This window comes from Nesoenas mayeri (genome assembly GCF_963082525.1).
Source record: "Nesoenas mayeri genome assembly, chromosome: 16".
NCBI classification, from domain to species: domain Eukaryota; kingdom Metazoa; phylum Chordata; class Aves; order Columbiformes; family Columbidae; genus Nesoenas; species Nesoenas mayeri.
In genome coordinates, this window is record NC_137562.1 from 4010253 (window position 1) to 4136766 (window position 126514).

The following is a 126514-nucleotide window of genomic DNA, read 5'->3' on the forward strand; positions in this document are numbered from 1 at the left end:
AATGGTACAAAGAGGTTCAGTCATTCCCAGCAAATATGTTTCTCTTGGTGAGGTGAACTCCACCTGAGTGAAAAGTGTGCGATTTTTCTCTTTTTTAAACTTAATTACTTTGTGATACTTGTTTAAAGAAGCCTCAAAAATTTCAACTTGTTCAATTCCTTCTCGGTGTGGTTTCTTTGTATCATGTCCTTTCTACCTAGATGATTGGAGAACTGGCAGGATGAAGAAGTAAGAAATACTGTGCAAATAAGGGCTGATCCATGGTGAGGATGAGGACTTTTTTCAAACTATTTGAAGCTCTGAAGTTTTTCTTCACGCTACTTTAACTCAGACTTTTGAGAAACTCGGAGGCATAAAGATGTCTTTGTTAAAATTCATTACTTCTCTCCCTTTATTTAAAGAAGGAGAAATAAGAGTCTGAATCAGAGACTGCTGATGAGTTATATGGCAAGGTCACAATTGATAGCAGCTGTAAAGAAGAACAAAACTACTTAGAAACCACATCCCTTTCTGGTGATAAATAAAGAACATGATCTCAATTATTTTTCTCTTCTATGGACCTGTTTCGAGACGAGGTTTTTTATTGTATGCAGTTTCTTCTCTGAAAGCAAAGTATATTGGTAATAAAAAGAAGTTCTTCCTTTGGGAAAGCTTTAATCCATGAATTCTGACAATCCAGCAATCAAAGCTTGTTTCTTCATCCGCAGCTTTACGGTTTATACCGCACAAAGGGTTGAACATGTGCAGCGCACAGCCAGAACAGTGTCCCACACCCATTTGCTACATAAAAATGATGTTGCGGTAGGAAGACAACGGGGTTCCCAACGAGAGGCTGGAAAGCAGTCAAAACGGCTGCTGAGGCGGCTTTTGCCAGGAGCTGCCTTTCTAAATGCTGCTTGAACTACTTCAGATAATTTATGCTCTTGAAATTTCAGTCAGTGAAAACTGGAGGTCTCGGATATTTCACCACTAACAGCCAGTTGTGCCTTACCTTGGTCTTTCTAGCAGCCAACAGTGTTTATTAGAAGGTAACAGGCTTTGGATCAGATAGTTATGGTGGAGGCAGCATCACCTGAGACCTGTCACAGCTTGACTCAGACTATTGTGGAGACATCTGTTAGTGCTAGATCAGTGCTTGGTGCTCAGTGGATAAGAGTCTCTTACAAAGGCAGAGCGATAGATGAAAATCACATTGTATCTCTTCTGGTACTACATGTTCTCTAGGGTTTTTAAAATTATTTTTCTTTTTTTCTAGCTGAGCTTGTCAAATGTTATGGTAACGTAGATGCTCTCTGACTCCGCAGCTTTGGAAGTGGGGTCGAAGTGGGAGGAGAGAAAAAAACTGTCCTTAAAAGCAAGAGGTTGAATTGTAAGTAGAATAAAGGGATATAATATCCAGATACACTAGAGCTCTTGAACAGCCAGCAGATAATCCTATTACAGGGACACAGCTCGTGTGAAAACACTCCAGTCCAAATTCAGCCCCGATACCACTAGAGGCAGTAAATTCGTGCCTACAGTCTGGACGACGGTCCCTCATGCTGCCACGTTCACCTCTGCCCGGCTCAGGGATGGGTGCGCGAATGACGGGAGGCAGATTGTCCCACCCTTGACCCGGCTCTTGGGGATGCTGTAGAGCTTCAGGTGCTGCCCAGGGACCGGTGGCAGCTCTGAGCCCGGCGGGAGGGCAGGACCTGCCAACCCGCTGCTGCCTCTGCCCTGGAGCCTGCCCAAGTAGTGCCTGATCTGATTTGAGGGTTTCAGTTTTCAAGGACAATAGGCTGCTCTTTTGGAGCCAGAAAGAAATGCTTTTGCAGCATGAGTAGTACCCAGCACGGGATCCCACTCTTGCTGCTCTTCATCCTGAGAGCTTAGGCTTGTTCAGAGATACAGGCATGATTCTGGGGATAAGAATGTCAAGCTGGGCTTTCTTGTATCTGCAAAATAAAGATATATTTGCATTCCAGTCTATTTATTGAATTAGAAAAAAAGTATAACTCGTTTTCCTACCTTCTTTAATGTTTAGTGTTTTCTATTCACACCTTGTAGTATCTTTCATCTCAGGCCTTAGCTTTACATTGTCCTGGGCAGCCTGTAGTCACCATTGAATGCTCCTTCACCTCCCTCTAGGTGAGGGTGCTGGCCCTGCAGCTGGGAGGCTCCCACAGACTCTCCATGGAGTTAGGCAGGAATTACCGCAGGCTTCCTACAACGAGGGGTTCTTTTTTAAAAAGAGAGGTGAGTTTGCAGATGATAGCAGAGTAACGCTCAGGTTTCTTGTTCCCAGCTTTGCGAGGATCCCTCTGACCTGAATGATGTGTTTTGGATTTCAGTCTTCCTTTGCCATCCACCTCTCTCCAACGGGCCATGCCAGCACCTTCATGGGACCAGGAGGAGAACAGAACATGCTGGCAAAGGCCACGGTGCCTCCTTCAGCGATGCTGGAGCATTAAGGACCTCCTGGAGCTGCTCTGCAGTGATGGTCAGCTGAGGGATGCTCCAAGCTCTTTGCAGTCAATGGAAAGGTTTAGGTGACCCTGGTGGGTACAGATCCAGCCCCGACTCACTAATGCTCAAAAAGAACAAATCACCTGCTTGTTCCTGTAGGTAAGTGCAAGTCTCACTCACCAAATAATTAACCTGGCCACGTAAGAGAAGAACATGCACAATAAACTGCTGAAGCTTAATAGCAGGCCTGACATTTGAGCCAACAATTAATGAGCTCCCAGTCTAGAGCGAGCCCCTCCTTTGTCACTGAAGATTTGTCTTCAGATTATTTGGCCTTTCAGCAGAAGCCCATGGATTCCCCCAGTGACCGTAACGTGCTGAATAACAGTGCGGGTTTTACACGCGCTCCCACACAAGGGAGGAAAAGCACTGCAGGCTTCTATATAAATTAATTTTTCATGTTGAAGCCCTGGAACAATGAGTCTTCAGCACGCATATATAAATAATTAGTGCGGTTATAAGTTGGCTGGTTTCTTTTTAATTGACTGTATGTATGTATTTACCGACTTTGAAAACGACGCCAAACTTTTTTGCTCAATCAAAGGAGCTGACTTTCCCTCTTGCAATTGTTTCCATGTGGCAAGGAGTTTATTGACAGGCTTCCCCCTAGTTCCAGAAGGAAAAGGCTCCCCTCTTGTGGCTGCGAAGGAAAATCACATTTTCTGTGCTGTCTTCTCCAGTTAGTTGTAGAGAAATAAAAGTTATACAATTGGAGGCATCTTGCCTTGGTACCACAGCATGGAGCTTTGCCATCCTCTCTTTGACAGCTGCCGACTCTGCTTTGGGGTAAAGGGAAATATCTGAGTGGAACTGATTTAATTTATCTGAATCAAAACTAAAAGTAATGATCTATATCATCAGTCAGAAACACGAGATTTAAAGAACTGATTTAGAGCATTTGTGCTTGTAATATACTTTCTTAACAAATGTTGATTTTTATGTGTTGGGTTTATTTTGCTCAGTAAAGTCTGCTCTTGGAGAGAAGAGCTTATAGATAAATGTTTAAAATGTTCTGTAACTCAGTGGGTGGTCACTCAGATTACCAGGTTTTCTATTTTTATTATGTTAGCAATGCTGAAAAGCATATATTATTTACAGGATGGCTGATCCCATTTCCAGTTGGTGCGAAACTGCTTTTGAATAAAACCTGAGATTTAATTTAAAAATCACAATAGCAGCAGCTTAAAATAATTAGTTAAAAGCTGTCTTTAAATACTTCAGATGCATCAGAAAGAAAAGCAGTAAGTTTACCCAGGCGTGTTGGGCAATTAAAATGAACGTGTTTATGAACAAAGGGAAGTTTGTCTCAAAGTCAGTAAACTGGAGCTCTTGTTTCTTGTCGATGTTTCTGCTCAGGTCTTGGGGCTAACGGGTCTCAGCCTGTTATATACTCTATTTTTTTTAAATCTGTATTTTATCTATTGTAGAGACACTTAAATTCCAGGAAATAATTTAATCCTGGGATTTGAACTGGACCTACAAGAAAACAGTAAAAGTTTTGGATTCAAGGCTACACTCTTGGATGACCTCAAAAACAAATATAGAAGAATGTAGCTCAGGAAGAAGGCAGCCTGAAACTAGAACAGTTGTTAATACAAATATAATAGAACAGATTTAGATTTTAGTTTTTACCCTGGTGCTATTTTTATGCTATAAAGAAGCTAAAATGGGAAGTCTTTTATATAATGAAAATCCAAATATAAACAGTTCCTTTTTGATTTCTAAAGCAGAGTTTTCTCTTGAGGAGGACCTATGATTTTCAAGTTTACTGTATCTCTATTATTATTATTATTATTATTATTGGAATGCGTTATCTTGAAAATGACATGCATTTGGCCCAATACTTTGGCACATATAGAAGAACTGTTCACTTTTAATTATTAGTCTGTGGCAGTAAACCCTGTCATTTTCCCTGCCTTGAGTACATCTATTCAAAAAGTGCTGAAAAGGGGATGGAAAGGGAATTGATCTAAGAACAGAGGAAGCTGCAGCACTTGTGTGAATGTTATTTCTTGTATCTGATGAGAATACGGGTCGCTCTGGTTTTGTGTCCTGTCTCTGGCAACGTTCTGCCCGGTACCGTTTTCTTTCTCTGGTGTCCTTCTGGAGCCGAGGCACCTCCACAGGGCAACTGAGCGGTCCTGTTCATTTACAAAACAGAAAAAACCTGAGGCTTTGGGAGCTGGAGGTATCCCCAAATGTATACAATGTAATTAGTGGGAATGCATTATGGATGTCCTTAGCTACGCAGAGGGCTTCTCAGGAGATGCAGCTATAATCACACTGTAGCCAGCTATTTATTCTTCCCTCTGATAAACAACACCATTCCAGAGAAGGCAGTTTCATATGCTGCCTTTGGAGTCCCAGCCTGATCTGAGCAAAGTCTCCTGGAGGGTTGAAGGACACCCGGGGGATCTGCCTGTGCCGTTTGCACTCACCACGGAGAGCTGGAAGGTTCCTATGTTAATCCCCTGCCATCCAGATTAAGACCTTTTCACATCCTTTGCAGATTTTAATGTTTTTTTAAACAAAACAACTTGCAGAGTTCTGCGGTCCCCACTGAAAGCAGCAAACCTCATCCTTTGGTGATGTGAGAGGTCAGAGCCAGAGCCAGGCGCTCTCCTTGCTCTGTGCAGGGCACAGAGCACCCTTGCAGAGCAGATCCCTTCCCACCCCCCTTCCCATTCCCGCTGCTCCGCATTTGCTTCAAAAGCATTTTTTGGATGCATAAACTGATGTATTTAAACCTTCCAGCTTAGAAGTTTGGTCTATACTGTTTCTGTAAGTTACTGGATTCTGAAGAAACTTCCAGACAGTTAATATGCAAAGATGCGGGAGGTGATAGCAGCTGAGGCCTCAGCATGAGCCGTGTGTTCACAAAAACCTGAGCAGGAGCTGGGTCAACAGACACCAAAGTGCTGTGGCTTCAGTTGAACTGCTGTCTTGGAGGACAAGGATGCGCAGGCTTGGCATGGTTTGTGGAGTTCAGCTTTGGATTTGCTTCTTAATGCTTTGCAAAGAGTAAAAACTGTGCACGCTTGCTATCTCATTATTGCGCATAAGGTAACTAGGGTTCCTCTGGGTGAAATGAGCTTCAGAAATGCATTCTGCTTTTCTGCTTTACATTTAAGCAATCATAATTTATGAATCTAATTAGGCTCTGGTTTGCAAGAATGATGAATATTCACATTCTAAATAGCTGAGAAATATTAAAAATGTATGACAGCTTTATTTGTTCCAGCTCCGAGGATTATGGGTGAACATTTTCCTGAACTTGCTGAGTTTTCCCAGTGTCATCGCAGTGCTGAGGCAGAGGAAGGGGGTTCAGCCTGATGCAGGCTGCACCTGCCAGGCACACCTGGGTGCAAACGCCGCCAACGTGCCCCTTCCAAACCTGCAGTGACAGAGTTGTGGGGTTTAGCATCTTTTTTAGAGTCCGTGACAACTGGTTTCATTGCCGTAGCTAATATCCAAGTCATTTTCTAGTATGTGTAGTTTTAGAAACTGGATTTCTCGTTAAGTGAAGGTAAGGATAATGTTTTCCTAGTAACTTCCCCTATTTCTTATCTTAGTGGTAACTTTGGAATTTGCACTTTTGAGCTGGAAGGATTTGGTGAGTCCTTTTGCATTTCAACGTTAATGGTACACCTTTTGCTCTGCACTCCTCTGCAATAAAGAAAGCAGATGATCAGCAGTCTTGCTGCCCTTAGTAAGGTGTTTAATTTACAAATTCTAAGTTGTCTACAGAGCTCTGTATTTTAGGGAAAGAAGCCACTACCTTCTAAAAAATGGGGGAAAAAATGAATCTGTAATTCTGAAAACTGCAGGTTTTGGAGCATAAATGACAATGCAAGTTTATGGAACCTTTTGGATTAAACCAAAGGCCAGCTCCATTAAACCAAATGGAGCATTCCTAATCTGACATGTTGACAAGGACACCCCTGCCTATTCCAAGAGGGAGTTTCAAATGAATCCAGATTTATCTTCTGTTCCCAACAGGGGCTGGGTTGGCTCCAGAGGAAGTTATCCAGGCCAAAAATAAACAAGAGACACATGAAGCAGTTTGTGCCACCAGGAAACCTTCCAGGGAATATGCGGAGAGGAGAAGGAAAGCCAGCAGCATCACGGCCTAAGATGTCTTTCCTCTCTCCTCATTATGTCCTATCCCTATTTCTTCAGAGAATGTAAATCAAAGTTTTTCCCCGTGAGACCCCTCACATACACTTTCCTCATCCTTGCTTCCCTAAGAAGCTCCATGTGCTGCTTCCTCCCAACAGGCAACTCCTCCCTTTGCTGCAGTTGCGCGGCAGCAGCCACGGGGATGCTCAGTGCTGAGGCGCTGATCCTGCAGCTGTTAACGTTCACACTCGGTTATTGACTTCTGCAAGAGCCGGCTGGAGCCGAACAGCCACGCTTTTCCCAGGAGTTTGTGTATGTAATTCGATTTATGTAATTCTAAAAAGCAAATTTAGCCTTTTCCAACTGCTTTTACTGCGGCAGACACATAGTCACAGTAATTGCAAATATCAGGACAAACACCTTTTGCGTTTAGATTTTGTCAAACTGGGAGCAACCTTTTAATTTGCTGAGCCCCCAGGAGAGCTGTCCTGGTGGCACACATTGCTCACCGCGCCGTGCCACACCAGAGGCCCACGTGGGCTTTATAATTTGCTAGAGCAGAGTCACTAAATTACATTCTGCTATGAGAGCTATAACCCCATGAGGCACAGAACAGCTCCTTAACACAACAGCCTTCAAAGAGGCGTGAGCTCGAATACCACTGCAGAGGACGACGCTTCCCAGTGTTAGATACAATATTAGAAGTTCTACCTCATGAAACATTTAGACTGCATTTTCAAAGGAAATCCAAGTTCGTGCCTGTAATAATAGTGTGTTCAGAACTTCCTACCAAAGAAGAAGTCTGTATAGCTACATGTACACAGGTATCAGTGCCCGGGGAAGGAAGGCTGTGGAGCGTCTGCTTCACAAACGCAGCTCCAGGGTTCAGGAGCGCATGCTGTACACATGCGGGATGGAGACAGCTATAAACTCTTTGGCAGTGAGGGCCAGAGTATGAAATACGAGTCTCAGAAGGTTGTTTTATAGCCTGAACTGTAGATTTTGCAGCAGTGTTCTGTTAGCTATATTTTGGAAATCAGAAATCTCTTCCAGAGATGTGTGTTGCCCTCCATCTAGTATTAACATTTAAATTTTTTGTGTGACTCTCTCATCATCAAAATAACAGCAGTCCTGCTTGTCTGTTGTGCCATTTACTATCCCCGGTGTTTACTGGATGATAACGGCTGTATTCTTGTAGATTTTGATAGCTGAAGGAAATATGCTAACAGAATTAAATGTGAAAAATAGATTACCGCTGTCGCTTGCAGCAGTGAAAACTTTTGCATAGTGCTACAGTATAGAAAATGGTTCCAGCGCTGCACAGAAAACATATGTGATGATCAATAATTGCATGTGTATATTCACCACAGAGTCACATTGATTTTAATAGCAGTTGCACACAGCCAAGGGAGAATTTTTATCAGACATATACATATATTAAAATGGATATATTTATACTTCTATAGACACAAATAGATAAATGTGTGTGCATATATGTGTAAAACCACACAAGCTCACTGCTTCTTGGGCTTTTCCTTTCGCTATAGTGTTTAGAAAGACTTATAGGGATTTTATCTGATATTACAATATATTTGCCACACATAACAGGTTTGTTTGTTGTTGGGTTTTTTTTGGGGGGAGGTGGTATTTTAGGCACCAGGAAGGTGCTAGGTAGCTACATTTTGAGATTCAAGCAGATGCAAAATCTGAGGCCAGAGAGACCAAGATTTTAGTTTGAGAAAGGTGAAATACATAGCTGGATCACTCCAGCAGTTCTAGTACGATCATTTTGCTCTTATCTGTCTGTAAGGTGTCTTTCGACTTGCTCTCAGTCTTGGCAAGAAGCTCACATTTGAGGCTTCGGCTCTCCTTCCAAAGAGGAATATTTAGGCCAATATGGACACTTGAATCTCTCAGTCCTCATAGCAACTGATAAAATGATGGGCAAGTTCCATTAAATGATACTGCAGGGTTTTGCTTTTAAAATTACTTAGAACTAGGTCATGCATGTGGGACTCAGGCTGGGTGTCTGGGAGGGGGAGTGAGGAGCCTGGGTGAGCTACCTGCTGGCTCGGGGACGGGGTGACACCACCCCGACATGCACTGTCCACAGCTGGGGTTTACAAACTGTTTCTGGCTTTGGCCAGCAACACATCAGCCTGTCCCGGGGGGTGCGGTGACTCAGAGGGGTGTCTGAATCATCGGGGCTTCCCCCGGGTGAGGCAGAACTCGGCACAGCGCCCGGCCGCGTGTCCGGACAGGGGATCCACGGGGAAGGAGCTTCTGGCTCCACAGACCTGCAGCACCGGAGCCATCTCCTCCTGAAGGACCTGACACCTGCAGAGCACTCACAGGTGAGAAATAGGATTGAGGTGCCACGTGGCATTCCTATGACTTTTGTTTTGTTGTGTATTTGCTTTCAGGGTCTGTTTTCAGTTCACCAGGGCTACAAACCATGGCAGCTTCCCTGCGAAGTCGGCAGTAATGTGAAAACAGAAATAAGCGGTAAGTGGCTGTTGCAAACTACACTGGCCCCCTGGTATTTTCGGCTGTTTTCCACCCACCCTTGAAAATAGTTTCTGGCCCAAAATGGAACTGTGAACTGTACCACATGCTCTAAATGAAGTGCTAATTAAATACTTCTACTTAATGTAGACAACATTTCTTTGAAAAGACTGATAATGTATCACAGATGTCATGAATTCCCTTAGAAAAAGATGAAGGGAGCAACATAGATGTTGTGTCTGTCTCTAGAAGGTAGGGATGTAACCAGGGTGGTTATGACTGATAAGACCTGGTGCTGAAATAGCACTCTGATCAAAATTTACACACACGTTCTTACAGTGCCTGTGGCATCAGGAATACTGCAGGTGCTTCCAGCTGGATCCACGCTTTGACACCTGGGAGATAAATGGTGGAGCCACAGGGCTTGACAGATATCCGAAGTCTAAAAGAAAACAAGTAAGAACTAACGGATGACAGAATGGTTTGGGTTGGAAGGGACCTTAAAGATCACCCAGTTCCAACACGCCTGCCGTGGTCAGGGACACCTTCCACTCACTAGGCCAGGTTGCTCAAAGCCCTGTCCAACCTGGCCTTGAAGACTTCAAGAAATTGGGCATCCACAGCTTCTCTGGGCAACCTGTTCCAGTGCCTCAGCACCCTACAGTGAAGAATTCCTTCCTTATAGCTAATCTAAATCTACTCTCTTTGAGTTTAAAGCCATTACCCCTTGTCCTATCACCACATATCCTTGTAAAAGGTCCCTCTCCAGATGTTGTAGAACAGGACCTAAATCTCTCTGGGTGGAGGCCTCAGCCATGCTAGAGGAGCCTTCTGGCAAGTGGTTTCTGGCCCAGGCTGCTCCAATGCAGGACAGAGCTTCACAGCAAAGGAACTGAAAGGCTTTGGGTTCAGCATGTGTGCTAAGGTCCCTTCTGGCAATAGGAGAAAGGCTCAAAATCCAGCTCCAGAGTAGCTGGAAGGTTCTGCTAAAGTTATTGCCATTGAAGTGATATCTTTAGGTTTCAGGATCAGCAGCCATCAAGCTCAGAAGAGCCAGATCACCCAGTTTTTGAGATATGCTTATGCTGTTAATGGACCATATGTTAAAGTCCATTTCCAGGCCCAGACTTGCCCATGAGCAGCTTGCTTTCATGCAAGCTCTGGCACAGGCTCAAGTCCAGCTCTAGCTCTGTCTTGAGGGAAGAATATGAGCAAAATGGGTGTCTTTGTACAGAGCCAGGCTCTCATCAGCGCAGCCTGGGTAGATCAGATGAAAACAGGGCTGTGTGTACAGGGCTTCAGTTTTCCAGCATGAATCCCAAACTTGGATTGAAGCACTTTGTGTTCATACCAGACTCAAATGACCACCAGGCCAGTCGCTAGCCAAAGGGACAGAAACTTGCCTGCTATGGAGCTTGTCCCCATGTGCCTGCGCTCATCACGCAGAGGCAGGCTCTGAGATCAGGCTCTCCCAGGTCATCTTTTGAGGAAGATCTTTTGCATAATCCAGGCGACTAGAACTCCAGACAGTCCTTTCTATGTCAGTTTAAAGCCTTGGCTATCTGAGGGGCCACCTACGAGGCACTGGCACTCTGTCTGAGCTCAGGATTCAGGGATGGGTCAGAGAGAGGTACCCCCGTGTGCAGTGGGGCAGGAAAGGGAGATTTGGAGTATTTCAGCTGCAAGGGTCTGAATACACCCCCACACAAACCAAGTGAACATGATGGAAAGAATAAACTAGGAAATCCAGGGTTTGTGCAGCAATGGTTACTTACAGGGCTGGGAGAGACCTCTGGTATTGCAATGTGATGAGGAGAAAGAGCCTGATCAGGCAGAGATTCCAGCTGGGAGAGGAAGGAGTGTGAGCCAGGACTCCTGGCTTTTAATTAGTTTGTGCTAATGGGCCTTGTTAGTGGCTTGCCTACTGATAAACCAGCTGGCTCTTCAAAATGGATGGCACCACCCTATTTTATTGAGATCAAATAACCAAAGTGTGTTAGCACAGGTGAAACAGTATTTATGCAGGACTTCCAGGCCCACAGAAGGATATGGCAATAGTGCCTGCATTTTGGGGTGTCTGTGATTATAATCTTATATTAACACTAGATATGTGTAGATTTGTAAGTGCAAATTGGAGAAGGAGCTCAGCACTGAAGAGTTAGCAGGTCAAGATAATAATACTAATAATGATTTTTTTAAAGGTCCATTTCTTTCTGTTTTCTTTATGACACTTCTGCTTTGACCTGCAGCCAGCCCTGACCCAGCAGTTCCTCCTCACTGCACTCACAGAGCTTTCCTCCTCAGGACTGTGTCTGCAGGTCTCCCCCACAGAAACAAACCTGGGTATTCATAGGTCCCTAACTGCAAATTGAACTCCCTCTCTTTTTCTTTTGAAGACTGCAGGCTTGTAAAGATCTGAAGCTGGTTTAGCAACTGTTATTGTTATTAAAAGAGTGAAGCCAGCATGTTTCCTTGCTGATGGAAGGATGGTTGTGGACCATAACATACTGTGTATCTGCCTGCAGTGCCCAAAGTCTGCGAGCAAAATGGAGTCGAAGGATGGAGAGAAGGATGCCTGGTCACCTTCAGTCCCAGCACCCTCCGCACGCTGTCCCTGGCCTGTCCCCACCTCACCAGCTCCTCAACACCTGGAAGAGACGTTTCAGCCTTCTCCATGTCCGCTTCCATCTCCTCATTCCCAGGTACCATGTGGGGAAAGCTGAGTCCTTGTGCCATTGGCAGCAGCCTGTAGAACGTATGCACACCTTGGCACCCCGATGCCAGGACAAACCAACCGCAGGTAGCCCCACACCTGGGGCACAGGGAGCAAATTTACAGGAAATCTGGGGATCCAGTTGGTTTCCGAACAAGAGCTTTGCACTGTGCCTGGTGGCTCTAAGTGAACAATTAAGGGTTCAGTCACTGTAATCAATTCTTTTGGAGTAGAAAAATGCATTTATTATTCACCTCTTGTGGTCAGGAAGGAAGTTTCAAGGTGGGATTTGAGGGTGCAGAGGGGTCAGAGTCACTTTGGTAGCTGCCCCAGCACGAGCCTGCAGGAGCTGGTACCCTGTGCAGATATTCCAGGAGATACCAGAGTCAAAAGCAGAGAAAAATCTTCATTTTTAGAGTCCCACAGCGATTAATTAGTGCTATCTTTGTTCTTTTGCTGGGGCTGATAACTGTGATGGCTGAACAATATGGAGATAGCTTCAAAGAGTTTCTTTATAATAAGAAATGCGCAGCATCTTGCTGTGTAAAGAGTGTGAAGGCTGTTCCTGTGAAAATTCAAAGAATATTTCCACATTTCTTCCAATATGGTTCTGCAAAGTTGCAAGTGCTTTTTGGGGTTGGATGCTCTCTTGGGAGAAAAAGGAGGTAGGAATCCAATATGATGAAGAAATGAGAAAAAGGGGGAAGAGAAAGCAGATGGCTGAGTGGAGAGCTTTCCTTAATACAGTATTGCACATTGAGGATGTGAATTCAATTGCCTGTTGCTATTTTTTGTGACCACATAAAATTCGAAGTACTTTGGTATTTAAATAGTTATAGATTCAGAGATGAGTCATGAAGCAGAGCTGATATTTTATCCGTGGCCATGCTGGTGAATGGTTTTCTAATGCAAGAATCTTATTTCCAGTCTCTCTGCTTTAGCGGTATTTCTGTTCTCAGATTATTTTGTTGCAGATAAATTGGACAAAATGAGGAAAACTAATGCTTCTGGGGCTATATGTTATTACAGGCTTAATTATTTTCTTTTAAAAACTACACAGCTATGCAGTATTGCAGAGACATTCCAAGTTCTCACTCTCCAGAGAGAATTAATCAAGAAAGGCAGAGTTACCTTCTGGCTCTGCTTCTGTAGGAAACTTTGAGGGGAATTTTTGCTGCTGTTGGTGAGCAGGTCTCTGAGTCAAATCTCACTTAGTGCATCTCTTTGCCAAGAGGCGATGTGTCATCGGTGTGATAGGCACCGCAAGCATGCTGCACAAGGGAGGGCGAGTTGAGTTTGGGTGTGCAGGAGAGAATCCTGCAAAGTTCAATTCTGCATGTGGAAATGGATTAGATTTTCAATTTTTCAAGTTTAATTCTCTTAGGATTTCTGGGTATGGCAAGCTGGAACTGGCTGAATTTTGTGCAACAAATAGGATCCTTCACATGAAATTTATTTTGATACAAAATGTTCCCTCTTGCCTTGAAGGGTAACCAGCTACTCAAGCAGCCCCTCCTCCCCTCAAATGATTTTTAATGGTGCAGGAGTAGTTTTTTCTTCCCCTGAAAGAAGAGTTAAGTTTGAGCGAAGACATGCTGGTCCCAAGGAAAGTATTGCTGCTGTCAGAGTCAGGGACCCCAAACAGAGGCTGCTTTTGCAAGATGCATGTTGAGGATTGTTAATGCTGGAGAGGGAACTGACTCATCACATCATCAATTCTGCTCCTCTGCCAGTACAGCACAAAACATCTTTTATCATCAATCTTCCTTCTTCGTTTCTTTTTTAAAGGAGTTTAAAACCGCTCAGTGTTCTTGTCTTCCCCTCTTCCAGCCTGGTGCTGTTCTCTGGTGGGTGGGTGCAGGCTGGGCTGGTGGAGCATCAGCAGGGAAAAGGCAGAGGATGAATCTCTTGGCTTATTCTTTCACTCTTCACACCGAGTTGCACACATACCCCTTAGCTGTAAGAAAACAAAGCTTTCCCATCTGAGTCCTTTTTTTTAACTATTTTTGCTTGCCTTAATCCCTCATTTCTCTTGTGGAGAGCACTGTTTATCTTAATGGGGACAGCAAGAACACTCTGGCCGCATAATTGCCACGAAGGCTGCGGCGCGGTCCAGACGGTACCAGTTTACACTGATACTTTTGCGGAGCGTGCCAACAACGAGCCGCTGCTCCGAGAGCTGAAGTTGCCGCTTTTTTTCGGTTCACATCTGCATTTGATTTTCAATCAAGCCTCGGTTGGTGAAAAGCCAACTTATCTACAGTGCTTAGGGATTTTTTGTTTGTTTTTAAGGGGCTGATTTGAGCCAAGTTTAGTACCACAGAACTAGTTTTTAATAGACTTTTTTTCCCCCTTGAATTGTAAGTACTTTTGGATACAGACTATTTCAAATGGATCTTATGGGGAAATTGTTATTCACCATTATTTCTTTGTATTAGTACTTAGTGTCTGACTGTTCTGAAGGGCCAAGACCTTTCCAGGTCCTCAAAGTGTCCGGGTGCTGCAGGGAGACGGGTCCCTTGGGCCCTGTGCTCCGGAGCCAGGGAATCAGAGAAGTTCCACTTTGGTGAGAACTAGGGGAGGAATTTCCACAGGTTTTGAACTCATTTATTTGGGCTCATGTCACATCTTCTCCCATTTGCTGCTATTGTGGCAGATAAAGAATTGGTTTAGTGTTGAAGATACATGAAAAGTCATTGTTTAATCAGAAACTTCAAAGAAACTGGAAAAGGATTTGTCTGTGATTCAACCATCTTAAGCTTTGGGTACCAAAAATAGGAAAAGGTCTTGGATCACAGAGTTTTCACTTCTTTATGGCATTTTTTCCATGAATTACAGTGAAAGCAAGCACTGACCTGTGACTAACAAGTCTACAGAAGGACTTCTTGTATTACTTGCTGTGTTTTATTTATCCAAGGCTCAACTTGATACGTAACACGAACATACAGTTACTGTTGAAAGGTGCTGAATGAATAACACTCTGAAACTACAATTTCCTTTTAATATGAGGAAAATGGGTTAGGGGCATTGGCTGCATGCGAGAGAGGGCAAATCAATTATACTGAGAAAGAAAAACTGTGAAAGCAACTAATACAACGCAGCAGTAGCACTGTGAGCAATTAGCACTCGCATCTCGGTGCTTTGTACCCGTATTTAAATCTGTGTCTGTGCAAAACCAGTGTAAAAATCTCCCTCTGTCAGCTTGTTTGTATATTATACCCTTTGTGACCACACCAGCGTGTCACTGACAGCCGAAGACACTTTGTGGGCTCCCAGAATCTGTATTGCTGAGATCTCTGAGCCTGTGCAAACTTTTCCATAGGATTAATCTGACCTTTCAGCCTGTAGGAGTTTTACTCGTTTTGGAGAGATTGTTCTATGCATATTTTCTATAGCTGGTGGTTTTTCAACTCAATAGTATAGGCTTCAGGGGTGAAAATCCACGAGTCCCATCCCTCTTCTGCCTTCCTCTGCTAGCAGGCACCTTGTGTTTGCTGCAATAGTTTCAACTTGTTGGAGAACTGGTTTAAGTAGTTGAAAATACTAAATGACTGTGTGGTCATAGGGCAAAGTACAATCTTCATCTGTTCATCAGTCCATGCTTTCTTCTGCTAAATGGCAAAAGCTTGAAAGGTCCCTTAATAGTGGATAGCCCAGAGCTAAAATCTGTTATTCTTTTCTGGTTAGTTTTCTTTTTGCCAGCAAAGATATTAATTACACTCTCTTTATGGAAAACCTGCTAATTTCTTAGCTACCCTAATTTTTTGGATCAGTCCCAGTAGGTGTGTGTTTAAAAATATGTACCAGCTGGAGGCTGAGTGTGTGGCTGTGGTGGTTTTGCTTATCCAGCAGCTGATGGCAATGGCAGCCTGGTTTGCGAGGGGTATCAAATACCGAGGGGAGCTGGATGTCCCGGTTGATGCTGCTGTTGTCCCCTTTTGGGGACATTTTTAGGGAGGTTGGTCAGCTTGATCTGCTCTCTGCAGTGCATGTGGTGCCATCTATGGCTGGCTTCCCTGTGTCACCTACAAACCTTATTCTTGATGTGGTTTGTGCTCATGTCCATGACATTGCCTGCATATCTGACCTAGGCACTGATATAGGATGAGCAATTTTAGGTTTTCAATTGAAATGTCTTTCCTTCCTCCATGCTTGGCCTTCAGAATTTTTTTTATTTTATTTTTTATTTTTTTTTAATTTGAGGAAGGAAGGAAAAGCGTTGAACTTCTGTTTACCTCATTTTGTTTGAACAGAGCCCTGTGTGTTAACCCTCCTCTGCACAATGAGACTCTGTACAGTGAAAATTGGCTAAGTGGGTCCTTATTCAGCATCATTCATCACCATGGCACAGCCTCGTGCATACATGGCAGATTTACATCAGTGAAACTGAGGAAGGAAAATAAAAGACCCACGATCTGAAGGAAGGGCTGGCGTTATTTATGAAGCGCCAGTAAAATGCTGAGGACTAGATGAAGATCTAATCAGCCCCAGTCTGCAAGGGTGCTGGTGACAGGGTGAGACACCACCAGACGCTGCGGTGAGAAGGACAATATGTTTGGTAACTTGGGGTCCCTTAAAGGCATGTTGTGGTGAGCATTTTGTACACTTAACTCTCTCCTTTAGAAGATGGGGAATGTGTATCAGAAGTGAGTAGAGACAATAAAATGAGTTAAAGGAAATAGTGTTCCCTCTGCACTGAGGACTTTCATCAGGTCAGGAAGCCACAGTGATGGTTTCAGATCCCAATTTGCTCGTTTTGTCCAAGCAAAATAAACGCCAACAAATATCAGAGGGGACGCAGAGGTGGATGGAGAATGTGCTGCTTGGAATCAGCAAATCATCTTCCTTGTGAGGCTCCAATATCTACCTTCCCTCTTGTTTCTCTGCTGTATTTCGGCAGCTCTGGAGCTGTTACCCAGGAGCCCAAATTCACAAGGCAGGCTCAGGCCAGCTTCATCAAGAGCATCGTTGGGATGCCGCTGGGCAGGGTGCGCGCAGTCAGCTGGCACACGCCGCTCATTCACAAATTCTCAGCTTTTTCATGGCAATGGCAATACGTGCTCAACAGCCAATTGCCAGGCCGTGAGGAAGCGTTCTCCACTCCCTGGATCCTGGTGGTTTTAGTTAAAGGACAAATTGCATCTCTTGGCACCGGTTGAGATGAGAGTTGTTCTGGTTTCCGAGGCATTGCTCTTTGGTGAGTGTCTGCAGCTGCTGCGCTCCCCTGCACTCAGGGCGCTGACTCATGCTTTTTGCCATCACAATAACTCTGTTTTCATAAACAAAATGAAGTGCGCTGTGTTTATTCATTAGGGAGATTTGAAGTCTCTCAGCAACCAAGAAATATGCTTTGTGGGATGAACTCTCCCCTCCCTCTTTCCCCCTTTTCTCTTTTAACAGCGAAGTAAAAGAAAAGGTTTGGGAAAACCCTGGCCTGACGCTATCAGTGGACAGATTCTGTGCTGATGTGCAACACCGCAAACATAGAGACAGTATTGACTATTCAGAGAGGTTTTGTACATCTCAGAGACTCAGTGCTCTGGAGAGGAATATTTTAAATTGCACAAAGATGAACAGGAAAAATGCGACCGCTTAATGATGTAGGATTTAAGCAACGCTGCAGGTAAGCACAGCGCAAGTGGGGGGTTCCAGCTGGACAGCCGAGAGAGCGGCTCATCTGGCATGTGGAGGGCTCCATACCAGTGGCTCTTTTCTGGATGGTTTTGGGCAGGACTGGTCCTGGCCATGGGCAAAGCCAAGCAAGGCAGGTTGCCCGATGCCCCAGAGCTCTGATGGCAGAGCTGGCTCTGCTGCTGTTCTCTCTGTCGTGTCATCTCACCCCTAGTCTTCTCCTTCCCATAGTGGGAACACAGCTGGAACCAGCCCTCAGCCTAAGTGGGACAAAATTCGATATGCCTGGAGTGCCAATAGGTTTTGAGCTGGGTCTACAACAGGGTGGACCTCCCTGCTGCCATCTGGGATTACTAATGTACTGGTGTCATCTATGTTTCTTCATTAAGGACCAGACTAATGCCCACAATATAATTTGAGAGAAAAGAAAAATCTTCAAGTGGTTAAGCCTGAAATCAAATCAGTCAATATACAGGGAGTGTAATCCCAGCCTCTAAAACAGCAAGATATGGGATTGAACATTGATCATTGAAACCATGTTATTACAGGGTGGAAAATATTCCTTGAATTTCCACTCAAAACAACTATCCAGTGACTTCTTTATTAGTATGCAAATTTTGTACCTGTTGGAAAGGAAAGAAATGTGGAATTTGCTGTCTTTGCAGCAAAAGTAGAAGGTATTTGGTCCATTCTTGAAATCCCACTTCTACCACATACCATAAATGAAGTGAATACCTTGCACTTGTAGCTTAGAGGGATCCATAAATCCGAAAGGAGGGACAGCAGAATAACAGGGTGGTGTTTCTCCTTCTGGAGAACCAGATGCCCCATGCCAACAGCAACAATGTCCATGTGAACTGCAGTTTCCATGCCAGCCAGCCCTATGGGACTCGAGTGCGATGGTTGCTGGTCAGTGCAGGGAGCCAGCACCCAACCTTCCCCAGGGCTCGCTCCTCTGAGCGAGATGCTGGCAGCCACCTTCAGGAATTTGGGGGAAGAGGAGCAGGGATATTGACCTGGGCTCAGACTTCTGATAGCTGGATTGTGTCCACAGTTGTCATCGGGGTTGCTGGAGCTGGGGCGCTGGATGAGTCCCTTCCCTGTGCCTCAGTTTGCCATCTGTACAAACAAGGTTATAGTATTTCCTTGAGAAATTTGTGCTGCGTGGGTGAAAAAACACTGGATAAAACCAAGGAATTTTGTAATTTTAAAATGTTTAAAATTTTGGAATGTTTTGATTTCTGTGCGCTTGACAGCATATGCAGAGGGTCTTCTGGTTTATGTTCCCACATGGAAAACGGGATGCACTGATAGGTGTAGGAGTTTACGGGCTAGAAAACCACCATGTCTTCCAAAGAATAACCATGTGGACTGTCCTGCTAAATAGTCACAAGCACAATACTGTGCATAATTCTTCAAAGGAGACATCTTGACCTGCAGCCATTCACTCACTGGTGAGTCTACAAATATTATTTCAGTACTCTTCTCCTTTTGTTGCTCTTGGATTCCTTCGCCATTGAAAAATGCTCTGGATAAAGTGATGGCTGGGCTGAATGGGTGAGTCTAACATTCAGCTCCTGCCAGGTCAGCCTCTGACTCTGATTGCTTATAAAACACCTGACAGGTTAATCTCATTCAGCAGTGAATTTGCCTTTTCAACACCTCCAGCTGGTTCTGTTCCTCAGTCCCTCCGGAGAGCTGGAGCCTGTGAGCCACCCTTGGGTGCTGCTCCTTGCAGCTCTGCCCTGCGGGGACGGGGGTCTCGGTGCGGTGGTGTCCTGGTTTTGTTAAAAACAAGTCTCTCTTTTAGTGAATTTGCCTGTCAGCTAAAGCCTTCTTATTAAATGCACACTCCTGAAAGTTAGATACATGTTTTGGTAGATATAGCGATGGTATGTGAGGTCATTGATAAGCATGGATGGACATCTTGCGAGAGGGGCAACAAGAAACAGGTGACCAAAAACCGACCAACTAAGTATTACATCCCATTCACACGATACTTTGTATAAAAGTGGGAGATCACGAGCGTCTTGTCCCTTTTCCTTATGGCCGACATTAGGAGAGGACCTTGTGAGTTGTCCCTGCGAACTGAGGCCAGTGAGAGACTGAATCCAGCTCCGGTTGGCTGCAGAGTCCAGTCCAGGACTTCGGGTGCCGGCCCTGCAGTTTGGTTTTGGATATTTTTCATTATTTTCTCTATTTTTATTGGTAGCATTAGTAAAACATTTTTAATTTTTCCAACTCTCTTCTCTCTGTCCTTCTTTCCGTCCCTGTCCTGAGTAGGAAGGGCGGAGATGGAGAGGCTAAAGGCAAAGAAGGGGGCGAGAGGGGGTTAACAATACATCTGCCACGGTTTTATTGTCACCTCCAAACCTCGACAGGTTGTGTCCCATGGGGGCCGTGGGGAGGGTCTCCATGGGGTGGTGTCCCATGGGGGCCGTGGGGAGGGTTGCAGGATCCGTGCTCAGCGCTGAGCGTGCCTTCCCTGCAGATGGCAGTGACATTCTGTGCTGCAGCAAACCCTTCACCGGATTTCCCCAGACTTTGTTTTTTCTTGCTAAGGGAAAAAAGAACCAAACACCAACCCTCTGTGCAGCCTAAAGAGCACATTTTATATAGACTTTGCTTTGGCCCCAGCCTGCAGCCTAGAGAGAGCAGTGCTGTTTTAAGGCAAAGTATTACATAGCCCATTCTCGTATAAAAGCCTAGAAAATGTAAGATATGTGGGCATGGTTCGATTACATTTATTCCTTCTATTTATTTCTTATGTTATATGGTCTTTTTTAAAGGTAAATGACGCCAGTATGGTTTCTTGCAAGAGAATCCTGATTTATAGACCTGTTTGAGTTTAGAATTGGGAGAAAAAAAAGCAAGGAAAGAAAGGCACTCCTGTGCTAAGGGTAGACTGAACTAGCCACGGGAGATTCAAACTCAAAAAGAAATGTCTCTGCTCCCTTTTCCTTTAGTGAAGCTTAACATGAAAAAGCTTAGAAATTAAACATCTGTTGGGCTTACGTTTCAGTGGCTTGCTCCTGCTGATATAAACAGGCATCTGAGAAGGTTTTCCTGACCCTGCTCATCTTTCATAAGGTTAAGTGAAGACTCTGAAAAATTTGCTCAGGCCAACTTAAGCCTCAGGACTATTCATCTCACCAGTGATCTTGCCTTATTAAGTATTTGGGATATTAAGAGTGTGCAGAGGGAGCAGGTCAAAGCTGAGTCCTTACTCTCCCTCTGAGGAAAAATAACCTCCTAGTCAATGGAGCTTGACTTTGACTGAATTGTAGCCAGTGACATGGAAAGTCCGTAGGGTCCCATCACTGTCATGTTCTTGTGCTCTTCCCAGCACGGTGCAGACTGTGTGGCCAATCTGTCACCCTTGGGGTGGCCCAGTGGCTGTGCTGCTCTTGAGGTCCTTGTACAGCACCTGAGCAGATTGCTGTGCTGGAGACAGGAGAAATGCCTGTGCTGGGAAGCTGCTTTATTATAAATCAGCCTGGAAAGTTTGGGGAATTAGCATTAACAGCTCTCCTGGTAAGTAAATGACTCTAACAAGGCCTCATTTCCCATGGATGTTTTTCTTATGCTGGAAACCCTTTGATTTTACTTTAGGTGGGGAAAGTTTGCTGGTAGCTGCAGTGAACCTGTAACACATGCTCATCCTTCCTGCACACGCTCCCAGAGAATGGATGAAAACTCCATCCAGCTCCTTCACCTGCCATGCAGCGCGTGCGGCCATCACCTCTGACTGCGCATCCTTCCCCAGCCAGGCTGTAACTTCTCAGCTAGAAGCAGGTATGTATTCTGGTATATAAAGGGCAGAGTTAAAGCAAGTGGCTTCAGATGTAGCACAGATTAGGCCAACTGTTGCATTATGCCGTGGTTTCTTACTGCTGGGCACTCTCCAGGGCCCAAGGAACAGCCTTGCCCTTGGGGCAGTTAATACTGCCTAGAAATGACTTCTTCAGTTGCCGACACTCCCACAGTTGTGCTGCAGTTGGTTAAGGAAGGTTTGTGATGCTTTTAGCTTGTTTTCTGAAGAAAACAAGGCTGGAATGATGACCATTGGCTGCTTCCTCCCCATAGCCCAGTCCATTTCATCCCAAATCCCTGAGTGGCATGAGCTCTCGTAGTTCATAGACTGCAATGCTCACAAAATTACATCATTTTACTATTGATATTTCTTGCTGAGAGGCAGATAGAGATCATGTATATTTTACTTGCCTGCCTTCCTTGCTCTGGCCTGCCTCTGTGTGCCCCTGCTTGATTACAGCTGCAATTTTGGTTCTACCTTCTGCCGTTGTGCTGCGGTCACCTCTAGTGCCTGCATTTGGCCAATTCATGTGCAGTGCAGCTCCCGCGGCTTCTCCCCCTGCCCCGAGCTTTGAGGTTCCTCACAACCTCAGCAATTTTGCTGTGCCCACAGCCTTGCCCTTCGGTTTAGCAGGAGCTCAAATCCTGTGCTGTGGCCTTCCCTGCCCTAAATACAAATAATTCAAGGCCCTGGTAGGTGAGATAAATGTTCTGTGCTAAGGCACAGGAGCTGAGCAGGGGCAGGGAAGATGATGGGGGGACCGTGGTGGGTGGGAGCTCATCTCTCCTGCAAAGGTCCCTTAGCAGCAGCCAGTTGAGTGTGGCCACCTGAGCAAGCCAGTGATGATGTATTTAGAAAATAAGCTGGTCTGAAGCTGAAAGGCAGCTTCTTAAATTGAATAAATTATGGTGTGGGTTATTTTTTTTTTAAGCTTGTAAATCACATATTTACACAATGGAGCAAGCAAGTTCTCATACAAAACCCAGATGTTCATTAGACACATTAATTTTTCTTCCTTGCTGCTACCATGAAAAGTAAACCTGGGAAAAAAGTCAGCTGTGTTGAAGGGGTATGAAGGAGTGAGCTAAGTCTACAAAATCCAGGAAATTTCCTGTTAAGACTAAAAGTCTGGGGTACTATTGTAATCTTTTAATTTGGACCCAAAATCTAAATTAAAGCCAGAGTATCAGGTCAGGTGCTCAAGTTCTCAGCCCTCAGCAGTGGAATTTCCAGGTTAAGTTACTTAAATTTTCCTGTTGCTGAATAAAGCTGAAATCCTGTGTGCCATATATTTGCTCATCATAAAATGTTCTCTCCCAGCCAGTAACGGCTTCTTTGTTGGCGAAGCCTGTCTGGTTTATGAGCTTCCCAGCCTTTGTACGGTGTACTGGGAGTTAAGAGCTTCCACATGGCGCTTGCTCTGAGGCTTTTGTGAATTAGCAAAGCAAAGCACTTGCTCTGCGTCCAACAAATGCATCAAATATGGTTTGAATTCCCTCTTTTTAAATGCAAAGGATAATATTGATCCTTGTTAAGGTAAATGTCTTTAATTGTACACTGTATAAACGCGACTCTTATGGAGACATAATGGGCTCTGGGCATTCTTCCAGCACAGCAGTATGAAAATGTATCTTTTAGTGTCTTCAGCAGAGAAATGCAGAATTAAGCTTTAAATGAACAAAAATTAAATGCAGTACATCCTCAGTCTCTAAAAAGCATATGCTGCTGCAGCCCGGCATTTACACGGGTGCTAATTAATGTGAAAACTGTGAAGTACCTGTTGGTGAGGCCTGTTTAGTGCTTTTTATTGGGAGGGTGCTGCCAGGAATAGACAGGAATAGAAAGGGGGAATAGACAATAAGAGAAAATGAAGAAGTTCATGTAATTGCAACTGTATGAATCAATCTGTCCCATCTACAGAACCTGAATGGGATCTTGACGCAAAGGGGGACTGGGCATCCCATTCACAAAGACGTGCTCCATGCTCAGAAATCCTTGTGCACACCCCAGCTGTGAGTATTTAGGAGGGTGATGAGGACAAGACTCACCCACTTGATATTAGTTTAGCAAAGATGACAAAGGTATATAAGAATAGACCAAACACTCATGAAGCAGCTGTTATCCTTTCATTTATTGCTAAACTACCATAGTACAGGCAATATATAAAAATATTTTACAGATAGCAAAAAAAAAAAAATCATTACATTGGAGGTTAACAATGTTGTTGTAGGAATGTGAATGATATAAACCCCTTTCCAATTTTTAAAGTTAGGCTTTTGAACAAACAATTTGATTAAAAAGACATCTGTTGGGATGATTTATGTGACAATGCTCACTCGTGTAGCTATAAACATAGAGGGTATAGCTTCAGCAAGGAGGCTTGGACTTCAGGGAGGGGGGATCACTTCATAATTACACACACAACTAGGTAAGTCCCAATTAGGCCACCAATATTAAGGCTGAGGCTGTACCTCAATTCTCTGCTCCCAAGTCTCACCACTCGTGTTGCAGTGAGGTACCAATCAGCATCAGGAAAACTATGGCAGTTTAATCCTGGAATAACCAATTATTCCAGCAACACATCTGTGGATTTCTGGGCTATTGCAAACACATTGCTCTATATTCATCTTTATCACTCTGGCATTCTAGAAGTTCCTACCCCGTTTTGCTATTTTGTGAGAGTTAGCGGAAAGAAACTCAAAATACTAACTTTTCCCCAGATGACCATTCATTTACAGCCTATATGATATTTTACAGCACCAGCACCTTCATTTGAAGTTTATTACAATAAAGGTACCAATTTATTTATTTTTTAGACGCCAGGAACAATGAAAATGGCTAAAAACAAACCTCAAACGGACCATAGGTACTGATAGTTAAACAAATTGCCCTCAGCTCTCACCCGCTGCAGTTATAAAGTAGCAGACACTAAAAAAGACAGATGTCAATCTTGTGTCAAACATCCAAAAAAAGGTGGCTTATCCATTCTGAACTGAGATGAATAAAGAATTAAAACTTTGATGGCAGATAAGTACCTTACATTTACAGGTAAGAAATCACTGCGATGTAAATGACAAGGAAAACAGTTGATTTCTGGAGAATTTGCAATTCGCTCAGTCTAAACCCAACGCTGGCGTCTCTTTCTATTGCACAGGAACACGTAATATAAATAGCAAACCACTCAGAATTGCAGACAAACTGGAACATCAGATGATTTTTAAAGCATTGCAAAATTTATGACAATCTGAATCAATTTAAGATTGGAAATTAAAAGAGTAATTTTCTTGAATCCCATCTGGCAGATAATTGTTCCCTATTAAGTAGCAATTTGGAAAGAAATGCAGGGGAAAAAGTCAGATTGAAATATTTAGAAAGACATTTGTGAAGTGTTTAAAGCTGTCTTTGAAGTCTTTGGAAAAATTATCAACTACATCTTTTTTTCTTGGACAATAACAGTTCAACAACAATTGCATAGAAAATTAATCCTTTATAAATACTACCCTTATTCCAAAAGGTGTTGCATATTTGGTCAGACAAAAAGCATAGACACTTTTTTGTAAAGATATGGATTACAAAATATACTTTAAAAACATGCTAGCTAATTTGAGAACTGTTTTAGATATGTTATTAAGCAGCAGCATTTTATACAATAGAGAATAACATAGTGCTGGGTTTGGAAATATTCTACATTCAGAAAATGCCGTATTCCTACAAGAAGAATGGAAGTGATACATATTTACATGGATACAAATAAAGCAAGTGCAAAACCCATGGCTCTTCTACATTCTTTCTACCAATAAGAACACATACATTAGACACTTTCATTCCGTCGCTGTTGTTCAGATCCTACATTTTGCTCATTCTCATGGAGAAAAACAAAACCAAGACTCCATACTTCCTTGCAAGTATCTTCACGAGCAACGACTCTCCTGGCAAACTGTATTTCCAACACTCACAACTGCCAAAACAAAATCATCCTGATATCTGTCTGCTCCCATCCCACTCTCAGACTGTTTACGTATCATGAATGATGATTTTATTCTACATATTTGTATATTTGATGCAGAAGTTTATTGAAGCTCATCCTGTATTTGCAGCCAAAGCGTGGATGGAAAAATGGAAGTTTAAAAAAAAAAATGCACACGGACACACACACACAAAAAAGAAACGAGATGAACTTTGAGTTCCAACCAGCCCCATGTACTTCGCATGGTATAACTTTGATGGAAAATGCATTAGAGTTGTTCACCCTGTAGACAATATATTTGGAGGCCTTTGGTACAATGGCAGGAAGGCACTGTGGTGAAACATTCAGACAACTGAGGAAAGACAGAGTTTCCTCATGTGCAAATATGGCTATCTTCCAGATAAAGTGAGAACAAATTACTCACCAAATGGTATTAACTCTTCCAAGGTTAAGCTAAATGCTTCTACAGCAAGCAAGATGTGTTAAGTAAAAAAAAAATATTAATACTGGAAAAACACTGCTCAGCAAGAACAGGAAATAATTTAGTACTGTATATTTTTAAGTTCTTCAGCCTAGCTATATAATTTTAACATATCGTTTTTTTCCTTTTAAAAAGAAACAACAACGCGCAACGCTATGTCTGAGGATACTCCCTTTCTCTGTTAATAAATATAAAGTTGGTTAAAGCTGTATTATTTAACTAACAAGTTGCATGTAGAAGCAGACAGAGAAGCACAGCCTGAGCTTGTGTAGCTGTAAATAAAACCACTAAAATGTAGTCTATATTATATACATCTTATGAACCCTCGATCCAGTAGCTGGTTTCAGGAGCCCATGTACGTCCGGCTGACTGGAGCCACTAACAGGATCGTGACCCAAGTTTGTGACTGGGGGATGGGATGGTTACATATAATAATACATATATAATATAGCCACATATAGCTAAACACGTGTGGTTATATTATATAAATATATGTATATGCACCTACACAAACACACATACAGATTAATAACTATGCATTAAAATGAGGAAGCAATATAGCTATTGCAAACACAGGTAAAGCACTTGTAAAACAGTTAAAAAATATATATATATATTCCTCTCCCCCTCGCTATAGCAAAGTGTCCAAAGGACCAGGGAAGAGCAGTGGAAATCTCAATGCTCAGTGAAAAAGCACGTGTTTCATGGGTGCATCCTGCAAAGCCGCTTTGACAGAAGATGCAGGAGCTCAGGGCTTTGCCTACCTGGGTCCCTTTGGTCACTGAAAAGCCTTTCCAATGAGTCCACACTTTTCTTGTCTGCTATACACATGTATGCCTTATAGTAAAAAGGGGAGAAAGATGCTTAAAGGATCAACGGGGGACAGTGGCAAGAAAAGAACAATAAACCTCGGTGGGCACGGTGAACATGCACGCTGCGGCGGCTCCTTGCAGAAGGTCACTGGTGGAGCTGGAGAGCAGGATCTGACTTGGAGATCAGCTGCTCATCTGCACACAGAGGACTATTGACAAGCAGTTGCTATGGACAATCACCAAATAAGAGCAAGAGTTTTTAGATTACATCAGTGCGCCTACAGATTTGCATAGAAGTTCATGGTCATCTTTGATATTCTATTTAAAATCCAGCAAGAAAAAAGTTTTTGTCAGTTATTTGGGCATTTTTTTGTTTGTTTTCTGTGAATGGGTTTATGCAGCTGCTCTGCTTTATTCGTATATCCTAATTCCTGCTGTGAGCGTGTGGATGCATTGACATGCAGCAAAGTTGACTGTGAACTGCCCGAGAACAGGACAGATTCACCGTGTGTTCTAGACTAGAGCTCAGGCTCTGCGCTCTCCAAAAACGTCAGTGTTTCTCACTTTTACAAAACCAGGAAAAATTACTACGTAGTTCCTACAATACTACGGCTATCTTTTACTGTACATTGATTATCCACTCATAATGCCTTTTTAATCACACCATGGTAGCAGTAACCAAAACGTTATAAACTTGCTAGCTGTACAACTGCAGATGGCAGCGGTTATCTCTCATCACGATAAGCCTGTGCCGGTACAGTATATTCTAACACATGAAGCAAAACATAAACACACCTGAAAATTTAACCTTTCCAGAAATCGCTGGTAGCTTTGCAAAGCTAAAGAGACAAGGTGACTATAAGTAAGTATATACTTTTGCTGGAACATATGGTTTCTGTCAGATGCAATTATTTTCCTCTGTCGCTTGCATGGTTAAATGTTAGAGCTGCTAAATGAGATAAGTTATGAGCTAATAGCAGGTTCTATATGAAAAGAAACAGCAACAATTTCAAAGAGAGAAAATATCTAAGATGTGTTCATACACTGACTAAACATTAATATGGATCGACCATAAAAAAATCTTTGGATTTACTCTGACTCCTATATATTAATATCTGTTTTACCTGGGTTTATTTTACCTTGGGACAGGTGCTACAACTGCTGAATTGCTCTTTTCACTGGTTCTCTGTGAGCATCCTTCTCCTTCAAATTCCTTTCCAGTCTGACAAGAAAAATGAAGAAAACTCCTGGATTCAGCTGACATCTACTGTTAGAAATACTGATCACAGTGCTCAGAGGCAGAACAGATGGCTTTTGGTCCCAGGTCGGATAAAGGCCAAGCAAGCTTGGGTTGCCTCAGTTTCCTACAACAACAAGACTTCTCAAAAAGGCTTTGAGACCTGGAGGGCAAGTCATTGTTAGTGAACCGCAAAACGTCGTTATTCTTTTATGGAATATATTACTCTTTCTTCCCCCGTTTCCCACCCCACCCAAATAAGCACTAATATATAACCTCCCTTGCTTTGTGCGGTGTTCAGGAGTGACATCTCACTTCTCCCTTATTACTAAGATGGATCGATACATAGACAGATACTTTGCAGCAGGCTTGAAGAGTTTCCTCAGACAGATGCTCTGTTATATGAGAACAATACGATGTTCGGACGAAAGGAAGGGTGTCCTTCTCCATGTTTACAGAGAGAGGTGGCGAGTTGCTTAGTCAAGGCTGTCAGCTTGATGCCAATACATTGTTCCTTGCATTGAACTGGTGCCTTGAGATGAACAGTTAAGGAAGCAGGAGGTTGCAGGGGCACTGGAAGGATCTAAGAGGTCAGTTATGGAAGGATTTGGTAAAAGTTGTCTCACAAATCTCTTCTTCTATGTCTGGTTTCTGGCAGGGAGTCCAGAAAATTCCTTCCTGATAATTTCGTTAACTGTGAAATAAAAGAGGAAGAAATGTTAGAGCACTTTCAAAATCACGAGAAGTAAAAGCAATCCTTGGGCGGTTTGCTGTTAAGCTGAAGTGTACCCTGTATATTCATAACATAATTCTATTAAAACTTAAAACTTTCAGTCTCGTTACCCAGCCCATGTACTTTTGAAAGGCAAAGGGGAAGGAGTGGAGAGAGGGGGTTTCCACTGTGCTCAGCATGCTTCAGGTACCATAAAAACACAGCTGGCAAGTGGTACTGTGGGTCCAGCACATGCTACATCCCTCACGTACACAACACTTCGCCACTTTCACAGATATTTCCTTTACCCAGGTTAAAACCAAACAAGAATCTGTAAGTATCTGAGCATTTTAACATTTTCATTAGGCTGAAATAAGAATATTTTGGAAAGAGAAAGGCCAGATTTGGAGGAAACATAGTGGACGGTGCTGAAAACAGAGAGATTGCAAATCAAATCTCACTGTAGGCTCTATTTGCTCTACATTTTTGTTATAGTTCGTTTGTAGATTGTGGCATAAGCAAACTTCCATGCGCCACTGGGAAGGCTGGGACAGGCTTCTTCACAAAGCTCAAGAGAGGACACTGAAGAACTTTGTTCTGTTTAACAAATCAGAACAATACTACATGTTATACACAACGGCCACTCGCTCCTGTCTACCTTTCACACTTATTTGCCTGAAGCACCCTTTGGTATCTCCTGGAACAACAATTCCCTCTCTGGGCTGCTCTTCCATTAAGAGAGACCTGAAATAGGAGCATTTTGGTGCAAAACTCCAGAACTGCCTGTTTTGGGGCTCCATTTCACATGGCGTTGGATTCAACAAGGAGGGGGGTCCACGGTTCGGAAACTGTTTATCTACTTTGACAAATTTGCCTTGAAACCAAAAGACCACATTTTCTAACAATTTAATATATTATTTCACCACTTCCCAACAACTAGAAAAAAAAAAAGGTGCCCGATCTCTTATTGTCTCAAGATGGGGAACATGTATTAATTTTTAGTAGTTATGGCTAGTAGCTTGAAAGCTCCCCCCACTCTACATGCAATGGAATTTATCTCTGAGAAGCTAAAATCTATGTTTTTTGCAATGTTCCATCCTATTCCTGTAGGGATGTCTGCTGCGGTGGGCACAGGTGCTTGGGGGGAGCAGGGAGCTGAAGCCACACAAGATCCATCCGTCCGTGCTCAAAAATCCCACCGTTAACAGCCCGGACTTTTGCTCTTTCTAATTCCAGCCAGAAATTGCCCAATTTCAACCAGATTGGTGCCGCTCGGAGAGAACATGGGCAAAAAAAGCATGGCCGACAGCAGAACTCCCATCCTCTGCCCCTCACCCAACCCAACCAACCTTCTACCAGCCTTTTGGGTGAATCCTTGCAAATCAAGCACATCTGTGGGGTGTTTGCTGCGTTGCTGCTCTGCAGTGCAAGCCAGCAACCAGCGGGAGGTGAGGTTGGTCCATTTTGAGGCAAAAAACCTCCCTGGGCTCAGTCAGAAGAGTTTCCTGTTTGCTCTGCCCAGGAAATGAGGGGAGCAGGTCTCCGATGGAAATTTTTCGCAGCCTCAGCTAAAAATAGCGGTGAGGTAAAAGAAGTGGGCACCCACTCTTACGGGGCCATTTCCTTTCTAAAAACAAGCGGGCTGAGACTGCGGGCCGCTTTATTTATCGGCGCGTTTGTTTGAGCAGCCGGAGTACCAAAAATGCCGCGTGTGAGTTTCCTTTCGTTTAATAAAGCCACCGCCTGTGGAAATACCAGCGCCAACAGTCGTCTTCATCTAGGAAGGGTTAATTAGTGAAAAATGAGCAGATAATTGAGTTTACTAAACCTACGGGCTTTCAAGGGGTCCATTTTTGGCTCTGTTTCCCAATCCATGGCGCAGCGCCCACAGGCCGGGAGCCCGGCCAGCACAGGGGCCTCCGCTCGCCGGCTCCGGGCAGGTCGGACAGTGCGGTAAAGGGCTTACTCAGCCTGCAAACTTCACTTTCCCTCCTGTGTGCTGCATGGGAGGTCAGCAGTGGGTTTTGTGGGCTGAGGTTATGGGGGGGACTGCGATCTGAAAAGAGCTGCAAAGCTGCAGGGGAACGGTATGAAGCGTTAAGCCCAGAGACGGGCTGCAGGGCCGTGCTCAGGCGCAGCTCGGTCCTCTCTTACAGGTGGCAAATTGGAGTTTTGTTGTAAGCATCTGAACAACAAGGGAGATCCTGGTGGCCTGAACATCCTGTAGTCACCCTGAAGTTCACCTAAATCCACACGGCAAGGGGAGTTAGGTGTAGTTTAGGCTGGGCAAAACTAGTCTGGGAGCTCTAAGGGAAGGATGTGCAAGTCAACGATTGTCCCAGCACTAAGAGTACTAATTTGCAACCAAAGCCCCTCAATCTACCGAAAATATATGGATCTCAGGGCAATTATCTCCCAGCTTGGAGTGACTTCCAGACTGAGTTTAGTGAAATCACACGTCTTTGGTGATCTGCTCCAGATTTGGGAGCACATGGATCCAGATCCAGGTGTAATCTCAGTGACTGGGGTTTCAACAGCAGGTTAAATAAAATCCGCAAACTGAGACATATCTGAACTTCAGAGGAAGCTGAGATCATGTGCTGAGCTTGCTATTCTGAACTCCCACCTATCTTTTTTTTTGGTAGCATGGTTAAAATGCATCTCAAGTATCAGTTCTCATTATTTGCTCATTTCTAACAGAAAGGAAATAGAGATTATGTGATTAATAAATAAAACATTGTTACTTAAGGTGCGTAATGTGGCAGCTCTGGAGCACACTGCTATTGATTCATTTAATGAGAGAGAACTGATTAAATGGGGCCATGAGGATAATGAAAGATTAAATAATAAAATAAGATACTGAAATTACAGCTGACATCAGCCATCCAGACCAAGGAAATGCCTAGTTAGGCCTGAATCCCTTCAGCACATCCTCCGTTAGTTACTGCTGGTGTACGGGTATTACAGCATCCCCAGTGCTTGGAGATCTCCAGGCCAGCTGAAATCATGGGAGAATGTCTGCGTTCTTCTCATCATTCGGCTTTGATGGGTTAGAGTCAGTCTCTCAGGCTCCAGTCCTCAAAGACATTAAGACTCTAATTCACATCCGCTCAGATAGAAATCTGGAGCGTATTCACTTGCGGGATGATAGTGGGTTGTATTAAATACCAAGCTTCAACTAGCAGTCCAGAGACAGAAAACTGCCTCCAATTGTAGCTGGCAGTGAGTCAGGCTCCTCGTAATTGGTTCTATACACGCACACGCACTCACATACATGCACGCGTGCACGGACATTCACACGTCAGAATAACAGCTTTACTCGTGGTATTCCATATTATACGTCCAGAATGTGCACCAGGCAGGGATCCTGCACCTTCCACGTCTGCTCCGCCAACGCGGCCAAGAGGCGTTTGACATGCAAAGCGAACACTAGACACACAGGGAGGAACCGATGGCATCGGGGGGACTGGGGAGGAAAGCTGAACCCTGAATTTTAAGTGTGGCCTCCAAAGGGGACCAGGCAAAGCACGGTCCCGGCTGCTGCCCAGCATGCACAGCCCCATCGCTCCTTCCCTGCCCACCGGGGCCCGGGTCCTGCAGGACAGCTTTGTGGTACGCAAGTGGGGAAGAAAAGGAATGGGAAACAAAAAATAATAATAAATTAAATAAGCTTTTAGACCCTCTAAGCCAAGTAAAAAGGGGCATGACTTTTTCATTGAAAAAATAAGTAAATAAAGGTTAAGAGAAACACACAGCTGGAGAAAAGGCAGAAAAATACCAATTACCTTTCTTTTTGATTGCTTGGATCAAAGATCACAGTCATTCTTTTTCATATAATGTTTTGTATCCAGCTAAGGTGTGTATCTATCAGCTCTGAAAAAGATTTGCAAAACCATTTTTGAGAAAAAAAGGGAACCTTTGACCTATGTTGCAAGGCCAAATGTTACAGTTTTCAGCTACTCTTTCATTTTGTGGTTTAATTTATTAAAAGAACATTTCAGCAGTACAATACATAAGGCAGAACTCAACCACTGACCTTTCTCTTTGCTCAGATCCAGCACTACGTTTTATTTTTTTTCCACTTTTCTCAACTCATTTTATCTAAAAATAATATGCAAAAAATTACACTCCTAAATTGATCACAAAACATATGCAAAATGCTGATAATTTGATCTGAGACTTTAGAGGCACAGGAGGTCCCTGCGTCTTGTAAGTCAGGTCAAGGACTAGTCGCTGCCTTTTGCAAAATTCAGTTCTATTATCATCTTAGTGGCCCAAATAAAACATGACACATTTATGCCAGATCAAAAGTCAGTCCCTTTAAAATAAGAGATCTAACCACGGTGGCCGTGTAAATTAGGCTTGGCCTTAATAGTAAAGAACAGGAAAGATATGCGCAAAGAAATGATGAAAGTTACAGTCTTTGCTTCAAACACAAATAAGGTGAGTTTGTTTTCTTATAAAATGGCAATACTTTAAATGGTTTCTTTTTTTGTCTTTTCAGATTTGTTTTGAATTCATCAAGAAAGCATTTGGCACTTGTGCAAAAGCATGGAAATATTTTTTCAAATTACAATATTAAGGAGGAAAAAGTGTTTCTTAAAAACTAAGTCAGTTTTGAGCGCAAGATTCAGGAGTGTCTTTGCTGCTGGATTTCGGGTGACTATATATAGAAAAGAAATATTTTACTTGGCTCCCTAAGATTGTGCAGCCACGTATCATACCCTGGAACCTACCACGCAGTACACAGCCTATTTTATATTCTGCATCCTGGAAAATCAGCTTTTGCACACACAAGCAGAGCAATTAATTGACTGGTAAATACAAACTTCGGTGTATCAGGCACAAGGAGCCCAAACCCAACAAAATGTGTTGGGGAAAAATACCAGGGGAGAGGGGGAAGGTTTATAAATCAACAGCAATGAAAGGCGCTTTTTTTTTGTAATTTAAATGGGGATATAGAACTACTAAGGGTTTCTTGGCTGTAAAGCTTTAATTACAAGTCAAAAAAAGTTTTACTCCTTATCGCAATAATGCCAATAGATGCACCCTGCAACTTTTCTTCCATGTCCTGTTTGTAATCTACGGAGTCTGTGTAAATTATAAACCGCTCCAAAGCCATCCAGACCAACAGCAATCGGGTCATCTCCATTAAACAAGCAAACTCTTGGAAGAAGTTACTGATCTCAAATTAAGTGGCAAATCAAGTCCCATGATGCAGTTTTGCTGTAATAGTTTCAATAGACTCAAATCCCATCGGCATCTTTGCATGAATTTAACATCATAATATAGATATCTGATGGAAAGCAGAATCTAAATAAAATGCATATTTTTGGCTAGAGCCGCTCCCAACTGAAATCAATATCTAAACTCCTCGTGATTCAGAGGATCTGAATTTCACTCGCGACATTTAAATATCCTTCCCTTATATTTCAATATAGTTCCAGAGTGAGGTGCAAAAATGAAACAATCAGTATTTACGACACTATCCTACCCAAAATCTTTAACAGGAAGCTGGGTGTGCCTGTTACAAAAGAGCAGAAAATAAATAGAGCATTTCTGCTAAAAGACGAATTCAGTGTCCTAAATGCACTATACATCAAAACTATTAAGAAGGAAATATTCAAAATACAAATCTGTCCGTGACGCTGCTGCAGAAACTCTAAGGATTTTCGAAGTATTTTGTTATTGTCAGTAGGGTTGCAGAAAAGACCAACAGCCTGTGACCACAAAACAACCGCATTAAAACGCAGGGAAAAGAGTGATTTAGTGGTTGAAGTAGAAGACTGGACACTGAGACTCCAGAGACTGGAGCTCTGCTATATCGTCATCTTGCCATACGGCCCTGGCCAAGTCCAAAACATCCCTGAAGGACCAGATTTCCTACAGGTTTGCTTTGGTCTGAAAAACGCAGGAAGACTGGGCAGGTCACACTCCAGGAACTTAAGTAATGCATTCCTACCTAACAGAAAAAAGCCTGAGACGATGATGACCTGCACAGAATGAGTCTATACCAAGTGTGAATATGTAGCAGAGAGCAATCGTTTTCAAAAGTCCCTGTCAATCTAACTACTCCTACATTTATACAGTGCTAAAATTACATTCGGCCCTTTGAAGGCAACCGCAAGGCTGATTTGTCCCCAGTGAAGATGAGTTTGACACACCCACCCTTCAGGGATCTTTTCGAGTCCTTAGGCAGTTTAGATAGCAAACTACCAAAGCCATGAGGCGCTGAGCTCTCTTAGACACTCTAAAAATCCTAATAGGCAACATCTTCCATTACCAACCTAAAACCTTTGAACCTATCAATGTCAGTAAACGTTGGAGTGGTCAATACCTTTAAAATGAGGTCCTAAGTGTTTCTACTAGGAAACTGAGCCAACACAGGAGAATTCTTCCAAGACAGTGACTTTGCTGTATAGCATCTAAAGCCAGGAGACTGAGGAGCATCCCTCAGCCCTGGGGATGCCCTGTTTGGGAGACACGGGGGCACCGCTTGGGAGAAGCTGCACAGATGTTCTCCCCACTGACCGTGCAGCAAGTCTGGGACTGGCATCCCCAGACAGCTGGTAGCCGGAATCATTTCTTTGAGACAAGCAACCCTTTGCTTTTGTCTATTCACGAATTATCCTCAGACAGAGGTTGTTAATCTGCAGTTCCCTCCAGCCAAGTTCTCCGCAGTGATGCAAAGCAAAATGACCAGTTACAAAGGCAGGAAAACAGCATTTGCAGCAGCAGAGATGATGTGAAACCTGTGCTGCTCTCCCTGTGCCACCTGCCATGAATGGAGCTGTTGGATGCCTGTCCTATTTTGCCATGCTTCACTTCAGCTTGTTACACAAATGGTTACAATCTTGTAAATCAGTAATACGTTGCACCCGAAACTGTAAGTGATTAGTAAAAAATCTTTACACTTCCATGGCCAGAGGACTTTCACACAGTTAATCAGTTAAGAAAAGAACTGGGTGTTAACTGGTTGTTTAATTCCCTGGAAGACCAGTTTACTGAGACCCCATAGCAAGAGGACTGAAACCTGAAATGCACACAATATATGGGAGAATTATGTTGCTTACAAATGACACATCCTCCTTGAGAAACAGGTGCCAAATGTCACCCTCAAGTGAGATGAATGGAGGAATTCTAAGCTAAGCAGGTTCCATTTGAATCTATTCAAAACCAATGTGTTTTCTAGGTAACTTTTCCATGAACCAGGAAAGTGGGATTATGTGATATTTGCGGGACAAACATGCACGAGCTTTTTCATCTCTGCTTGTTGACTGGAACAGCAAGACAAAGAGCAATTTTTGCTACAGAGTGTGATTTCCTGTTTGCTGGATGGATTTCAATACTTAGTCATCAATTTTTATCCGCAAATTCTAAGATAGGTGCAAACCCTGCCTGCACGGTGACTGGAGGAAGGACCTGCATCAGCTGCCAACCTGGAAACTGCCCCTTCAGGCACAATGTCGTGCCCTGTCCCTCCTGGGCTCCAGCATCTCACTGTGGGAGCCCCTTGGGGCTCATCTGCAGGGTCAGTCCCCTCGGTGTAAAACAACCTTAATTTAGAGGAATTGCATCTTATTCACTTCATTAGTAAAATGGGAAGAGGCACCCCATCAAACCGGGGCGTATTATTAAGTTTATTAAATTATTAAATTTAAATTTACTAAGAGGACGATAAGTATCCTATTTATTTACTACATAAACGCTGTAAGTCTGTTTAGTCACTACATGTAAGGCACAAAGGGACGGCAACAAGATGTGACAGCTCTGTGCAGTTCCACGAGTGTCAGCAGGCACTTTGGGAAGAGTACCTTGAAAGTGGAAAACTAGATCAGCCTGGGTGTGATGAGGAACTCCAGGCCACCGTGGATTTGGTTTGTAGTAGCTTTCCATAACAAAGTCTTTTTTTAACTGACTTTCTTTCTGCTCACATATATTTAGATATGACTTTCATTCTGCAGTACTCTGATGCCAGATAATTTTGGCTGAAACTGTGAGGGAAGGGACACGTGTTTGAGTCATGCAGTTGGCTCTCTCGAGTTGATAGTTACCGAGTTACTGAGAAAAGACAAAGTTTGTATTTAGTTTTAGTTAACATGCAATGAGACCAAACAGAATATTCCAAGTAGAATACACATATAATAAATAAATATACAAAAACTTGTACCAGCAGCGGATGGAGTTCATTTTCTTACACCGCGTTAGTTGGCTAAACCAGTACAGAAGCATTAGGCTGATGGATCGAAGCTTAAGAAACACAAGGCAAGAATCTTCATTTTGTCCTTCCTAACTCTTGATCTAACTCTGCAGCAGCTACTGCTGCAAAGCACAAGGGTGAACTGTGCTCGGATCTATTTTTGTGTATGTGGTTTCGACCTTATGAATTTGCTACATCACTGCTGAGATAAGCAGTGCCATTTCTTTTAGATCAAAACCAGCCAAATCAAAGGAGGTTGGTGATGATTTTTTCCTACGGTAGCTTGCACCTCACGGTTTAAAAGCTAATGAAATTGGTAATAAATACCACAATGCCTCTAAAATAGTAACTGCTGGCAGGAAAAGCACACAAACGATAGCACTATTTATTCACAGGTCAGTTTGCAGTTTCATCACTCTCCGAGACTTAACCTATTTACTAAGAGGCGATATGAGTCATTGAGCGAAGTGCTTCAAAAACAAAGAGAGCAAAGAGAATGGATAGGAGAAAGTAATTTTTTACAGGAAATAATTGGGGGGGTAGGAACCGAAGAACAGTTACAGCATGTTCAGGATTAGCTGAAAGTAACAAGAATAGGCGATGCTGCTGCTTTTTTATTTCTGTCACAAAGGAACTACAAGAACAAATATTTAATTCAGGGGAAACAAACCATTTAACAAATATTTAATGAAGGGAAACAAACCATATTACCCTTCCCTTTAGGCAGCTTTGCAGGGGATGAACAGTCAATAATGTAATCTATTTTCTTCCCTTGAGCACGAGCGCTTATGTCTATTAATCCACAAAACTATTTACTGGCTCTAATTCTCTGGCATCTTATCTTCTGCTGTGTCTCGACTCTGTGAGCAGCCCTGCTGAAGGGCTTGTGGATGCTTGCAGAACTTGGGCCTCTCCAGCAAACCAGGTTTCCCTCCCAACATGTCTGAACTGCATTTCGAGCCCGGTTCTCAGGGGAAAACAGCCAGCAGAAAATCACTGTTCCGAGGTAACAGGGAAGATGCACAAGTGGCCTAGGAACAATCTTGCCAGACAAACCAAGCTCTCCTCCAGAACAGGCATGCAAATAACCTTCTGCTTGCAATTACTCTGCTTTCACAAACAACTTCGGAACAGCCAGCGCAAAGAAGGCATATGTTTCTTATGTGCCTTATTTTAAAGAGGATTATGGGCAGTAGGCACACTGTTCCTAATGAAAAACACTGAGCATGGGAACACATGAAATCACTTCTGCGCACAGATTATTTTTCTATCATGACTCCACATCCCTCAGCAAACGAATATTTGGGCCAGATTCTTCCCTGCTCTGAATGGCACTGAATGGCGAGCGCTGTTTTAGGAGCTCTTTTAGGAGCCCTGCTATCAGGACCTGCCTCTGCAGGCGACAGAAAGGGACCAGCACCCTAGAGGGGTCGGCGGCTCTCGGCAATGGGAGTGCAGGACAGCTGAGCACCGAACCTAAGCTACAAGTCCCAAGTTAGCTGGAAAGAATCCAGACCATTAAATATTTGAGTGGTTATTGACAGAGTGTTATAATTCACATATAACAATGTCGAGGAGGTGCCACATACAAGATACTGCGCGTCTGCCCACATCCATCTGTTTGCTTTTATTTTGCACTTTGACTGTAAGTTCTTTGAGGCAGGAACTGCTTTTGTTTTTCCTTTGGAGTCAACACAGCATCTGCCACAATGAAGTTCTCATCTGCACATGGGTTTCTAACATAAGATAATGTAATAATAAAAATACTACATAATTCTATGGAGTATATGTATGAATCAGAGATCATTATGAACCGAAAGAGAGAGCTAATTATGAGACACTTGTAACTAGAAAAAAGGAGTGCAAAAGACTACAGGGTGCAGATACTGTAATTGATTTTGTATCTCACCTCAAGAAGACCAGAATGTCTGACAGTAAATCATTTGAGAGAATAAGAAAAAGGTGTATGCATCATCCAAAGACTTCAAACTTTCAATTTGAGTCAATGGCACCAACAAGAAAACTTTTGCTCAAGAGAAAAAAAATAATAAAAGGAGGAGAGGAGCAGAGGAGAGGAGGTAGAAATTACCAGAAATAGAACTGAGCTCCTCAATGTTCAATAGCTGTTGAGGTGACTATTTTAGCTGAAGTTCAGCCAGTGCTATTGAGGTTGGGCAATTCCCAACCTCACCACAATAGCAATAACCTACATTTGCTCAGAAATTAGCCCTCAATTATTTGCAGACCTCCCATCCCAATTCCAGATCAAGACACAGGAACAACCACCCAAAGAGACTGCCCCAGGGAAACCTTCCCAGGACTGAATGATGAGCCATCCCGAATTTTCCAGCTGTGAGGTCTGAGCACTGTGTGTATCCCCATGCAACCCAGGCAGGATGCAAAACACCAAGCTCATTGCAGCATCTCCAGGCATGCTACAAGATCCTGCAAGTACCTAGCAAGACCATCCTCATCACTCTCAAGTTCTCATCAGCTGCATGACAACATTCTCCTTCATACACGAGTTTGCACAGCCAGCTCACGAGCTCCACATTTGTAACTCATATTGAACCTATTAGTTTGCATTTAACCATCCATTGCTACACTTCCTGGGTGAATTCCAATGAAACAACGAAGGCTTTGGAACTGCATCATGATAAAACACCCTCTTGCCTAAAATAAAGATAAAACTTGCTTACGTTCGATATTATCTCATCTGACTACAGAACACATTCAGAAGCAATTGGCAGGCTGTCCCCTCAGCTAGGAACGTGGACTGAATGGGAATACTGTTTGTCCTGCTGTTGGGGAACCAGCCACGGACAGCTGGAAGACACAGAAGCAGCAAAGTTGAAGGCCAGGATCACCATAGCCCCTTCTGAGCAGTCCTGGAAGGAGAGCGACTGCCAACATGAACAAAACGCCCCAGCTAACACCCACAGCGTAATTAATCCATATGAAACCACCAGATATCTTCTGCAAGGCCAGATTTTTAAAGATATTTCAGTAGCTAACTCTCAGCTAAATCACTATGGATTAGACATCTAGCCACTCTAGCACCTCTCAGAATCTGGCCTAACCTGTACCCAATGTTTCCCTGACCGACAAGATGGGATAAGTGTTGGGGAACACCAAGAGAGGATGTCCTACAATAGAAACTGGTGGGAAAAGTTGAGCTATCTAAGAAGGTGGGTCTTCACCCTTTTCAACCAAGGAGCTAAAATGCAGTCAAGTTTAAGTGAGTGGTTAAGCCGTGGGTGACTTCAGAGCAGGCTCATGCTACAGTGGGTGCTGGGAGAGGGCAGAAGGAACATCACAGAACTGAAAACTCTCCCATTTTGTGCTGACAGAGACCAGCAGCCTTTGGAGAAGCCCATCAAGCAGAGATCAGTTACGTATCATGGCCAAGCTCTCAGCCAATGTCCCTGCAGCAGCTGGCATGGTGGGAGCGCTCTGCCCTGGCTGTGGCACAGGTCACACAATGGGGCTTTCCTCCCTGGAAACCTCCTTGACATGACTGTAATCAACACTAAAAACAATAGCGCAGCTTATATCTGGGCTGGGATTGACCACAGTTAACAGTGACAGCCAGCAGAGTCTCCAGAGAGGGTTTGGTTGCTGCTGACTCCGTCTGAGGGACGAAGGATGATCAGGATAGAGAGGGCTGCAGCCTTTTGGCTGCGAAGAGAGGCAAGTTCTATGGTTCAAGGGGGAGACCAACTCCAGCGGGCACCCTGCCCCTTCTCATCTCCCATGTTAGGTCCCCCAGAAACGTCCCCCAGCTGCATTTCTTCTTCACCTGTTTGTGCGAGGCACTCAGCGTGGCCCTGCCGCTGGTGGGGCAGCATTGGAGGGGGCCAGAGAGCAACACAAGAGCGGCTGGCCTGGTTTGGGCTTGCTTTTTTTTTTTCTTGATTCAGAAACATCATCTGCATCCAGCTGTTAAGTATTTTGGAATTCTGCTGGGTTTTGTTTTCCTCATGTGGTTCAATGCAGCTGATGCTCCAGCTGCACACCCCTTGGCAGCCAGTGAGGCTGCTCAAAGCAGCTACACATGAAAGTCGGTGTCCTGGCCTGCACCTCCGCTCCTGGGAGCACCCTGGGCGTCCCCTTGGGCAGCCTCTGCATCACCTCAAGGGGAACGATGCTTAACTCCATCATGACCACACCAGAGGAGAGTGTGGTGGTCAGAAAATGCACAAATAGGTGTCTACATCAAATGATGTGGCACAGAAAATACTTCAGTTGCAGCAAACAGCATCCTGACCCTGACTTCTGAATACATGGCAATGCTTACAAGGTGAACTGCAGCACAATAGATACACTATAAACTTCCAAAACATTATGGCATTGATATCCACTTTCATGTTTTCTGATTTTTTGTAGAGTTTGTTTTTTTTTAAATCCCATATTGTCATGAGTATGATCTGTTATCTATAAAGATACTACAATTCAGCACCAGGGCAGGTTATACATACTTCTTCCATTTGACAGCCGAATCCCAAGTCCCCAGCTTTTATGCACACAACTCTTATTCCAGGCTCAGTTACTCAGTGACACAGACAAGATAATCCATTACTAAATAGTCAGGTAAATGCAAACCACCACTAAATTTAGCCTGATCACGTATTTGCTCTTTACATATCTCTCTCCTCCTGAGCAATGCTGGGTGATTATTTACTAAGTAAGCTATAAAAGAAAGCATAAGCAATGCAAAAGTATATTTGCTGCAGCAGAGGCATTCAGTGCTTCCCTGGCAGGGGTAGGACAGTTCCCAGAGGCAGTGATGCAGTGGTGCAGTGATGCAGTGAAGGGCTGTGCTCCTGCGACCCAGTCTGTGCGTGCCTAAAGCTCTGGGGGGAAAGGGGTAGACAAAATCCTCCCTAGAGAATCCCTAACTTCTGCAAATGATGAGCACATTTTAGCCGAAGTTAAACAAAGAAGAGAAGAAAATACATGGTGTGGGCTGCTTGTAAGGTCACTAAGTCAGTGGATAACTTTAATTTCCCTTTTACCTGGAAAGAAAAATAAACTGAAAAACACAAAATAACCCCACCACCTCTTTAAAGGGTTAGGAAAAAACTGTGTGAGAAGGGAGATAGTTGAAAACACCTCTCTGAACATGTGCTGTTTTCCATCCCCCACCAGCAAACCTCAGTGTGTCTTTTGCCGTGGCCTGGCCTGGACGGAGGCGTTTCACAGCGCGGGAGAGGAGGGGCGAGGAGCAAGAGGACGTGAAGTTTGCTGTGCTGTCCAGAAGATGAAAACACTAGTGCTGTTTATAGAGGGAAACCCAATTCGTCAGCCCAAATGAATTCCTGTGCTAATCCATGCAGGCTTCATGTTTTCCACCAGCCCCAGCCACTGTAAAGACTATCTTTAGGAGGCCCAGTGTGTTTGGAAAGGAGCAGCTGGAAAGAGGGGACTTTTATGCCAGCTTGGAAGGCTTTCTGGTATGGAAAAGGAGGAATGCTCTCTTGGGTCTCCCCACAAAATTAAAGCATCTTCATCCAGAGCAAAACGATGCCAAGCACAACAAACAAAAGCGGCTTTCCCCAACTCTCCTGGGCAGCCTCACTCCAGGGTTCACAATGGTTTCCATAGAACTTGTTTTGCTATCATAACAAATTCGATCTATCCAGGCGTGATGGCGCGCACTGTTTTCTAAAGACAAGAAAATTAATTTCCTCACTTATTTATCTGCCAAAGCATTTTTGTCCAGGTGCCACAGACAGGGACTCCCCAGATAACTAGTGCATCTGTCGGCTGAATGCTGCGTACATGTTGAACCGAAAAATCCTCAAGAAGTTTTGGTCCGTGTGGCACGATGCAAGTTACCTTTGCTGCAGAGGCTGGGGAGAGGCTGCCCTTGGCTAATCCCTCTCGTTCCTCAGGCTCTGATCCTGCTCAGCTGAGCTCGGCTCAGCTCAGTGTGTCTGTGTGCGGCAGCACTGGCTTCCTGTAATAAACCAGCCATCAACCGTGTGCATCTCTCGCTGTGTACACAGGAGGAAATGAATGTCTTGTTATATTGACCACAATCTGCTGAAATGCTAGTAAATATTATAGTCTAACTGTAATTAAGGGCTAGATTTGCATGGCTGGGACATGCTCCCCAAGGGCAAAAGCTGCACTGGAATGTCACACACGGGAGAGGTTTCTTACAGCCTTTCTGCAGAGACTCTTGCACTCAGCAGCAGTTTTTGAAAATCAGAGATGTTTTTCTGCATGACAGAAAAATTTGGAGGAGCATTTAATGCTACATCTAAACCAAGACTGGTATCAGAACAGCCTGAATTTTTGGAAAGTCTTAATCTCGATCTAAAACGCGCACTAGTTTTAAAGATGGGAAGAGCTATAAAATGCGATCAAGTATAAAACAAAGGTCCACAGATATTAATTTCGAAAGCAGACATAATAATGGTTTTGTGTGCTTTTTATTTTAGTGATAGCCTGTGAAATTTATACTGAAGAAAAAAATTGTATTAAAATCAACGGCATTTTTTAAAAAGGAAAAAGATCTGAAAACATAGTAGAAGTTATTTGAAGACAAGAAGCTGCAGAATGACGTCAGGAGAAGAGCACTCATGTAAGCCAGCCTGCCTAGCTGAAAATCTCACCCTAGGGTTTGCCTGCTGAAAATCAGTAGTTTGGGATGCTTTCCAAGGAAGAAAACAGCACCTCACTCAAAGCAAATTAATAGGTGTGAAGAATAAACCAGATAAGAAAAAATTATATGTAATTTTAAGGAAAAAAAGACTCATAAAGCAATTTAAAAATACAGCTGCTAAAAGTCCTCCCCTGATTTGCCTCATTTCTGGTTTAAACAAGACAGTTTGGTCACTGGACCTGACCAATGCCCAGAATGGCCAGTGTTTGAAGACTATTTCCAGCCTTTGCAAACATCAATTTGTACAAAATTATAGTTAATCCACATCCAATTACTTGAACTGGGGGACTTCCCCAAGTCCTAAGGACAGTTTCCTAGGTGGTGACAATTTACCTATGGAAATGCTGGGCCTCATTTTTAAGTGGTTTTGTCAGCCCCGTGAAAGGTACTGGAAGCACAGGAACGGCAGTGCCCCAGGTGTCCCCTGGCACTGCCCGTGGGTGAGATCTGAGGATATGTGCCTTTCAAAGCCCGGACCTTCACAGGACACTTTCAGAGAACAGTCCTGCTGCCTCCTGCTGAGAATCAAAAACCCCAAAGTGGCTGCTGAAGACCCAGCATGAGCACTGGGAGGTATCTGCCCATAAAGCGAATGCGATGTCTGCTACATCATCCAGCTGCCTCTGGCCTTGTGGTGTGGAGTCTCCCGGAACTGAGCTCTTACAAAATAATCAACGCTGTGTTGCTCATAATGACAGATCTTTAACCCAGGGAGATTTAACTGTCACAATACTTTCACCATTGACTCCCATACTTCTGAAGTGGCTCCCCCTTCATTTAGTCATTCTCACACTTTCCAAAGAACTTAGAAACCACCTAAATAAACCAGCACCGATTGAGACACTGCAAATGTCATAAGAGTCATTCATGTGTCTCACTATTTGTCCTACATTTGACTCGATTCATTCACGGATGATGAAGTCATTCTTCATTAAGAAACCAAACCAAACCACACCACAATTTGGGAATCTTTGACTAGACTCCCCTGGCAGAGATGATCAGAGGCAATGATTACAAAACTCACACTCCTCTAATTTACTGCTGCTGTCGCCCTGGCCCAGATTCTTCTTTGCATGTTAAAACCAGAGATTCAGAGTCCTTGCACAAAGGTAGAACCAGTCAAGACATAAGCACCGAGAAAGGACTAAATAGCACTATCGCTGCTGTGGTGCCACCTGGCTATTTCTGCAGAACCTCAAGGTTTTTTGGCCATACAGTGCACGCTGCTCTGGTGCACAAACACATCTGGCACACGACCATGGCACTGCCGGTCCAAGTGTGCCCAAACGCACACAGCTGGGACAGTCTGCTTCAACCTTTGCTTCCACACCTGACAATTATCCACGTGCAAAAACTCTCCCTCAGATGCAAACCTACTGCTCACTTCAGTGCCCACAGGCAGAAGTCACTAAGGCTTTTCTCACTAAATCCAGTTCATCTACCATTTCACTCCAAAGAAAGCGTGTTTGTTCAGCGGAGGGCAGTGCGTAGCCTATGTTTTGGAATGCAGAGTTTCCAAATTAAAAACCCACAAAAGGACATGGCTTGATTAAAATGGGAACTGTGCGGCATAGGTAGGAGAACCTGTGGGAAGATGGAGAATATCAGACCAGTTTCTCACCGAGTCAATGAGTGTTGCTCTGCTGAGTCACCTGGGCTTCACTGTTGAAGCCCTTTGATCCTCCCTGGGTTTACTCTAGTTAACAGCAGCTGAAGATTTAACTCTGTTATAGCTAACACTGCTTAAATCCAACTCAAGACTAAGTTTTCAATGTCATTGTTATCAGACCATTAGTCATGTGAATATAGAAAGATCAGAGTTTTAATTACTAAGCAGAGTGCAGTATTTCTTACAGACACACACCTAAACTGGAGAATATGAATGTCTGCAAAGTTGGGAGTACTTGGTTTTAGGGTTTTTGTGCATACCCCTTTTAGAGAGAGGATCCATCTGTGAAATTCGCAGCTGGATATACGCCCAGACTTTTGCGCTTGCAAAATTGAAGCATGAAGACTTGGAGTGATGATTCAGACACAACCGCATTGTTTATGCATTTTAGTTGGCTTTTACCTTCCTCTGTTTTTTTCTTGGTAAATTTAGAGAAAGTTATGTTGCAGCAGCTGGTTGAAAATTCAAATTAGGAGCTAATATGCTGGGGGGCTTTCGTGGTCTTCAAGTATTTGCTCTTCTTCCCCTATCTCTGACTTTCCTGCTGGCACGACTGCAGATGTGCTGCTTGTTTTTCAAATCAGAGAAGCAGGACTGACCTATTAGGTCATATAGTACCTTTCATAGCCAATGCATGATTGTCTTCTTGTACATTTGTCCAGTCTGCTTTTAAAATTCCTCTAAAAACACACTGCATCCAAATTAGAGCACAGAAGTCTCTTGGAACTGGTGAGTAAGCAGCACTAGGAAATGACCAGGGAGTGTAAGCCATACCAGCTTCTGCTGAGCAGATAATTAGCTCTCACTGCTTACAGCTCTCATAAAAAAACTAACTTTGATGGGAAATGCAGATGATTCATCCTCAAATTTTTACCTAAAAAAATGGCTAGGGATTTATAAATAACAATAACTATCTTTTCATAAGAAACAAAGTATGAAAAGCAGGTGGAAGAAAAGTGGGTTTCAAATTAATCACCTATAGGTCTTCATTCTTGAAAGAGAAAAGACCTATATTGACAAAAAGTCCCCCCATCAACTATCCACGCTGCCTGGCAGGATGTGACCTGAACTGAAAAAGTTCTTGTGTGAATAATGCTAACAATTTAGACATTTTTCTACAGTAGAAGACTTTATAACTGGCTTTCAGTTTGCACCGTAAACAGACTGTATATCTTTAAGATGGTTATTCTTGCCAGGCATTTTATTTCACAATAGTTAAAGAAATGTGCAGATGTTGTCCAAACTTTTCAAAGCAGCAGGGCTCGGGCAGCTGCTTGCAAGACTTCAGAAGTGCAGTTCAAAAATGGCTCAGGCTGCCTTTTTGGGAGGAGCTGAATCCGTCCCCATGTTATATTGCACTTTAAGGGGAAAAAAAGATCCCTACCCTTCTCCCACCTTTACACATTCTTAACATTAATACAATTCGTAACAAGCAAAAGTGTGAAGGGCAGCAATGCCAAACCCAGGCATTCAGGGTTCATGAGTCAGACCTCTAATAATCATGAGATTTGTTTTAACATCATGGAATCAAACCCCTGCCCCTAAAGTTCTGTCATTTTTTTTGTCTGTCTGGATTTCGAAAGACCAAAACACTGAGGATCATATCTTTAATGTTTTGGTTTTTCTTGGATTGGACTTGAAAAGATCACTAAGAAGAAAACACCACTCGTATTTTGCTGCAGTCACCTGCGCAGGGACTTTTAAATCAGTATAAATATTCCAAGACTCAAAATGAAATTACAAAGAATTAGCCAAAGCTTCGAGCTTCCATGTGGACGTAAGCCAGTTCACTGGTTATACTTATTCAACTACATTGTGCTAATTTTAAAAATGAAATAACAGGAGAGCAAATACATGCCTAGCTACAGGTTCCTTATATAGCTGTAAGGGAGGGTACAACTCTGCTCAGTAAAGCATCTAATAAATGAATCCAGCGCATTGCATCATCTTTGCTGGAAGTTATTAACGCTAGGATTCACTCTGAGGTGGTCAACATACAAAGCAAGCAGGCTGAGCTCATGCAGTTATTGCCCACGTAAAAACCGCTTATATTGCATAGGCTATAGCTACCTCTACAAGTTGAGCCAGCTCGACAGCACTGGCATTGCTGGTGGAAACCCTCCTGCACTGCACACATCGGCATCCCCATACAAAAGCCTTTCAGTGAAGCAGCTGGTGGTGGTTCCCTGACTTGGCATAAGATGTGCTGATTCCAGTGTTTTTACACCAGCAGAGCTGTGTCTATATGAGGCCTTTTACCATCATAGCTGTGTTAGCAAAATAAAAAAGAAATAATAAAAAAACCACCCCCAACCACCTTAACCAGCAGTTACGTGGTGAGCTGCCTAAGTGTAAAGCAAGCCTTGTTAAAGGTTTCCCAGAGAGTGCTTCTCTGGCTCAATGCAAAATGGTGAATTTAGCTCTAGAAGGAGTTAACTCCCTTTCCGGCTTTGCACAGTTTTGTTATAAGACATTTCCTATCCACACATTTCTTGCTTCTCATCTCCAAATCCCCCATTTTTAAAAACTGTTGTCAAAACAGTTATGATTTTGACTGAACTGAAAGAATTTCTGCGTTAAACACCCGGTGTCACCCCTGGCTGGCAGGAAGACCGCTGATTCATTTTCCTTACATCCTGTACTTGCTCACACGACAGTTTTGCTCTGTCTCCAGACTCTGCCCTAAGAAACCAGGGTGTTTCTAATAGACACATCGGTTCTTGCTGACAGGGAGCGTATTACTTGCCAGCAATCAATCGCTCACTTCTAGAAAGCAGGTAATATTCTTTGGTACATACAGTGCGAAAGGAATGAGTCTGGTGGAAAGACAGAAAAAGGAGACAGTAGCTCTGCCAATTCCTCCCTTTAGTGCAGCTTTACCAGGGACTTCTTGCATCAGCTGGGACAAGTCGCTTAAAAGCTCCGAGTCCCATTTAACCCGTCTGTAAGAGCTGGAGAAAAGCTTGTCTCCTTTCTGCAGTGGAATTACTCTAATTCGTTACCATTTCTCTGCACTGGATGAATAGTGTCACCGGACTGAAAAATGTTATTCTTGTTATCCCTTTAAACTGAAAGTGGATTGAAGGAATAAAAGTAAATGCATGGTCTATTTTGGCAGATGTCTTCCAACAGATGGGTGTCTATGGTCTTCTTTATAAGAGCTGTCTGCTGTCTGTGATTCAGACCGTCTAAGGAATGCCATGAGCGTGGAGTAAATGGACAGCAAGTCTGGGAAAGGACTTTATTGTGGTTTAGAAGCTTTCAATTCCCAACTGCATGAACAAGTTCTTTTTTTCAAGTAACTCTTCGCCAGTATTTCAAAACTATAATTGAAAATCGCTTGATGCCTTCCAAAAACTGAGTGCTTTCTGCTGATAACAGTCCACTAGTCTAGCCTTCAAACGGTGGCATGCCTTCCACCGGCAAATCGCTGGAATTGCGGTTTATTGCCTTGGTGCATCAGATGGTGGCGGGACCCTGCCCACCGAGGCACGGAGAGAGCGCCCACATACCCATCCTGCAGTGTCGGCTCTTGGCGGCCGTGCCCGTGGTCTCCTAATGGACTCTGCATGTTCTTTTGAACAGGAAACGCTTTGTAACACAACTTGCCTGTGGGCACTTACTGCACCAATTAAAGATTCCTGAGCTGGAGAACAAAGAGGTGCCAGTGGAACTATGGTTTTAATCACTTGAATCATTTTCTTCCTTCCTCTGCTGCTGATTTTAGATGTATGGGTTTTTCTTTTTCTCGCTTTGTTTTGTTTTGCATGTTTTTAGGCAGCGGGACAGCTGCTGAGACAGACTGCTGGGGAAAGGGCTGTCCTGAAAAGGGACTGCATTTGTCTCCGTTTTCAAATAGCTAATTGTTTCTAGAGGTGAAGAAGAACACAAGATGCCAGCCTGCCATAACAATACCAATACTTAGTTCTTATTCGGGTATGCAGCTTTTTTTTTCCTGAGAATCCATGTGAGTTTTAGTAACATGAATGATTTAAATTCCTAACTGTTCTTTTTAATAATGGTAAACTGAGGTACAGGGAAGCTAAATACTTTGCTGAAAGGCCAAACTCAGACACAACCCGGAAGACCTTCCTGCCAACAGAATACAGACTTTTGGGAGCAGAACCATCTTTTTGTTCTCTTTTCGTATTGCCTCTAGAAAAGCAACACTGGCATTTGACGGGGGCATTTAGACGCTAATGTGACACAAAACCACAATAGCAGTGATCCAAAAATAAAGCATGCAGTGTACCCACAGAATGCTGTAAGGTCCCAACAGAGAACCAAAAACCTGGAATATAGTGAGTCAGAGCTTCAAGAATGAGGCTGATGAATACATAGATTTGCTAGAGTGTCTGAGCAGAATGTTTTAGAGAACGTACATGCTTCACCCTTAGTCAAACTCTGCCTGAACAAAAATGACCACACCTTTCATGAAAAGGAGTTCTAATTAAAAACAGCGCGTGGCTTTTTTTGATGCAAATTGTTGCTTTAACTGAACCACAGCCCATTTGCAACGTTCAAACTCACTCCTATCTAAAATTCCAGGAAACAAGAACATTTCCCCTCCTGTCCCGTATTGCTATTTTACTCCGTGCGTGGACACATGAAGAAAACAACTACAAACCAAACTAAAACTTACTCCTAAAGCTACCATCCTCTGTGGCTTCTGCAGATGAAGTCAATACGGTGTTAAGAGAGAAAAGTAGCTTCTCTACATCCAGGGAGATAGCCGGACCCCTGCTAGCGCAGCTTCGCTGCTCTGATGCACCAAGGGCTTAAAACAGCTTCACAGTCCGCTGAGGTTCCCCCGGCACAGGGAAATCCCCAGCTGGCAGCACGCTGACAGCTCTGGCTTCGTGCCACCCTCTCCTCATCTGCGGTGCAGGGGCTGGGGAGGGCAAGCAGGATGCTCACAACGTGCTGGCACCCGAGTCAAAGCCTTAAGGACCATGCCGGGGGGGTCCCTGTGTCCTGCGTCCCCTCCTGGCTGCAGCGACCCTCTCCTTCCATCGGGCTCCCCAAGGACCAGGCAGGACGGGCGCGGATGCAGAGTGGGATGCACGTTGTGGGGACAGCAGCAAGAGACCAAAGCCGGCAGGAAAGAGCTCGGTCCCTGGCTGCCGCTTGCTCAGGGCTGACACAACAGTTTTGCTTCTCAGGTCCCCAGGAGACCCGGGGTTTCCTGGAGATACACCCTGTTCAGGCTTGTGCTTAACAGCTGCCGGCCTAAAGAGAAAAAGCTGCTCAGAAAAGGAAGATTCTTCCTGAACATGGAAGAAAGAAGGGATTTTAATTTCATTTGGGCTGGATTTTCTTGCTATTGAATGAAGATCCTGAAGGATCTCCTGACCACAGTTTATCTTCACTCCCAAAGTATTTCCAATAGCAATGAATCTTTGAGGTAGACATGTGTAACAAAGGTTTCTCTGCCAACTTTTCTAGAACAGTCCCTTCCTCTGGAGATTCATCTTTACACTATTTTATACCAAAAGTTACAGATAAATATATATATTTTTACAGAGAAATATGGAGGAGTATGTATATGAAGGTATACATACATGTGGTGATGTCTAATCTTCATCAGCCTGCCTAATGGCTGAATTTCCAAATCCAACCTCTAGGACTTTATAGCTAGAGCTTTCCTTCCAGAAACCATGTGTGTTGTTATTCTATCTGGGAGGGGAAAGTTGGGAAGGTGTAAGGGGGCTGCAGCGGCTGGGTTGGGCACCTCTTGCTCTGAGGTAGCACTGTCAAGATGAGAATGGGGGCAAATGTCTCCTTCCAAGAAAAGACATGGCAGGTCCCCAGTTTTATGTGCTGTGAAGGCTCTGAGCAAAGAAGAAACCATGGTCTCCAGAAGAAGGACAAATAATTCTTTTGCACAGCAAGGAAGATAAGAAAATAATGAAGGGTCCCGTCAGCAGTGGCAGCAGGAAGCTGGAAGAGGCAAAGTGAAACTGCAACTGTGTTAGTTATGAGATGCTCTCTAGTCACTTGTAGGACAGCTCAAAGGCTGGGACATCATACCCACCCTGAGAGGCAACAGCTTCAGGAATGAGGAACCAATGGAATGGGGCTTGTCCCAGGTCACTCAAGAAGTTCGTGGCAAAGCTCAGAATAGAAGCAAAGTCCAGAAAACCAAGGCTGCGCATTAACCATGAACACACAGGGCAAGAGTTGGCAAGAGGAGATCGCAACTGTAGAAATGGATGAAAGCTGGACTGTCAGCAGAAATATGGAGAAAGAAGAACAAAGAAGAGGGAGGAGGAAGATGGGGGAAGGGGAGAAGACAGAAGGGAAGTGAGAGACACCGAAACAGTGGTTGCCTAAGAGCCTGTGCATCAGCGGCAGTGCTGGGCTCCCATGGCAAGCCCTGCTGGAGAACCGTCATCTATCCATGAATAATCACAGCAAGACCTAATGACTCACTGTATCTTGGAATAGCTTTCTGGATAAAAGGGATTTGAGGGTAAAGCCTCTATAATCCTTTGGGTTTGCTTTCTTTTAATACTATAAAGCACAAAAATAAACTTTCTAGTTAGGGAAAACATGGCTTTTGTTATGTTCTGAGTCACTTTTCCCCAGCAGCAAACAAAGTGGCTTTTCAATTCAAGTCCTGAACATTTCAGAATGAAATGTTTTGCAAAGTCCTAAAGTAAATCACAGTTCTCCAAGTCATGCTTCTAACTAATATAAACTCACTGAGGTCAGTAAAGAGACTTCATGTGACCAATCTTGCCTGGTCTGACTTGGGTGGCATAATTGATAAATTAATCTCTAGATGAAATCAATTCAGAATGATCCAGTCAGCCAAGAAGAACCCTGGAATTTCAGTATTAACTTGATGCTGTTCTGCCTAATGGCTCCTCTTAGCACATCTCTTGTGAGCTATGCTATAGTTAGATGTTACTGGCCTGATTCAAAACCCAGTGAAATTAATTTTGCTGTCCATTTGGGGAGTCTTTTTAAGTGGACTTTGGCTCAACTCTGAAGTTTGCTAGCTTTAACATCAATATTCTTTCTTTTTTATTACTTTTACAAGGTTTGTACCAAGTATTTTTAGAAACATGGAATAATCTCTCAGCTTCTCATATTAAAACTACCTTACACCACAGCATTCAATTTTACTATCAGAAAGATCACCTTGCTTTGTTATCATGCCCCATTCCCTGAATTTTACTTAGCCATTTTCTTGCAGGTCCAGCAAATCTCCTGAATCAAGTTCACTGTCAAAATCCAATACAACATTCTTCTTGAGACAGCAGGGCCAGTAAAAACTTCCCAGAGTTTACTGTGATGGCACCGATGCTACATCAACCAAACTTCAAACACAGACTAGTGGAGAAAACCATCCAAATTCTGCCCACAAACGCAGCAATGAAGACTGTATATGATACAGCAACAGGGCACTCAGTACTTAAGTCCAAGAAAATAAAACTTTCACAGGCACTATTTCACAACTCTAGGTGAGTAACTGCAGGACACATCCCAAACTACCAGGTGCTCATGAAGCACATAACAGTGCACGTTCACAGGATCAAACCATGCATGCAATTGCCTAGAGTGAGACCACAGCAGCAGTGAATGTATGTGAACATCAGGCCTGTACTTCACGCATAAGAACATTCTATATTTGCAGTAATATACCCAGCAACCTCACTCTGCTTCCACTGAAATCAGTGTTGGTTTAGCTACTGGCCTTCATGATTGCAGTGTCCAGCTGCACTATTAACTTTGCATTGATTTCCTCTTGCAAGGAACATACTTCAATAAAAGAACCAATCAACCAGATTGCCAATAGCTGCCTACCTAACAATAAGCAGGATATGTTCAAAGAAAGCTTTACTCTAACTTACATTCATTCCTAAAGGCTAAATCTGTTGGGCTCACAACAAAGAAACATCATTGTTTTGCTTATCAATGTCCTACTGTTCATCTAGAACATCTGCCATAGTTTTGCCAGCAGCGCTACCCCATTCATTACAGGCCTTGATAGACTGTTCAATGGGCTTTTTTTTGGTACAAAATGTACAAAAGCATTTTACAAAGTGGATGTTGCCCTGATATGAATAATTTTAAAAAAAAAAAAAAGTGCATTTTGTTTCAGATTCTCCATTTTCCAAACTAACCTTTGGCAAATTGAAACAAAATGGCAACGGCTTAGAACCTGACAGCCCACTCCATGGCACCAAGCAAGACAGAGGGTTTCTGCAGAACACTATTGTTTTTTGTTCGGTTGCCAAAGTGCATTGCCATCTACCAAAAATGCAGTTGATGAAAGACCAAAACACAGCATAAGCAAACAGCAAATACCCACACAACGGAGGCCACATTGATTTTATGCCACGGAACAGGTGGGATTTATAAGTCCTAAACCTCCTCCACCCCTCCAACAAACTGACCCATAGAAGAGAAGAGTGGTGCTTACCATCATCCAGATACGCTTGGTCCAGATTCTGTTCCTGTTTGATAGTGACTCCAGCTGGTAACACTTCTTTCTGGTCGCTAACCGGTGGTCCATTTTTTGCTGCTCGCTGGCCTGAGGCTGTCTGCTGCTGGATCACGGTAGGATATGAACTCGGGCTTAACCTTTGTGCTTGACTGACCTGGGGTTGGCTGGATCTTGCAACATTGGATGTAAAATTTTCACAGCACATGATGTGCTGAAATTCTTGGTGGCTTCCACACCTCAGCTGCTGGTTGGTTGGAGAATAGTGAATCACTGGAGAAGACTGCTGGTTGCCTGGAGAATGGTGGAGCACTGCTGAAGTTTGGCCTGGAGAACCAGTGTGCACCAGCACTGACCTATGGGCATCTGAAATAGCAACTGGTGTAGCCATCAGATTGGATTGCTGGTAGCCCAGTTGGCTTGGGCTAAGGCTCTTGCTTCTTTGGTATATTACAGCAGCCGGATTCTGCTGATGGTATCGAGAATCGGGAGAAGAAAGGCCTGAGCGCAACTGCTGGCAAGGAGCCATAGTGGCCACGAGACAGGAAGGGGATTCGGTGACCATTGTGTGCTGTGAATAGTAAGGCTGTGTTACTGTTCCCAGACCACTGTGTACTGCATTGCAGATTAAGGCTGGATCATAGTCATCAATGGGCTCTGTTTTGATTGATGGTACTAGAATAAAGCATGCAAAGGACATTATTCGCAACAAGCCAATGAGAAACAGAGAGGTTTTCCTTGATGCAATAAGAGATTTAAGCCATTTACAAAACGGGCATGTGCAAGCTCATATCTCACAGGCACTGAGTTAAATAAATCACGTATATGCAACCATGGCCAAGGCTCTCTTGAAAGCACTCTGTACTAGGGTGTTCTTGAAAATCTTTAATGATCTATTTAACCACAAATTTCTAAAAATCAAAATATTCAATACTTTAGCTTCTATTTTAATTTATTTAAGCTAGTTCCTATTCTAATACATTTAAGGGCCATTCTGGAACATAAGGAAAACAAGAAGCCACAGATGCATGTTTCATGTATTACTCCCATCTCAAAGGAAGACTGAATAAATAGAAAACCTATGACATATACAACTCCTCATTTTTCTGTCAAACATTTAACTAGTGACCAAAGACACAGCTGAACTATTTTTGAATTTTCTTTTTAATCCATTTGCTGCGTGTAACTGCCTCAGTACTGAGAGCTGAAGATCCTTCCGACACCACCATTTAAAAGAGCATGATTTAGTCAAACTTGTGTGAATCTTGGTGTGGAGAAATGACGGCCCTCTATACAGCCAAATTTTCACATTTCTAATGCTTTTTTTCGGTCAAATCTTCCCCAAAACTCAGTGCAGAAATAGAATACAATGGAAACCGTATAATGTTCATGTAAAAGGGTTATTTTTTGGCAGTGTAAGAATTCCTTCTCTGAAGTGGTCTATTTTAGGTATTGTATTGAGATAATATAGTACTTCTCAATACTATTCCACAGCAGAACAATTTAGTAACTACACAAAACCTTCACATTGGTGATACCCTATGCAGCTCATAAATTCAGGGAGAGGACCAGAGATCTTTAGGCTGGAGGAGACCAAAATAAGAATCAGAATGAATGTTTGCCTGTCCTTAGAAACCAGTCAAATTAAGACATCATTTGGAAGCTTGCATAAAATCTGGTAGTTATTTTATGCTTTCTGGTTTCCACAAACACAATACTCAGACTTTCTCACAATATTTTTCTCCCAGCCAAAGCTGAGAAATTCTGGGAATCTCATTAGTAATCTTATTGCATTTATTGTGACATGGCTCACCAGTTCCCAAGAGGAAGAACATCAGAAAAACATTCATTTTTCTCTCAACCAGCCTCATTCTGAAGAATATATATTGCTTGTCTTCCTCCATACCAAGCCCCTGTTGCTTTCCCAGATCTGATGTTATCTTATTGTCATACACGTCAGCTGGGGAAGGCAATACTCATGGTTTTCACAGGGTCACATCATGTCACAGACTGAGTCTGGTCCCACTGAGGCTGTTGGCAAACTTCCATCAAGTGAAAGGGCCACCATCAGCCCATTGCCAAGATAACTGTCCCCTTAAATTCATGGAAATTCCTGATCATGAATCACACGCATCCTTTAAAACAAACAGTTGTTGAGTGCTTAGCTGCACTCGGCTGAATTAAATTAGTAAAACTTAAATCCTCAAATAATGGCAAGAAAACAACACAGCAGAAAATAAAATCTTGCTCATGACAACTAGGCAATGACTTGCTCTGTCCTTGAGAATTACCTGGGTGATAGGTAAAATGCTGGGGTTGGCTTCTTTTTCTTTTCCCATTGATGACATAGAAATTCACCTTCACAGCTGTGCGAATGTGCTTGTTACGGTACTCTGGTATTTCTACAAAAAGCATGCTCTGAAACAACAAGAGGTGACAATATAGAATTAGTAACTGAGGCTGACCAGAGATTTTTCTATGCATCTCCTCTGTGATGCATCCAGGCATAAAGGAAGAAAAATCTTCCTATCCTTCCTATAAAAAAGGGTATGAGGAGAAGAAAGGAAAAAAAGGGCAGATGGTGAAATACTAGAAGATTTTTGGTACTAGGAAGCTGGTTTCTATGTACTATATCCTCTCTTATACTTGATGTTGTCCTGAACTTGGAAAGAGAAGTCTGAGCTACAAATAAAACACACAGAATGGTGATAAATGCAGCAGCACTGTTAATCACATAGTGCTTGATAAACAAGTAGGTACTGCAGAATTCCCTCTTTTTGTTAGAATAAACTTGCTTATTCTATAGGCTTTCTACTCATACACAGCCAGATCTTGCTCCCATAGAAATTAAGGGCGAGTGACCCGTTCTCTTCTGCAAGGGCAGGCATGGCCCATGGCAATGTAAGTGCTCGCTCTTAAATGCAGTGAACAACTACAGTGTGGTCCCATTAAGCAAAGTGAACAAAGAGGCTCATTCCCTTGAAAGATCAATGTTCATTTTAAATACTATAGTGCAAATCCTGTCCTGTAAAATACAGAGTACCCAAGACTTCCATGCAGGAGAAAGGAAGCCAGGACAGCCAGCATCCTGCACAGGACTGGGCTGATACAATAGAGTCTTCTGCAAGAGCACAAAATCCAGCAGTTATTCAATTTACTGTGGGTTACTGCTAAATGAATAGTTTCTTTTTGCAACACATTTGCTACTGAAGCATTTGACATTTGTTCGTCACAGCAGTAAGACAGCTGTTCTTTCTGCTTTTGAGATGCTCTTTGAAAACTACCCCTTGAATACAACTAGCTGTCTGAGAAGCTCAAGGGGAGGACATCCAATGTTTTGCATACTTACAGGCTGGCTCTTATCTTTGTCCACTGTTGCCTCCATTTCCCAGATCTGCTGCCCATCTAGAACGATATCACAATATTAACTTCTCTGTATTTTCTTTTTATCAAAAAGCTTGACTTAAAAAAGGAAACAAATTAAGGGCATTGAGTTAGCAAAGTTCTCGAAATGGACTTAAATTCATTTCACCTTCACAGTCCTAACCAAAAGCAACAGCATTTAATTTAAAAATATCATTGAACACTTCTCTTGCCAGGAAAAAGCTTACATACATATTAAAAGGAAATGTTTTTGTAGAAATTAGCCAAACTGAGGAATGAAATATTTAGCACAGGTACAACATCTGCTTTTTAGCACACTCGATTTCAGCCAGTCTGACTGATGGAGGGCACCAGAAGGTCAGATAACTCATTAATGGTCACATTTGATCAGCAGCTCAGCAAAGTTCCCGCTATTTTAAGCTAAGACCACACGGTTCCCCACTAGTGTTGTAAATGGTGGAATGGGCAAAGAGCTGGAGGAAGGACCAGCAAAAGATCCATATCTTGCATGGGGTACGTGAAGATGGAAGCAAGCAAACCGAGCCGCTTCGGGGCTGATTTTCAGAGGCGCTGCACAGTGAAACCGGCAGATGCTCTGAATTCTCATGGGATCATAGATTTTTCCTGTAGTTCAACAGGGATGGACTCTTACCGTATTGGGAAACCAGCTACATAGGGTGCTTGATTTCTGTTATGGATGCATTCTTACTATTTATACTCACTTCTTATAAGTGCAATATGAAACCTCAGCATGTGGTATCTATCGATACATCTCCTCCGATCAAGGAACAAGCCCAACATCTCCGACAGTGGATCCACCACTGCGGGCTGTGACAAAGCACCAAATATTCACCATACTTGGTGTAAAAGCACCTCATCGCGTGTGCAACAGCCTCTACCTCTGAACCACTGCGAGTCCTTCTGCTCTTAATTACAACCAGGCACCCTGTCTCCATTGCGTTACAAAAAAATTGTATCTATAGAGGAAAATAAAGCTGATCTCCTTGTATGGAATACCAAAGTAACCCCTGTGCTATAAGAGTACAGCAGTAGTAACAGGACAGTTAGGATGTTTGTACACAGACACTGGGTGCTTCATCTGGCTACAAATATTCTTTAAATCTACTGTCATCCACACTTCCCAGAAACATCTTTTAGCAGTGCCTTACTTATTTTTATTTGTTTTTTTAGAATTTAATCTCTACCCCTTTGATTTTTCTATTCTGGAGAGCCTTTTAGCCAAGCAAATTCCAGAAGAAAAATACTAATGGCAAAAAAAAAAAAAAAGCCTCATACCTTTCTGAAAGCTCAATTTTAAAATGAATAGGGGACACGTATCCAAACGAACCAATGTGACTTGAAATACTGCAGCCGCGAGGCTGGTGTTTGCTTTAGAGAGGGGGAGGCAGCTCCCGGGCGCGTTTCTGCAGGGTTTGCCCAGACTGCGCGCCCAGGGCTACAAGTCTCCTAAAACCAGCCCTTTTCACAGGGTTTTTTTATTTTTCCCAATTCTTGGAAATTCTGCAAGAGCTGCTTTTGTCCTCTGTTATTTAAGTACTTCTGCTTCTGGCAAAAAGGGAAATGAAAGAGTATTTTTAAATGCATTCTGCATCTTTTTTTCTGTTGTTTTCCTCTTTGTTCTCGGCTCGGCGTGGACAATGAGCTGACAGATGTGTGCGGCTCCCTGGGCGGCCTCTCCCCAATGGGGACTGCTGCTCCATGGCTGGGCCCATGGCCCCTGGAGGACGCTGTCTGCTCCAGTCCCCGGTCCTTTCAGCCCATTTTACACTGGGCAGGACATCACCTTCCCCAGCACCCTACACCTGAGACACCCCTGCTGTGCTTTGGCCCCTAAACATGCAGGAGGGAGAGCAGGAATTTCCCCGAGTCCATCCTCAACATTGTGCCCCTTACTTCCCCAAGACAGGTGGGCTGCGGGGGTTTGCGCAGGGTGCCTGGCTTGCGGTGGGGCAGGAGTGGGCACACAGCCCTGGCTGGGCCTCTCCACCTCCCCTTCCTCTGTCCTTCCCACTAGAGAAGTGGAAACAATGGAGGAATAGCTGGAAATTTGTCTCCATCCGTTGTTTGGCTCCTCCATCTGTGAGGAAGAGCTTCATGGGGGAGAGAGGAGGAGAGCGAGCGAGCCAGGCCTCCAAACACCTCACGTCAGTACCACCACGGTACATACACTGGTGCAAACAGAAAACACTGTTGTTTTTTTTCTGAGTGTTTTGAGTTCCTCCACAGTGAGTCAGTTGTCTTTTCTGCGCTAACTCGCGGATCAGTGATGGGCCTACGCAAGCTGTGTAACGAGAGCCGGCAAGGCTCTCGCCCGGTTTGCTGTTTAGCCCTCACATCCCAAAGGACCGCTGTGCAAAGGAGTGGAAAATACTCCATTATTTAACAATAAGCATTCGTTTTGGCCGCTGCTCTGGACTGCTGCAGGTTAAATCTAGACCCCTATTAACGCAGCTAACTCTTCATGGTTCTTGAAATGGTAAACATCTTGGGGAAGGGGAAAACCAGCAAATACTAAATGCATTGTCTGGTGACAAGGTAGTAAATATTTAATGGGAGGATTCCTCTTCTAGGTGATCTTTGTGAAAAGAAACCACCATAGTACATTAAGGAAGCTCTCCCCAACCCTAAAAAAACCCAAAACAAACCCCAAAGAACAATTTTTATAGTTCTCTGAGGAAAAGAGGAGGGAAAAGGAAACATCAAATTATGTGATAAAATAAGATCTCTGATAGAGACACACATCGGGAGCTGACTAAGCAATGCAATATGGAGATGTCCTGACAACACGGACAGCCAAGCAGGAATACTTGACGTTGGTTTTCCTCCATGCAGAATGTTTTCATTTTTGTTTCTGTATTGCTAAATTCAAACAGTCTGTACAGATACAGCAGCACTAACTTCACAAAGGAGGTAGAAATCAAAAGGATTTGTTGGTCCAAAATGCATAAAATAAAGGAGAAATGGGCCTCCATGTCATCTGCTTTATTCAAGAGGCCTGTGAAACATATGCAACCACAACCACAGCGGATTTGATTTAGTAACCAAGCCACTGAAATAGCACTAAAAGCTAATGAAGCCAACCGTAAAAATCAAATTATATTTAGGCTGAGTCCAAAGTCTGTGGGGATTAAGAGTAAGAACGAGAATAAGCCAAATCAATCAAGAAATAAATGTATTTCGGGTTATCATTCTAATGATGATAGATGCTTCTGTTTGGATATATTATGCTCGTGGCTGCTAAACAGGTTTTTAACAAATCTGTCATCAGCAGCAATCCCTGTTCTTTAAGCACCAAAGCCCTGTTGAATATATCCACTCTGCAGCTCACTCCCTGACCTTTACGCTTAAATATCATGACGTGGCTCCATCTGTCTCACTGCTTCACTTTTATAGTTGCGAATGTACAAACTTCAGTTCAAGACAATCAATATTGGCTTTTCTTTCAACCCCTCTGGATACACACATTACAGCGACCTATTGGCAGAAGGATGTGGACATGAATAAACAAAATATACAACCACATTCAGAAATCTTTCTACTTTAACCTGTCCTTTTTGCCACTAATGAAAAGAAATCTTTTGCTTATCGCACTCAGAGAGTTGACAGAGAGCAGGAGGAATAAATTGAAAAGTCTAAGGCTTGTCTGTAGGACAATTTGAGGAAATTTTAAACAGAGAAAACTTCCAAACTGTCAATGCATTTATCATCTTCAAACTGAGCGCAAATGATAAATTTTTGAGGGGAAAATTAAAGTGAATTTTTGAAGGAAAACATCAGCAAAAACGGGATTTTTATTGTAAAGATACTCTAAAAATTGTCATGCTGATATGACGGCAGAGCACAGGCCTCAGTGCAAAGCATGTGTCACAACTTGGGTACTCCAAAGTTAGCCCTTTTCTCCAGTGCCACTGTTGTGACCCAAGTGGTGCTTAAATGCCGCAGATGCATTTTGCTTTGAGCAGGACACTGGGCTCAATGACCTCCTGAGGTCCCTTCTGGCCTTAATTACCCCGTAATTCTGTCATGCCACAAACAGGACAAATGACCGAGAACCAGCTTGACTAATAACTTAATCTCAAGTCTACAAGTACAGATAGCTGTTAACTGCTTACAGTTAAACCTGCTTCAACGGGAGAGGGGTAAGAAAGCTGCAAAAGAGCAACAGCATCGTTTTTGGTGAAGTACTTTGAGAGCGCCCAGATGCAGAGAGCGGGTGCTCTGCAAGTCGCAGCCAGCGCGGGGCTGTCCCCTGCGAGGATGTCCCAGGGCATGTGTGGATCACACCAGAGCTCGGTGCCAGGTCTCTGTGTGTGGCGTGTCTCAAATTCTACCTCCACAACGGGGAATTCAATCCGCACCTCTGAAAACAGCAGCAGTTCCACTAAAGATGATAAAATATTTTTGGACCTAGAGCCTGAGGTCTTACCAGCCATGGCTGCTTCATGCAATATTTTTACTGTTGTGGTTCCCTGCTCACTTAATGGTTTGCCTTAGTTGGCAAGTCTTTAACACCGCAGGTCAGTGAAATGTTCAGGAAATAGAGATTTTTGTGCTGCTTCAGGGCTATGAGACTTAGCATTAAACCCTGGTGAGAGATCTGATTGTGTCAGCACTCTTTGGAGGAATGAATGAGTTGTTGGAAGAAAGTAATTCTACCCTCTCTAACTCAAACTATGATCATACCAAAAGTCTTGCTTGAAACTTCGGGGAAAATCAAAACGTCAGTCTGCATTAGGAACGTTTTGCGTGATTCTCTGCAGCCCCTTACAGGGCTTTTTTTAATTAGCCAATTAAAGGTTTTCTGAACCAGTTACAGCCTTTACACATTATTCATGATCCCTTACTCATGACTTTGGGGTCAGTAACTAGCAGAGAAACAAACTTACTGCTTTATTTGAACAAGCATGACTGATGGACTGAGAGGGTCAGGAAATTTTCTTTGCAGTTCTCTCCACTTGAAGACTAAGTCTACTATTGTGCCAATCCTGTACGGGATTCTGTGCCTGCATGTGATTTTATGCTTGAAAATATACATTGCTTTTCAGTCAAGCATTACACAAATTACTTAATGAACAACCTGTTACCTTTTTCCCAGGCAGCAAACCATGCCAGCTCCCCAAAGAAACTGAGCCTGGTCGCTAGTGGGGCAGCTGCTCCGACTACACATTTCTGCAGAGCTCCCTTCGGGCTTCTGATGAATTGTCCCTATTCACTCTGTTTCTTGGAAGGTCTTCCAAAAAAGCACAGCGATTATCTCTGTCAGCTTTCATCAGGAGATGACAAGCATCTCTGGAAAACAGTCAAGGTTTTTTAGAGCCACTCCAAGAACCAAGTAAACAACGATGAACGCTTTCCAGCAGAACAGACACCGCTTCTGAGATGTGGAAACCTTATGGGTAGGGAAACACTCACACAAAGTCTCTGCTGCTCTTTTCAGGGGTGAATTCTGACTTCAGCTGGGAAGTTATTCTGCTTCATGTCAGTGCAAGGTTGCTCAGCACCTGGTCCTGAGGAGTTGTCTCCTTCTATGCTTTTACTTCGGAACAGTTTTCAAACTTTAGAGCACACACAGCATGAATGAATTTAAAACTCACAAAAGCAGAGCTATTGAATTTGTCACTGAACTTGATTTCCATGGATATCTTTTCCTTTCTGAAGCAAGACTGCCCACTGCAGTTAATGCAGCTCTGTTTATGATGAGCTGAGGCCAGTGCCTTCATTTCACTGAGGACAGAAGTTTGAGTCACCAAGGCCAAAGATACAAGTTGAGGTCTGGGAGGTAAAAGGCCAATGGATTAGTCATCCGCCATCCAGCCCAGCCCCAAATCTGACATTTTGCACAGTGAGAACAAGTCTAGAGGAGAGTTCTCCCCAGCTATTGTTGAGGAATTCATTTCATGCTAAAATAAAGCATAAATACAGTAGTTGAGTAGTGAAGCAGCAGGGGCAGCCTGTCATTCCAGAGCTCTTCCAAGTGATTCCTTATGCCAGTTCATCTAAATAGATTTGTTGTTTTTTTCAAGATTATACGTGTGTTTGTGTGTGTGTGTGTGTATAAATTATTAAACAAAAGCTCCTCTCAAAATAAAACCACTGGGAACCTCCATGTAATAAAATGAGTCACACCAGGATGCGATGACTAAGTGGGAGAATAGGGAATTCCACTCCCCATGCCAGCTTTTTACATGATCAATTTTCTGTCAACAGGTGATGGGAGCTTGTCTCTCTGCCTTTTGTTTATTCCAAATAATATGTTTATTTTTTAATATTCTCTTCAAACAATTAAGATTCAAAGCTGAATAATCAGGACCAGGCACACTTCCACTAGGCACCCCCATAGTAAACAGCGAGCCAGGGAATCCAGGCCAGTAGTGGCTGCCTGTGTTAATAAGGATTTACCAGCTGTAAAATTCCAAAATCTTGTGTCATACAGGGAAACCTTCCAAAACACTGGATTCCACCCTGTCTCGCTGAGTCTCTAACAGCTATGGCAACTTCGTTTCTGCAGCCACACTCTTTTGCATTTTTGTGTGTGTGATCCTTAGATTTTTTCCTGTTTTTCAGTGTTTTTCTGGGATCCCCAATTTAATGTCTGACAATTGCCCCATGGGGTTACAAGAACACCTGGGGCATGCAACACATTTCATCCAGGGGTAAACCTGTGGGGAGGAAGGTTTGCTGGGTTTTCATCAGCTAGAGCAGCGAGGAAAAGCAGAAGCTTTCCCGTTTATCCCGAAACTTTCTAATCTGCACAGCAAAGAAGGGGAAACTCTAATCTTCCTGATTGCTACTGGTAATTCCTTGCTGCTGCCTTCTTCTGGTGCACTGCAAGGCATGAGGAGTTAAGCTGCAAGGTGATCACCTTTAGCTAATGCAAAAATCAGATGCCAGCAGGCAGAGACATCTATAATTTATTCCCCACGTTCATCCTATCGCTCCACAGATTCAGAGCAGAGATGTGCATCCAGCTTTAGATGCTGGACTCCGGCCACAGACTGCATGGAGCAGTGCCTGTGCGCTCATTTCTCAAACTGCCGAGAGAACAGCAAGATAGCAAATGTATTTCATATACTTTCTGTAGAACCTCACATGTTGCAAACAAATTGAATCATTTAAGATTACAGTATCACTCTCAGTTTTGCTATCTTTATAACTAATCCCAGATATTTGTGCTTTTTTTTTTTCCTTAGCCTTTCCCATTAAAAAACAAACAAAAAACCCCAAACGTTTGTTTTTCTTCCTCATATGTTGGGCTTTTGTTTCAGGTTAAGACACCTTAAAAACCTACACTATAATGCGTGGTCAGCAGTGGACCGTGTCTCTGAGTTATGATCCTAGTTCTAAGATATGTTCTGTTCCCCTCACTTCTCCATAGCTTAAATGTTCTATTTCAGTTCATTAATTTAGAAAGTCAGTGAGAGTACTGTTTGCCTGGGCCAGATAGCAAATATCTCTGTTGGATGGATCTGGGGGCAAAAAAAAAAGTAGGTTTTAAAAAACCCCAAACCTTTTGGTGTCTTTTTTTATCTGTAATTTGCCTGAAAAAAATGGCATCATTAATTTTGCATCATTAAGTTCAAAGAGATAATTGTTGAAAATAGTTTGCTATTTTTTGCATTCCCGGGGAGTTTCTTGATCTTTCATGGAACTGTCAGACTATTAACAGGCGTTTAGTTCCCTGTTTGGGGCACGGTGAGACATTTCAGACTTGACACAACAGAGAATGGGGACATTACTGTAACAGTCTTAAAATGTCCTTTCACATTTCCCACAAAGGACCACGATCCTCAGCCATAGTTCCTCACTGTCATCAAAACCAATGTGCAAGCCACATTCTGTTCACATTATACATGCCATAACGCCATCCCATCACAGTTTGCTATAGTGAGTTGTCTTGGCCAGAAGACTGGTGTTTTAAGTCATTTGGCCGATTTTGAGCAGATCCACATCAAGTTGTACAATTACAACACATATGGGCTGTAAAAGGCATCACCTGTAAAAGGTGCTGTAGCTATTAGCATCCTAAGAAACCACTGTCATGAAAATATCACCGAGGTGACAGGGACGCAGAAACTCAAGGGAAAAATAAACTAGAACTCTATTGCTTGAATCTAGAGCTGGAAAGGTTTATTTTTGTCAAATGGACTTTGAGTGTTTGTGCTTCAGAGGCCTTGACAGCTGCATCAGTTCAAAGGGCACAGAGAGCACCACCTCCTCGCTTTACGCGGCAAGGCCGAACTGCAAGATTTATGGTGGATCTACTCCAGAGACGTATGCTTTCTGTTTGGGTTGTTCCTCCACCACCCACATTGTCCTAGCGATGATTCACGGTGTCCATGTGGCCACCATAAGAGTTTGGCAGGGGAAAGCACAGTCCATTTGCACTTTTCTCCCAGAGAAACACGAAACTCCTCTATCAGTCGCAGCAGAGCAGCGGTAACCAGTACACAAATGGGAGTAAACACAACGCAACCAACAACATCCGACTTGCAAACTGTTACATGACAATTAAAACAAATAAAAGGGGGAATTCCAAAGGTTTTCTTTTTTTAGCTGCATTTTAAGATCTGGGCCCCAACCAAACGCTAACACCCTTGACCTTTAGCATATTCCAAATCCTTGATAGCCATAAGACTGCTTTTCAAGCTTTCTCTTCCAGATCAAAATTAAAAGAATACGTGCACTTGAAAAATTTCTATCTGTACAATCTGATCTAGTTGCTTCCCCTGACCTATTTTTATTTAGCTGGGCTCAGTTATGTGTCTCTGAGTTCAGATCTTCAAATGCCTTCAGCCAAACTCTGCTTTTGTGTGCTGGACTGACTCTACTGAATTCGTGAGTTCCTCTGGCTTATAGCAGCTACTGATTACAATCTCTCATCAGGAAGAGATAACAAAAAGAACTCAAAACTATCATGTCTGCATGGTGATAAACCTTATCATTAAGAAAATGAATGCTATCTAGTCATCAGCATTTAAAAGCTCAAATACTTTATCCCCTCGCTCACACACAGCGCTGAGCTCCAACCCCTTCATTTTGCTTCCTGCTGCCATTTCCTCTCACAAGCCTAAAATGAGAGACTTTTACACACTTCTGATCGGTGAGCTCATTGCAATAGTTCATAGTTCACGTAATACAACAAGGCAGTTATTTTCATAATGACATGCCCGAATAATCTCTGGAATATTTTCCAGGTATTTCTAGGGGAAAAATATACACATCCGTAGTGCTGTGTAACAAATGAGGAAAACCCATTCATTACTGCTCTTAGAAGCATGTTGTATTTTCGTCACAAATATGAACAGTTCTACATTTCCCTGCATTGCTAGAAGTGAGTGAAGAATTGCCTACAAGATCCAAAGGGAACTGAAATAGGTTTTGAGTGTCTGTCTGAGGGATAAAACCTAATTTACAATTGTGAGCCCCACCAGCAGCTTCCTCAGTTTTGCAAGACACATGGACTAGCACCTTCTCAGCACCTGCTTCACTAGAGACACTGAGCCAGACCCCAGGTTCAAGGCACACCCAGGTTTTGGAGTCTGTGAAACAAGGATACCTCACTGCACAAAGATACTTGCACAATGGTTTTTGTAGAAAAAACAAATCTTACTCTCATCTTACACACTGGACAAGCAAGCCAAGTCCAGGAGCTCTATGGAGTACAGCATGCCAAAAGCTATTAGATGCTTATCCACACTATTGCTCTCACTGTTGTTGCTACTAGTAGAGCTAAAACTGGTGGCAAAAGTGGGAAATCAAGTACCACTTGCTAGCACAGACAAGGCTTGTTGAGCTGTGAAAATGAAACTCAAAGAGAACCACATTTCCCCTGCAAGCTGGTGCATCTTCCTGCCTTCACAGAGGTGCAATTCTGCCTCAGGCTCCCGAAGGCAGAGTCGTGCTCTGGATGAGGGTGCAACAAGGACAGGGCCACACCAGTGATGCATGATCCACCCACCAGCATGTTTATTGTGGCTTACTTTGCTACTGAGCAGCTTATCAGCGCTTTTTGCAAGGTGCTGTGCAGATTGGATCTGCAGCGAGCGAGCTCCCTGAGGCGAGCACGAGATCCACCTCCTCCTTGCACCCAGCGACGTTTCTAATTGATAAATCAGGCTGCAGAACTGGCCCTTTTTGTTCCGTGTTCATGAAACCTAATGCAACAAAGACTAAGCGTGGACACAGTCATGATAATTAAAATTGTCTACCATTTATGAAGAGTGAAGTTGAAAGTCACAGGTGCATAAGACCCTAAATTTCAGGCAGGCTGGGACATTCATTAACCACTGACAAGCCAAACACAAAGGCTTAACTCTCAATCTGCTGCAGTCAGCCAGAGTCAGATCAGCTCCTGCATGATGTGCATATCCAGCTCGACTTCTTAACCTTCCTCACCTTAAGAGATACCTATTAAAGAAAGCAATCTTCACTTAAAAGCACTTCAGGGCATAACTGTAAGAAGTATCACTGCATTATAAAGCAGTGCACGGATATACAGAGAACAAGTTCGCCTTCAGCACAGAGCAGAATCCCCCAGATAATCCACTGCAAACGACACAGAATTCTGATTTAGACCAAAGATTTGACTCTGGGCCTTCCATCCTCTAAATTCCCCCTCTGCCAATCGTTTGTTTGAAGTGTAGCAGACTGAGACTGCCTGCAGAGCCCCGGGGCGGCGGGGAGGCAGGATATGGAACACCAGCACACAAATCCCTGCTCCAGACTGGGCACTGCCGCTGGGATAAGTCCTGACTCTCCACTACCAGGAGGTAAAAAAGGAAAAAAAATAAATAAAAATAAAGACAGTTTCTCCAGCAGTGAAGAAAAGCTTAAGATTTAGTGCGGAAAATGTTGTTGTTCTTTTTACTTTCTAACATCTATTCCAGCCAGAGCCTTCTCTGCTCTTATATGGAAATAGGGGCAGGGCATTTTGAATGTTTCCTCGAAATGGCATTAAGAGCTACCTCCTTTCGGTCTATCATCTCCTTTAGTTACTGCAAAACACTCCTGGGGCAGGTACCATCACGGGCTGCCAAGCGTGTTCCCGTGCACCTTCAGGATTTGCTGGCGTTGACGGAGCAGCGGCAGCACAGCAGGAAGGACGTAACACACAGGCTTCAAGGGAAATACAGGGTGCCAAGGAAACTGCTCTGACTGCACCGGCTCATCTGAACCTGCACAGTTCAGAGGCCCAAGAGCCTTTCATTTCTGTTTTAAAATAGCACAGCTTGCTGGTGGTACACGAAGAAACTGGGACCCACAGCATGCCCAGATACATTGATTTTTGGCTCAATTCTTAATTTTGCCATAGCCATCAGCCCATAAATCATGCATATGCTCTTCACTTGGGCAATGCAATGTCTTAAATCCCTTGTATGTCACTGAATATGTCACTTAAGCTGCCTCTAGCTTAGTTTACCAACAGAAAACTCAGGAATAACATGTCTTCTTAACAGCACAAAAGGACTGAGAAGTTTACATAACACAGGCTTCTGCTCTTTTGTACTGCAGAGTCCTGAAATCAACAGGAGTAAAGGATGGCACAGTCTGGCCCTTCATATTTGAAGAGTGCTTTTTGGACCCCTGGACATTGTCATTATCCCTGCAGAGCACATTATTTAGAATACAAAAATCAGGTCTAATGAAGGGTAAGTTAAACAAGTCCAGATCATTTACAAAGAAACAAATGTCCATTTGCAAAAGCCTTAGAAAATCCAATAAAATACACGTGCTGCTTAGTGAGGTGAGATGAAATGCCTGCATGCGTATATTACAAAAGAAACAATTCAGTTCTGAAAAAAAAAAACCATTTAACTAACTACAGCAGAATGCATTGGTTTGTGTTTCCTCCTGTAAACAAGAAAACCTGGATTTCTGCTGCCCACCTTAACCATTTGATCACGCTAAGCTTATTTTGAGTTAGCAATTAAGTCATGTTTATCATAGCACACCATTATGAAAACGCAATACGGAGAGCCCAGCAAAGGCTGTAAAGGTGATGCTAGGTAACTAAATAACTCACAGTAGCCATTCTTTATTGCTATTATTTATATTAATCCAACACCATTCAAGGCTCAGGACCACCTAGTACTGGCTCTGTGCAAGATGAACAAGTAAGCAGAGGAGGTGGAAAGACAATATACAACCTGCTGCCCACTTCCCCACCGCGGTTACTCAAGAGCTAGCAAGACTACCTGAAAACTTTGGCAAGATATGTTTTAAAACAAGAAGCTCTGTTACCCAAAAAAGTAGCACTGGGCTGTAACAGGGGAGTTTTCTCTTTGAATTGAATTTGATTTGTTTTGCTACAGTCTGACCCTTCCTTTTGCAGATTCCTCCCTCGAGGAACCACTTGGGAGCAGTTGTATGGGGCTATGCAGCGAAAGCTGGTGACTGCCCGCTCGGGCAGCGGGACAGATGAATTCATATGTATAGGCTTAGGTGGCTGCATGGTTTCAACCGGTGCTTGTAACACTAACACTGGGGAGATGCAAACCTGCACACAATGAAGCAGGGCAAGTTTCAATACTATGTTTCAGGGGGACGTGGTAAAGTTAGAGACAAATCCTCCAGAGAGCTAAGCAGCTTCAAACTGTTTTTTTTCTAAGATGCAATATGGAAATTAGCAGTGTAAAAATATCTGAAAATAATATGGAAGATGAAGTGATATGTTATTGTAACTCAATATATGTATAAAAATAATTTTACTTTGATATAAAAATACACATTATGCACATTTTTTCCTCAAAGACTTCCAAAGGGAAGAAACTTCAACCTTTGCCTGTAGTTCATGTCAACAAAAACTGTTCATTTCCATTACGATTTCTACAGCAGCGTTCACAAAACATCAGACTGAACAAGCATACAGGAACACGGAACAGTCATTCCATTTCTTTGATAATGCACCCTGTTCATGCTGATTCCCAGCGTCTATATTCTTGTGAAACTTGCCCATGACATGGCTTTCATTTACTCCTCAACAGTGTCTGAATGGCCAATAACACAAACATTTGCTCCCAGGTCTAATTTTACTCACATGGTTAAGTCACATTGGTTTTACCTACATGAACTTGGGTGGAATTACTCACTTGAGCAGAGCACAAATCTTACGATGAGACCATGAGACACAACAGCACTATAGATTGGTCTTATCACATTAGGGATAGTTGGAAAAAAACACCCAGACCTGCCTTACCTGCTGTTTTCTCTGTGAATACCACCTTGGACTCCGCTGTGAAGTTCTGTCCAGTCAGGATCATCTGTTGTCCTCCATAAACGAGGCAGCTGTCAATATCTTGTCTTTCAACCATCGGAAGTTCATGAGCAGACCTCTGGGCTGTGGGTAAATTGCAGACATGAATGAAACCAACTCTGTTTTACCAGGACTTTCCAAATCTTCCCAGAACTATCCACAGATCGATCTTGTCATCGTTACCATCCGTTGACTGCCAAAGCAGCTTCTCCAGGCTGCTAAATTTGGGTTTGAGAGGGAAAAATAAACTTACTCAAGGCATTTTATTTGGAAACATTCAGGAGCTGGCTGCGGCCTTTCGGCTGTGCTGGCCTTACTCCTTGTCCTTGAGAAAGGACAGCTTGGATGAATGAGCTGGAACTTGCCCATGTCTGTTTCCAAAGAAATGGCCAAATTTTCAAGTGCAGGCACACTACAGCCCTGGAGCCCAAAAATTCCACCTGCAGAGAGGATTCCACTGAATAACACTGAATTCCTTCAGAAAAAAAATAAAATAAAATAAACCTCTTCTACAAAAGCTCACTGCCGCCTACACAACAGGGACTACGCCGGGCCTGGAACAGTCCGTGTGCCAAGCAAAGCCCCGTTTCCATGCGCAGGCATCTAGCCTTGTGCACACAACAAGAGGGACGATCACAAAGCCGTGCTCCTGTTGGTGAGCAGAGCTCACACCGGGACTTGCTGTGGTCTGGGCTTTGTGCAAGCATGTTTTGCAGAGGCTTGAACATTGAAGGAACACCCTGTGTTACACACTGAGTTTGATTATAAAAGGCAAGGAAGGAAAAGGCAGAGTGGAATCCAGATGTGCATGTACATGGTCAAGGATTTATAAGGTCTTTACTGTTCTCGGCCCCAAACTATGAGGGTGATTTTAGCAAGTTATTCTCTCTTTCCTCAGCCAGAAAACCAAGATAGCATCATCTCTCTGCCTCCTTCCCTCCCATCCCATTAAAACAGCCATTTGCATGGTTAGAAAAGATTCAGAGGATCCTGGTCACCATCCCTGAAAGCCCATTCCAACTGTTTGCTAACAAGCGGCGGGAGCTGAAGAAAGTGAAGATGCGAGAATTGTTCCCCACAATGCAGACAGCTGGAAAATATCAAGAGCTTCCCTGTGACCAGACCAGGTGGGCCGCAGTTTGGGTCTGGTGAACTGCGAGTTCATGACCCGCACTCAAACTCCTCCAGATTCATCCACCCCAACTGGAAAGGCCTCTAGAGGATGCCGCTCATCTATTTCACAGCTGTCTTGGCTGGATTTTAACTTTCTCTGACAAAAAGCCTGCTCCCAAGGGTCCCTGAGCACTTGTGTCTTCCCTTCACTGAACACCGTTGGCTACTGAGCCAAAATAAAGGAAGTATTATCCTACACGTTCGGGCTGTGCTTTCCGTGACCTGGTCCCGGCCCCCTGTTACTGCCATGCAACCATCAGAAAGCTGAAAACCCACCAGCTCTTGGCCATGGTAAGAACTGTACAGAGTTTCTCACCGCACGGAGAAAATGCTGGAGTATTTGGTGGGAAAACAAGCATTAAACCTCCCAGACAGGTGTCTGTAGAAGAGCGGAGCTACTTTTCCAGCAAGAGCAAAGCTCGGCTGCAGCCTTTCTGCCAGCCATGACACAGAGTTATTGCTCTTGTTAAAAACATAGATAGCTCAATATTTATAAGTTTCTTGTGCCATTTGAGAGGCAGTTTTTTGGAGTCTATTTAAAACAACCTCATGACTCATTGTTCCCTTCAAATATATAACAACAGCTGGGCTAAGATACTGCCAATTAAGAATATATATTCAGATTATTGTCACAGAAGCTGCTAACTTCTTTCACGTGGCTGTATGATTAATTTCTTTCCCTAAATAGTAAAATTTTTGATGAGTTTATAATTGGATTTGTCACAAAGACAGATTTGTAACCTCAAAAGCTTAAGAGTAAATAGCAATCATTGAAAACGTGTCTACAATAGTCAAGAGAAAATATATTTAAGCTTTGCCCTGGACACTGTTTATTCCTATTCAGTCCACAAATTTCACTCCCAAAGCACCCCACATCCTCAAAATCCAGATTGATCTACGTCTCCTTCAGACTTCAGTGTGTTAATAGAGAGCTTTGTACCTGACATCCCACAGATCAGTGGTTCTCAAGGCTTTTTTGGGACGAGGAAGAACAAATTTTAGCCTGGAAATAACCGTCTGACTCATCTTAATTACATTTGGATCTCAGTAAGTTGGAAATCGCTGCCCAAGACCAAACCTCTGTCCAACTTCCATAGAGCGCAGTGTTTGTGTACGCTGCGACCTACCAGGGAGCCGGGAGGGCAGCCGGTCCGCGGACAACGAGCATCCCAGCTCTTAGGAAATGCCAAAACCCTCCTGCCACCCTCAGCCGAGCGGGGTGACCCCAGCAGCAGCCTGGAAATGGCGGGCAGGGTGTCCCACACATGCCCCGGTGCTGCTCTGAGCTGCCCACAGCAGCCAGGTTCATGCACAGCACGAGCAGGCAACGGGCATCTCCAAAATCGCTTTTGCCCTGACCCAGGCTTGGTCAGGCCTGTAGGTGTTTAAAAAAAACCTCCACTTTTCATTTTCCAAGATCTTTTCTTTTTTTTTTACTGAGGCCTATTAGAAGGTTTCACCCCATTCCACATTTCCACCAGGCTCAAGGTTCAGCATGGAGCTGCCTCAATAGGATTACTTTTTTTCCCCCTCTGCAAGAAATATTAATTGCCAATAAATCCCCTTCCTCTAAGGCTCATGATGGGTGGACTGCATGCAATAATTTCACACTCTTCCTTCTCTTCCCCCAGGGGTTGGCACTTCATAAAGTGACCTACAGCTACTGGAGTTTATGAGCTTTGAATAAACAAAACGCTGTTGATTTAACCGGATGGGGTGTTTACTTTCAATAGGAACAGTTACTGACATAAGGCAGCAAAGCAAATGCTATAGAAATACTCACACTTGGCCTGAAGCAGTGTGTCAACCTATTAACAGGGGACATTATTTTTCTGGTTTATTTGACTGTCTGCAAATCAAGATGTCATGGACGCACGGTGCCAAGAAATACAATGCACGCGGTGGCACAAGAGAGAAAGGGAGCTGCTGTCTCAGAGCGCTGCATCACCTCCAGCAGGGGCTGAGCCTTTATCCCTTTTATCCCCTGCACAGCCTAAAACTCTGGGCCTGCTTTGCAGGGGATGCACAAGCCTGGCCCCTGGCTGTAAGGAAGTATGCAGTATGCCGTAGCATGGTGAAGATGTTTCTTGCTTTCCCACCTGCCTGCAGCATTTGTAATTGTTTCTTTTTTAGAAAAGAGGCTATTGGGTTTCTAGGAGTAAAAAAAGGGATATTTTGAGACAACTAACTGCCTGGATAAATCTGTTGTGCCTCCAAATCTCCCCCAAGAGACTGTTGCTCATAGCTGCTAGAAGGTTCAAAGTGACAATCTCAGCTGTATTCCCTACTGTGCTCCTTAGATGATCCCAGCTCCACCTGAAAGTCCCTTTCCCTCTGTGCCGCCCAGCTCTCCCCATCAGCACTCCTCCTGCACCAATCTCCTGGGACAAGCAGCTCTAGCCCTGCCTGAGCATCCTGTTTCCTTCCACAGGCTTGGAGGGCTCCCAAGCACTGCCTTGTCTTGCCCAAAAGCTGGCTCTTTTTATGAGGAGTCTTAACTGAAGGTAAATGTCTCTTAACAGCCTCCAGAGAGGAACCATCTCTGCAGTCTCTCTCCCTGCATGTGCAATAAGAGTGAGGGCTGGATTGGGTAATTAGGCAAAGCAAAAACACTAACATGATCTGCCTCTCACAAGGAACAAAGCAGCACAGGTCTGACCATCGCTTCCAGAACAAAGGTGTTCTACAGCCTCCATGTACCAGCATACGATTTCAGTGCCGCCTTCTGCTGTGTGGCTGGAGGCCTCCATGCAAACCTCTGCATAAACAGAGGCCAAAGAACAGCTGCTGGAGTGAAATCTGCTCCATGCCACCTTTCTACCACCTGCAACACAGGATCCCAAGCTTAGGTTTACCTGTTGTCCTTGTTATCAGTTCAGGAGAGATCTCCTGGGCGATCAAAAGGAGCAGGATTGAGGCGCACCTGCAGCACGGTGAGGACAACACTAGTGTCATTGCTAATTACATCTAACTGCCATCATAAGCCAAGTCAAAAAACAAATGTGGCTACTTAAAAGAGATGGGTCAAGTGTCAGGTCCCTCCTTGGACCTCCCCGGTCCTTCCCCTGCCCAGGGCAGCCCCAGCTCGCCCCAGCTTGCTGGAAGCCTTCAAGCCATGACTCACTGCCCCTGCCTTTCCAAACACCCAAAGGCTCTTGGCTCCAGCCACTGATTTCTGTTGGATTTGAGAAGAGCAGAAGAGCTGGTTGTCCAATGCTAAAAAGAAATCCCAAACCCTAGAAGCAATAGCAGAGGTGTAATTTGTTGTGGGATTAATTCTTCCACCTCAGTGCAAACCTCAATGAGCCAAAGTAAATATTTCATTCCTCCTGTCACACTGTGTTTATTCACCACGCGCTGCCTGCCTGTGGCCGGACCGATAGGAGCAGAGCTCCTGTGCCCAATGCTTATCCACTGCATTAATGTCCTGGGAGACTTTGATCCCATCCACCACACACTGAAGCACTCTGAGCTTTCCGGTGGGAGGAGAAGCAAAAGCTGGGGAGCTGCAGTATGGGACCAGGGCAGGAGATGCCTAGCAGGCAGGTAGACACCAGTGAGGCACCCTAGAGAGCACCAATCTTCTAATTGGAGGGATAGGATGAATTCTGTCCTGGTGGGAGTATGAGGCAGTAAAAGGCTTAAATGAGAATCAGGTAAATAAAGCAAATTTCCAACCTCGTGAACTATGGGAAACCTTGAAAATGTTATCTAAACGCTACGAAAAAAAAAGAACTCCGTATGAATGACAAGTTTCCAATTTGCCAGCAAGACTTAATCAGCAGTTTGCACAGAGCCATCCAAGAAAAAAGCACCAAAAATAGAGGGCTTTTCTCCACCTCCTCCTCTGCACATAATTTATTTTATGATGTCCTTGCGAAGGAGGAGTGACAAGCACTGATGGCAGCAGTGTCAGATAAGTATGATACTTTCTATGAACTGCAGCCAGCTCACTAAACCCGCATGTGATTAATGACAGGAAAACCATGGCCTCGGTTCACTTCTCTGTCGATCATCTCTGCGGGTATGCACAGCATTTCCCTTTAATCCCTTGTGGAGGAGACCTGCTGAGCTTCAATTATGCTCAGAGATCCACGCTCCGTGCAATGTGCTGGGGTGCTTGCTTTTACCAACAGCAGTATTGCAAACACAACAACTAAGCGGGAGTTTATTCTCACAGCCTGAAAAAGGGGCGGGCATTTTCCTTCTGACTCAGACTTTCCAACCTGAAATCTTCTTGCCGCACATTAGAAGTGGCAAATGTTGTCAGAATTCACTTTTTAAATTCTGTGCTTTAGGAGAAAGAAACATTTTACATCAGAAAAAGCACCAAGTTTTGTGCCAGCTGTTTTCATAGCAAACTATGCGACTGTCTTGAAGCTGGCATGAAAAGGGAAAAAAATACCTTTAATTCAACTGCTACTCTCATAATAATCATAGTTACGGTTAAACTTGCAAATGGGTATCTCCCAAGTGCAGAGACCATTCGGTTCTGCTTTTTTATTTCAATAAACTAGGGCTCCTTCTTGCCTGTCATTGTGTTCCAACCAGCACAGCTCCCGGCCGAGGAAAAGCACTCGCTGCTCTGCCAAGACAACATTCTTTTACATGACTAGCTCTTTCCTCTGTAGTTATTCATGTGTCACATATCATAGGCTCAGATTGTCTAATATTATGGAAAAATCTACTAGAAGGAGAGAAAAATAAAGGAAACTTCCAGGGAAATTGATTAAAGGGAAATAAGATATTTGAGCCGATTCAGTGGAACAAAATATAGTCAATAATAGAAACTATTTAAATTCCTCAGATGGACACACAGATCTTGAGTAATAAGTTTTGTTTGGGTTTTTTTTGGTTTTGTTTCTTTTTTTACCCACTCGGAATATCTATTATAAGAACAAGATTTTACATTCTTTCTTTTGTGACAAGTGCAATCGTTTGCATCTCAAGGGATTACACAAAACAAGAACTGTGAGACACTTTGGGAAGGTTTAACCAGGATCCATTAGAATAAAAACTGCGACCCAGCGCGGATGATACTCCTAAGCCTCGCACTCAGCTCTCGCAGACACTTGCATAAAGCAGTTTTTGGTTGCTGACAGCACAGAGTAAAACAAGCTGCCTCGTGGGCGCTTATGTGGCTGCTCTGAGCTGCCTCCAACTCTGCTCCATGATGCTTGGGCCGAGGAGCCGAAATGCAACTCCAGAGATCAAACACTCACCAAGCAATGAGCTTCAACTCATAGTGAGAGGTAAAGCAAAGCAAAGGAATAGAACTAACATTACAAAAATTGTCTTAAAGGTTTGAAAGTAACGATCAGGTCTTGCAAATACCAAAGCCCTCCACGGGTGATTCGCCAAGAGGCTTGTTGTTATTAGGGCTGTATTTGAAGGGACGAGTTAACTCAGTAACTCTTCACATCTGTGATTTCACCACCTCCTGCCAGAGCAGCTCTGTGATAGCCCTGCGTGCTCAACAAGACCTCGCCTACATGAGCTGGCTTATGTCTATGCCTAAAGCACTGACCTGCACAAGCAGGGATGGACACCTGGGGACACACGACTGCAGCAGGACTGATGGCACCGGGGTGTGCACAGCTGCTGCGTGGACCTGTCGCCTGTGGATCCCGGGGACACCTCACGTAGCCCCCGTGGGGTTTGCTGCCATTTCATGGCCTCAGCGTGGAGCAACACCCAGGAGAAGGAATTTTTCTCACCTTTCCAGCACCACACCTACAAGACAGGGGGCTTTTTATCCCTAAGTAAGTGATGGCCTGTTGCTACAATTATCAGAGGGATTTCAAATGCCTTTGCCTCCTCAGCGGCTTCAGAACTAATCAACAGGCGTCAGGAGAAAAAAGCTGCAAGCTGCTGAATGTGCAGGCTTGTCTGGATATGAGGTCCATTTTGAGGCATAACTGATCATTTAACAACATATCACCTCCTTGGTCCTCCCACACAGCTGCCTGGGGAGGAACTTGCTCCGGATGATGCTTTGAACCTGTGAAATCCCCTCCTAAAACCTGTCAAGTGCTGAATGTGACACAGATGAGGTGGAACCAAATTGCCCCGTGAAAAGCAGATACTTCACAGTTCTTGCTTCATTGCAGCTAATGATCTGCTGACACCGGTGGGAGTTTTTAGCCGGGATCGGCTTCTGCTGAGGAGAGCACTCAGCTATTCTGTTGGTAGCAACAGCGCTCTCCAGGGAACCCCACTGGTGGGGAAATGGCCAGTTATCTTAAAGCTGCTACTTACTAAGGCTTTCCCAGCGGGATATTATTAACAGCTACCAGACAGGAGAGGTCTTAGAGGACAGTCCCAGGGGACAAGGGTTCCCAGGTGGCCATGTCAAAAAAAAAAATGGCAAAAAGAAAAAAAAAAAAGGGAAAAAAATAGAATTTCAGCAGCACATGAAGGTGGGAGGTGGGACACATGGAGACAATGTCACAGAGCCTCAGCGTGTGCCTTCTCCACTGGGCACCTGAGCTTGCCTGGGACTGAGCTCTGCAACCTGTGCAGATTGTCTGGGAGAGACTGAGATTATCATCTCTAGTGTGAGTTAGCCTGCTGAACCAACTAGTGATTTTAACTGTCTTCCCAGAACTGAGTCGAGATCAGGAAGTGCGACTGAAATGCAAAAACATTGCTAAAAATGCAACATGTATTCTAAATAGAAGACGCTTATTACTCCAGATCACTTTATATCCAAGAGTTCAGAAAAGCACAGTCCTTAACATGTCTCTCCAAATTGCCAGTATATCCCGTATTCCAAAAATAAAACCTTCTTTTTTTCTTGGGGAACAAATAAATTTTTCTTGTAGGAGCTTTGCTGTCTGCTATGCATCCAGCATGTCAATATTTTAATTATAAAAAAATATTAAAATAAGCCATTTATACTCATATCTCCACTCTTAACTTTTTTATGCCCCTTAAATTCAAAGCAAACACATCTCAGGATAAATGCCTAGACATCTTAAACAAGCCATTGCAAGTAGCAGTCATTGCACGGGCAAATTAGGTGTGCGCATACAATTTGGAAAAACGCGACCTTATTCTGTAAACCACAACCAGATTTCAGCTTGAACACTCTTTGTTGATGGGCACAAATACAATGTGCAGTTGTGGAAGGGTCTTAGAACTGCCTGACTAACTCATACTTGCATTTCCTCTAGGAGAATTCGTGTAAGTGGGATGTGATCTGCAGGGTTCCCTGCGTGACCAGGGACCAGCCACCCCCTGCTCTGGGCTGGTGCTGTTTTTCCATACAGCGTATGTATGAGTTACACCTGCAGTTTTCTCCACTGGGTAGCTCCCAATTTTGGGCAGGGATGGGCTGTTTCCACTTGGAAAAGAAATTGAGGGAGAAGCCAGGTGGTCCTTTGCCGCGATTCCCTTCCTATCCACAGGAGCTGCAGTTTGCTGAACGTTTCCTTTAGCAAATGGGCCTTTGTTTCGGCAGGGACATGTTTGGGGTGGAGGCCGCTATTGTTTCAGCCACCTGGTCCCATAAAGGATGGTAAGGATCCGTAACTGTTTCCTACGGAGAAAGGTGGTGGCTATTCCCACTGTCGTCCCTTCTCCATCACCTCGCCTGGTGGCTTCACTCAGTTGGAAAAGTGCTCTGACAGTTTGTATCTTCTCATAGTCATTGCCAAGAGACCACACGTACCCATCATCCTCTCCTTAACCTTGCCTTGTTTATTAATTTCTACTGTTTTATTCAAAGCTGCCATCAATAATTCACTGGTCACAATTTCTCTTGACTTCCCATCCAAAATTGGATCCTGTCTTATTCTAAGCTGTTGTTATTTAAGTAAAGCCTGCATCTCAATAAATAAAGCTCACACATAGGAAACTCTTCAATGATTTTCTTCACATGACTTATGGCAAGACAGGTTCTGCTAAAGGGGTGAGTCATTCAGCAAAGGGAGAGGAAAACTGTTCATTATGTCTTTGTGAAATCCCCAAACCACTGAAAAGGCACCATTTACCAACAAAAAGCATCACAGGATGCACATGAACCAGCAAAGTGGGTGGAGCCCTTCCAGAAATGACTGCGACACGGGGGGCACCTCAGCAGAGGCCTCTCTTTCTCAGGATCCAGTACGTTAAAACGCGTGGGAGGCGCAGGTTTCTCAGCATACACGCTTGTAGGATTTGCCCCCCAGAAAACAAAACTGCAAGTTTTCTTCTGTCCTTCTGGGGAATACCAGAACAACGCGGGCTTTCCCTGCTTCAGCCGCAGCCTTTTGAGCTGCACACTCCTTAGCACTGACAGCTAGAAAACACAACAACCGGCATGCACCCGAGCCTCAAAATCAAACCTGTTTCTCCATTTCAGTTGTGCTCCTGCTGCAGCTGAGATCAGAGCACTGCGGTCACTCCTTCGGCAGGCAGGACTGGCCGAAGGGCTAGGACCTGGCCTAGGCTTGAATTCAAAACCTCCAACTACCTGCCAGCTTGTGGACAACAAGTTCTGGTTGTGCCTCCACTCAAAATAAAACCACTTCCAGGAAGGCAGGCAGCTCATGCACAAACAGGGAGAATGCATATATGTCCCTATACACACACATACATTGGCTCCCTCCTCCCAGAAAAGAGCTTCTAACCAGAATGATCGAGCAGCAACACACTAATAAATAAAATCTGCAAAAGCCCCAAAGTCCCTTGCTGCCCTCATGAGCTCTAAGCACCAGCCACCTGCTGCCAAAGCTTGTTTCAGGAAAGGGAGTGCATATAGGTAAAGAGCCACAGGTCACACAAACGGTGGCACCGACCCAGGCAGTGCACGGAACCTTTCCTTTGCTTATCCGAGCACAGAGGAGCAAGACAATTGTTGTTGCAAGAGACAGAGAAGTTGCAAATCTCAGGAGGTACTTACAGCATTCAATGGGGTTCGATGCTGCTTGCAGAGAGATGATCCTGCCGCTGGACTCGGGGATGTGCACGCGGAAGACGAGCCGGACGCGGGTGTTCTTCCTGCCGATGTCCGTCTCTCCCTTGCGCAGCTCGATGTCCGCGTTCCTCAGCTTCAAAATCCCCGCACAGTCAATGCTGCCAAACACACACGCAGTTTAGCTTAACATTTCTGCTCTCAAACAGCTTGGAAACAGGTGACGGTTAAGAGGATTAAGCTGGTTTTCTTCAGTCTCTGGGTTAAGAACAGCTTCAAATACTTGTTCTGCTTAGGATCTAGACACTGGCATTTCAGCAGTTACAGGGGAAGAATCCCAGACACACAGCGAGCGAGGGATGCTGCTGGACTCCTCCACAAAGAGTCCGTGCTCAGCACGTCCCAGGCATGTCCCAGCCAAGGGCCGGGGTGGCCTTTGCTCTGGAGACAGCAAAAGCCGCTCCCCAAGCATTATAACCCCAAGTCTTATTTGTCTGCTGCACTAAGCAGGAGAGCGCACATGGCAGAGCCCACCCCAGCACAGAAAGGGACCCAGCACAAGTGCACACGGGGCAGGCAATAAGCTGAGCCTGTGCCAGAGCTCTCCATGAGCTGGACAGCATGAAATCCTCCACCACCAGCTCTCCAAACAGCTCCATGCCCACAGACTGAGTAGCAGCTATTGCCTGCACGTGGACAAATTAGTTCAGCTCCACGGGGAGTCACAGCAATCGAACCAGCTAATTGTGTGCACCATCCAGACACAGTTCATAATGCAAGCATTGATTTCAACTCCAAGGCAGGAAACATATTGCTCTCCCCTCCTTTCAGACAAGGCAGGTGCTACTGCTAGAACTGGACCCTCCAGCCCTGGCCCAGGTCCCCGTGTCATCCCCCAAAGCACTGGGATGTTGTTCCCAGCCGAGGAAATGGCCTGGCAGTGGAGGATGTAGGGAGCAGGTTGGAGCTAAGTGGCAAAGAAAGAACTAGGATTGCTTAAAACAGCATTGCAGCTTAATATTGGTATGTGTAAGTGCAGGTTCACTTCTTAAGAACCCAGTGCAAACGTGCCTGTCTACATCAAGAGAACGTGCCAATTAACATTTACAGAATCTGAGATCTTCAGCACAGCCATAGTCCTCAGAGGTAGAACTGTTATTAAACAGGCACTGTCAATGCATTTTGGTATCAGTTTTAAAGATACACCATTCTTCTTAGCATATGAATTACGTTCACATTTTGAGAGGCATGAACCCCAGGCTGTTTCCTACACCCACACTGTTCCTTGCCATTGCATGTGTGCAGGGGTTTATTACTCCAAGGTTACTCGTTAGGAACAGACAATCATGTTCCATTCAGTACTTGGCTGCATAAGTTTGAAATGCGGACATTTATTTATTTCCTTGGGTGCAGAGGGAAGGAGAGGCTTGAAGGAAAGAGAGGAATGAGGTATACCTTCTGGAAAAAAAAATATACATATAACGCAAGTATGTGGATTTTGCGATGAAGTAGGGGGGCTTAAAAACAGAGCTGCTCTGCCAATGTTGTCAGTATCCTCTGAAGGACGGAGATACAGCTCTTCCCTCTGCAGAACAATCACTCTCATGCTGCCTGGCAAAAATTCAAGCCTGAAGTTTCAAACTGGTGCCCGCTTCATCCCTCTGCCTCCATAAAACTGGAAGGAGTAATACAGAAAAGATGTGCCTGTACTTGCTTTTCTGTTAACCTATTACAAGAGAGTGCGATTTCATGGCCAGAGCACTTGGCCGAGTTCAGAAGAGATGTTTTCTATTCCATTAAATGTTGTAAAATGAATCATGCACCTTTCCTCCACTGTCTAAGGCTCCTTGCTTCTCATTTTGTCTTTGCAGCGTAAGGATTTGAGATTCAAGTCTCGTTTTCCTTAGTGTCGTACAAAACCATTCTGACTTTGAAGATGACAGATTATAATGCTATAGTCACCATGACAATTAGGGTAAAAAGCAAAAGCACCTGCATGGTCAACTGATCAATAGTAACTCTTTAAGCAGTTTTAGCCCAGGTGCCTGTAATTGCTGCTCATGCTTTTGTAAAAAAGGTCTTACACTCCTATATCATCCCAGTGCTTTAGAAAGGGGAGACCCTCCAGAGCAAACACTATTATTCATTTAAGTGACTCCTTTCCAAAGAGAAGGAACTTCACATGCCTGTTTAATCCTCCTCAACTTAGCTAATAAAAAGAAATATGCTTACGTTGCTTTCATGTTGTTTTTGGGTTCCAGTGGGATCTCTAAAACTTTGGTGTTGCCAATGATCTTTTCATAGCTGGTGGTGGTGACAGTTTTTCCCGTAATGCGATGGACTTGGTAGAAAGCGTGAGGTTTAAGTATCCGTTCATCAGCTGTCCCAATGAAGATCTGAAGACCCAAGGGCTTGTTCTCCATGTAACCATGAAGCTGGAAAGACATTAAAAATCTATTGTCACACACAAGGCCTGCAATGCCTTCACGTCAGGAAACTAAATAGATCTACAGACATATATATAGATATGGGCATACATTAGGCATAAAGATATATGTAGTACAGACTCTTTCTTACTCTCAGAGACACTTAATACTCTAAAAAGTATTTACTGGAGTCCATGATACATAGGGAAGAGAGCTAGTGGAAAACATGTAATTAATGTTTATAATACTAACATAATACTAAATACATCAAGAAGGAAAAAATCCAGACAGGCTCTCCATTGCCAGAAATTTGTTGGTTGTCTCCAAAACCGATTGATAAATCCCCTCAAAAGACACATTTTTGAGTACATTTGTTTAATTTGCAGTGACTGATTCCTAAATGAGGTTCAGAAGGTTTTTCTCTGTGAGGTGGATGAAGCTGCAAAGCAGAGCTGACTCCCCACACCTGCAGCCCATCAGCAGGAGGCACAGCAAGGACAGAAGGAACTCTCCCACTTGCATTCCTGCAGGTATACATGGTGCTCCCTTATGCACCTTCTCCAGACCTTACCAAGGCTAATGGAAAATGCCCGTTGATGGAGAGGCTTTGAATCAGGCCCTGTGTGACATCCAGTTTGCAAATGCTAGGTTCTGTCCAGCCTAATATTCAGTGAAATGACTTTTCCTCAGTTCAGCTTGTGATTCCTACTTCAGCTCCAGTTAAATAATAAGGTTCCCCCCCGCCGCCCCGCCACAAGAAGTACCTAGCAAATGTGTCTGTGATTTTGAGAACTGAAATGCTAAACTACATATAAATATTTCAGAAATTAATGATCCCTGCCACATGCCCTTCTTTGGCCCTGGCATGTGCAGTCTCACCCAGCTCACATCCATTTCAAACCCAGCTGGAAGAATTGTCCTTCCAGCTCCTCACTTTGTTCAAGTCACCCCAAGATTCACATCTCTCCAGCTTGCCCCGTGTCCGTCACACCAGACATAAGCTGCCTGCCCTCATCTTCAAAGCTCTGCTCTTCTCTTTGCCCTCTCACCTCTCATTTTCTACTCAGTTATCAACATCTATTCCCAAATCCAGCCCCAAACACCAGCCTCAGCTTCTTAAACACTCCCTACATTGCATTTTCTGCCCATCAGCCTCTTCCTCCAGGGAGAATGTTCCCTTTTAATATCTACATCTCCACTCTAAAAGTCTGCCTGTCTGCAGAATTGTTTAATAGTCTTTTGAAGGAAATACGTTCTTGTTCCCCTGAAATCACTGCTGTGGATTTGCGTTGATTCACTGCTCTTTGAAACTCATCCTTCCCTTAGTTGCTGGTTCACCTTCAGCCATTCCTCTTGCTTTGCATCAAAATAATACCTGTATAGGTAGAGATGGCATTTTTGGTCTCTGACTGTACAGTACCTAGCACAAGGAGGCCTTAATTGACCTTAGAGACTGGGGCCTCTAGGGTTCAAGGATATAAACAGGCTCTTATAAACAGTATTTGCTGGAAGAGAGGGAAGAAAGCCAGAATGCCTCCATAGGCCAGGAGATGAGGACATTTCTCCTTCATTATTAACATTCAAAATTACAAATCAAACCATTCTAAATTTCTCACATAACCAAAAAATGAAAAACAGACATTTATCTACCGCATAGCCAGTGATCTAGCTGAAAGGGAACTTTATGGTCTGAGACAAGCTAAATTTGTTTTCAATTATTTTGTCCACATCCAAAACCTTGATGAAGCCATACAAAGCAAATAGCACTGGAAGATCAGAGAAAAGGAAGATTAAGCTAATGGTATTCATGACCAGACCTTTTTTGTAAATTCTTTTCTCTTCACCAGTCAGCAGGAGGTATCTTTGCACAGAAGGATTAATTCCCCCCTGGAAGGGACCACATGCAGCATCAATGCAATCCTGGCAACCTTCCTCCAGTATGGCAAATGTAAAGCGACACTCACTCTTCTGAGCTATCATTATTCATCTAGCACATATTTGCAAGGCATACAAAGACAGGGTCTATGCCCCAGAGAACTTACAACCCAAGAGCCTGAATTTGCAGCCTCCACTTACATGAATAGCTCCATTGAAGTCACCAGGCCTTAAGCAGGGGTTGTGCAAGAAAGAATTACAGAATGCAGCCCAGCTGCAGCTCAGACACCTACGATAGCTCACTCACACAAGCGCTTTGGGAGATTGTTAAGAGGGAAAATAGGGTACGAGGCTCCAGTTGGCTCTGGGAGCGATGTGGAGGAGGAGCGGACCAGGGGTTGGTATTGGAGAAGCAGCATTGCCAAGAATGCAATAAATACGATGGCAGCCATGGGGAGATTTAGAAATGTATAGAGTGCATAGACTATTAAAGGCAACAGAGGACAAAATGATAGATCTACTGGGAAGAGGCATGAATGTAGGAATCACTCCCTGTTTATCCATGGAGACCCATTAAGCCCAGGTCCTCTGGGAGCTGTACTAAAACTCATCCTAAGTATGGTACTTTCAAAATCCAAGATTTCCTGGCCTTCAATGCAAAGCCATTGTGTGACCAAGGGAAGAGGGAGAAGAGTAGTTTTTAAGTACTGAGCATGTTTATTGTCATGCCTGACAGAGTAATTCTTTGTGGATCCAGCTAAGAGGACGAGAGGATCCTTCAGACTGGAACAGTTATTACAGTGACGGCAAAGCAGCTTTTGCTCTGCCCAGCGTCTGGGCAGAACAAAATCCCAGAGTTATAGGTGGGAGACTGGAATGGCGGAAAACAGATAATAAATTACAAAAGATAATTTGCCCCCAGTGAGCACAGTCAGTAGCAGCTGTAACAGAACTGGCTATGTACACAGTTTTTAATACAGGCCACCTTTAAAAGTAATTTTAAGTGGTGTTTGCTCATGTATAGAATGAGTTCCCAAGGCAAAACTATTCATGGTCTTCTAATAACATGTATGGCTGTGAGTGTGTCTCTGTATAGATTTATACATACTCAAAGAAGAGAGGATTTGATTGCCCGTTCATATGGCAAAGTTTGTATCATTTGCTGGACAAAAAGCTATAAAACACATAGTAAAAGGCTTTCTGGTCCTCCATAGGACCAGATTTTAAATCAATTGTTTGATCAGTGGAAGAAAGCAACATAATTATTTGGTAATTTATGGCATTATGGCAAAGCTTTGGGATGACATCACTGTAAAATCAAAATAGCATTATAAAATACAAAGAGAAAAATGTATGCAAAAGAGTCAACTATCCCTGTTCAAAAAGTGTGTATCCTTATATCGAGTTAATTGATTACTTTTTAAAGGATAATATAGGTCATCATTTACCGTAAGCATTTCCATCTAACTTTCACTAGCTAAGAACCTATCAGGATGACTTATGAGCAGGAAATCAAGATGGACAGCCCACAGAAACGCTCCAGGAACTTTAAAATCGGAGTTTTACACCCAGCTCTGCCACCAGTTTACTAAATAGCTTTGGTCATGCCATACAACCTCTCTGTTTATTTGTACCAGGGGAACAGTGATGCTGACCCTTCTTTGCAGGGACAGAAATGAGTTAATATTTTGTGCTGCATTTTTATATAGGAACACTCATTGTGAGCTAGAATGAAAGAACACATTAACGCTGTTTCAGATATATGTTTCTCTTCAAAATTGAACTAGGAGAGACTGTTACTCTCAATAAACACTCACTTCCACTATGCTAGGCAGCTGCTTTAGTATTTAACCATAACTCTGATCTTTTCCTTGGCGGTACAAAGGAGGAGTAAAAGCGACCCTTAAAGAACCCTACAGAGAAGTGAAGACTTAAAACATTTTTAAAAATAATCACTTAGAAATTCATTTTCTCCTCCCCCAGCAACAACGAAGCCGCTCAAAGTCTCTGCTTTTCAGTCCCGACACGTGCCCACGGCAGGGAAGGGGACAGCAGCTCGCCCGCAGCAACGCCCGCAGCGGGAGGCAGGACCAGCCCCGCGCCAACGTGCTCCCTCGCGCCTTTTCACTCTTCTTTCCACAAAGAAAACAAAGTCATCTGGATTTCAGTTTCAAAAGAGTGAGAGCTGAGAAAGATTTATGAACACAGAACTCCGGGAGGAAACATTTTTGTGTATTATAAGGTGACCTATTCACAATAAAACTCCCCCAAACTGTATACAGATCGAGCTGGAAAAAACCCAACACCTTTGAGTCACATTTGCCACAAGGGGAAGGAGAAGCCAGACATGATGTGTACCTTTCCATACTCTATTTTGGGATTTTAAGATCCTATTTCTTTCAGTTGAAGGATTTTTCTTAAACTTTGCTTTTGCATAGCTCTTATAATATTAACATAGCCAGACATAGGCTGGTCTGTGACCTGAGGAAATGCAAAGCACTTTGGCAGATAAACAAATAACATCATTCAGAAAACAAGGAGACTTTTCTTGTTTGGTTTGCTGCTATGATTAGGTTTCTAAACAAAATGGAAATGTGTGGCATGATTAAAATCATCGCCTTGCCTCTGCATAAATAAAATTCATTCATTCTACACTCCATCTGAGAATCAATACCAGTTGAATTTGAGTATTTAAGTGCCATTTTCAGGAAGGCACATGTGCAATTCTGCATGCAAAAAATGAGCAGATGTACCTTTAGCTACTGCGTATCGGCAGCCCAGTTACCTGCCTGAGCACAAATCCTGCGATGGTCCTGGCAACCACAGCCATCGAGACCACACATTAGGCATATGAAACAACAAATTCTTTTCCTGCACTATTTCAAATTTCACATCGTCTCACAAAGCGAGATCCCAGCTCCAAATACACAAGCAGGGGTTGCCAACCCCATTCTGCAAATGGCACAAACGTGCAGTAACACTGCTCGCTGGCTGCAGCACAGTTTCCACAGGTATTGCAAGGTTCTGCCTTTTAATAGAGGGGTTTTGGACACAAATTTTCTTGGGGGTTTCTAGTTTGAGTGTTGCATATCTGAAAGGCTGCATATAAACAGTGATGGGGTTTGCAAGACAAAAGCAGGAGCACCTGCAAATCTTACGGGCACCTCTGAGGAGATGTCGATTGCCTTAAAGAGTAGAAGGGAGTCATTTGTTTCCCATTCATCCCAACAGAGCTTTGCTTGTCAGGAATTTAGTTCTTTCTCCCCTGGAAGCTAAAAAGCTGCATCTTTAAGGCTGATTGCACACACCATCTTGTCTAGACAATGCAAGCTATTGCCAGAGAAAAGTATAAAATTGGGGAAAGAATTCTCTAGTCTTGGTTATTTTATTTGCTCAAAAGCAAGCAGCTCTCTTGCTTGTTTCAGCTCACTGTAACATGAGGATTAGCCCATTAACCACTGTATATTACTTGCTATCTCCCTGTGGAAGTCACGGGGTGTGCATGTGTGTGGTCAGCTTGGAGAACAGCGCCGGGGTGATCCCGACCGACCAGCCATGGCCGGTAGTGAAAAGTGAGAAAACAGAGCTCGACTAGCGACATTTAATTAGACACAAATACAAAGCCGCGTGAGAAATCGCTTCCTCCTACCGCTTCCCTTTTCCTGCTGTACACCGGGAGATAAGCAACCCCTGGAAGCCTCACCAGCAGCGGCTGCAGCACCGGCTGCCCCGGGACGCAGCCCCGGCTTGCCCAGCTCCTCCAGAAACAGCGAGAGGCTGCAGAGCTAAAGTGTCTCTCAAAGCTTTGGACACCACAGACTGTTGCCCTGCTCAGGCTCTGTCTCAGCCCTGGGGCTGGTTTCCATGCCAGCAAGTATTTTCGGACACTCTGCAGCAGACAAGAGGAAGATGTGCTTGGCGGAATGGTCCCTGCTTGGCACAGCGTTTCTGTCGTGCCTGTTCAGTTCCCAAGATGCAGAGTAGCTTCCACCAGGAAGGATTTGATCATTAATTCTTATCATTAATGTCCTTTGACCATAACAATTTCAAGGTTTTTGGGGGAGAGGGTCTTTACTCAACAATACTCCTACCAGGATGGAAAAATTCACCGTATTGTCTCAGGGAGAGCGGCATATCAATCGCTTTCAGTAATTAAGACAAAGACTTCATCCGGACACGGTATCATGCAGCGGCTTGCCTGCCTGCTTCACTTACAGCTCACATTGAGCAATAAAGTTGAATCTTGTCACATGTTTTTGTTCAATTTAATGTACTTGGGACATAGCGAAAGAACACAAACCAGAAGGAAATCTCTGCCTTGGTTCTTTTTGTTCCTTACTGAAGCAGTCTACAAAGGCCTCTGAAGATAATCCTTTGAACATCTGATTCTGCTAAATTATGAATTTTTATTAGACTCAATTTTAAATGTTTCTTATTTTGGTGATAATTTTGTCAAAATTCCAAGAAATGAAACTCATTCGCTCTGCTGCTTCTTGCAGCAAATTACAACCAGACTCCCAGTGTCTAACTGGGATTTCTGCTTCCACAGAGGGTTAAAATACAGGTCTGGGCAAGAGACAGCAGATCTTGGGAGAAAGCAGCTGGGGGGACATGTTCTTGACTGTCCTGACACTGACTTGACTTTGCAATGTAAGCACTTTGTTTCCTCTTTGTGCCTCAGTTTCCCCACCCCTATGATGAGCTGATCCTGTTTTTAAGATGCTTTGACCATCTCGCCAAAAGTTTAAAAGAAGAGTCAATGCATCTGACCACTGCACGTGTACAGATACAAGGATTTGGAGATCAGATTTACATAGCTGGGTGAAAGTACTTTTTCCTACTAAGAAAACCAGCTGTGTAATTAAAGAGCTTCATGACAAAAGATTTAAACTTCCCACAGCACGACAAAACTCTCTCTGCAACAAGGAGATCAGAGGCTGCAAACCTGCTGGTTTTGACAGAATCGCACCAGGGGGATTTCTCAGCACAAGGCTCTGACACCAGCCAGTGAAGTCGTTCCCTTGCTGGCTGTTGGACGCATTGTGGGAACCAGCCACCAGATCGGAGGGTGGCAAGCGGAGCTGGCTTCTTATCACCTAACCCTGCAGCTTTCCCTGCCACTGTCAGTTTGTCCTTCCCAGACAGGCAAGGCAGTGATGCCTCAGGTGCAGCACCAAGAGCAATTGCATTGTGCAACCAAGATGCAGCACAAAGCTCAAAAGCAACCATGCTGATAAGGAGCAACATGGGACAGTGGGAGCAGCAAGAACATCTTGGCATGACTCAGTTCAGCCTGAGAGGAATGATTTGATTGCATTGAACCAAATCCCCAGAGCTGAGCCCTCTGCCAGACCTCCTGCGAGGTGAGTTTGGGATCCAGGAACCTTTGCTCAGGTACTGGCCAGATTTTTGGAAAGGATCTTGGCCAAAAACCATTTCTGGGGAGAAAACAAACAAACAAACAAAATATAAAACAAAACATAACAAAACAACCAACTAAACAACACACCAAGCCCCAAGAACATCTCTTCTCAATATCTTTCTCATGTTGAAACTCACAGCACAAGGCATGGGCAACGAGAGAATAACTCAGGTTTCCTGGAAGCATCGGGGTTCCAACAGTTGTTTCAGAATGAAACAGAGACCCTAGAAAATTCTGCCTGAGCAGCAGCAGGCAGGAGGAGCCCACTCGCTTCCCCTGAACAGCCATTACCCAGCCAGCACAGCGCTCTCCCGGACATGGGAGACCCAGGTGCGAGTCCTCACTTGGCACAAGGCTCTTCCAATTCAAGAGACATTGGTCTTGAGAGAGGAAGGGAGGAACCGGAGGCTTAGCTGGACAGTGAAGCTCGTGAACAGAGTGCTCAGATGCAAGTTTACAGGACACAATCCACTCTGCGTGAACTTGTGCGGAGACTCGAGCGCGCCCTGGACGGGATGAGTTATGTCAGTTACTGCTGCGCTGGAACTGTTCACATTCATGGCAAAGAGCCATAAATTTGAATTCTGTTTTACAGTGCACTGACTCCCCTATGCACAGCCCTGCAAGGAGATCATACATGGAAGAGTAGCTAAAATTTTGCATTTTCCCTAATCCAGCCATCTTCCTAACCCAAGGAACAACCCAGGCTGCATCCATCACCCTCACACTGGCTGACATACTCTTCTTCCCCTCCTCTCTGCCAAAATTACTTTCCACCAAAAGCAATGTATTTTGAGTTGGGCTCAGAAGTTTCAGTGAGAGCTTTTCAGCCACCTCTGACTCAAAGCAGGTTGGCACATGGGAAAATCCCCCAGCTCCCTCGATGTACATCATTCACTGACCACCTGCCCCACACCTCTGCACCCCAACTGTACCAGGAAGCGATCCTGTCTGTCTTTCTCTTAGGGATGAGCTGCACTCACTCAGCCATAACATCTGGGTGACAGCGTCCCTTTCACACTAGAGGATGCAGACCCAGTTTAAAGACTACAAGCAACAGAGGATGCAACTTATCTCTAGTTAAGTTCTCCCATTAGCTAAGCATCCTCACTGTTCTCCAGCAGCTCTCTTCTTGCATTAGTGTTAGGGAAAGTGTACAGATCAGTTCTACCTCTAATCTTGTTTTGTTAGATATCATATTTTATATTGTCTGTTATTCAGTCCAGTCCTGCATCTAAACAAACAAAGAAAATTTAGGCTCGTCCTTCTTTTCCTACACTACTTTTGATTTATCTAGCAATTTCACTTCCTCAGTGACTCCACAAAGATGAGTAGATCTCCAGGTACAGCCACGCTACCACTAGCAGCACAGTACGAGGGGTACTGACTGGCCTACCTTTACATTTGAGAGGATATTCATTTTGAAGAGAATTTCCCAGATGTAACTCAAATCTGCATTTCCAGCACCGCACATCTATCCCTGCATGGGGAGCAAGTAAATATACCTGTGACCCAACAGCTCAAAGCTCAAGAGGCACCTGCAATCATCACAGTTGTGCAAACAAGCCCGGTAGCCCTGCAGGTAAATCAGGCATGAAATGTGCAGCCAATCTGTCACAGGCTGTTTGCGACTTGGGGGCAGAAATCCCTGCAAGCACCAAAAGCCATCAAGAGCCTGCGTGAGGCTCCTGCGCACTAGAAATGGGAAGCGAAGGCCACCAGAATGGTACTGAGATGCTGCCCAGCATAACCAGCTCCACCCTGCGAGTCCAACACAGCCTGCCCAGGGAAGTGCAACCACACAGGGCTTCATCCCGACCTCGGGCTGCCCCCTCCCTCAACAGGGGGAGTTGGGAAGATGGGCAGAAAAGGATAAACTCAATGCCTCTGGTGTGCCCTCAACAGCAAATCCTTCTGGGCAGGCTGGTTTGGGTTTCACGAGGAGCTCATCTCCAGCCCAGCCCTCCCTGTGAGAGTGTGAATCACAGTGTCAAGCTGTGATTTGGTTTTGAGTTTCCATCAAAGGTTCTGGTTTCACTAACATGCAAAGGAATTAGTTGAATGTTGGAAGTCACATAGAGTTAAAAGTCAGGGCCCCATAGGAAGCTTAGGCTAGAAAACAATGTCTCCTTTGACTTTGGAACCACAAGAAAACACACACAGCAAAATTCAAATATAAAAGGAAAGTAGAACACACGTTTGTTATTGTAAAGCAGCTCCTGTGTGCTCCATTAACAACTCAACCATTTCAGCTTCTTTTTAATTTAAAAACAAAACAAAACAAAACAAAAAAATTAAAAAAGGAGAAAGAGAAGGCAGTGAAAGTCACCACAATTTTAAAAGTTAAAACTCAGGGGAAAGTTGGGTCTGCTGTGCTGAACAAGAGCCCTTCTCCATACAGTTTTCCTGCATTAAAGAGTAGAAGAGAAGAGGAAACCAGCACACAAAGGCACGTGATGGGTTGGGGATACCCTCTGCACTTCCCTGCCCTCCATTTGTAGACACGGTCTACGTCTGGATGTTGTACTAAGTTAAACAGTTGAGTAACATACTTAAATTTTACCATTAAAATCAAGCTAAGATGTTCTTATGGCAGCAGGATGACGGCTCATAGCAGAATTACCCTCCCTTCTGAAATTAAGCCCATGGGGGCACATCCTTTTCCATGTTCACTGATGCCAGCTGAAGGCAGCAGTCTGTGCCCAGTCTGCCCATTACTGCCAGGCTGGAGGTTACTCCTCCTGAACCTCTGCTAAAGGAACTGTCTACAGCTTTTGATGGCGGGTGTGCCAAGAACAGAGGAGACTTAAGACCTCACTGATGTCCAAGACATCTGCATTGGCAGGGCTTTTGTTAAATAAATCCAACTCCCAGGTGATGTCAGGATAGCGGCAGCAGGCAGGGACTCAAGTCTCCATCCACATGAGATTTCTCCTCCTCCTGCTGCAGAGGCAGATGGGGAAGGAGGAAGCCCTGATGCTCTGACTTGAGGGAACTATTCCCTCCTCTCTCCCAGCCCTGTTACTCAGTTTAACCCCCTGCATTTGACTAAACAAAGACCTTCAAGTGCTCAGTGTCAGGCTGGCCCAACATCCAAAACCAACAGCTGCAGGAAGGTGCAAACGTTCTGGGTGAACAGTGAGATTTCCCCAAACTGGGGACCACTGATGTAGGGGGTGCTCGGGGCAAGGTGCTTCCTTGGAAAACTGGGGTGCAAGAGACCAATGTCTGCAGCTGCTTTCTAACATTGCAGCCTCAGAGTGCACTGAACAGATTTGATTACGTGACGCAAGCAGTGAAAAAAGCTGGTTTGTTGAGGAAGAACTGAGTTAATAATGCAGTGGGAGAGAAAAAGTGAGACATGCAAATGAGTCAATGATTACTTATGGGCTGGTTTTCATTCAGAAGTATTTGAGCCTTTTGTAAGATAAATTAGAGGAGCAACACATCAGGGGAAAGATTTGCTAAGATGGCAATTAAAAACAAACAAATGAAAACAAAAACAACCCCACCACAACAACAAACCACCAGAGTTAAGCACGTTCCTTTGAGAAAATTACTACAAATCACTGTGCTGAAGAGCCATGTAAAAAACAGGTTCCCAAGGATTGTTTACAACAAGCTAGGTCCAAAACACACAGATGTTTGGGGAGAGATCTCAGGGAATCACCTAGTTCATCCCTCCTGTCCCAAGCAACATTTGAATATAACCATGTCCTTCCCAGCAGATGTTTGTCTAAAAGCATGCAAAGATGGGGAGTTCTACCCCCCTGGCAGGGTGTGCCTCTGCAGGGTGAACTTGGGCAGAGTAAGGGGTTTTTTGTCACCTATATCTCAATCACATCCATAAGCTCTTTGTGCAGGAGCAGTCACAGCCTTTCATAGCGCACAGTCTCTTCCAAAGCCTTGGTTGGAGCAGCTGGGTACCAATAGCAGCTGCCCCTTAACATCAGTGAAAAAGAGCTGGAAAGGAGGAAAACAACCCTGCCTACCCCTCCTCTGCAGTCTCAGGGATCAGGTGGACCTGCAAGACAGTACGCCCATGCAAACTTCAGCTTTGCACTTGCTGTGCAGGTTTTGCTCGCTGTTCTCAATGACTTAACATTTAGGGGACACTCATACTGGCACTCAACTTACATCCCTAAAATAGAAGCCCAAGTTTCTCTATAGTTAACAGAAGGCTGTAGTTTCCTCCCAAGAGTGACTCAGAATGCTTGACTGGGAGCCTACGCTTCTCCATGTGACTCTAGAAGGTGTCTGAAGTTAGATGGTGTGAACACGACATAGCACATGTGGCTTCTCTCTTCCTCCCCTGGGCAAACAAAGTAAATGCCCTATTCCGTGCGGCCCACCGAGCCGGAGGTTTGATTAACCAGACTCTTCTCCTGCCACACTTGGAGTGCACAACTGGTGCAGAGTCTCATGCACACACACTCGGGGCTGGACACGTGAAGAAGAGGAAGCAGCATCAGAAAGATAAACCACAAGATAAGGCCTGGAGGATATGAGATCTGCTGGTCTGTAGCTTCAGAGCGCTGAAAAGAAGAAACTTGCATGCAAAATGCAGTTTTCAAAAAAATAAATATTGCATGCCAACACTGTGCTGCAAAAACTAGCCAACATCTCTTCTTCCAGAAGGTTCAGCTGCATAATTAGTCACATGGAAGATTAATTTAATGGGTTTTTTTTTAAGAGAGATACTGTATTTTAGAAAAGGTAATCAAAATAGTGGAAAAGCAGTGTATCAAAAGTGGTTGTAAAATGTATGGGACATGACTGGGACAGTCAGCCGTAGTATAAATCCCACTGTGTTGGTGGGCTTCTTCCACTCTGGGCAAGCTGGGTTTCTCAATATTTAAGCCCAAATGCCTAAGAGACAGCCCTGGATTCAAGAAATCTGCTATGGAGAGGGTCTAGCGCTCCAGAAAAATCCCAAGGGTGGTGTGTTTGTGGCTGCCATTTGAGAAGTGCTATGGGTCTCCAACCTGCAGGAGAACACCAGCCCTGTCACCCCTGGGTCAACACCACCATTCCTGTTCTCGGGCCAAAGACAGATAAAACCTGTTAAAAACAATTTAATGTAATTTCCTTGCAACCGGTTGCCTTTAGCTCATGCAACCTTTCCTCGACACAGCATCTACCTTTTAAAAAATCAATCCTGTTTCATTTTTCCTGTTTCTGTACTGTTTGCACCTGACAAGAACACAGAAGTTAAAATTCACCGAGGGGAAAGAATAAATAAAAAAGAAATCTTGAAGCCAAATAACTTCTTACATGAAAGCTTTGGATTTTACTAGCCATCCTGAGTTTCAGATGTCATAAACCATACAGGTGCAACTATCTCATTGCTCGGCACCCATATGAACCTTGTTATGTTAAACTGAACACAAATCTAACAAACACTTCCAGGTTTGTAATAAACTTCCATAAAGAAACTATCCATGTTTTCCCCATATGCAGGCACAGCTGTGCAAAGGCACATCTGCTTGGGAAACGAATGTGGATCTTTGAATTTATAGTTTAAGATCCTTAAGCTTAATGGCAAATTATGATAAAACTAGGAATATCAGTTCCTGTCTCCAACAGCAAATATAAATCCCTCTTTGATTGATATTGATTACAGGAAGGAAACAAAGCACTTATATTTCTCCATGTCACGAGAAACTCCTTTATTGCAATAAACATCCAGTTGATAGGAATATCTTGGGAAGGTAAATGATACCATATTTGTAAGTAAACTGAGAGATGAGTAAGTGCTGATTGGCCATATAGTTCATACATCCATGTGGCTCCAAACACACCAGAGAGGGCTATGAGTTTGTCAGATTCATAAATGAAAAACACTGCATATATTAAGGTATGTCAAATGTGATTCCTATTTATTATTATGCTGCACCCTTTACTCAAATATCCAGTCTATACATGTAAGTCCAGCTCAACCAAAGTAAACAAAATCATTGATTTAACAATTTATGGCTTGATTTTAAAAGGGGTTGAGCCTGCAGGGGAATATCAAACATATGTTTGAAGTTAAGAACAAATCAACTCAGTTAAATTAGTAGTATTGATCGCATGCTTAAAATTAAGCATAAACTTCAACACTGGCCTGGTTCGTGCTTGCCATAGCAAGCCCTGAGTGTGACAGCAACATCTGTAGGATGCACCCCAAATGTGCCTAGTGAAAGCTGTAGCCAGGGCTGATCTGTACACTTGTCACACATCATTCCCAGCACTATCACACTGACACCTTGCAACCCAGACCAAAAGCTTGGCTTTCCTTCCTGAACGGCACCATCTGAAACGAGGAGGAAATGAGTGAAAAGAACTATGTGGCTCCAATAGGCTTCAGTGCAGCTACTCAACCATTATTTTATACTGTCCTTTGAAAGGCGAAGGAAAAGCCCTTCACTCTCCACAACACAATAAGGGTTCAGCTCGTCCACCTCTCAAGTCAGCAAAGAGCCAAATTTTGTTACGTCCACCACTGTCAGCTTGGATTTCATTCACTGATTTCAGCAGGGTGACTTCCATTCTCACAAGCATAGCCAAGATCAGAAACCTGGTGCCTTGGGGCAATAGAAATGATACCTCAAGAGACATACAAAATCTCATTTCTGTAGTGACATCAGCCCAAATCACAAGGGAGCTCCTGCCCAAGCTCATTCACCCTTTCTCTACAGCACTGCAAAGCTGATACACATCCTCTTTGTGTTTACAGCTTCATAGAGGCCAAACTTTTTCTTGAAATCATCCCAACTGCTATGCAATGATCTTGCCCTGCTGTCTCCTTATCACACAGCTACTACCACTAGGACAGGCTTCCCCTCGGTGGTGTACATCCAGGGCAAAAGAAGGCAGCATTACCACAGATGACAAGCAGCACTGCATGCAAGGTGGGACACAGCGTCAGCAAGTTACATATAAACCAGGCATTACATTGAAATGGATGTACTGAGTGCTTGAATTACACATGGGTGAAAACTCTCTGACCTAAATTTATATGGGTTTAGCATTAGAAATTCTACTACGTAACCAGAGGACAGGATAAAACAAAACAAAACACTAAAATTCTAAAATTGCGAAGAAAAAGCAAATGCATGAAAGACATTTCTAGCCAAAGACAGCTATTAATTCTGGGGAAAAATCCACACCTTCCTAATCCAACTCCCATCAAAGTTAATGAAGGTTGCTTTGCAGATCTAACACAATCTGCTGGTTACTTTACACCTGAGTTTGGTAGGTCACTGAGCTACACTGAGTTTAAAAGTCAGGCTTGATGTTTGTACATTCTGAACCTCATAAAAAGTCCTAGTTTACAAAGAAGAGTCTGTTGTTAAAATAAAATGGGCTCAGCTGGAACTCAGGACAGCTGGGCATCTTATAATGGAGCTGGGTCACAGCAGGTTTAACATATTGCCCAGGTGGCAAATGTTCTGCCCAAGTTTCTGAGCTTTCACAAGCCAATCCAAACCAACCTTCCAAATGTCTAGGACTTTCCAGACTTCAGACACTTCACACACATCTATGAGCACACAGCCAGGTTCACATGGTTCTCCTCTTTCAGGTTCAGGCCCCAGCACAATTTTCAGAAATGAGTTCACCCCCAACTTTTCTTGTACAGAGTTGTTCTCCAGCCCCTTACCTGGACAACGGGGTGGCCTCCGGTCGGTGCCTTGACAGCCCCTCGGCTCCCCTCGGTCTCGTAGTGCGCCCGGTGGTGGGGCTTGGGCTGCACCTCGATCCGCAGCTCGTAGGAGCCCGACTGGCTGGAGAGCGGCCACTCGAGCGGTGGGAGCGACTGGACGGGCAAACTGGGCAGAGAGAGACCACACCAGCTGAAACTCTTTAGCGTGTTATTTCTCCAAGCCCTGATCTGTTCTTCCTCCAAGTGCCCCACCGGGGCTGCTCTTGCTGAAACATTTAGGCATCTGCTATTAATTTCAGTGAGAATATGCTGTCCGGCTCACATTTGATTACAAGCTGTACTGAACTTCAGGGTGAACACAATTTCTGTGGGCCCATCTTCTTGCAGAATAGAATAGACTATTTCTATTTCTTAAATAGAAATATCTGTACCAGTTCTATTTTTGCAAAGATCCCCCTTTTAATCTACCTTTTGCTGTGCATCTTAAACTTCGATCACAGAACATAATATTGTGAAATATTAACTCCATTTACCATTACTTACCAGTTGTGTAATTAAATAATACTGATTTCCATATGATTTCCATAAATATTAAAATGCATGCAAATAAAATACTGAATATTCCTACCTGATGGAAATTTGTAAGTGAGATATTCCCTGAATTTAGAAAAGCAATCAAACCATTTTCTATAAAAGATGTGGGATGGAATGAGAGTGTTTAGACTTTGTCAAAGGCTGTTTGCAATTTGCTTTTTAGACAAACAATTGTCTAAAACAATTTAAATCTAAAACAAACAATTTAGACAAAAATATGGCAAATTGAATTTGTCATATACTGTGCTGTCAATGAGCAACTCTGATGATGTTTCTTCCACACACATATTTTTTTCATTTCTCAGAATCATATTGAATTTGGTTCCCACTCAGTGCTGTCCCTGAGCACCTAGATCTGGTCTGCAGCAGGATCCACCCTAGGAAACACTCCATGCAGGTCATCATGCATGACAGAGGACATCACACCATGAGAAAACACACAAGAAGCAGCATTACATACCTGCAGATGGGTATTGCAGGCACCAGTTGCTTTGTCCAGGATGGAGGTACCAACAAAATTGATTCTGGGGCTGAGTTTCTCCTGTCCTCCTGCTCGCAAGGCCCGTGGAAGTCAACAGTCTGAAAGACGTGGCACGGAATGCCGTTTTTGTGGGAAGGCATTGATGAAGGGTCGGGGCTGGTTTTCCAGATTTTCGTGGGAACACCACAGGAAGGATCCGTAGGAAGGCTGTTCATAGCATCCATGGAAAGAGGAGCGCTGGGCAACTGCGTGTAAGTAACTGCAGAGTTGTCTTCTCTCAAGGGGACACGAGGACAGGGTTGTGGAGAGGGGGTCCTTGACTGTCGTGGAGAAGTGGAAGGCAGCTGAGTACTGTAGAGCTCAGTGCAAGAATACCTCCGTTTTGCACCTGGTGACGAAGACCTTGAGTTGGGACAGGGTGATGGTGACTGTCGTCCCAAGCAGGTTTCCTCCGTGATGCTTGTTCGTGGTGACATTATTGGAGAGGTTCTAGGAGAATAATGAGTATGGATGTTTTGAAACTGTGGACAAAGGTCATCACTAGGACCATTATTTGGTGAAACACATGGTGATGTGCAAGGAGATACATTTGTCTCTGAAATGAAACTTGCAGAGGAGCCGCTACTAGCTGGGCTCAAACACAGTGGTTCTCTGTAGCACTCAAAGCCAGGGACAGGCAGAGTAACCCTTGGGCTAGTGGTAGCTGAGTTTGACTGATGTTCTACCAAAAGAACATCTGTGTCTCTGCTGCGGAAGGGACCCCCTGAATGAATCAGTTCATGATATGGAGTAATTTCAATCCTAGGGCTCGGAGCAGAGGCCCCTGCAGCGTTGGCAGGGTGTGTAGGTGTTGTCCCTATGCTATCTGGCTGTCCATATCTGCCCATGGGATCTGCAGAAAGGCTAGAAAAAGGCAGGGGGCATGGCTTGAGGCCACAGTCCAGGACATCATGAGCGTATGTAACTCCAGAGGGTGGGCTGTTGGTTTTATGTGGAGGCGGTTCTTCTGGAAAAAGAAGGGTCTCTTTAAGACTATAATTATTACAGAAGCTGAGCAATCATGGATTAAAAAAAAAAAATGCATATTTATAAAATGGTTGTCATCTGATATTAGGTAAATATTTGTTTAATTCTTTTAAACTGCAATTAATGCTTGTGAAAAGTACCGGATTAAGAGCCAGGGAAGCCCAAGTGCTCAGAGCAGATGCAGCATGGACAGGAGCACTGCAAACACCTCCAAGCGCCCGGCCGGGCTCCCTCTGCCTGAACCCCGAGCTACAGGGACCACCTGGAAGGGTCGGCGACACATCAGCCTCTCTGCCCATTTAAATGCTGTCCTTTCTACTCTTTCTGCCAAATACACCCCTGAGCACCGACTTGGGTGTTGCGATTTTGGTCAGCTTTCGTCAACTAGGAGCTGGACCGAGACCACCACATCACAACACCGCTTCCAAATAGGTCTACATGAAACCAAGAAGTTGAGGAGTAGCTTCTGGTGAAAGGAGAAAAACCTTTCTCACACAGCAAAGTCCAACCAAAAACCAAAGCTTAGCTCAAGCTCTTAAATTAAAAAGTCAGATCTGTGTGATGATTTGTTTGGCTGTGTAGTACGTCAACAAGTTTTGGTGACAGGTTTCACATGAGAGAAGACCAGATGATCAGAAAACACATTCACAAATATTTGTTAGAAAAGAAAGAGGTAGAAAGGATCCAGCCTCATAGTTATAGGCAATCACTTTCCAATTTCAAATCAAGGAACATTTTGCCTAAAGAATGATTATAAAATACACATTTACTGGTAAGTGTTCAGTGCAACCCTCTCTCCTGCTTCAAAAAATCCTCAATTTTCGTAGATTGTCAGCCTTGCAAACGGTCCCCAGGCTGCACAGTACAAGGATGCTTCTGGGCAATATAGAATCCCCACCAGCACGGCTGAGCCCAGTTCTGGTCTGGTCCCAGCAGCACCCGCAAGAGCAGAGTCAGCCCAAGTATCCCCGAGACAGAAGCCTCGATCTACAGCAGCTCCTGCAGCTTCCCCAGCCTGGGAGCTGAGTAATATTTGTCATTAAACAAAAGCATGCAAAATCTTATCAGGATTTTTATATGTTTTTAAAGTTCTCAATGTATCCAGCAGGAAATATCTGAAACATTTCCACAACTGGAGATTAATTCACGCTATCTGCACACTTTGGGCACAGATCAGTACGTGTCATACGCAAAGAGGGTTTCATTTAAATATTTAAATAACCATTCCAGCATTTTCTCCAACTCCTACATTACAGGAGGTGGTATTTTCCATAAGCAAATAATATTGCATGTAAAGCCAGGTAAGAGCTGACTGCGCTTTCTGCAAAAGTAGAAAAAGATTGTAGTGAAACTTTTGCCTTTGGAGAGGTTGTGACTTAATTTCTGGATTGCTATTCTTTTTCAGTTTTAAACAATTCTTAGTGTGACAGCAACATCATCCACTGATTTTTGACTGCTAGTTTCTGTGCACAATGTTTTGCCCAACCTGGAGAAAACTCCACAAAAATAAAACATGTAGCAGGAACTGCTGAGCCTTCATGTTAAAGCAGGAAACCCCAACCAGCCAACCAAAGAAACCAGCACACAGAAAATCTATGTGATGGGATGGGAGATGACTGGGACAGTCTAGCTTGCAGCTTTCTTAAGGTTCCCTCTGGCTTTTAATCCCAGCACACAACTGTTTCAGGGATGGGAAAACAGCAACGAGTAACTGAGTTTTGAGCCAAATGTATTTTTAGCATTGTTGATCTCAGAGCTTCGGCATTCACAGGATTAGTGCGTCATTCATATCACTGACACATCAAGCCTAGATATTGACGCTACAATTCACTTTGACTAAAACACATCATTCCTTCAGGCCCAACAGAGCAACACACCCCTCTGCAGTCACATGAAACATCGCTCTGCTTTCAGAAGGATCACTCCCATTTGAACCGACGCAAGGGAACAGAATCAGCACCAAACAGAGCGAGGCTTGACGCAGGATTCGTACAGCGACCAGCAATTGCAGAAAAGCTCCCCAGGTTGAACAGCTTCACATCAAGCAACAGGTGACCGCTTCAGTTCCCCATTCAACACGCCTACAGTAAAAGCTGCTCTCACCATACACGTTCAACCACGTTATCCACGCCAGGTACACAAACAGGTAAAGAATTAAAACTCCTCACAACACACATTGAGCAGCAAAGCTAATGTGTGTACATTTGTGTTGAGGAGTATGGAAAAAGCAAACATATATTTGCATGTGCATATATAACTTTTAAAGTCTTCTAAATAACAAAGACACACCACTACCCACACTTTCTGCCCGTTAAAACTGGGCTTTAGATAACTTTAATATTCTTTGCTTCTCCCCGAAATATTCTGTTTAAATGAGCACTTGGTATTCACCCTCCGAGAGGATCCGTGTTCCAGATATTCAGAACAATGTTTACGCACAACAACACGATGCTACATGCCCTTGCCTTCCCACAGCACTTGTGCAGAGCGCTCCTCCGCAGCGCTCTCCGGGCTCTGCAAACCGGGATTGCTCACCCAGCCAGCGAGGCCGGCGCCTTTTGCCAAGCAGACAACACCCACAGCCTTCCGTGGAGCAAAAATATTTAGCTTCCCCCCACATGGCAAATTATCAATACAGCAGGCAGCAGCACTGGAATGTGGGCAAGACTGCAGACAAGAAAACCTCGGCTGCTTTGCAGAGCGCCCGGGGAGCCGCGCCGGGCGGAGATGCCCGGAGTCTGAGGCTGCCGGCCCTGACTCATCGGCACGGCTTCGTCAGGAGCGGCTTGGGGGCTCTGGGGAGACCTGACCAAGTCCCAGCCCTGCATGTCTTTGGAGGTACAATGAAATCACTGTCCCAAGTTCTATTGCCCACATGGCTGTGATGTCACGGTCTGTCACCATGGAAATGCTGGTGATGTTACGACTCAAGGTTCTGACCTCACCAGGGGAGGGAAAAGGGGTGGTTGGGTGAAGCAGCGAGTGCTGCTCTCTGGGAGTAAATGGCTCTTCCATTGAAATCAGGAGAAATTCCGCCTTTTGTTTCAGTAGGATGGGACTGGCTACTCCACTCCCAGACAACTTGGCTAAGGCAGGCTGGGGTTTGGAATTTGCTCAAGGAAGGGGCAGACCCAAGCCAGCATCCCAGCTTCCCCATGTGAGCACCACCAGAGCTGGATTTTGTAAATAACACTGAGCTCCTGCCTCTGAGGGGGAGGACAGGTTATTCCCTGGCAGCTCTCTCTCTGCATTTGTAGACACCAGAGGGAACAGGGAGCAGCCCAGGACACGGGAATGGCTCCAGGCGATGGCCCCAGCAATAGCCATGCTCCTGCCTGAGCTGCAATGGTGAGCTTGGTTACGGTGGCAGGAGCCGAGGACAGCAAACCCCATGCTGCTGGTCCTCTGCCACACTGCAGGTGGCAAGGAGCAGCCCAGCCACCCACCCACCAGCTTGGCTCCCCAAAGTGGTGAGAGGCCATTGCACCCCCTTACAAGAAAATAATTATGTAACAGATTGGCCTAGCAAAGGTGGTTTTCAAGAACTGAAGCAGCTTTGAAACCTTTGTGCAGATGCCCCAAAGGTGCAACGCTGTGCCACCTTCAGGGGTTCACCTGTTTCTGCACATCCTATCATATCCCAGGACACAGACCAAAATACTCCTGTAGAGGACTGTCCTCTCCACTGCTTTTCTGATGGACACAAGCTGTGTAACAGCTTCAGCACAGCTCCTCTGACACCCCTTTGCACCGGCAGTCACAGCACTTCCCCACATCCATTCAGGCATTTCCCAGCCTGAGGTTTCGCTGGTGAATCATCCTCTGATTCAGTACCAGGAGATCCTTCTTGTTTGACAGGGGTTAAAAGAAAGTGAGCTTCACACCCAGACCACACAGGCACCTCCTCATGTTCTCAGCTTTACTGTCAGCAAACAGCCTACTCACTCTCCTGCATCACCCAAATCCCACAGCCAGGGAAGTCCTACCTCCAAACCCCCTAGGATCCCACCCAAACCACCTCCAAGCTGCCAGCTCTTATTGTCCCCTTTATTCCATAGTCTTTACCCACTTACTAGTTCACAAGACCTTCTCTCCTCTTCCCACAATACGGGATGGAAGCAAGGCTCTGTGTGCTACCATGCTGTAGATAAACAGCAAACGTGTGGAACACTGCAGGCAGCTCCACCTGGGCAGCATCCCCAGGTGGGTTCCATCAGGCCTGCCCTGAGTGCTGATAAGCATGGCAATTAAAACACAGGTGAAAAAGATCAAGGGATTTAAGTTTCAAAGGACTTAACCCTTGATTTTAAAAACTTTTTTCCACACACCTCTGAAAGGCAAAAAGGAAAACCCAGACCAGGTCCTGCTGTGCTCCAGAGGTTTCCCAAGCCGCAGGGACACACACCAGTGCGTGTGCACACGTGGCCGTGCAAGGGCTCACCCTCCGCTGTTCTTTAAACAAGGCACTGACTTCAAAGCTGTTCAGTCAGCCAAACGTGACCTTGCCAATTAGCATGAAATTAGAGAATAACACATCACCCCAGAAACTGCATTCCATGATGGGTTTATACAAACCATCATCTAAGAAAAGCTAAAGATAGTCGCGTGTGGGACACAGCAGCCAAGGGAGCGCAGAGAGAGAAGTTCGGTTTTGACCTCACATCCGTTTGCTGCAGCGCAGCTCCTGGGATTAAATGGAGTTCCTTCTTTGTATGAGAGTCCTTTTTTTTTTTTTAGTTAATTTGCTTATTGTAATTTGAAGGGGCCAGTCCAGAGCTTTTTTGCATTTTTCAAAAGCCGAGCTGTCTGTTATTTACAGCGGCTTCTTGGAAGCTCAAAGTGAAAGTCGGTTTCCTGAGTGAGATCTGGTATTCTCTGCTACACCGGCATATTTGTTTCCTCGCTGCAGCACTGCCGCTGAACACTGCCTCCTGTGTTACTGAGCCAGCCACCAGCACCGAGCTGCAAGCTTGTGGTTTCGGGGTTTTTTGTTTTGTTGGGGTTTTTTGTTTGTTTGCTTTTGTGTTCCGTTGGGTTTTTTTTGTTGTGTTTGGTTTGTTTTTTTTCCTTTTAATAGTTTTGTATTGGGGAGAAAAAGATGGAAAAAGGCAAATTATACACGGCTTGACACCTACAAGACGTGGCAATGTCCCTGGGAGCCTGTCAAGCATTTAGAGGAATATTAATATTTATAAATGCTCCCTGCTTCCTCTCTGCTACACATACATAGACCCTGTAGATCCATCTCACCAGATGCAATGCAAGAGTCTGCTGAGCTACAGCAACGGCTTGAACCTACGAGAAACTACTCCTTCCAATATCCATTCTCACTTGTTGCCTTAGGGCAGGATTTTATCTGGAGCCTTATTTAAAGATGGATTTTGTTTGGATTTTAAGTTTCAAAACACACCTCAGAGGCATCAGTCCACAGAGGGGTTAACCTCAAATACCAAAAATCATGCGGAAGCTTTACCTATCAGTGGATCATCGCACAGAACAAAAGTACATTAAGTGAGTTGCTGAAGCAGAGCACTTGTCTGGCTTTTCAGTATTTTGTCTCTCATAGTGGCCAACAACAGATATTATGGAATAATACACAAAGCAGCTATCCAAATTTACTCATCTGGGAGTCCTGTTTGTAGGAGCTAGTTCAAATGCTCATTGACTTTCTGTCATTCTTCTCCACTGAGAAGCAAGGATATTCAGCACTTTCAAAGTCTGAAATAAGCTAAAACTTGGAATACCATGAGCAATACCTCCTCATGTGTCTCTCAAGGGAATGCATCCAACACGCTTATTTAAAAGGAGACAGAAAACATCTTCAATGCCCAAGTGAAATCACAACTTCAACCTAACAGCCCAGGATACACACTTTCACAAACTTCCAAAAACCTGTTGGGTTCAGACTGCTGAAGGCAGGTGTTTCTGGTGTACAAATTATGCGAAGATGATAGCTAATTGAAGGCACATGGAAAACGGCACTTTGTATAGCACTCCTGCTTTTGGAAATGGTTGGCCTAGAGAGGAATACCTAATATTAATAATATTGACCGGGGAATTGTTATTTACCCTTTTTTCCCCTGTTGCTTTTATAGCAGTCCATGTTCCTGTTGCCTCAGGCACACATGAGCACTACTGAATGCCAGCCGCCAGCAGTAAGGATATTTCTGTCATTTCCATAGAAACAAGTTGTGATATAGATCCTACTTTTAAAACACAGGCTTGGGTGGATACTGTCACATCCCAACCTTTTAAAAAATTGCTTATCAGAAATAGACTTTAATCCAAATCCATTCCTAGAGTCCAAAATTTACATTTGTTCCCTTAAAAAAAAAATCACTTCAGCATGTTTACAGAGGTTTGTTGTTATAGGACTTGTGGTGAGCGGTGGGTGGAGCCGGCCAGAGGAAACCAGAGCGTCTTTCAAACAGGCTCCGAATGGAGGAACCAGACCGAAGTGCTGGGATCCGCACACACTCCCATGGTTTTGGTTCCATTTTGAATCCTTCACTGCAAAGGCCTTGTCTTCCCAACTACAGCTCAGACAAGGCCAGAATCACACATGAACAAGGAGCATCACTTACCCCTGGCATGTGGGTAAAGCCCTTTCTCAAAATCTGAACATTTTCTGTTCTCGTGTAAACACACTTTAATCTTTTGCACGTTAAAGGTCACAGATGTATACTGGATTGCTTACAGACTCTAGCTGGTGCCTTTTCAAAGCAAGGGAGAATGTTCTCCAGATTACAATGCTAGTATATACGGTTGTGATTTTTTTTCTTTATGCTAATGATTTCCATCTTGGGAACAAACAAAATTACTACTAATTATGGTTTCCAGTCATTCAAACGTGGAGAAAGCAGGCTCAAGAAGGAAGTTACTTCTACTACAAGCATACTCTGCTCTGCATCTATGCGGTTTGAAGATGAAACTTTCTAACCCCCACCTACGTATCATTATATTCTGTGGAACTTCCACTTAAGGCTTCACAGCAGTACTCTCTACTTGTTACAGCATCTGAAGCTTTCACTGAGATTTAATGTATTTTAATTCAAATCACTGACCTCTCCCCATCGTGGATTTATTTTAGCATGGTTTGATCACCATTAAACCTTGAAAGAAAATTCAGCTTTGTGCATTTGATGACATTAACCATCCTCACTCAGCTTTGATGCTGGGGCACATCTGTATGTTTAAACAGGTAAACAAAGAAAAAAACTCAGTAACAACTCTCCATTTTGCTAATGACACCATGATTCAGGCCTAACAGGTCTCCTTCTCCAGCATTGTCCCCTAGGAACACATCATCTCTCTTCAAATGCCCTAGAGAAATGCCACCTGTCAACTCTGCAGAATCAAAACACCTGTATCTTAGAAACAATATCCCAGCAATTATTTCCTCTGGGTCCTGTCTCTTTTGGCTTTCTCTGGTTTACACAAATCTGTATTTTATGGGATAGGAAGTATCCATTCCTAGTATCATCAACTGATTGAACTATAATTTAGAAAGTTGGGGAACACTTGTCATAATGCTTTTAGTATAGCAGACTTGCATAAACTCAGGAAAGTAAGAGAACAGACTGCCTCGGTTTTGTTTTGTTTTGGTTTTTACTCTAACTTAAGCTTATGGTGTTTGGACTCAACTGGAAACTGAATCTCCCCGGCTCCTTACTATCCCAGCAAGGTCATCCATGGTCACTCATCACAGGTAATAACTCCACGAGGCTCCTAGACCCAGTGCTCAAGCTGCGTTTTTGAGCTTCCAGAACACCCCCTACCATCATGACAATGGTCACAAGGTGACCAACGCAGGATGAGCTCCTCAGCTTCATCTTTCACAGCTGTGCTCTGATACCCAGGTACATAACTTCATAAATAATAAAAAGGTCCCACAGCCACTTTTAGATACTTCATCACCAGATGGGCGACCAGGCCATTTGCCGCCAGTGACAGTGACCATTCGCAAGCACCTGCTGGCTAAAACAACACCGCAAAACTCAAAAAACCCGTCTCTGAGCACAGTCCGTCAAGCAGCACATCGCTCGGCATCCATCGCCTCGCCGGGCCCGGGCAGCCCGACCGGGGCACACGCCCGACCGCAGAGCCAGCCAGGAGCCCGGCGGGGCTGGCCGGGGCAGGGTAGGGGCCCGGCAGCACCCCGAGTCCCCACCGGCCTCCGAGGGGCAGCCAGAGGCCGCCCGGACCGGCCCCCGGAGCCGCTCGGTCCGGTAGAGGCGGCCCCGCCGCCCCGTCGGGGCGCGGCACCGGCTTTTCTTGCGGCGGCTCCTCACCAACCTTCGATCGGCTTCAAGTAGTCGTAGTCGAAGAGGATGGAGAAGTCAAACTCCTCCTGTGGGCTGCCCGGCCGGGCCGGGCCGGGGCCATGCCCGGGGTCCCCCTCCTGCGAGTCGGGCTCCGGAGCCGGGGCGCTCATCGCGGCCAGAGCCCGCCTGGCAGCGGCGGGGCGGGACTGGCGGTTCGCCCGGGACTGGCCGGCTGCCGAGAGGAGCCTGAAGTGCGATAACCGCCGAGAAACTCCTAGGTATCCTTCCAAGTGCAAGTGGAGAGGAGTTAAGAGACGAAAAAAAAAGGGAGGGAAAAAAAGGAAGAAAACAAGCAAAAAGATCTTCCGGGGGTCGCTGAGGCGGGCGCGGCTGCCCCCGGACGGCGGGGAATGCGGGAGGCGAAGCCCCGGCGGCGACACACGAGGGGACCGGCCGGACGAGAGGTGGCAGCTTCCTGCTCCGAGCAGCCACCTGCCGCCGGGGCCGCCCCCGGGGAGGAGGAGCCCGGCCCGGGCCGCACCGGCCCCGGCGGAGAGGAGCGTTCTGCCGGCGGGGGATGCCTGCGGGGGTCCTGGTGGGAGAGTGGAGGAGAGAGGCCTGAGGAGGAGGGGGAGAGGAAAGGGAAAAGCAGGTCTGAGAGGGAAGCGATGGCCTTGCACAGGGATGGGAGCCTCCGGAAACCCCATTCAGCCCTCATTCCGTGAGCCGTCTCAGCCCTCTTACTCTAGGTTGAGCATGTCTTGCTGTCCTGCATACAGCCTCTTCCTTCCCAGAGATCAAGCCGCTTTCTATTCAGGTTTCCATGGTCTCCAGCAGCTCCAGGCAGCCCATGTGCTGTCCATGCCTTCTCTGGGCTTCACGTGTCCCCTACCACATGCTCCTGCCTCTCATCAGAGCCTGCTGCTTTCTGGATGTGTTTCCCACAATCACAGGCCAACCTCTCTGAACTGGAGCACCTTTAGAAACATCGAGTCCATCAAGCACAAGGCCTCTGTTCTCCCCCTGCCTTGCTCACAAACAGCGTTTCACAGAATGGGCTCTCGACGCGTTCCCTGCTGACCACATGGCCAGCGCTGCCAGCTTCCCCAGGTACCCTCGGCCACCTTCGCCACATTGAGTCTATTCATCAACATCTTCCCTAGGCCCTTCACAGGGTGCTGGTTGCTGCCTCCCAACAGCCTTCTACGCCTCCAACAGTTGCTACAACAACAACGACTACACTTGTGGGTGACTGGAGATCCTAAATCCCTGTGTTTAGAGCATCTGTGGTCAGACGACTGTTCCCTTGCTTACCTGTTTGTGTGGTCCCCTTTATTAGTGTATGGGTGGCTGTCACTGGGTCTGTGAGTTTGAAAGATGCTTTTAGTCTGTAGACAAGGAAGGGAGGCAAAGACAGAGGGACCAAGATCATTTTAAAAGTATTTGGGTGTTTACTTCAACTTGTTTTTATTTGCTAAGCCTGTTAGCATGACAGTATTAACTACATTACAAACCTGACCCTGAATTACTTGTCTAAGGTCACAGAAAGTCTGTTTCATAGCACACATGAACCAGGAGCTCTATGTTTAGGCTTATACCCTCATGTTTATCATTAATATGGCCAGCCAAATAATGACAAATCACCTTCTTACCACACTCTTTTGCTCCATCCTTTGCCAGTCCAGAGTGCAAGAACTCGGACTTTTCCCGTGCTTTGAACTGACTTTCTACATTGAGGTTCTGAAGAACCCCAGCAGTACCAGTAGCTTTGTACCAGCTACTGGGAGGCGTTGGAGGCACCTATTGGTGAGAAAAAACACTGCACAGCGCTTTGGGGTCTGGAAGGGGAGTAAGGACAACAGGTAAATTCTGTCTATGCATTTCCTGCTGGAGTGCAATTTAAATGGGGAGGGAAAAGCCATTATTCCATATTCACAGCCTCTAGGTTAATGAGTGATTTCACTGCAATCACTGCCATACTTTAACTCAGCAGAGCCTAAAAGGACAACACTTTTTCTCATTAATGCATAATATACATAACACAATATCTTCCCTGGGCCAAACTATTTGAACTTTCTCCTGCACGTGCTGCCAAAACAACCGGGAGTAGCACTTTTCTGGGTTTCCACCTGGTCAGCACACAGCCCTGTGTGCATCTGCACACGCGTGTGTAAGCAGCGTGAGAAGGTCCTGGGCTGTGTACATCTCCTCGTGTGCAACACCGTGCTGCCTCCTGACGCTACATGGCTCCTTGCTCAGGGCAGGGACCACTGAAGCCTGTTTTGACGAGGATCCAGTGGTTGCCCTGTGGTTGAATCACAGAATCATAGAATCATTTCAGTTGGAAGAGACCCTCAAGACCATTGAGTCCAACCAATTATCTAAGTCTAGCGCTAAACCATGTTCCTAGCAACCTCATCTAACCGCCTTTTAAACCCCTCCAGGGATGGTGACTCCAGCACTGCCCTGGGCAGCCTGTTCCAATGCCCCACAGCCCTTTCTGTGAAGAATTTTTTCCTAATATCCAACCTGAACCTTCCCTGGTGCAACTTGAGGCCATTTCCTCTTGTCTTATCACTTGCTGCTTGGGAGAAGAGACCAACACCCTCCATGCTGCAACCTCCTTTCAGGCAGTCGAGCTGGATACCACAGTTAAGGTCTACCTCCTCACCTGCAGAGAGTCTTAATACTACACGAGGCGCTCGCTCTCTGTAGTTTTGTAGTGTCTGGTTCGACCAGAGCCAGGGCTCTGCTGCGGCGGGCACAGATGGGGAAGCCCGTGCAGCCGGTGATTAGTGGTCTTGGCTACCGGCATTCAGAAATGAGGCCAGCCCAGAAAGCTGCAGACAGAGCTGAGTTCTTACTCTTAGGAACATGCATGGGGAACACATGCTGCTCTGTCTGAGGGGTTGATTCATTCTCAATTGTTTAAATGTGAAGAAAACTTATATTAAGTTGGCTTGTTTATATATATCTGTTCTAAAATGTTGCTTACCGTTTGCTGGAGTGCTAGCCTTTTATCATTGGCCCTTCTATTTAAAATTCATTAGAAAAACCAAATATACTTGCTGATCTTGGCTTAGCACTAAAGAGAGCTGTCATCCCTGCAGCTAACAACACATGGAGCATGATTGGATAGCATCATTTGTTTTAACCACAGAAAGAAAAGACACGAACAATAACATTGGCCTTTTTAAGTAAGATATGGGTGGCTGGCAGGAGAGCATGGGGAAATGACCCCAACTTCTGCTAAATCTTTATCCAACCCTTTATTTCCTATCTCGCCCGCAATCCATTAAGCATGGGAATTTTCAAACTTATCCTCAGCTATTCCTTGAATTAGTAATACTCCCTAAATGGAAAAATGTACATTTTGCTTTTCAAGATGACCATGCCGTTTGAAATAGTTTCACCGCTAATACAAGTAATCATGTATTCTGACACTGGCGAGGAATTCGGGTGACAAGACAGCAATGAGAAAAGTGTTAGGGAAATGTAGGAATTAGCTCATCTTATGGGATTCAACTCCTTTGCCCAGTGGACAACTTGACAGATGTCAAGGAACAATATACACCAGGCACACAATCCATTGGATTCCCTCTGCTCCCTTCTGAAGCTCACAGGGCACGTAAGGACATCAGTCCCATATGACCACTATGGCATAACGCGTAGGAATAACACTTTCCACAGGCTTTGAGTGCACAGAGGTGTGAGTTATAACACTATCCTCTGTGGGCTGTGTTGGAACCTACCAGTGTGTTATTTCAAGCAGAAATGGTGCAAATCCACAAAATATAAATCTGGCCGAAATATTAGAGATGCATGAAACCATTACTAGGTGCAAGCAGCTGCAGAATTCAGCTCAAGTGACAGCTGTAGTTTTTGGAGACCTCCAAGGGCTAAGTATAGTTTAGTTTAGACCCAAAACATGCTCTTGAGCCAACAAAGAGAGTAAAATAGTATATATTGTCTAAGTTTTAGCTGTCATAGCTACGTAACTGACAAATGCTGCTCACAGTCTGTCCTTAATAATTAGTGATGAAGAAAAGGTAGGGAAACTACAAGGCTTAAATAGACTAGCTGGTTTCCCTAAATCTCAGTCTTTTTAATATCACAATCACTTCCTTTCTACAAGGATCCTCCATTTATTTCTCCTGCTACCGCTACCAAAGGGCCAACATGGCCACAACCCCTGGCCGTTGGTGACAACTCTGCTTGTGCTCACAGCACCCACATTAGAGATCTGAGAGTCAGCACTAACTCCTATTTTTTTTCTCTGTAAAGCTGTTTTCATGAGCCAAAAAGGTGTTTCAAGAACTTAAGCAAAGTCTGTCCTTGGCAGCATTAACAAAAATTGCAGCCACGTATACTTGCAGCAGCCTCTACAGAGAGTATAACTGGAAAGACATTGTGCTGCCATTTCAGGGAACTGGAGAGTGGAAGGAGTCCTTTTCCACATAGTTGGATCAGTGCTTGCCTTTGGCAGAGCTTTGCTTTAATAAACTTTAAAAGTATGTGAGTACTGGACTACCTAGGTACTAGGGGACGAGGAATCAAAAAACAAAACTAAGAAAGAGTAGTTTCTACTGTAACACAAACTATGCTTTAAAAAGTACTTAACATATTTCTCAGTATTTAAATTCACTGCAAATCTAATTTACCATTTGCTATTTTCAGTTTCTCCTTATACCATCCCATTGTATTCCCTGTACCTGTAACTTCACTAATGCAAGTGATTAGATGATGCTTTGAGCTGAAGAAAGTTTCAGATGATCTCAGATATATGGTGACAGTGCTAGTTATTATGTGCACCACATGACATTTAATTAACACTAGATCTGTAACACTGTAATACCCTCGTATTATTTTTTTTACAAGAAAAAGAGGAGGAAAAATGTAGATTAAAAATGCTGCACATCTATTTAGCAGCTAAAACCCAAAGAAAATACAAGTCAGTGCTGTCTTAATCTAAGTTTTCTAATGGTGTATGTGGCAGGCATTAGAAATTTAACAGGCAACTAAAACTTGCACATGGACTTAATCCAAGCTCTTTAAAATGAGCTCAGACTGTGAGTGACTAGTTGCTTGGTCTGGAGTGTGGGGAGTGCTATTAGACGGGAAAAATAAAAAAAAGAGAGAGGGAGAAATAATCTGGTGCTTCCTTTGAGAGGCACACATGCACACACGCTACTATTCAATTTTGGGGTCAGGTTGAGTCACAGATATTACCCCCAAATTTCAGGCTTAAAGTGGTTTGGCAAGAAAGGACAATGGAAAAATTGCTCATATCTCCATGTTCCCGTTAAGTTCTGAAGTCTGCTGTGCAAACCAAAGGAATGCACATATCATAGTTTTAAAAAAAATAGATTAAGCCAGTAGTGGAAAAGAAGTTCTAAGATATTATTATCCTTGGCTATTTTCAAAAAATGAATGATGAAACATTTCAGTTAGAATATCTACTGGAATGCTATAAAAGAGTGCTCCAATTATGTCAGTGTCCCATCTGTGAATGTGATTCCTGCCCTGTACGGAAGACTCTGAAATCATTTGCTGACTGTCAGCCGGTGTAACTGTGTCCTGCAGGGCTCACAGTTAGAAAGAGGCTTCATTGAGGGACAGAGCAGCAGCAGATATGGGACAACAAGCTGACACAGGGACTCACGGCCAGAAGCAGAGCTCAGGGCGCAAAGCTACTGAAGCTTCTTTTTGCTGGCAGTGTGTTAAGCTACACAAAGTCTTCATTCCTCATTCTGAGCCTGCTCTAATCATAAAAAGGGACTAGGGCCCAAAATTATTAACACATCATCGTTTACACACCCTACATTAACGAGACTCTTGCACTTTGTCATGGGTGCAGAAATCCTGCCAAAGCCAGAGACTGATCCCAAAAGTGCCGTGTGCTATTAACCCCTGGCAGCTTCATGCAGCTCGCTCTTTGTGAAAAGCAGACTTGTGACACGAAGGCAATTCAGGGCCCGTGTCTGCTGCCATTGCCCCTATGCCACCAGTCCGAGCAAGCATTTCACATAAGGGCAAAATACATGCTGGGTCCCAGGGGCATACTCTTTCTGAAGTATCTCTAGGCTGTGTCATGCAACTGACTGCACTGCTCGTCTGGCTATTGTGGTCTCAAGTATTTGATCTGGAAAAAAAAAAGAAAAAAAATCAGTGCCTTTCATTTTGCTCTGTGAACAGGGCTCTGAGAAACAGCTACGCTTCCATAGCAATGTAAAGAACCATGAAAACTGCCATCAGAGCTCTGCCTTGTGCTCTGGTACACTGCTGCCCTATAGCAGGTGAGACCAGGACCTTGCCAGCACTGAGAAGTGCAAGAAGTTTTCTATCATTCCTTTTGCTGCTCTTTGTGCAGCAAAAGAACTTCTCTGGGATGTTGTGAGAGTGACTAAGAGCAGCTGAAGCACTCAGGAAAGAGGGAGTTTTGTCTGGAGAAAGCTGAGGATACACGAGGCAGGGCAATGGCCTGATCTTAGGGCGGTATAAAGCCACTAAAGACTCTTTCCATTGGCTTGTCCGAGAATTGGAGCTCTCGGATGATCCCCTTTGGGTGTAGGTGTTAACGAGTGTGTTTTGGCAGGTGCTTGGGGACCTTGCTACGGCAGGAGAAAACAAATAGCCGCTACTAAGAGCCCTTCAAACGAAGCCCTGCGATACCCACCTCATCCGCCCCGACACCCAGCAAATCCCCGGGGCGGCTCTGAGTCAGCGGCTGAGCGGCGGTGCCAGCGCTGGCGGCGGCCGAGCGGAGAGCGGGGGAATCTACAGCGGAGCGAGTCGATGGAAAAGTGTTTCCCTTCTCCACGTCCTGCTCCCCGGGCCGGCAGCCCTACAAAAATTGCGACTCACCTGCGCTTCCCGCCCGGCCCGCGGGGTGCAGCGCCGAGCACCCCGGGGAGCGGGCAGGCTGCCTGGGCAGCGGGCTGCAGGGCCCGGGGGGAGCAGCCGGGCCGGCTGGTCCGCGGGTGTTTTACAAGAATCGGGCTGTGAGCAGAGAGGGGTTTCCTAGCGCGGAGCATCCCCCGCTGGTGGGCACGCCGAGAGCCCCAGGCACAGCTGTGCCCGGAGACCCCCTCCCTGTTCGCCAGCATGGCCCAGCGAGATGCCCCCTCCTCTGGCTCCGTGCCGGCACCGCAGAGCCGCTGCCGTGCCCGCCGCCCCCTCCGCGTCCCCACGCAGGGCCGCTCCCGGCGCCGCGCCCTTCCCCGGGGCCCACAGCCCCGCTCGCCGCCGCGGGGGGAGGACGGAGAATGCCGTAGCCGCTCCTAGACGGCTGCCCCCCCGTCTCGGTAGGGCCGGGGCCATAGCGGGGAGATCTCCGCTGCAGAGCGGGACGATGGTTCGGGTCGGAGCGGACCCTCGGGCTATGCGGAGCGGGCGCGCACCGAGCGCTGGCAGCGGGGCAAACTCCTCCTCTTGCCGCGCTTAACTCTTGCCTCCACCGGCACACCGCGGCCGCGGGATGGGAGCGCGGCGGCAGCCCCGAGCCCCCCGGCACGGCTCGTACCGCCCGCCCACCCGCCGTGGGCGCCGACCCCGACGGGAGCCGCGGGCATCCCCGAGGGCAGCGGAGCCGCCGGCCCCGGCCCAGCGCTGCCCAGGCTCCACCGGGCCCGGAGGAGCCGCCTGCGAAGCCCCGACCCCCCGGACCTGGGTAGGCGACGGAAGGGTTAAGCGGCCGGGAGGTTAGTCAGCGAGACTCCTGGGGTGATGGCTTGGAAGAGGAGAGTCCCCTCTGGCTGAAGTTTAAAGGAGGTTTCTCCAGACAGATTTCTATCGCCTTCGCGGAGCGCTTCAAACCAAACCTAAAGCCAGTCCAGTCCTTTCCCCGAGGGACCTTCTCGTCACGAAACCCTGCCTGCCCGCCCAGCCGAGCTGCCTGCGAGCGGGCTAAACCCGGCAGGATAAACCACCTGGCCCGAAGAGGGACCTACAGAGACCCTCGGGGGAGGGAAACGCACGGGAGGGTACACACAGCACACAGTCACACAGCGCAGAAGTAAGACCCTACCTTGATCCATAGACCTCATGATGTGGTGGTAATGTACCAGCCTGCAGGCAGTTTCTCTCTGCATCAGGAATTAAAAAAAAAAAAAGAAAAAAGAAAAAAAAGAAAAAAATAGAAAAAAATAGAAAAATCAAAAAAGGAGAAAAAAAAAAATCTTCTTTAAACCATGTTCAACCAGTGCCGCCCGGACAGAGGGAACCCCTCTTGCTCGCCTCCTCCGTACGTGTTTGGAGGTGCAAAGAGGGATCCGAACTGGGCTGAGCTTGTTCCTGAAGTGAAGTCAGTTCTCTGCTCTGAGATGAGGGTTACTAGAGAGGGAAAGGCCACTTCCTTCCCTGCTCCGAGTGTTTATAGTCTTTGAATGCTGTAAAATAACGGGATTCCCTCACTGTTTCCTCCTGTTTATCCCAGTGCCATGGAAACCCCTGGATCGCCTCCATCTCCCAAACTGAGGGCTTTCCTGCAAACTTCACACTCAGGAATCCATGACGTCTCGCAGCTCTGGGCCAAGGCAGCTCTGCGGCTTTCTCAGTCTGCAGCACAAGCACTTAATTGTTGAGCAGAAAGTTAGAGAGCGAGAAAGAAAGAAATATGGATGATGTTAAAAATCCCAGTGTGTGCTTTTTAAACAAAACTTGCAGGCACTGCAAAGCCTTTCAAAGCAACGGGGCTTCTGTGCAGAAGTTTTCCTTCTTCCCAGCAGAGACAAGCTCGAACTGCTGCTGCTTTTACCTTTGAATAAATCATTCAGAAAACTGAGGTCCCCAGCTTATATTTATGTATTTTAAATTCACCAGCACCCTATTAATATCCATCTTGTTACTGGCACAGGTTTTGGCTTCTAATTACCATTGGCTCAATTCTTCATACAGAAGACTAAAAGAAGAAAAAAAAAAAGACACGGTTAATTTGTTTAGTGGCATTTCACAGACCTTTCTCTATTTCTATTTTTAGATCCATTTAGGAGAGGAGCAACCCCATGGATAACACGTGGAGCTCAGCAAGAATGAAATAGCCAAGGAAGCCTCCGAAACCAAGACAACCCGTGTGTGTTTACACATACTATGTATAAACAGGAAAATAAAGCAAAAAGAAAACAGGAAAATAAAGTCAAAGATGTCGTGAACTGTGTGTTTTCTTACAACGTATAGTTTTCACTGGTGTGTTAACGAGCCTATTGATACCACGCTGGGCTCTGTACCTCCCCGCAACCGGACTTACATATATTTTTTTTCAGAGGAAGAGATCAAAGGTTCACATCTATAAAATGCTCTTTCGGGGATCGTAACAGCTCTGCAGTCCCTGGGTGTTTGTGTATAACCCCACGGAACGCTGTGCATGGGGAGCTGGGGTCACCGGAGCCCCGGGCAGCAGCGGGAGTGACTCAGTGCATCTGGACTTGGCCCGGAGCTGCACGGAGGGCTGGCTGGCACTCGCACCACGTTTCCATTCTTCACTCCCTGAGTCCCAAAATCGACTCGAAGGAGGTATCACAATCAAACTTTCTGCTTCTCGGGTTTGTTGTCCTGCAGGCTAGCAACTGCAGGCAGGCCAGGGAAACTCAGCGCACCTCACTTTCCTACCCTTTGTCATTTTTGGACATGCTGAGGCGGAAATACCTTCCCCAACTCCTCGGGCCCGTTATAGAATAGGCTTCCACCGCCCCCCCCACAAAGTGCTGGGGAGCCCCGTCCCGGTAACCCCGCACCCCTCAGCTACCCCGCAGCCCGTACCCCCCTCACACCCCCGCCGGCTGTTAGGGAAGACTTTTTCTCCTCGTCCCCGCAGGGGCTGAGCCCCGGGATCCCTCTGCTCTCCCAGCAGCGATGCCGTTTGCAAACATTGCTCTTCGGCCGCGTTCACACGGAGATTTTCTCACCTGAGCGCCAGGGTTGGCAGAGAAGCACCGACAAACTGCTCCTGGCACACGGACTCGACCTGGGTTCTTTGCTCTTTAACACCCATCTCAACGGGACACTTTAAAGCCACGATGTTCACGGGCGAGATCCCGCAAAAAAACCCCGTCCGGAGCGAGAGATGCCGTGGGTAGAGCCGCACCCCGCAATTCCCGGCTCCTTTGCAGAGGTGTCGCACCTGAGTTAATTGCTGCGTTCGATTAGACCCATTATTGGCATTATTGGTCGGAACCGTTTGAATTCTATTTCGAAACATTAAGGGGAAACCAAAGTTGTTGCTTTGCTCTCCAAGCAAAGCAATAGTTAATTAATTGTTGTTGTTGTTGTTGTTGTTGTTATTATTATTATTATTATTATTATTCCCCCACCACCCACACTCCTTACTGTGGCACTAAGTGGTCACCCCAGTATCACTCGTTATAATCGCAGAGGAGAGGGGCTGGGGAAGGGGCTTTAGATGAGGGGGAGCGCTAAAGCAGAGCTGGGAAGGGGCGAGCTGGCGGGGGGCTGAGGGCGAACAGGGGTGCAGGGGGGGACACCCACAACCTGGGGGGGCCGAGGGCACTGGGCTCTGCCAAAGGGTATCCCGGAGCGAGCGGAGAATGGGCGACCCCGACGGAAAGCTTCGCCTCCTCCCACGCTGAGCTATAATCGGGGGGAGCAGTCACAGCTCAGCGGTTATGGCACACAGGTTGGCTTCCCTAGTCTGGACCGTTTAAAAATACAATGTCTTTCTTTTAATAGCTCAGTTTGATCGGCTCCCGCTAGTTCACATGACAGGGTTTTCCTAAAATATCTTCTTCCACAAAGTTTTTTCCAACTTGAAAATGCTGAATCCTGCTACCCAAATTAAACTCAGTGCAAAGCGAAAAAAAAAAATAAATAAAGAAGTGAAAGAGGGCTGGCGGCTGCCTCCGGACTGCTAGTATTCCCCAAACCAGCATATGACACAACTGTAAGATTTCCAAGGCTTTTGGAGAGTTCAGCGAGAGAATCGTGTCCTCCACTGGCTGCAGCTTCCCCGCTGAGTTAAACTTTCCTGACGGAACCTTTCTCCATCTGGCTCCGGCTCCCAGAGCGTTGTGAGCGGCCGCGGAGAAGGGGATATAGTTCAAGTCTTATATAACTCTGCAAGCTGGATGCGGGGGCAGAGACTTTCCCTAGAAACGAGAAATTTTTATATATATATAGTTACTTTTAGCTTCACTTTTCAAAGGAAGGCCAAATACCTCCGACTTTCCTTTGCTTTCTTATTTTGGTATCACTAAGGGATTTTATTTTTGGAGGTAAGGAGCTATTAATAGCTAATATTTTTAGCTAGTTATTCCCTCTTTAGGAGAATACTTCCTCTTCCTTTCAGGGGCACATTCTGGACTGTATCCCTAACCTCAAACAACGGACCCACCTCCCCACGGCACCCTGCGGGATTTGCCAAGAGGATGCCCGGTTTTTAGGGATGGGGAGAAGGTGCATGTCCCGGCTCTCCCGCTCCCTGCCTCAGGGGGTAGGTTTGGAAAGCGATGATCTCCCCGTAAGCAGCGCGGGCCGGGGGGCTCCCGGGGGGGCTCCCGGGGGTCGGTACTGGGGGTTTGGCCCCGAGGGGTCCCCGACTCCCCCCCTCCGCCGCAGGATGAGCGCTCCCCGGCCAGCTCCGCGCTCTGAATTGGCAATAAAAGAAATAGCTTGGTGTTTGAGTTTGGTGGGGTTTTTTTCAAATTCTCATGCTCTTCAGGAGATAAGACATCAAGGCTTCCTGAGGATGTGCTCTCAGGCCATTGGGGCAGCTGCCCGGAGTTTATCATCATAGACTTCACGGAGACTTCACTGTTTTCCTCTTGCAAAAGGTATTTCAGGCTCACAGCAACAATAAGTATTTTTGACAAAAGCTCCTCACCCTTCCAAAGTAAATACTGTTCTCCCCAGCGCAACCTCGACAGGTTTAAGCCGTTAAGCAGAGCCGTGCCTAAACTCCAGCTTTACACACTCCGGGTGTGTGCTCACTGCACCTGAGCTGGGCTCCCGAACAGAGCCCGACAAGAACCGAACCATCCAACATCTGCAGCTCGGCCGGTTTAAGTGATGCCAACTGGCACCTCTCGCCGCTTTCATAACAGTCTTAGAGCATCATGACTACATGTAACCAACTCAAGCTTATTTCTGACAATGCACTTGTCTAAATAACATATTCACTCACTTAATTAAGTTACAAACGGAGTGTCTGATCCTGTAATGAGCTCCACGTGGCCCGGGGAATCCGCCCACATAAAGCTCTCCGAGATTGGAACTAAAACTGCTTGAATTTTTCCCATCAAAACATTTTTTCCAAATGAGAAATAGCTTTTCATCTACAATGAAAATTGGTTGAAATTTTCTTTTCTCAATAAACTGAAACACTATTTTTTGAGTTAGGTTTTTTTTCTTTCATTTTTTTTTTTTTCTCCCCTATGAACTGACTTTTAGTAAATGGATTCTGTTTATAAACATTAAAAATAATTTTAATATTTTTTTATTTTACTATTTCCCCAACAAATGCAACCTCAGAAAACAAATAAAAAGATATTGAAGAAAGTATAGGGAACATCCTTTCTCTCCTCCCTCCTCTCGAAAATTTCCTGTAAAGGAAAAAAAAAGTGTCTTTCAACTCCCTGATAGAACAATAGGGCCCCACTCTCGCTGTCTTTAGGCAGACAGCTCTTGAATTAGTGTCCTCTTATGGGACCAGGAGGATGTAATTAATTCAGCTGGCCTGATACGCTACCATCCCAGGCTGTAATTTCCCATTTTACCTATTACTGTGCCTGTCTCCTGGAATTCTGCAGAGTTGCAGACAGACAGTGGAGCACACTTGCAAAGCAGTCGCATGAGTTCGTGACCGCTTGTACATGGAAATGTCCAACCCCCTCAAGTTGGGTTATATGTGAAAGAAGTACCAGATCTGCACCTGCAGGAAAACCTATTCTGAGCCTCAGACTCCTGAAAAACCCAACCTGGTGATGGTCTGGTGGTGTGTTTTGGTTTGTGTGTGTGTTTTGTTTGTTTGTGTGTTTGTTTTATTTTAGTATCCAGGGAAAAGACAAGTAGCTCAGCCCACCTGGGACCTGCCCGGCCCCTCAGCATCCTCCAGCCCCGCTGGCATCCCCAAACATCCCCCAACATCCCCGCAATAGCCCAGTGTCCCACTGCAGCTCTCACCTCTGGACTGAAACCATCGCTCAGTTCTACCCTGCAACCAAAATCACGGCTCTGTTCTACCCTGGCCCCTTCAGTTTGCCAAGAGCCCACATTAATCATTGGATAAGGAATTTTAGAGGCACAGAAATTCATTTGAATCAGTGAGAGAAAACGAGGCAGGATGACCTGTTGGGTACCATGGAAGGGATCAATCTTCCCGGGAGGTTTTTTCAAACCAGAGGAGAAAGCAAATTCAACCATTCAGCTGAAAATCCCAGAGTTTACATCTATTCCCCATGTCCATCGGGGGCAGGAAGGGCCGAGGCAGCATTGCAATACATTAATTTTCTGGATTGTAAATGGCGCTAGATCTACTTCAAAACTGAAATTCTCTTAGTGTGCCCTGATTGAGCAAACTTGTGCGAAGAGGGATGTTTATACGCCGTGATTTATGCTTTTACCCAAACATCAAACATTGTTTGCAGGGAACACTTAAGCCCTCCAGATTGGCACTGCCTTACAAACTACTACCAATGACTAAGTTAGCAGCTCCGAGGCTTTTTGCAGACTAGCATGTAGAACAAAATTGAACTATAACCTTTGTTAAAAGCAAGAGTAATTAAACAAAGAACAACTTTAGATGAGGCTATAAAGACATTAAGTTTCTTGCCAAAGATATTTTCTCTTTAAGATTATAAACCCATAGGGTTTTGTTTTCCAATATTTTAAATGAAGGTTCAGAAAAAAAAAAAAAGAAAAGGAGAGACAGCTACACAGAGTAATTACTCTCTGGAATTATTAGGAGGAACATTAGTCATACTGGAGTGTTGGAAAAGGTGGGCAAGTATGCAACATGTTACTATTTAACTGCTTCTTGTAGAACTCAAATAACTGGAGTCACCAGGCCACACTTCTGGAAGAGGTATCCAACAGAGCCATGCATGAGAAATGCCAATTCTTCACTTTCTTAACCCTGGATTTTTAGTCCCATCAAAAGTTGCTACCTGGGAAGTTCTTATTATTCGTCATACCAGGGTTAGAACTGGCTTGTGAACCTGTTTTGCATAGCACAGGAAAAAAGGGAGAGGAAGAAACAGCATATGCTGGCCCAGAGCAGGTTGCGCGCATCCCCAGGCACCCGCAGCCCCCGTGCTGCTCCGTCCCCGGCCCTTCCCGGGCAGAGCGGCGCTGGGAACCCTGTCCTGCTGGACACAGAGCGCCTGTCCCCTGAATTACAGTTGTTACAACAGTCCAAGGGAATAGCTGGTCACTTTTGCACCTTGCTTCTAGCTCCCTGAAAAATTGGTGGAATGAGAACAGCATCATTAATTAATTGCTCTTCCCAGATATTCAACTCACCTTCCCCTTCCAGGGAATTACTGTAGAGAACTAAGGTAGGAATTGGAAGAGGTGCTTCTGATTGCAGGTGATTATGAGCTTGTTTCCCCAGCTGTTCCCTGCAGGGGGTGGGTTCAACATCCCTCAGGTCAATGCTCAGGCCCCAGTGGCTTTACAGTTCTCAGCACGGAGCTTCCTCCAAGTCCCACACAGCAGCGGGTGCCTCTCCTGGGGGCTGGGTGGGTGTTTGCAAAGCCTTTGGGAAGGGAAAGCATCCCTGGCTGAAAGTTAGTCCAGAAAGGACTTAGCAAACCCTGACCAAGAGGGTGGCTATGAAACCCACCACGCTCCCATACTACCTGGACTCAAGTGCTCACAGCTATCGACTCCTGGCTCAGCTGGAGAACACAGCAAAGTGATGTTTTTCCACACAAGTTCAGAGTGAATTGCAGTTTAGAGCAATGTTCTTGTATCTAAAGACAGACTACTACCCACTGGCACAAAAATGCATGCATAGTTAGCATTTGTTTCAGTTACATTAGGACATAAGTTGATTTATTAATAATAAAAACATGACCCAATCCAGTTAGACACCTGTACATTAGGTTCAGGATGGAAACACTGATGCAGTCATTTGCTATACCATATGATGGGTAAACTAAATAAAGATAATGAAGAAAGGTTATGACTGTTTTGGAAAGGTGGTTTTATCCCTTTAATATCACCACCAGGGCAAGGGAATCTGATATTATATCCTGAACACAGTTTATGATTCATTACTGGGGATCTAGCCACACCCGGCAGCTAATCTAGAATTTCACACATTTAATGAACTTCACACTTGAAATATGTGGTCTGTAAAATCTGATTTACACTGTTGTTAAAATCGTTGGTGTTTGAAAGAAAATATATTTTAAAGTATGTATTTGTGCACAAAGTTTTGTTGTTGTATTTTTTTTTTTTCCCAAAAAACTCAAACCTGGTCATTAATTTACCCCAAAGCATATAAAATGTTCCCTGCAGCACAATTTCTAGTGCAGTATTTCTTTCAGCACCTCAGATTTACTTGCCACGTTTCTTCAGGAGCAACTGCATCCAGTTATACAAAGGAGCAGAAAGCCCCCGCAATGTGATTGTAGGTACTTTAGTTGGTAAGTTAACTTGACAAGTCAGTTTGTGATGGAGTCCAGGGTCTATAATTAGTCCTTACCTGCTACCACCATAAAACTGGTGCATTAGGTCAGTCCTTGCTTGAGCCATACAAGTGGTACCTTGCAATTCCAGTTCATTCAAGCGTGTTAACTTTTTATTGGATGTTAACACCTGATATTTCCTCCAGGCTCTGCTTTTACTGAAAGCTTTGTGGCATTATATCCTTCGGAGCTGGAATGGCAACAGGAGCTGAAAGAAGAGTGGGAACCTGTGTAAATCACTGCCCTGCATGGTATCCTGATGGTGAAAGATCACAAGAGACACGTAGGCTGTTGAAGGAAATAGGTGTCATTCACGTGTGAAATACAATATGTTTCTTTCTGTTGAAGGCTATTTATGGTGAACACTGCACCTGTAAAAATTAGTTCCACACTTCAGTAATGAGAACTCACAAGAATTAAGCTCAGACTTGGACAAAACCTGAGGATTGTGTGAGGGTGTGGATGAACGCGTGACCTGCTTGTTTACACCAGCCATGGATCTTCCACCAAGATACCAACACTTCTTTCCATCTAATTTTGGAAGGATTTTCTCTTTATTGGTTAAGTGTTGCAAATACCAATTTCACGCAGAAAATTTGGTTTCTGGCTCATTTCTCCTTGTATATAAGAAAGATCAGATATCAAAATCTGATCAGTAGGAGGCTTGAGACTGCCTGGAAGCAAAACAGGCAGCTTCGAATCAAACTTCAGTCTATAGACGGTTGCCTGAGAAATTCCAACACTAGTTTGAATCTAAAAAGGCAACTGTCACTGGTTAATTTATCTGGATCCAGCTAGAAGGCATCCATGCATCTCGACAAATAAATAAAAGGACACTGAAGACTGGAAAGAGGCACAACCGGAGAAAGCAAAATAGATGAGGGATTGATAATGTGTAAATTGATTGTTCAGAAATTTCTTTTCCATTTTACAGCCCAGCTGTCGGGGTGCAGAAGCCCCAAGTCCCTGTGTCACATGGCGCATGGTCAACAAGTGTTTCTTTGAAGTAACTCACAGCAGACAATCCTAGAATCAACAATAGTGTAGATCCTGTTTAAAACTGGTCATCCGCTTCTGCAGGTATTTTACTTAGCCTGGATACAGGCAAATAGAGATAAAAGGAAGAACCAGCGTTAGTTTCCAGCTCACACTTCAGGCGAAAAAATTCCATTGCTCTTGTTTAATTTTATTCACGTTCAATGCTAAAATAACTTTTCTGTTTGTCATTGGGCTTAAACTAATCGTTCCAGGCTAGAATGAAGCCAAGATGGCATACTAAATTAATAAACATTAATAAACATTAATAAACAGCAGGATGTAACTACTCCAGTTATGTTTAAAAATTAAACTACAGAAAGGATCTGACGTGCAAATCAAGCGATTTGTAACTACATCTACATGCAAAGGCAACGTGAAGACACGCGTGGAAATCGGGCAGGAGCACTGTGAGGGTGAACCTACACCCACGATGCTGCCTGGGAATTTGGGAGGTGAACCTACACCCATGGTGCTGCTCGGGAATTCGGGAGGTGAACCTACACCCATGATGCTGCTTGGGAATTCGGGAGGTGAACCTACACCCATGGTGCTGCTCAGGAATTCGGGAGGCGAACCTACACCCATGATGCTGCCCGGGGGATTCAGGAGGTGAACCTACACCCATGATGCTGCCTGGGAGATTCGGGATGTGGACCTACACCCACAATGCTGCCCAGGGAATTCGGGAGGTGAACCTCGGCCGGACTGGCCGCCGCTCAGCTCTCCCCGGGCTCACAAAGCACCCGCGTGAAATTTTACAGCTTGTGGTGTGCTGCTTGTCAGACATAAGGAGAACAGGATGGAGCCAGATAGAGGTGCAGATGGAGAGCAATAAACATTTCCAGGGCTTAAGGGATCACTGGCAGTGCCACTGCCCCCATAGCAAGGTGACAATCTGCTTCAGCATCCGCTGCGGTCCAGAGGGCTCTCCTCAAAGGTCATGTCCTTTAACTCCTACAACAAGATCGAAGCCAGAAGTAATAAAACCATTGTGAACACGACCCATTCCAGCTCCCAAACGGGCACCCTGGCCTGCCCAGGAGAGCCAATTCACACCTGGGACCTTCCTGTCCAGAGAGACAGTGATGGCTCTGGCTGTGCTGGTCCAGGACACGGTCACAGCAATGACGCAGGACACAGTGATTCATTGGAAACCACTGTGTTGGAGCAGAGATGCTGACAGTAGAAAGGCCAGTCCTTATAGACATGCCTTTAATTCAAAATCTTCATCTCGCATTTACAAGGGGTGCAGAGCAATTCCGCCTCTGCGGGCAGTGTCCCTGTCTTCCCCATAGGGTCAGTGCGAATGGCATTTCTTTCCATGGCAGTTACACCATTGCTGCCGGAACACGGTTCATCAAGACCATTACATGGCATTTTATATAATGGCATCGCCGACAAACGGTTTGTTCTCATTTTAAATAGGAACCCTGATCAATAGCAGTCTGCTTCACTTTTTGACAAGTCACACGTCGATGGAATCTGCCACCGTACAAAATGAACCCGAAGGGACACGTCTTGAAAACACAAGAGCCAGCAGAGGACAGATCCGTGTCTAACGGCAGGGAAATGTAATGCCCACAGCAGAGCTACAACACAGCTTTTTTGGAGCAGATGTGAAACACATGAGTAAAAAATATGCTGTGTGGTGAAATCTCAAGCGGAGGAGATACCCGCTGCCCACGTGCCCATCAAGGTGTGTGCTCCAGGAGCTCTGAGCTGACTGCGCAGGATCACGCAGCACAGTCACTTCACCTCTACTTATGCTCTTAATTTATATTGTGGATAATTCTACTTTTGCCCTGGTAAACAAGTTTCTGGATATAGTTAAGCTACTCAGAGTGTACATTTAAAATAAAATCTGTTTCACATAAAAGGACAAATGA

At 44.7% G+C, this 126514-nt stretch overlaps 1 protein-coding gene across 1 annotated transcript; it reads right to left on the reverse strand.

Moving 5' to 3' along the window:
* Positions 1-28425: 28425 nt before the first annotated feature.
* NFATC2 (nuclear factor of activated T cells 2) lies at positions 28426-108630 on the reverse strand (the record flags this gene model as incomplete). The annotated part of the gene is made up of 10 exons (XM_080354605.1): positions 107981-108630; positions 98639-99665; positions 97582-97750; positions 82449-82651; positions 80205-80377; positions 70091-70231; positions 56840-56895; positions 55782-55908; positions 53470-54165; positions 28426-28481 (listed from the first exon to the last, which is right to left on the reverse strand). The coding sequence occupies exons 1-10, from the start codon at positions 108117-108119 to the stop codon at positions 28426-28428; spliced, it is 2787 nt and encodes a 928-aa protein (XP_080210731.1). The 5' UTR covers positions 108120-108630.
* Positions 108631-126514: the final 17884 nt, after the last annotated feature.